General features: G+C 44.2%; 1 protein-coding gene across 1 annotated transcript; it reads left to right on the top strand.

The window, feature by feature from the left end:
* The first annotated feature begins 49,652 nt into the window (after positions 1 to 49,652).
* On the top strand, positions 49,653 to 107,652 carry UBE2G1 (ubiquitin conjugating enzyme E2 G1). The gene is made up of 6 exons (XM_063457427.1): positions 49,653 to 49,861; positions 93,297 to 93,399; positions 103,616 to 103,713; positions 104,037 to 104,215; positions 105,200 to 105,322; positions 106,193 to 107,652. The coding sequence occupies exons 1-5, from the start codon at positions 49,816 to 49,818 to the stop codon at positions 105,284 to 105,286; spliced, it is 513 nt and encodes a 170-aa protein (XP_063313497.1). The 5' UTR covers positions 49,653 to 49,815; the 3' UTR covers positions 105,287 to 105,322; positions 106,193 to 107,652.
* The last annotated feature ends 14,244 nt before the right edge of the window (positions 107,653 to 121,896 follow it).

A 121,896-nucleotide genomic window follows, 5' to 3' on the forward strand; every position in this document is an offset into this window, starting at 1 on the left:
ACTCGGCTTGTCTCCTGACTATTCTGTGTGTGCTTAGCCCGGCCACTCTAAGGTCCGGTACTGCACACTTTCTGTGTGTGTGTCTGTGTGTGTGTTAGCGGTTTGGGTTCCCCGAATCGTGACATTACAACAGGGCCATAATGGAACCTGCTGACATACCACAGCTCCTAGTTAATCAGGAGGCTAGAGTGGATGGCTTGGACCACCGTATGGATCAGTTTGCTCAAGCTTTGCAAACCATACTGGCTCGTACTGCACACTTGCAGCCTGCTGTTCAGGAGGCTGCTGCTGTTGTGCCCGAACCCATCCCTACTCCAGTACCCGTTCCTGCTCATGTAGTTCACATGACGCCGCCACAGCGCTATAGTGGTGACCCAGCATTGTGTTGTGGTTTCCTCAACCAAATCGACATCCATTTGGTGATGAATCCACGTTCCTATCCCACTGACAGATCCAAAATTGCCTTTTTGATAAACCATCTGTCCGGGAGAGCTTTAGCATGGGCAAACCCCATGTGGGAGAATATGTCTCCTATGTCCTTTGCAGATTTTTTGTCAGCATTCAAACGCACGTTTGATCAACCTGGTAGGGTTGCCTCTGCTGGCAAAGCTCTGCTTAGGGTTCGACAGGGTAATAGATCTGTAGCGGAATATACTATCGAATTCCGCACTCTAGCAGCTGAAGTGGTTTGGAATAATGACGCCCTCGTAACAGCCTTTCAGGAGGGTTTGGCCGCTTACATACTGGATGAAATAGCATCCAGGGAACTGCCTGTTCTTCTGGATGATGTTATAGACTATGTAATCCTTATTGATAACCGTATTAGAGAGAGGCGTAGTCAAAGACGGCTGGATACACGGGTGTTACCTGCTCTACCCAGTACTGCATTACTAGCATTACCCGCTCCTAGGCAACCATCCCCCGAACCCATGCAATTGGGTGCTACAGGGTTAACTGAGGCTGAAAGAACGTATCGTAGAAGGGAGGGGTTATGTCTTTATTGTGGAAAGAGGGGGCACCACTGTAATACCTGCCCTAAGTTACAGGGAAACTACAGCACCTAAGGCCCAGAGAGGGGTCGGCCTCGGGTGTTATGACCTTGTCCCCTCATGTGTCCATCTCCAGACCGTTTATTACGGTTTCTCTTTTGGTCAATAAAACCACTATAACAACCAAAGCCTTGATCGATTCAGGTGCGGCAGACAACCTTATGGATGAGAACTTTGCCAAAACCGCAGCCCTGACTTTGATCCGAAAGGCCACACCCTTGGCCGTTGAGGCCATAGATGGTAGACCACTTGAGAAACCTCTGGTGACCCATGAAACCCAAGATATAGTTATGTCTGTGGGTGCTTTACACAAGGAACGATTAACCTTCCAAATAATTGACTCCCCTACTGCTACCATCGTTCTGGGTTTTCCCTGGTTAGTTAAACACAACCCAGTACTTGATTGGGGTTGTTTAGATATACTCTCCTGGGGGGAATCTTGTCAACGAGACTGTATGGCCCATGTACGTCCCGTTTGTTTACTCAACGTGCCCACAGCTAAACCACTTTCTGTTTCTGTCCCTTCTGTGTTTGCAGACCTTGCATTGGTTTTTGAGAAAAGGGAGGCAGATAAGCTACCTCCACACCGTGAGTATGACTGTGCCATAAACCTATTACCGGGTACTATGCCTCCTAGGGGTAAGGTCTACCCTCTTTCTGAGAAAGAGAACCAGGTCATGGAGGAGTACATACGGGAAGCCTTAAGTAAAGATTTTATTAGAAGGTCATCCTCTCCGGCTGGTGCTGGTTTCTTTTTTGTTGCGAAAAAGGAGGGCGATTTGAGACCGTGTATAGACTACAGAGCTCTAAACAATATAACGATTAAAAATGCCTATCCGATCCCTCTCATTACGGAGTTGTTTGATCGTGTCAAAGGTTCTAAATATTTTACAAAACTAGATCTCAGGGGGGCTTATAACCTTGTTCGTATCAAGGAGAACGATGAATGGAAAACGGCGTTCAATACACGCAGTGGGCATTACGAGTATCTAGTCATGCCTTTTGGATTGTGTAATGCTCCTGCCGTATTTCAGGATCTCATAAACGATGTCCTTAGAGACCTACTGCATGTCTGTGCCGTAGTTTACCTTGATGACATACTTGTATATTCTCCGGATTTGGAGACACATCATACTCATGTTAGGATGGTGCTTAAGAGGTTGTTGCAGAACGGTCTTTATTGTAAATTAGAAAAATGCTTATTCGACCAAACTTCTGTACAATTCCTGGGTTATGTTATATCTGAACAAGGATTCAGCATGGATCCTTCAAAATTGGAAGCTATACTGTCCTGGCCCCTTCCCCAAGGACTTAAGGCAATACAGCGATTTATAGGGTTTGCCAATTATTATAGGAAATTTGTTAAAAACTTCTCATCCATCATTTCCCCTATCACTAAACTGACTAAAAAAGGTTTACACCCCAGGGTTTGGAATCCTAATGCTATTGTGGCCTTCGAGACTCTTAAAGAGGCATTTGCCACTGCCCCTGTGTTACACCATCCTGATCCTTCCCTTCCCTTTGTACTGGAAGTAGACGCCTCTGAATCAGGTATAGGAGCAGTGTTGTCACAAAGACAATCGTATGACGAACCCCTCCTTCCCTGTGGTTACTTTTCTAAACGCTTGTCTGAGTCTGAAAAGAATTACGATGTTGGGAACAGGGAATTATTAGCTATGGTGATGGCTTTTAAAGAATGGAGGTACTTGTTAGAAGGAGCTAGACATAAGATTCTGGTTATAACCGATCATAAAAATCTATCCTATATCGCAGACGCTAAAAGGTTATCCTCTCGACAAGCTAGATGGTCTTTATTTCTCTCACGTTTTCAGTACATAATCACATACAGGCCTGGGTATCGAAATGTCAAGGCTGATGCTATCTCCCGCCAGTACGAACCTGTAGATTCTATAACCTCCACTCCTGAGCCCATTGTACCTACAACTAATATAATAGCTACTACCCATTTGGTTATTTCGTCCCTTTTTCTTGATGGTACCAAGCACCCCCTGAGACTTCTATTGGTAAGCTATACGTAAAAGTAAAAGACAGAAAGAAGTTATTAACTTTATTTCACACAGCCAAAACTGCTGGTCATCCAGGGGTTACCAAGACTTACAAGGGTCTTCTCCAACAGTTTTGGTGGCCTTCACTCAAAAAAGACGTGGTAGATTATGTGAAGGCTTGCCGTGTCTGCACACAGTGTAAGTCCCCTAATGTTAAACCGCTGGGACTCCTTATGCCCCTATCTGTACCCAAGAAACCGTGGACACACTTATCCATGGACTTTATTGTGGATCTTCCTTCATCTGATGGACAGACAGTAATCTTGACCGTAACTGATAGGTTCTCCAAAATGGCGCACTTCATTCCGCTTAAGAAGCTACCTTCTGCGGTTCAGTTGGCTCAGGTGTTTGCCAAAGAAGTGTTCCGCTTGCATGGTATACCACAAGATATCGTATCTGACAGGGGCCCTCAGTTTGTCTCTCGGTTTTGGAGGGGCTTTTGTGCTGAGATGGGGGTCTCCTTATCGTTTACTTCCTCCTATCACCCGCAATCTAATGGAGCTGCCGAACGAGCAAATCAGTCTGTGGAGTTGTATTTACGCTGTTTCACGAATGCACACCAGGACAACTGGTCCCATCTCCTTCCCTGGGCTGAATTTGCCAGGAACACTGTGTCTCATTCTTCGACTGGCGTAAGTCCTTTTATGGTGGCTTATGGGTTCCAACCCGCTGTCCTTCCCGGTGTGTTCTCCGACAAGGGAATGCCCGCTTTGGACGAGCACCTCGCCTCCTTACGGAAGATGTGGGATCAGGTCCATGCTGCTCTTTGTCGTGCTGCTGCTACTCAAAAGAGATTTGCTGAACGTCGTAGGTGTGCGGCTCCTTCTTATGCTCCGGGTGATAGGGTTTGGTTGTCCTCTAGGAATCTCCGCCTTAGGGTTCCCTCGATGAAGTTCGCGCCCAGGTTCTTTGGTCCCTATAAGGTATTGCGTAGGGTGAACCCTGTGTCCTACTCCCTGGCCTTGCCTCCTTCCATGCGTATACCTAACACCTTTCACACCTCCCTTTTGAAGCCCTTGCTCTGTAATCGGTTCTCTGGGTCTCTCAGGCGTTCCGATGCCCTCTGCGCGGTCTCTAGTGATGTGTACGAGGTGGCTGCTCTCCTTGATTCTCGTTTCTCTCGAGGTCGGTTGCAGTATCTAGTTGATTGGAAGGGTTACGGCCCTGAGGAGCGGTCGTGGGTTTCTGTCTCTGACTTGAACGCCCCCTCCTTGATCCGCTCCTTTCATGCGCGGTTTCCTTTGAAGCCTTCGGCTTCCCGCCCTCCGGGCGGTCTTCGAGGGGGGGGTTATGTCAGGGCTCCGCGGGCGGCTGTGAGGGGAGGCGGCAATCCTCTCGCAGCACTCACCCTCGGTCCCCTTACCGGTAAGCGAGCGGCGTCCTCTCCTCTTGACACGCCGCTCGCGTCCTCCTCTCCTCCTCCCAGCGGCAGCATGTCTAACGCTGCACGCTGGGAGCCGGCACTATTATCTAAACGCCGGGGTCACTCATGTGAACCGGCGTTAAAGCTACAGCGCAACAATCACAGTGGGGGGTATAGATATCCCCCACATGTGTTTGTTAATACTGATTGGAGGTTATCCAATCAGGATTCAGGCTAGGATTTAAATACTTACCTTTCCTGTCTCTCTGTGCCCTGTTGTGGTCTTTGCTGTATAGTATTGATACTGAACGTGTGCTTTCTGGTTACGTACTCTCTGGCTTGTTATACTGACTTTGTGACTTTCTCCTACCCTTTGACCTCGGCCTGTTTCTCGTTATTCTGTTTTCTGGTTCCCCTTACTCGGCTTGTCTCCTGACTATTCTGTGTGTGCTTAGCCCGGCCACTCTAAGGTCCGGTACTGCACACTTTCTGTGTGTGTGTGTCTGTGTGTGTGTTAGCGGTTTGGGTTCCCCGAATCGTGACAGTGTGTATGTCTGTTAGTGTGTGTGTATGTCTGTTAGTGTGTGTGTGTGTATGTCTGTTATTGTGTCTGTGTATGTCTGTTATTGTGTATGTCTGTTAGTGTGTATGTCTGTTAGTGTGTGTCTGTGTGTCTGTTAGTGTGTGTCTGTTAGTGTGTGTGTGTGTGTGTGTCTGTATGTCTGTTAGTGTGTGTGTCTGTATGTCTGTTAGTGTGTGTGTCTGTATGTCTGTTAGTGTGTGTGTCTGACTGTGTGTGTGTGTGTATCTGCTAGTGACTCTGTGTGTGTGTGTGTGAGTGCTAGTATCTGCACCACCAGCTTTGTATCCAGAACAAATTCTTTCTGCAGTTACAGTACAGGAGAAAAGTTTAACATCAAGATAGATATTGGTTGCCACACGGACTTTGTCGTTTATTTACTGCAGTGTCCGTGTGGCAAGCAGTATGTGGGCTGTACTAAAAGGATCCTCAAGATAAGGTTCATGGAACATCTCAATAACATAAAAAAGAAACTTGAAACCCATTCTGTACCCACCCACTGTAATGCTTGTCCCCATTTTTCTTTTTCCAACTTTAAGTGTGTGGGAATTGAAAGAGTATTACCCTACTGGAGGGGAGGAGATAGACTTAAGAAACTATCACAACGTAAAACCTTCTGGATACATAAACTCCAGACCCTTCACCCTAAGGGACTAAATCATGATATAGATCTGATATGTTTCCTCGATTAATTTAATTTTTTTCCTTTGGTTACCCCACAGCAGTGCCTTGGTGGGAAGGATTTCCTTTTTCTTTTTTCTTTTTTCTTTTCCTCTCCCTTTTTATATAAGGGCTAGGAAATCTGTATTTCGTGAGATGAATTCACATCATCAAAATTTAAGGAACAGGTTTACTAAAGATATTCAATAGAAGGATATCACTAGACCATTAAAATACACTATTGGGAGCACTTTGTATTATGGATGATATGATTCATTTATCTTTAATATACAAAACACATGAATATATAGAATCAAAAAATAAATTCACATAATATAAATTCACACTCAAAATGAATTTAACGACATGGTTTGCATTAAGGTGTTATTATAGATAATTTTTTTAATAATTTTTTGAATGGTCAAATATTAATTATGAACAGCACCTTGTGTGATTGCTAGCCGTCCATTAATACGACACCACTAATTACTACTATTATTTTAGAATCTTACATGTAATATGACTATTTGAGTTGTAAGATGATCCACCTAAGTGGACTGATTTAGTTTAACATTAAATGCCACACTTGAGAGTTTTATAATATTGATAATATATATGGAATATGATAATTTTTTAACATATTCTATTGATAAAGGGTTAACTGAGAATTCCTTGCATCTAACTGTAATAGTAGGGTATTAGGTAAATATCAATTTGATCTATGAGTTTTGTGTTTTATAAATCTGACTATTTTGACTGTAATCACCCTCTGTTGTTAGGAGATCGCTTGTCATAAATATGCTTTACTTCGTATTAACATTAGGATTGCTGTATCCTGGGCGACCTCTAGGTGGCAATATGTCTAACCGCTTTTCATTTCTGAGTTGGAACGCACAGGGCAATGGAACGCGGAAGTGCAAACGGATTGCTACTTCCGGTTTCCGGTTTCATCGTTTTGGCCTAGGGCAGCACAAAACCAGGATACACCACTGCCGGTCCCTCTCCCCAGCGGCAGTATGCATTACAGTGAGAGGAGCATATTGCCCTCTCTCCCCAGTGACAAATAGTGTGACAGGGAGTGGAGACGGTCGGACTCCCTCCCCAGCAGCAGTCGTATATACCGGAAGAGGAGACAGCTGGTCCTTCTCCCCAACTACAGGGGGACAGCACTCCTGACGACCCCAATGGTGCAGATGGGGCCACGGTGTCTGCACCAGACCTACAGGGATGCTGGACGGCCGGTCCAGATCCCCAACCAACACCGCAGGAATGCCAGGAGGAGGAGGTAGGCGATCCCTCCTCTCCACAGCAGATGCTCAACCAGGTCCTGAGGGGTAGTATCCGCTGACCCCAGCCCAGCAGAAGAGCTGGCATCAGGGCAGAGTGCCGCAGGCCTCTTCCCTGCCAGCCCCCTTGTTACAGAGCAGGACTATGTACCAGTCCACTCAGTGTAAGAGCTGGTATCTGGGCAGAGAGCAGCTGGCCTCTTTGTCCAGGGCCTTTCCCTTTGTCCAGGGCCTGAATACCCACAGGCCACCCCAGCAGAAGTGCTGGCAACAGGGCAGAGCGCAGTTGGCCTCTGCCCTCCCCTTGTCCTCAGTCCAAGACCAGATGACCCCCTGACTTACCCAGCTGTAACGCTGGCTACAGGGCAGAATGTACCTACAAGTACATGCCTGAGAGTACGACAGAGATCTGGGAGTACTAGGTGCCCACTTGACCGCTGGGGAGATGGGACACAGCAGGTTCCCACAGGACAGAGATGGGCTACAGCAGTCACCAGGTCCAGTATTTGCTTATGGGTGGCCTAACTCAGGTACTCAGGACTAATTCAGGTACCGTCTGACAGGAGGTCAGGTACCTAGTTCATCTCCCCTTGGGAGGGAAGATATGGGGCGAAAGTAACCTCGCCACTGGTTTTTGGAGGGGTCTATTTGCCAGCCTCCTACCCTGTGACTATGGCCCCTGCAATACACCTGGATAAAATACTTTAAACAGACTCTGTTCATGCAATTGGGACTATATGGTTTGTTTACCGAACAGCCACATGAACCGGACACCACCATGAAGCTTGTTAAGCTTAATTGATACATTGTTGCAATTTCTACCACAATGGTCTAAGTCTTCGTCTGGGTGGCCGCAATTCCTATGGACGACCACGAGGTGGAAGCCATCTTGTTCACATGGACCAAAACCACGAATAGACTTCAGGGGGACTTAGCCCCGAATGCCCTGGAACTATTTTCGGCATGAAAACTTTGCGGTTCCCGGTCGGTCCTTCAGCTGCACTTAGTCGCGATTCTATGGAACTATTTTCAGCTATGGGACCATGCCTGCGGTCGGTCAAATAAATGACTTCCAGTAAATTCCTGAACCCCTGAACTGATCTGGGTGATTTTTTGGATATGTTGGTCACCCAGATCAGGGCTATCAGGGGATGTGGGGTTTTATGTATTTTTAGGGTACTTTTGGGGTGTTTTTTAAAAGTATGTTTTTTCTGTGCTTGGAGATAATTGGATTAGAATTAGTACAGTTACTGATCCAACTATCTCCCAAGCAGAGGGGAGGGATTGTGTACTGTGTGAGGGAGTGTCGTGCCTTGTGACCTTATTGTTATTGGTCTGTGAAGTTGCAAATCAGTCCCCACAAGGTCCCTGTGGGGGACCCCTTGCATGGGGATTGTCATATAGGCCAAGTGTGGCTCCCATTAAAGAGAGATTTGTTTACCCTTTCATGAAGTCTTGGCTCATGTTTGGGGGATTGGAGAACTAAATTCACTCTGGGGATTGCTATATCACAATACTCCCCTGAGTATAAGCACTAGCTCTTATAAGAGCTGTTCCTGCTACACTCTCTGGAATAGGAGAGGTCTACCCACTGGAAGCTGGATCCTGGTCTTGGGTCCAGGGTGGGTGGAGGACGTCGAGACCCCAACCAAGCTGCGGCGGTTTGTGGTGAACCTAAGCATCTGAAGTAATAAGTGACCATACATGGAAAAATGGGAGTCTGCCTCCCACTGGTAGTAGGGAAGAAAGGTGATTGCAAGAACAAAGGAGCACCTTGTGTGCCTCAAGCAACCCAGGATCAGCGCACCTTGTGTGCCTCAAGCAGCCCAGGATCCGCCACTCTGGGGGAAGAAAGTCGATGTGGGTCTTTGGCCAGAGAAACCGAATTTTCCTGTATAGGAACCACGGTTCTATCTAAGAGAGCCTCGTGTAAAATGGTCAGACAGACAGCTCCTGGCTCTTCTGGCCCTGGCAAAAAAAAAGTGTGAAACACCATTTGTATATTTGCTTGTGCCTCGTCCAAAGCCGTAAATATTACGCCACGTTTCAAATGTGACCACTCAGCATACGTAAGTCATGGGGATCAAATAGGGGTTCACCCTATGGATCCAGGATCTTAGCGTCACCTCCAGGAAAAGGATGAGTCACCTCAGGACCAGATGACTTCTCCGTGATCGTGCTGTGAGAGGGGATTGCCACCTCCCCTTCTGCACCATCATAATATGGGTTGGATTGATAATCCGAAGTGCCCTTATAAGTATCATGGGAATGCTCTTCTATATCGCTGAGCTCAGACTCAGACAAATCTAGTTGGGCTTTAGCCCTCTTCCCTAGTCTAGCTTATTTTACCTGGATAGTGTCTCTTTTGTGTGGCAGTTCAACTAACACGCCATCAGTGACGGGTGTATGAGGTATTACCATGGTCAACCAAGGCTCTGGTCATGGATGGGGACATCAAAAATAACATGCATTTCAGTCGAGGCTGAAAAATGTGCTTCATGCGCAGAGGTTTCAGGTTAAGTCCCTAAAGTGACCTTAGGGTTAGCCTGTGACCCAGTTGGGAGAGACAGATCCTTGTCAGACTGCATGATAACCCAAGCAAATCCAAGTAGAGTAGCTAAACAACCTAAAACCAAAATAACCCTAAACACCTAAAAGGCTTTGGGATAAATAACCTATAGGGATGAAAGGAGAAAAATAAAGGTAAAAAGAGTACTCACAGGGAGCAAAAAAATCGGCTGAGTTGAAACAAAAAGATGGCCACTGCAAGAAGTAAGTAACCAACAAAATTCAGATGCAAACTGAGGAAACACATAAAAATGGCACTGTTACCTACACAAAGAACTTGTAGGTAACATCAATGTTCCTCGCCTACTCCAAAGATTCTATCTCCAACACCCATCTCGTCCTGGGCCTGGTAGTCTCCGGAGACGACTCCTTAGACGGGGTGTACTATCAGGACCTTGCTCCCACATTCAGGTACCTAGCGCTCCCATACCGCGTCTCTCTCTCACTCCACAAGGACGCCATGGAGTGCGGTCCTTCAGGCAGCGTGGTCAGCTCACCCACCCATGCCAACCTCACATTCATACAAACGCCACCACTATTCGTGCGAACGCCACTTACTAACACAGGAGGCAGAACTCCATTCGTACGGACGCCGGTTAACGAAGACGGCAAGAACAGAACTCTGTTCGTGAAAATACCACTTACTGAACACAGCAATGCAGAAGACAAACCTCTGCGGATGTTGGTTAACGAACACAACAACACAGAACTCTGTTTGTGAGAACGCCGCAGCTTCCACATGCGATCACACAGGAGGTAGAGCTTCGGTAGAACCAAAGGGCTTGCGCACGCTGAAACAGAGCCTTTTAAAGGTACAGGAGGTAGAGACCAGGGAGGAACCTCAATAGACAAGACCACCCACTCTCCCTATTTAAACCTCACACACTCTTGATTCATCGCTCAGTTGTACTGTGCTCCTGATCGTGTAAAGGCCTTCAGTGACTATCATGTTGTATCCTGATTTTGACCCTTGCCTGTATCATTGCTTTTAACCCTGTGCCTTTGGCCTCCCCGACTATTCTCTTCGTCTGATCCTTTTGTACTGCGAACTTGGTCCATTGCCTTCAGCACTCCTCTGCATCTTGGGCTCCGTCCACAAAACTGTGAGCCCGACACCTCTTCTCCTGTGTTCTCGTCCTGTCATTTAGATAGGGCGCCGGTGAATTCACTGAATTTCGTCCTAACAGAATGAGTACAGTTTGTCAGTTATGCTGATGTTTAGTTCGGAATTTCATTGGAATTAATTAAATTCCGATCCGATTCATGCCACGGCTGCATCTGCTATGCTGCGAGTGGGGGCATGTCAACTAAACAGTGAACAGTAAGTGGGGGCAGTTGGGGGCCCTAAGTGTCTCCCCCAACACGCACCCTTTGTCAATGGGTGGGGGCTAATTGTAAAAATATAGTCTGTCCCAGTGTCTAGGGGTACCAAGCCCCTAGCCCCCCCCTCCTATAGTGACTAGGGGACCCCAAGCCCCCTAGTCTACCTCCCCCCAATAAAATAAAATTCTAACTACCACCCTCACCCTAATAAAAAAACATACTTACCATACTTAACATCTGCCCACACAAAGATGGCAGCGCCTAGGATCTAGGTCTGGGCAAGAAATCAACAGGTAAAAAAGGGGAAAATGGAGGAACTTGTTTTACTGCAGTGACCAATAAAAATATTGTTGACAAAAACAAAACAAAACAGATGCAGCCATGACAGTGCTGCTTTAATGTTCATTTGGAGAATCTGAAAACCTGGTCCGTGAAACTGGAGCGGGCAGGAGAGCAGTGACCAACAGAAATAGGTCAAATAGACCGTGAAAGCGCAAATAAAAGGAGGTAAATTCCAAAGATGACCCAAGTCCTGTTGGGTAAATCCAGGACCCAAGTAGTGGGTTAGGGAGGTCAAATAGGTAAAAACTATACATATAAAATAAGACAAAATGAAATAAGTAAGTAAGAACAATACACAAATATATAAACAACAATATGCTCAATAACAGAACCATAGTTGGGAACTGTGGGACTAGGATTCTATTTAGCTGAGGGAGTAGCAAAGAAATAGGAAGTAGTTATCTTGGTCCTGCCTTCAATAGGATGGAAGTGATGCTGACCTTGTTGCAATGACAATGTGGCCATTATACTATCTATGTGTTATTTTATTATTATTTTTTATTATTTAATTTTATTAGTATTATTATTTTTTTTTAAATGTTGTATCTGTTTATATATTACTGATGAGGGAAAGAAAGAATTCTATCTTTAGTGAATCATCATGCTTGCCATGCAAGTAAATTTGTTTTTTATATATATTGTTTATTAAAATGGCATGTTCTGGCATCAAATGGGTCAAAATGATAAAATGTTGCCCACCCCCCCCTTATCACACCTGACCAAAAAAAAACTCCAATCAAAACACACCCTCAGATACACACCCACACACTCTAACTGATTTTAGCTGTGCACCATGTGATAGAGGTCTCTCAAGCACCCAGAGCATTGCTGTGGTAACCCGCCTGGAGCCATGGTGCCACCGGGAGCTATGGACGGGCCAGCCCTGACAACAGTTGAGTAGAGAAAGAGAAAGGAACACTACAAACTCCTATAGCACTTCAACTTGCTGAACTAGGGGGTCACTGGCTACATCCTATCTCTTGTTTTTTTTTTTAAAGTGCCAGTTTCAAGAGAGATCTGCACTTTTATATAACCTAAGGTAACACCATCTGGGTGTCTACCCGACAGCAAAGATAGTGTCCTTCTAAAGGTAAAAATGAGTGCTCGTCCGAATCTTGGGTGACCGACAGGTCGTCTGAATTCTGTAACTTCAAATTGCCACATGACTGAATCCTTAAATAGACAATGGATGAGCCGGCTTGATTGTTCGTGATTCGTGATGATCAGCCAGGGGCACCCCAAAAAAGCATGATTGATAACCACTAAATGTAAAGATAGATAGGCAAATAAGTAAAAAAAAAAAAATTTCAAATGTAAGAAATAAACCAGGAACACCACATATTTAAAATCTGAAAAGCTCAAAAGTAGCTTAACATTTATGTATTGACCAAATGTGGACAGACTTTGAATTAGCTTAATTAAATAGTGCATGTAAATGTCTATCACCATACTGCAAAATAAACGTTTGCTGAGCTGCTACACTGATGAAATTTGGTCTAGAGAGCGGCAGTGAGAGGACCATTTTACCATTTAATTACAGTCAAGTAACTTTATTTTTAGTAGTGCTCTAAATCTAAATTAAATACAGAGCCCTCCTTGATGCAGATGTAGCTACAGAAAAAGGAAAACTTTCTGGATTCCACACCGTTCACCTAAGAACAGTTAGATAAGGCTACAATGGGTCTGAATGATCACTAACATGATCACCATGAATAGTCAAGCCTAAGAAGAAAGTATTGACATTTGAATGCAAGTGTACACGTATGTGTAATGTTGGTGCTTGCATGTAGTGATGTGTTTGCAAGTAGTGTTGGTGTTTTACTGCAGGGGTGTATTTGTGTATACTGTTAATGTTTGAATGTAGTGAATACACACACATTCTGATACAGATACACACAGGCACACACATATTCTGACACATATACACTTAGACACAGATGCACATACATATTGACACTAACAGAGGTACATACACACTGACAAAAAACACACACACACACACTTTCATTTCTTTTTTGGCTTTTCTGTGGTCCAGTCATGGGTTTTGGATACTGGGTGTCTACGGCTAATGGGAATCTGGTCCATGCTCCTTCAGTCTGCTCCTTCCTCTTTCCTTCTTCTCTCTCTGGGTCCTCCTTTGCCTTCCCGCGTGGTGCTGTGTAAGCTTAGAGAAAGTGACCTGGCCTCACTTCCTCCCAGCACTGCTGATGTCCACAGAAGAGAAGTCCACTAGGTATCTGTGTCCCTAAGTATGAAGAACCTCTGATGGGCCCCCAAAAATGTGGGCCCCAGTGCAGCTGCACTGGCTGCACTGCCGGATGTTCCACCAGCGACTGTGCTGTTCAGCTGTATCAAGACTATAGATTTTATTTTCCAGATTATACACTAAATAGGGTGACACCACAGGTGAGATGATGAGATGATAAATGTATCCTTAAAAAGAACAGAAGGGCTAAGCTTTTTTATGGTGGAACAAAAAATATAGATATCAATGGAATCAGCTAGAATATTCTGCTGTTTTCAAGGTGATTGCCTCACTATTCACACTAGCTCAGGGTGCTCAAAAGGAAAATCACCAGATGTATTAGAACTTCAGCTTCGATGATGCTCTGCCATTCTAAAGGCTGGCAAAGCATTGTATTATTCTACAACACTGGAGGGTCTCACTTTTGGGCATCTCTGTTTTAGTCATTTTGTTTTTCTTAACAACACTTTTATAAATCTCCCACATGAAATCTGCAGCCACACTAACCGCCTTCACATCTTCATTTTTTCATTAAATTGGTCATTGCACCCTACACATCAAGATGCTCAACCTCTTCCGTGAAATGAGATGCAATGCCTACACATACTCATTACACTTACCTCACTCCTTACGATATTTGAATTACTGAATCATTAAAAGTTTATATTAGCAATTTACAACATACCAATTATAAAAATAATTGAATGCTTTCCCTACAAACAGTGTGTTGTGTTAAAAGAAATGTATTTACTTTATCATACATGCATAGTCAATCTTTTGAAACAGTGGAACAACAGAACCCTCTAGTGATAGAACAAGTGAATTACATGAAGACAACAATCCATTTAGGTTCCAAATTTAATTTAATTTTTCATTGTGTAGTCCATGTGTGGCCATTTGTCTATTCATAGCACAGAAAACATAAAATTGAGGTATTTAAAAAGATAGATAGACAGATAGATAGAGATAGATAGATAGATAGATTCTGTAAGCTCGTTTGAGCTTCAACCTATCGTTTCTGAAAGTTTTGTAATTGTCCTATTTATAGGTAAATCTCCCCTCTTATAATATTGTAAAGTGCTACGGAATCTGTTGGCGTTATATAAATGGCAATAATAATAATAATAATTATAATAATAATAGATTGATTGATGGTAAATGTGTATGCTATGGAGGGAAAATGAGGGACCCTGGAGAAAAATGAAATAGGATATTGGACAATGCTCATATTTTATTTGTTTGATCTCTTAACATGCAGTCTGTTAAGCAGTATCTATGTTGCATTTAAATGTTGCTGATAATCTAATCCTGACTGTCTTGTTCCATTAATGTAAATACTGTACTGAATAACCTGTTTAATTGTATCTTTATTGTCAAACCTCTGGCTGCCGCATGGCACATGTAGATTCCAAAAGGAACTGCACGGCAACAACAATGTCTCCAGGCCTGCATCGCTCTGACCAGGGTGAACACCGCGTGCCTGGACACCTCCAAGTTTGAGGCCGCGCTGTATTCTGAAGCTCCATGTGCAGAATATAGTCTGCACTCACTCCATCATTCTTGCAAGATTGACGGATTACCATGGCAACCTCGTGCCACCTACAGGAGTCCTTACAGTTTACAGGACCCTGTAGGTTTAAGCCTTTTTATAGTAAAACCTATACTGATCGGAATTGTGGAACAAATCATCTGCCCTTCACAAGTCCCACCTATTTGTCTGAATTAGTCCAGGGGGATGATGATGTCCAATAGTATTTTGGTTGTCTCTGTATATACTCCCCTCTTTCTGAGGATCATTATTCTAGATCTATAGTGTGTACTGTTATGTTGATTTCTTGTTTTTGACCCGGCTTCTTATTGACTATGCTGATTGCTATGCTGATTGTATGCTGATTGAGTGTTTCCACTTCAAGTCAGACCTTTCAGGGCCAAGCGGGGTTTAGAAAAAATGCTCTTCCTGTCCACCAATCAATGGATCGTATAGTAGCTCCACCCTAACTGAACCGTTCCATTTCCTATGGCGCTACATCTGAAGCAGGACCCTGCATGGATCGGTACGGTTCGCTTGTATGGACTACTTTCATAATGGAAACACCCAAAATAGCGAACCGTACCGATCCGCTCAGTGGAAACGAGGCATTACTGTACTGTTAGCCAGGAAAATTGGAATATGTTTGTGGAAAAACATAACAAACAAATGTATCATTTGGCAGAAAAAAGTGATGAAACTGAATTGATGAAAATGAAGTGAAAAGTCTTGAAATAGCCATTATGCAATGATAGTGGCATTTGGAGGATGGGGGGATGCTATTTAGTCCCTGGCTAGTGATGTTGCGAACATAGACTTCAATAGGCAGGCGAATTTTAAACCCCACAGGGACTCTTTCTGGCCACAATAGTGATGGAAAAGTTGTTTCAAGGGGACTAACACCTGGACTGTGGCATGCCGGAGGGGGATCCATGGCAAAACTCCCATGGAAAATTACATAGTTGATGCAGAGTCTGGTTTTAATCCATAAAGGGCATAAATCACCTAACATTCCTAAATTGTTTGGAATAACGTGCTTTAAAACACCAGGTATGATGTTGTATCGATCAGGTGTAAGGGTTACGCCCAGGGCCGGACTGGGATAAAAATGCGGCCCGGGCATTTTTTTATCACAGCGGCCCACTAAGAAGGGGCGGGGCAGAGAGGGTGTGTTTTGTCGTCACTAACGACAAACACGCCCCCTTCTCAAAGTGCAGGCCAGGGCAGACCATGTGCAGAGCTCTGCTAAAGAGCTCTAGCATGAGAAAAAAGCCCTGTATTTGTTCTGCACAGTGCAAGCAAATTTAATAACATGCTTGCACTGTGTTTCCTTGCAACTTGTCTCTGGTGTCTCTATAAAAGGATACCAGGAGACAAAAATGCCAGGAAAGAGTATTGTGCTGTGTTTGGAGCCTGCTTGTGGGATTGTGTGTGTGTGTATAGAGTGAGCTGATTGTGGTGTGGTATTGTGTAATAAGGTCGGTTTTAGTCGTGTTGTGTTTGTGGTGTAATGTAATGCATATGTGGCTAGGGTCTGTAGAGAATGTGAGTATAGGGGATGTAGCAAGTGTGTGCATACAGGCTATAGTGTGTGTGTGTGTGTATATATGTGATGTAGGGTTTGTAGACAGTGTGTGTTTAGGGGTGTAGTATGTGTTTGCTTACAAGGAATCTAGTGTGTGTATAGGGTATCCAGAGTGTGTATGTCAGGAATGTAGTGTGTGTGTGCGTGTGTATATATATATATATATATATATATATATATATGTTTGGAAGTATTGTGTATGTGTGTGGTGCAGTGTGTTGGGGAGGTTCGGTGTGTATGTGAGGGGTGCAGTATGTGTGTATGATGGATGCTGTGTGTGATGTGTGTGAGGGTGCTGTGTATGATGTGTGTGAGTGCTGTGTATGATGTGTTTTGTGATAGTGCTGAGTGTGATGTGTGTGAGTCCTGAGTGTGATGTGTGTGAGAGTGCTGAGTGTGATAGTGCTGTGGATGATGTGTGTGAGTGCTGAGGGTGTATATGGCATCGATTTTAGGAACCGGGAGATGGAAAAAGATGCTTGGTTGGTCCTCCTACTTCAAATTTGGGGCACTGCGCATGTAATCTAATGTGCCACCAGATAGGAGTGGTGTGTTATGTAGTCCCCCTCATCAGGCCTTTTTTAGTCGAATGTATCGCCCACTGTCAGTCCCTTCGTGATCCAACCCTCATTCATCTTAATAAAGGTGAGGTAATCTAGACTTTTTTGACCTAGGCAACTTCTCTTCTCAGTGACAATACCTCCTGCTGCACTGAAAGTCCTTTCTGACAGGACACTTGAAGCGGGGCAGGCCAGAAGTTCTATCACAAATTGGGATATCTCAGGCCACAGGTCAAGCCTGCACACCCAGTAGTCAAGGGGTTCATCGCTCCTCAGAGTGTCGATATCTGCAGTTAAGGCGAGGTAGTCTGCTACCTGTCAGTCGAGTTGTTCTCTGAGGGTGGACCCCGAAGGGCTGTGGCGATGCGTAGGACTTAAAAAGCTCTGCATGTCCTCCATCAACAACATGCCTGTAAAGCGTCCTGCCCTTGCCGGCGTGGTCGTGGGAGGAGGAGGATTACTTTCACCTCTTCCCCTGTTAGATTCCCGTTGTGCTGTGACATCACCCTTATACGCTGTGTAAAGCTGAGTGTGATGTGTGTGAGAGTGCTGTGTATGATGTGTTTTGTGATAGTGCTGGGTGTGATGTGTGTGTGAGCCCTAAATGTGATGTGTGTGAGAGTGCCGAGTCTGATAGTGCTGTGGATGATGTGTGTGAGTGCTGAGTGTGATAGTTCTGTGTGTGATGGGTGTGAGAGTGATGTGTGTGAAAGTGCTGTGATGGGTGTGAGAGTGCTGTGTGTGATGGGAGTGAGAGTGCTGTGTGTGAAAGTGCTGTGATGGGTGTGAGAGTGCTGTGTGTGATGGGAGTGAGAGTGCTGTGTGTGATGGGAGTGAGAGTGATGGGTGTGATGGGAGTGAGAGTGATGGGTGTGAGAGTGCTGTGTGTGATGGGAGTGAGAGTGATGGGTGTGAGAGTGATGTGTGTGATGGGAGTGAGAGTGCTGTGTGTGATGGGAGTGAGAGTGCTGTGTGTGATGGGTGTGAGAGTGCTGTGTGTGATGGGTGTGAGAGTGCTGTGTGTGATGGGAGTGAGAGTGCTGTGTGTGATGGGAGTGAGAGTGCTGTGTGTGAATGTTTGAATGGATTGTGTGTGTGTGGGGTAAAAAAATAAAAATTAAGCAGTTATAATGTCCCCCCCTCCCTTCTTACCTTTAGCCTGGGAGGGGGGGACCGGCACGCTGGAACCTGGAAGAGTGAGGGGGGGACCGGAACTCGCACTCCGACAGCATCCCTGGTGGTCCAGTGGTGAGTGAACTCTAGCCTGCCATGGCAACGCGCCGGATCTCGCGAGAGGAACTCGGCGGAGCTGCAAGATAGAGCTCCGCCGGGTCCTCTACCTCCCTCCCCAGCCGCATGTGCCGCAGGTCTGTCCAAGTGGGCCGGTGATGGAGATCTCTGATCTCCTCACCGGCCCTTCATTGAAAACAGCGGGGCCGGCGCTCGGATAGTGCCGGCCCTGCATAGACCGGCAGGGGAGATATATATATGTTTGGAAGTATTGTGTATGTGTGTGGTGCAGTGTGTTGGGGAGGTTCGGTGTGTATGTGAGGGGTGCAGTATGTGTGTATGATGGATGCTGTGTGTGATGTGTGTGAGGGTGCTGTGTATGATGTGTGTGAGTGCTGTGTATGATGTGTTTTGTGATAGTGCTGAGTGTGATGTGTGTGAGTCCTGAGTGTGATGTGTGTGAGAGTGCTGAGTGTGATAGTGCTGTGGATGATGTGTGTGAGTGCTGAGGGTGATGTGTGTGAGGGTGCCGAGTGTGATAGTGCTGTGGATGATGTGTGAGAGTGCTGTGTGTGATGTGTGTGAGAGTGCTGTGTATGATGTGTTTTGTGATAGTGCTGAGTGTGATGTGTGTGAGTCCTGAGTGTGATGTGTGTGAGAGTGCTGAGTGTGATAGTGCTGTGGATGATGTGTGTGAGTGCTGAGGGTGATGTGTGTGAGGGTGCCGAGTGTGATAGTGCTGTGGATGATGTGCGTGAGTGCTGAGTGTGATGTGTGTGAGAGTGCTGTGTATGATGTGTTTTGTGATAGTGCTGGGTGTGATGTGTGTGTGAGCCCTAAATGTGATGTGTGTGAGAGTGCCGAGTCTGATAGTGCTGTGGATGATGTGTGTGAGTGCTGAGTGTGATAGTTCTGTGTGTGATGGGTGTGAGAGTGATGTGTGTGAAAGTGCTGTGATGGGTGTGAGAGTGCTGTGTGTGATGGGAGTGAGAGTGCTGTGTGTGAAAGTGCTGTGATGGGTGTGAGAGTGCTGTGTGTGATGGGAGTGAGAGTGCTGTGTGTGATGGGAGTGAGAGTGATGGGTGTGATGGGAGTGAGAGTGATGGGTGTGAGAGTGCTGTGTGTGATGGGAGTGAGAGTGATGGGTGTGAGAGTGATGTGTGTGATGGGAGTGAGAGTGCTGTGTGTGATGGGAGTGAGAGTGCTGTGTGTGATGGGTGTGAGAGTGCTGTGTGTGATGGGTGTGAGAGTGCTGTGTGTGATGGGAGTGAGAGTGCTGTGTGTGATGGGAGTGAGAGTGCTGTGTGTGAATGTTTGAATGGATTGTGTGTGTGTGGGGTAAAAAAATAAAAATTAAGCAGTTATAATGTCCCCCCCTCCCTTCTTACCTTTAGCCTGGGAGGGGGGGACCGGCACGCTGGAACCTGGAAGAGTGAGGGGGGGACCGGAACTCGCACTCCGACAGCATCCCTGGTGGTCCAGTGGTGAGTGAACTCTAGCCTGCCATGGCAACGCGCCGGATCTCGCGAGAGGAACTCGGCGGAGCTGCAAGATAGAGCTCCGCCGGGTCCTCTACCTCCCTCCCCAGCCGCATGTGCCGCAGGTCTGTCCAAGTGGGCCGGTGATGGAGATCTCTGATCTCCTCACCGGCCCTTCATTGAAAACAGCGGGGCCGGCGCTCGGATAGTGCCGGCCCTGCATAGACCGGCAGGGGAGATCCTGGGACTTCCCCTGCCGGCCTTGGCCCATGGCCACCGCGGCCCACCGGGCATTTGCCCGGTGTGCCGGATGGCCAGTCCGGGCCTGGTTACGCCCGCTTCACAGTGACAGACCAAACTCCCCGTTTAACGCACCGCAAACAACCGCAAACAGTCCATTTGCACAACCGCAAACTCCCCATTTGCACAAGGTTGGATACCAAGCTAGCCATGTCCCGTTCCTTGTCCTCACTGATGTCATTGAAGGTCTCTTCCTCCACCCAGCCACGTACAACACCAAGGGTGATAACAAGCCCCCTGGGACGCCTGCTGTGTTTGGTCTTCCACCTCCTCAAAGCCACCTTCCTCCTCTGACTCCTCTTCTTCAGACTCCTCTCTCTGCGTTGCCTCTCTCTGTGTTATTATAAGGTGTGTTAAGTAGTACTATTCCTATCAGTTTAATCCCTGTTACGTCCCCTATCAGGGGACGTGTATATGGCATCGATTTTAGGAACCGGGAGATGGAAAAGGATGCTTGGTCGGTCCTCCTACTTCAAATTTGGGGCACTGCGCGTGCAATCTAATGTGCCACCAGATAGGAGTGGTGTGTTAAGTAGTACTATTCTTATCAGTTTAATCCCTGTTACGTCCCCTATCAGGGGACGTGTATATGGCATCGATTTTAGGAACCGGGAGATGGAAAAAGATGCTTGGTTGGTCCTCCTACTTCAAATTTGGGGCACTGCGCATGTAATCTAATGTGCCACCAGATAGGAGTGGTGTGTTATGTAGTCCCCCTCATCAGGCCTTTTTTAGTCGAATGTATCGCCCACTGTCAGTCCCTTCGTGATCCAACCCTCATTCATCTTAATAAAGGTGAGGTAATCTAGACTTTTTTGACCTAGGCAACTTCTCTTCTCAGTGACAATACCTCCTGCTGCACTGAAAGTCCTTTCTGACAGGACACTTGAAGCGGGGCAGGCCAGAAGTTCTATCACAAATTGGGATATCTCAGGCCACAGGTCAAGCCTGCACACCCAGTAGTCAAGGGGTTCATCGCTCCTCAGAGTGTCGATATCTGCAGTTAAGGCGAGGTAGTCTGCTACCTGTCAGTCGAGTTGTTCTCTGAGGGTGGACCCCGAAGGGCTGTGGCGATGCGTAGGACTTAAAAAGCTCTGCATGTCCTCCATCAACAACATGCCTGTAAAGCGTCCTGCCCTTGCCGGCGTGGTCGTGGGAGGAGGAGGATTACTTTCACCTCTTCCCCTGTTAGATTCCCGTTGTGCTGTGACATCACCCTTATACGCTGTGTAAAGCATACTTTTTAATTTATTTTGGAACTGCTGCATCCTTTCCGACTTGCCGTAATTCGGTAACATTTCAGGCACTTTCTGCTTATACCGGGGGTCTAGTAGCGTGGACACCCAGTACAGGTCGTTCTCCTTCAGCCTTTTTATACGAGGGTCCCTCAACAGGCATGACAGCACGAAAGACCCCATTTGCACAAGGTTGGATGCTGAGCTACTCATGTCCCGTTCCTCGTCCTCAGTGATCTCACTGAAGGTATGTTCTTCCCCCCAGCCACGTACAACACCACGGGTACCAGATAGGTGACAACGAGCACCCTGGGATGCCTGTTGTGGTTGGTCTTCCTCAAAGCCACATTCCTCCTCTGACTCCTCTTCCTCACAATCCTCTTCCAACGTTGCCGCAGGTCCAGCAAGCGATGCTGAGAAGGCTGTTTCTGGTGGTGGTGGTGACCACAACTTTTCCTCTTCCTCTTCACGCTCATCTACGGCCTGATCCAGCACTCTTCGCAGGGCACGCTCCAGGAAGAAAACAAATGGTATGATGTCGCTGATGGTGCCTTCAGTGTGACTGACTAGGTTTGTCACCTCCTCAAAAGGACGCATGAGCCTACAGGCATTGCACATGATCGTCCAGTAATGTGGCAAAAAAAATCCCAGCTCCGCAGAGGCTGTCCTAGCACCCTGGTCATACAAATAGTCGTTAACGGCTTTTTCTTGTTGGAGCAGGCGGTCGCACATTAGGAGTGTTGAATTCCAACGTGTCGGGCTTTCGCAAGATCAAGCGCCTCACTGGCATGTTGTTTCGCCGCTGGATATCTGAAAAGTGCGCCATGGCCGTGTAGGAACGCCTGAAATGGCCACACACCTTCCTGGCCTGCTTCAGGACGTCCTGTAAGCCTGTGTACTTATGCACAAAGCGTTGTACGATCAGATTACACACATGTGCCATGCACGGCACATGTGTCAACTTGCCCAAATTCAATGCCGCCAACAAATTGGTGTGTCTGTGAGTGTGTGTGTCTGTGTATGTGTGTGTCTGTGTATGTGTGAGTGTGTGTATGTGTCTGTGTGTGTCTGTGAATGATTGTATGAATGTGTGTGTCTGTCAGTGTATGAGTGTGTGTTTGTGAGTGTCTGTCAAATCAGTGAGAGTATGTTTGTGATTGAGTGTGTTTCTGTCAATGAATGAGTGTGTGTCAGATCAGTGAGTCTGTGTCTGTCAGTGACGTCTGTGTGTTTGTCATTGAGTGTGTGTGGCTGTTAGTGTGTATACACCACTGAGTGTAGCGTGGCGGAGCGGAACGCAGTACAGGAGCTTCTGTTTCCTGTACCCGGCCAGACTGAGAGGAGGTGCTCACTGAGAGAGCACTTCCTGTCAGTCCAGCCAGGTACAGAAAACTGAAGCTGCTGTAGAGAGTCTGCTCCGCAACGCTACAAGACAGGTAGGAGGCCCATCAGGAATGGGAATGTGACCGCTAAGAGGGTGGGGGGTGCACCAAGGGACAGAGAGGGGAGGGGAGAGAAAAACCAAGGGACAGGGAAAAGAGGGGGGAGGGGAGAGGAACACTAAGGGACGGGGAAGAGGGAGGGGCTGGTTAGGAGGCACATAGGTGAAGATGTTAATTTTAAAGGAGGGTGGGGGGGCGGAAAAATGCATCTTCGCCTATGTACCCAAAAATCCTAGCACCGACCCTGGCGGTGTCCCAATAGCTACAAATTTTTGGAACACCTCAGAGTCCACCAGCTTGTATGGTAAAAGCTGGCAGGCTAAGAGTTCAGACAAGCCAGCTGTCAGACGCCGGGCAAGGGGGTGACTTTGTGACATTGGCTTCTTACGCTCAAACATGTCCTTGACAGACACCTGACTGTGGGCAGATGAGCAGGAACTGCTCAAGGCGAGAGATGGAGTGGCGGATGGTTGAGAGGGGGCAAGGAGGACAGCAGTGGGTAACGTGGCTGAAGATGCTGGACCAGGAGGAAGATGGCGGCTTTGAGTTTGTGTGCTGCTTGTACTCATGTGTTGATCCCATAGGCGTTTGTGATGTGCGATCATGTGCCTTCGCAAAGCAGTTGTACCTAGGTGGGTGTTGGACTTCCCACGACTCAGTTTCTTTTGGCACAGGTTGCAAATGGCATCGCTGTTGTCAGAGGCAGACACACAAAAAAAATGCCACACTGCTGAGCTCTGCAATGACGGCATTCTGGTGGTGGCAACAGCATGCGTTGATTGGCGTGCTGTCTGGCTGACCCCGGGTGCCGATGCATGCTGTCTGACTGTGCCACTAGCTCCTTGCGATGACCTCCCCCTGCTTCCAACTCGTCTCCTCCTCCTATCTGTCTCCCCATCTGAACTTTCCCCCTGTTCGTCTTCTCTTCTAGCGGGCACCCACGTGACATCCACGGACGCATCGTCATCATCAACCGCTTCACTTGTATCTGATAACTCAACAAAGGAAGCAGCAGCGGGTACAACATCATCATCATCACACCGTACGTCCATGTGTGTAATGCTGCCTGTCAGGATCGGGACAGGGATCCAACACGCAGAGTACAAACAGTAGCCAGATACGTATACCGGACCTTAGAATGGCCGGACTAACGTAAGTAGTACAGTATAGAATGGTCAAAGACAAGCCGAGGTCGAGGGTAACAGAAGACAGGTAAGCGAGAGACAAGCCGAATCAAGGGTAACAGAGATAAGCAGAGTAAGGTAAACAAGCCGGGTCAAAACCAAAAGGGATAATAGAATACACAAGCACTGAGTGACTAGAACAAGCTAGAACCACGACAGGGCAATGAGCTAATGAAAGAAGCTCTGTTAAATACCCTGTTCAGAGCAGTAACCACGCCTCCGAGGCGTCCTGATTGGTCCTGCAGCAATTGACTGACAGGTCGTTCCGGGGGAGTGTCCTGATGACTGCTTCCTGCCTAGATGCTGTAAAAGGCAGTCACTCCCTCGCGGCCGGCCTAGCATGACCGGATAGACCGCGGGGAAGGGAGCCATCAGACCGTCTGGATGGAGGAACAGCTAAGTCTCTACCTCTTTCGGAGGTAGAGACCACAGGTACCCTGACACTGCCTGACTGAGACATATCCCTGTTATCTACATCCTTTGGCAATAATGGTTGTGCATCACTCATTTCTTCCAACTGATGTGTAATGTGACAGATGAAGTGAAGCGGCTGTGGTGCTAGTGTTGGTGGTGGCGGCAGGTGGGCGAGTGGTAACTTGAGAGGTGCCCGAAGCTAAGCTGGAGGAGGATGGTGCGTCAAGGTTCCAAGCGGAAGCTGTAGAAGATTGGGTGTCCTGTGTTAGCCAGTCAACTATGTCCTCAGAACTTTTCGAGTTCAGGGTACGTGGCCTCTGAACACTGGGCATTATTCTAGGGCCAATGGGAATCACAGCACCGCGACCATGCAGGGGTGGCCTGCCCCTGCGGGGTGGCCTGCCACTGCCTGTCATTTTTTTTTCGATTAGTGGTACTATGCGTGCAAGCTACTGTGACAACAGATATGAGTGGCACTGTACAATGAGGAACAGGAGGAGCACTGCCAGAGCTCTGCAAAATGACCTCCAGCAGGCCACAAATGTGCATGTGTCTGCTCAAATGGTCAGAAACAGACTCCATGAGGGTGGTATGAGGGCCCGACGTCCACAGGTGGGGGTTGTGCTTACAGCCCAATACCATGCAGGACATTTGACATTTGCCAGAGAACACCAAGATTGGAAAATTCAACACTGGTGCCCTGTGCTCTTCACAGATGAAAGCAGGTTCACACTGAGCACATCTGACAGACGTGACAGAGTCTGGAGATGCCGTGGAGAACGTTCTGCTGCCTGCAACATCCTCCAGCATGACCGGTTTAGCAGTGGGTCAGTAATGGTGTGGGGTGGCATTTCTTTGCGGGCCGCACAGCCCTCCATGTGCTCGCCAGATGTAGCCTGACTGCCATTAGGTACTGAGATGAGATCCTCCGACCCTTTGTGAGACCATATGCTGGTGCGGTTGGCCCTGGGTTCCTCCTAATGCAAGACAATGCTAGAACTCATGTGGCTGAAGTGTGTCAGCAGTTCCTGTAAGACGGAGGCATTGATGCTATGGACTGGCCCGCCCGTTCCCCAGACCTGAATCCAATTGAGCACATCTGGGACATCATGTCTCACTCCATCCACCAACGTAGGACTTGACTTGTTTTAAGGACATTACATCAAAGTTGGATCAGCCTGTAGTGTGTTTTTCCACTTTAATTTCGAGTGTGACTCCAAATCCAGACCTCCATGGGTTGAAAAATTTGATTTCCATTTTTTAAGTGTTCTTGCATAGCAAGACCACTTAATGTTATCTCACATATATATTATTCTTATTCTTATTATAGCCAAATTTACCACCCTAACTCCTCCCACAGTTTTTACACTACATAGACAGAAATATACCGAAACGTGCGGATTGTTCCCGATTGGATTGCTATTACTTTGTGGAACGTTTCGACGAATGGTTCACGGAATATCGTCGTTCTTGTGGCGAAATTGGTCCCATAGGAATGAATGGCAAAATGTTCAAAACTAGAGTGGGAGCTGGCAAAAGCTGAAAAATCAGGACATGATTTCTAAACTGCCACCACTCCCTCATTTTCAAGCCCACCTACACAAATCTTATATCAAAACGTTCAGCTATCCCTGCTGCCAGGCAAATGTCCACGGCTAAGCCATAGTCCTGACAGTTTTTACATATTTTATATATATTTATATAACCAGCCGTTTTTGAGTTAAGTGATAAAATTGTTAGATGGTAGTTGGGGGATCTAATTTCTACAAATATATAGTTTTTTGTAGCATTTGTAGATGTTGTGAATGCTATAAAAATTAAGTTCCCAACATGTGACATTTTGCAAATATTTAGCTTAAAGGAACACTGTAAGCACCATAACTACTATAAGCCATTTTAGTACGGTTTGACAATTTATCTGGGGCCCACAGCCCATTTTAATATAATAATCCTCACATGCTATACATAGATGGGGACACAGGGAATAACAGCAATTGTTATTTGGATGTTTCCTCAGTTTTGAAATACAAATCCATTCAAGTTATTGCTATATCTCATGTGGCACAGTAATGACCTAGTAAAAAAAAATACCTGCTGATGAATACAGCAAAAGTGCCAAAACACTCTTGGACTTAATTGCACAGTATCTCAAGAAAAAACTCAGTCAATAAGAAGTTATAATAGATACGGACAAACACACTGGACATCATACAGTGGCTGCCATTATAACAATCTCTAGGGTGGTGGTATGTGTCAAGGTAGCATCCACATGAATGCCAGGACAAAGGTTTCCCAGAAAAACATTGCCCAGAGTATAATACTGTCTTTGTTGGCCTGCCTTCTTCCTATCATGCTGCTATGTCTTCCCAAGGTAAATGACGCACACGTCCCTGGCCACCTGCATGATCTAAAAGAAAACATGATTCATCAGACCAGGCAACCTTCTTCCATTGCTCCATGGTCCAGTTCTGACACTCATGCCCCCATTAAAATTGCTTTTGTTGGTGGACAGGGGTCATGGGCACTCAGACAGGTCTCCTGCTACGCAGCCCCATACGCATCAAACTGCAATGAACTGTGTGATCTGACATCTTTCTATTAGGGCCAGCATTAAGTTTTTCAGCAATTTGAGCTACAGTAGCTCTTCTGTGTGATCTGACCAGACTTGCTCCCCACGTGCATCAATGAGCCTTGGGCACCCATGACCCTAACACCGGTTCAACACTTGTCCTTCGTTGCCCCATTTTTGGTAGATACTAACCACTGCATACCCCACAAGACTTGCCGCTTTAGAGATGCTCTGACAGAATCGTCTAGCCATCACTAGTTGTCCAAAGTCACTCAGATCTTTTTGCTTGTACATTTTTCCTGCTTTGAAAACCTGAAACAGACTGTTAATTTTCTGCCTAATATATCCCATCCTTTGCAGGTGCAATTGTAACGATATAATAAATGTTATTAACGTCACCTGCCAGTGGTTTTAATGTTGTGGCTGATCAGCGTATTCTCTAACCTAAATTATAATGGGCGAATAAAATTCACTGAAAAAGGCTACCCAATTTTAAACAATGATGCTGATACTTAAAGAGACAGCCTCCAATTTAACAACATTGATACAAAAAAACCTGACATAAACACAGATGTCTATGTATCAAGCCAATTAATAACATTAAACATACAAAACTGCTCTTGGACTGGTGTTTTTTGAACCCTGAGTGTATATATAATGAGAGACAGAAAGAGAGAGAGATAGAGAGAGAGAGAGGTAAGTATATATGCTCCCGGCCCATGCCATAGAATAGGCCCACTGATTTAACTATTTTTATTTACTACTCTTCGCACACTCTTGCTTTAAATGTATATATAATAGGAAAAAAAAGATGTGTAAATGCACATATACATCTCTCTCTCTATAATTATATATACACATATATTGCGTGCATCTGCCCCTACTTAGTGCCAGATGCAACTAGCCCCACTGCAGTTTATAATGAATGCATCGGCATCTTCCTGTCCGCCTGCATCTCCCACGCCTCACCACTCTGTCAGTCAGAGTCCCATAGAATCCAGGAAGAACCACTGAAGGCAGTCTTAGTGCTGCAAAGTTATCATTGCAGTTTCCAAAAAAGCATTTTCTTTATTTCCCTCAGCAACAAATGAAATAAAATACTGATTAGAAAATATAATCTGACATGCCAACACACCAACCGATCACATCAGAACTGTGGGTATAAATGTCTTAGGCAATCCACATTCTTTGTCTTTCTTTGTTGCTCGCTCAGGTATTTGTGGCACTTGGGCTTTTCCTCAGAGTCGCACAAGCTAACTCTGAGGAAAAGCCCAACCTGATTGTGTATTTTCTCATTATGTTGAATGGAGTGAAACGTTGATTCACCTGCCTCCCTTTTGGACTCTCATCTGCCCTATGGTGCTTTACCAAGATCATGTAGTCAGTGGTCACGTTCTGAGTATAAGGAGTATAGCAATCCCGAGAGGGAATATAGCTGTCCCCTCCACACATGAGATGAGGCTCTATGTTCAGTGCCGGTGCAAGGATTTTTGCCGCCCTAGGCAAAAGAAGGATTTGCCGCACCCACCCCCCAGTGACATCGCAATGCCCCACCCATATGATCTGCCATATGAACTAATGCCAGTGCTGCACACAGTGTGTGTTTACATTTAAAAGCCTGCAGGGACAAACTATAGACACCAGAACCACTTTATTAAGCTGCAGTGGTTCTGGGGACTATAGTGTCCCTTTAATGTGAGGTAAATTAGAGATTAGTGTCACTAATAATATACTGGATAGCCTACTTACAATCAGATGAGGATGGTGATGGGCTCTGGCTGCAGTCTGGCTCCACTGGTCTGGTGTAGAACAGGATCTCTGGAGGCTGTTTGTAACTGCGGTCACAAAATTCAATGTTCTGGAACGGGAAGCAGCTCCATTTTTTGGGGCCCCTTACACAGCTCAAGGTCTGGGCCCCAGGGCCTGATGGTGAGTATGCCCATAAGGCCCACCCATAAGTCCACCTACATGTTTCACCCATGAGTTCGCTCACAGGGAGTGGAGTGTGTATGGGGTGTGTTATGTGTTACTGTAGAGGATCTAATGTGTGTGTTTATGGAATGTAGTGTATAGGGATATCAGTTTGTGTAGGTGATGCAGTGTGTTTGTGTGTAGTGGAAGCAGTGTGTTTTTGTGTAAGGGATAGAAAGCAGTGTGTGTTTGTGTATAATCGATGTATTGTGTATTTCTTGTTGTGTGTAAGAGATGCATTATGTGAACCTGTGTTTGTATGCATAAGGGATGCAAAGTGTGTTTCTGTGTATGTAAGGGATGCAGTGTGTGTGTCTGTAAGGGGTGCGTTGAGTGTGTGTAAGAGATGCATAAAGGGCCGGCAATGGGGGCGCCCCCTCCTATGGCGCCCTAGGCGGCAGCCTAGTTCGCCTTATAGGATGCGCCGGCCCTGTCTATGTTGAGGGTGAAGAGGAACTTGTTTAATGGCAGCCACAACTGGCCTTATATGCAGGGTTTACTCTAACATATTTGAGGGGAATTCCCCCCTGAGAGGGAACTATGGCAAAGTACACACTGTAATTACATTGGCTCTCAGGTCCAGGACACCCCCCACACAAAACAGGGTAATCCCTCCCCTGTGCTTGAGCGATAATTACTTGAGTGCACAAACATATAACTAAATTATCTCTCAGTACAAGAAACATGCAATACAACAACACTACAAAAGTACCCCTAAAACACATGGAAACCCCACAAACAGTCACATCCCATGACAGCCCCAATCTGGGGGACCTACATATCCAAAAATCACCCAGATCGGATCAGGATTTCCATGGAAGTCATCATTTTGACCGACCGTGCTATGGTCAGATGCCTTAAACAGTTTTTCAAAAAAAGGTGAGCATTAGATTTGAGTAAATATGGTACTCACCATAACAACTACATTAAGCTGTAGTTGTTTTGGTGACTATAGTGTCCCTTGGGGGTGGGGGCCCTAACTACCAATAAGCAGGGACCTATTGTCCTCCCCCCTGGACCCACCCCTGAGCGGTGGATGAGGGCCCTAAATTAGAACAAGGGGGCGACCTATTGTCCTCCCCCCCAGCCCCCACCCCAGAGCGGTGGGGGGCTCTAAATACCAATAAGGGGGAAGACCTATTGTCCCTGAGCGGTGGGTGGGGCCCTAAATAAAAATATAACCCAGGTGACTAGGGGTCCCCAAACCCCTAGTCACCCCCTCCCCAAAAAATTATTTAACCCCTACCTACCCCACTCACCCTAAAAATAGTGAGGGGGGACTATTAACTAGGTACCTGAAAAAAAAAAAAAAACTTACCATTTGATGTCTTCTTTTTTCTAACATCTTTTTTCAGCCCCCAAAAAATAAAAATCCATAATAACCAACGCAAAAAAACCTGAGTGCAAAAAAAAAAATTATCCATGTTCACCCATGGAGGGCTCCGCGCAGGCTGAGCTCTGCAGGGCGGGGGAAGTATTAGTAATTGGTCTTTCAGCCTTTTGGTAGATAAGTTCCTAATACCGTGGGAATTAGGGAGTTATCTACTAAGCGGCTGCAAGAGAAGTCCGAAGTGCCATAGGCCCGAAATGCCGAAGTTCCGAAATTCCAAAATGCTGAAGTGCCGAAGTTGCCGAAGTGTCGAACCGAACCGAACCGAAGTGGCGAATTCCCGAATTTCGGAATGCCGAACCGAACTGAAAATTTTCCCCATGCTCATCCCTAGCCTCAGCCCATAGTTGCATGAGCACTCTTAGCATCTTTATACTTAGTATGTGTGGTAAAGATGTTACACTGGAAAGGAACCAAGGAAAATCTGGGAGGAAAGGCTTTCATAACAAATATTATATCTGCTAATCCATGCCATTTTCTATAGGTAAACTGGTACATTATCACTGGGGAGGGAGGCTATTTGGAGAAAGGGATATAAATGTATTTAAGCTACTTGGCCTCACCGTTTATTTAACAGAAATAAGTAATTTTTTACTAATAATTTTGCATCTTGAAAGATGAATTGATTTAAAAGCTATGTGTAGAAGATAGCCAAACTTCTTTAAGATATGTTTGTTTATTACATCTTTCTTAACAGTAAAACATTAGATTTTAAAAATGACACCATCATGAGTTGGAGGACTCTTACCCCTCTCATCCCACTCTAGATTTTCTGAGAGGAATCTCCTACATACAGGCATATGCATCAAAACTTACAGGAATGTGATAACAGACCTAACACTTGTACTTGCATCTATTATGATGTTATTTCTATGACAAATAACCTTTATTGACAGAGAGCAGTAGGTGCAGATATTAAACCCAAAGTAAAACAGTTTCTTGTACAAGCATATTCACTTATAGCATCTGTGTTCCTCCTTCACCCAATCTGTCTAGGCCCAGTTAGAAACATCTAGGCCTGTCATGTTGCACTCATACTCACCACACTGACTGGAACAAGGCCTAACTCATTTTAGTATCAGGGCATATCTGCCAATTTATGCATCATGTTCTACATTTTTTATCCAAATCCTTTTTTTTCTTTTTTTATCTCAAAATGTTGATATAAATGATATAAATTTTCTAAAAGTCAGACATTATTGATATTGTGCAGCTTTCTACATCACGTGTCCCTCTTTACATACAAAATATAGATAGCAAATTCTTTATTGGATTTGGAGATTGGATACATTTTCACCTAACTTTGATAGACATTAATATATACATTTTAATTTTATTTATTTTAATGCATCGATGAGGCGGTTTTAAATCTAAAGATACACAGTTGACATTTCTCTTTTAATATGAAAATGTTAATCCTTGCATATTTGTATTTTTTTATTGTATGCCTGTAATGCTGACTTTTCTATAGATTATACAACTATAATTCAAAGATTTTTTAACCATTGACCTATATCTGACAATATAGGTATCCTGGCCTAAAGGCTAGTGACTCAAGGCATGTGACCTCAAAATGTATCACTGGTGGACCCACCTGGAAAGGCTGTGAAAAACGGGCATATCAGCCTGATGTGAGGGTATGCCAGGCTGTCTACCAATCAAGTTGGCTGGCTCCATGCACAAAGCACTGTTATTGTGCTCTCTGTATGGTCCTAGGGCCCTTAGCATAGCGCAGGACAGAACACTCTTTAGAGAAGAATGAAAATTTTAATAATTCCCCATTGACGTCATTGTAAGAAGCTTTAAAAAACACTAGACATTTAACCACTCATTTTAGAAGTAGAATGGACTTGTGTACTTTCCAGTACATTAGAGTTTTATAAATCACTGGTAAGACCACACCTTCTATATGACATGGAATTATCGGCACCAGTTTTAAAAAAGAACTAGAAAATGTTCAGAAGGATGGTATAAAATGAAAAAGGGGATGCAAGGTATTAATTATGAATAAAGGCTAGGAATACTGCATTTGTTTCTTTACAAAAAAAAGGCATCTCAGAAGGGGTCATTAACAGGAATATACAGCAGACAAGAGGCCACTTCATTGACACTGAAAGAAAGGTGGTTTCACTTACAGCAGAGAAAAAGAATTATTTATAGTTGTCATCAGATTCTATAGATTTTAAACATCCAGCGTCAGATTTTTCATTATAGGAAAGCATTGATTCAATGCTAGGGCCGCCATCAGAAATTATGGGGCCCCTAGGTGCCCGCCTCCAAGCCCCGCCTCCAAATCCCACCCACAGGAATACACACACACAGACACAAAAGGACACAGACACACACATACTGAAACAGACATACACACATACAGGCATACTGACACACACATACTGAAACAGACACACACACACATATACAGACACATACACATGCATAAACAGATACAGATACACACACACACTGACGTACATACATACTCACATACTGACACACACACATACATACAGACATGCATACATACTGACAAACAGACATACATACAAACTGACATACAGACATACATACATACATATAAATACATACTGACATACATGCATACTGACATACATACACACATACATAGTGATAGATATATACATACATACACACATACATACTGACATACACACACAAACATACATACTTACTGACATATATACATACTGACATACACACACACATACAGATAGACACATACACACATACATACTGACATACACGCACACACACACACAGACATACATACTGACATAAATACACACATACATACTAATAGATATACAGGGAGTGCAGAATTATTAGGCAAGTTGTATTTTTGAGGATTAATTTTATTATTGAACAACAACCATGTTCTCAATGAACCAAAAAAACTCATTAATATCAAAGCTGAATATTTTTGGAAGTAGTTTTTAGTTTGTTTTTAGTTTTAGCTATTTTAGGGGGATATCTGTGTGTGCAGGTGACTATTACTGTGCATAATTATTAGGCAACTTAACAAAAAACAAATATATACCCATTTCAATTATTTATTTTGACCAGTGAAACCAATATAACATCTCAACTATACAAATATACATTTCTGACATTCAAAAACAAAACAAAAACAAATCAGTGACCAATATAGCCACCTTTCTTTGCAAGGACACTCAAAAGCCTGCCATCCATGGATTCTGTCAGTGTTTTGATCTGTTCACCATCAACATTGCGTGCAGAAGCAACCACAGCCTCCCAGACACTGTTCAGAGAGGTGTACTGTTTTCCCTCCTTGTAAATCTCACATTTGATGATGGACCACAGGTTCTCAATGGGGTTCAGATCAGGTGAACAAGGAGGCCATGTCATAAGATTTTCTTCTTTTATACCCTTTCTTGCCAGCCACGCTGTGGAGTACTTGGACGCGTGTGATGGAGCATTGTCCTGCATGAAAATCATGTTTTTCTTGAAGGATGCAGACTTCTTCCTGTACCACTGCTTGAAGAAGGTGTCTTCCAGAAACTGGCAGTAGGACTGGGAGTTGAGCTTGACTCCATCCTCAACCCGAAAAGGCCCCAAAGCTCATCTTTGATGATACCAGCCCAAACCAGTACTCCACCTCCACCTTTCTGGCGTCTGAGTCAGACTGGAGCTCTCTGCCCTTTACCAATCCAGCCACGGGCCCATCCATAAAACCTTAGAAAAATCAGTCTTGAGATATTTCTTGGCCCAGTCTTGACGTTTCAGCTTGTGTGTCTTGTTCAGTGGTGGTCGTCTTTCAGCCTTTCTTACCTTGGCCATGTCTCTGAGTATTGCACACCTTGTGCTTTTGGGCACTCCAGTGATGTTGCAGCTCTGAAATATGGCCAAACTGGTGGCAAGTGGCATCTTGGCAGCTGCACGCTTGACTTTTCTCAGTTCATGGGCAGTTATTTTGCGCCTTGGTTTTTCCCACACGCTTCTTGCGACCCTGTTGACTATTTTGAATGAAACACTTGATTGTTCGATGATCACGCTTCAGAAGCTTTGCAATTTTAAGAGTGCTGCATCCCTCTGCAAGATATCTCACTATTTTTTACTTTTCTGAGCCTGTCAAGTCCTTCTTTTGACCCATTTTGCCAAAGGAAAGGAAGTTGCCTAATAATTATGCACACCTGATATAGGGTGTTGATGTCATTAGACCACACCCCTTCTCATTACAGAGATGCACATCACCTAATATGCTTAATTGGTAGTAGGCTTTCGAGCCTATACAGCTTGGAGTAAGACAACATGCATAAAGAGGATGATGTGGTCAAAATACTCATTTGCCTAATAATTCTGCACTCCCTGTATACACACAGACATACATGCACACTGACATACATACACACATCCATACTGATAAATATATACATACATACATACTGACACACACACGCACACACACACAGAGACATACATACTGAGAAACAGACATACATACATGCAGACACGTACATATACACACACACCTCATTTCTCAGCCACCCTCCTCTTCCTTACCTTTTCGTTGCAGGAGGGTGGCTGGGGATGATGGGAGCGGATGCTTCTTCTCTCCTCTCCTCGGCTGTCTCTCCCCCCACGCGGAGTAAGCTGTGAGGAAGTGACCGGCCGTCACTTCCTCCCAGCAGCACTTGCGGGCCCCTGAAGATATAGGGCTCATCGGGTGGCCCTAAATGCTTGGGCCACCTGATGGGCCCTGGTGCAGATGCACCTGCGGCAGTTTCGCCGCACCACGTGGGGCCCGGGGAGCCGGGCCCCCCACGTCCGCCGGGCCCGTGAAAACCGTCATGGTTGTCACCCCCTGATGGCGGCCCTGTTCAATGCTTTCCTATTGGGAGGTCTAAAGCGCTTGCGGCATTTGTAGCGCATACATATTAGGGCCAGCACATCGTGGAATTCTGAGGAGGCAGAGCCGCGACCCAGCACCAAGAGACATCGGTGCTTGGGTAGGGTAAGTAAATAAAGGGTTTTAAACCATTTATTCATGTGTGTAAGGAGGAGTGGTGGGGGGTGGGGGGGGAGGGGGAGGCAGAGGGAGCTATAGTGCCAGGAAAACAGTTTTGTATACCTGGCACTTATAGCATTCGTTTAAGCACTCAGCAGCCCCACGCTGGGAGTATGTGTGGACTGAGCTGTTGTTCCTAGACACTTCCACTTCATGATAATAGTATAGTTGTCCATGGTAGAAATAGGGAAACATTTCTATGAACTGACTTGTGGCAAAGGTGGTATACTATGACAGAGACAATTTTAATTAAAGTAAGAGCTCTTCAGTACAACTAATTGTACTGCCAATGTTTGTCTATGGAGATTTCATGGCTATGTGTTTGATACTATACATCTATTAATACCTGTGTTTGAAACATCTGAACTCATTGGTTAGTAGGGGTGTCCACACATTTTTGGGCATATAATGTATCCTGTGCTGATTATAACCCCTTTCTTAGAAAAAAAACAAAAAAACAAAGGGAATTGGAGGGGACACTCAGAATATGCATTTCTCAGCAGTGGTGCTGCTGCCAAGACAAATATAAATATATAAAATATGCATTGAGAAACAAAGCACACGCACAAATAAATACAACATATTTGTTTGCTAAGATAGATGATTTTCAGTAAACTAGGATTTAAGACAGCATTTTTTTATTTTTGTGTGCTGTTCCTCAATCTGTATTTTGTATATATCCCTTGTGCTGTGAAACGCACAAAGACTAACCATGCTTGGTTTCTTTGCTTTCCTGCCTTATAGGAGCTGCTAGCCTGTGTGCACTGTTTTAGCCACCCAGTGTTGAAAAACATTCAACTGGGGAGCTATATTCTGGAAAACCTGCTTTTTACTCTATGTGTGACTTTGATGAACTTTAACCTGATAATACCTTATATATGGAACCCCCTCTACATCAAGAACTTGATGTAGATAAAGCTTTATTCACAGAACCTTTACTGAGAAATCCCTTCTTTTATCTACTACTCTGGGTGTCTTTTCCTGGAAAACTGTCTCATATTAGGAATCTCTCTTTAAAGTGGCTATGTCATTATATAGATCTTTCGGCTCCCTGCCAAGGAATCTCTCACTTAAGGCCTCCCTGTACTGAAGAGCAAAGCACTGTTGATAGCAGATCCCTGGTGGCCGCTATCAGATTTCTCTAGAGCAGACCTGCATAACTGGCAATAGGTAGGGGCAAAAATTAAATATTTGAATTATTTGAATTATTCTTTAACTTCATTTGGAATTCATTGGATTTTATTGATTTTTAATCATTTATATGAAATACAGTCATCTTCATCATATTTCCACCAAATAATATATCTCCGTACTTCTAAATACACCACTTGGTATATATTCTGTCCACTTATAGATCATAAATTTAAAGACACACACACCATATATTATTGTGTCACTACGTATCAGTGTTACACTGATTTATTATATCACAGGAAACAGTTTCCTATACTGGAAGGTGATTTTAATTTCCTGTTTGTTAAAAGTATAGTATTTGGCGTGCACCTAATTTTATCTCATTTGAGACAGATTTAAAGGTATACACACCATATATACAAATTCCATGTTTTCATCCTGAATTTTAACAAAGCCTTTTTAAGTGAACCAGCTCCTGGATTCATTACACGGGACTTACAGTGTTAATTACAATACTTCGTATTTCAGACAGTTTTAGGTGAAATTTCTGTCTATATCCAGTTTTTGAGCTCTTCACTTCAAGTCAGACTCCCTCATCCCTGTGTGTTGCATTAGGCATACCAGACCCATTTGGCAAAAATTAAATAGTCTAAGCTTCTTTGGGCTGCAGATAGGTTTTTAGCACCTTTTGCACGCACACTGATACAGATACACACACACAGAGACAGACAGGCATACATACAGATAAGCACAAACACTGACAGGCATACAGATATGCACACAGACAGATACACACACACAGACAGACATACATACAGATACACACACACACAGACAGACATGAGCCCCTCTCATAAACACAGCCCAATACTGATATTTATACTGCTTTTTGTCAGTTTTTTGTTTACCTTACAGTTGATATCAATACATGATACTGATTTCTTTATTAGAGTGTGAGCCCCTTTCATAAACACTGCCTCATACCAGCTGGGAAGTTGGGGTGGGCCCCTACATTACATCTTACAGCTGATCTAATTATTTATTATAAAGGTGCTTCTGGGATGAGCCCCCTGATATATAATTGTACCCTAGCTTATGCTATCTGCTACTATTACAGGAATGTTTTCTATACTATATACTGTGGGTGAGCCCCACATCAAATTATTACATATTCTTTTACCTCTCCTTGCCTGGTATTGACTATTTGATCTGTCAGTCACTGTTACAGCTCCTATGTTTGGCCCGCTTTGTCTGTGCCACTGTACCTGCCTACTGGATATACTCATGGAGGTTTTATTATTACTGGGTGAGCCCCAGTTATTACAGATATATATATATATATATATATATATATATATATATATAAACATATATAATACCTTGCACTCAAGCTGTCCTTCAGTTCTTGCAATGAACCGGGTGCATTACCAGGGCTCCAAATATCCAAATACAAAATAGAATGGCTGCACTCACGGATTTTCTTCAGTTTAAAATATAACTTTTAATGAAATCGCATAAAAATCGACGTTTCAGTCCAGCCTGTGGACTTTCATCAGGATATGTCATCATTAAAAACATTGCTGTATATATAGGCATATAATCATAGTAATACACTAATTAAACAAACATGTGTAACTCACCCTAGGTGATGTGCCAGCGTCCTCCCCATCCAAGTGCGCATGTGCACCAGTGTACACGCCCCCTTCGTGACGTAATCGCGCTACGCTGCCGGCGTAGTCATGGGACCGCTGCTTAAACAAAACCCACCTCCATAATCATGTGAGCTATCACTTACACATGTGCATCACCCCAAGTGTCAATATTATGTTGCCGGCTCGTGATCCGGTCATGTGCGCACACACGTCATTATGCCCGCCTCCAACGTGACGTCATCACGCCGCGTTTATCAGCGTTGTTATGGCAACGCGGTGTCTCTAATTTCCATCACCATAGTGATGTAAACTACCACTGTTTACAACTACACATAGAGTGATCAATGAAAAATGGATGAAATATATAAAAACTAAACTGCATGATGTGAAAGTGCTAAGTGAGAAAATTATCTTACGTATTTACATATAAACCATCTAGTGCATAATATTAAGGGCAATTATAAATTGCTACTATAGTGCTTCCCAGCACTCCTGCATAGAAACAACGTGTCATTAAGCCTCCATTATAGAGGTCTGTGCATATGAATACTGTATGTATTTAAAGTGACTTGTCACTTTAAATACATACAGTATTCATATGCACAGACCTCTATAATGGAGGCTTAATGACACGTTGTTTCTATGCAGGAGTGCTGGGAAGCACTATAGTAGCAATTTATAATTGCCCTTAATATTATGCACTAGATGGTTTATATGTAAATAAGATAATTTTCTCACTTAGCACTTTCACATCATGCAGTTTAGTTTTTATATATTTCATCCATTTTTCATTGATCACTCTATGTGTAGTTGTAAACAGTGGTAGTTTACATCACTATGGTGATGGAAATTAGAGACACCGCGTTGCCATAACAACGCTGATAAACGCGGCGTGATGACGTCACGTTGGAGGCGGGCATAATGACGTGTGTGCGCACATGACCGGATCACGAGCCGGCAACATAATATTGACACTTGGGGTGATGCACATGTGTAAGTGATAGCTCACATGATTATGGAGGTGGGTTTTGTTTAAGCAGCGGTCCCATGACTACGCCGGCAGCGTAGCGCGATTACGTCACGAAGGGGGCGTGTACACTGGTGCACATGCGCACTTGGATGGGGAGGACGCTGGCACATCACCTAGGGTGAGTTACACATGTTTGTTTAATTAGTGTATTACTATGATTATATGCCTATATATACAGCAATGTTTTTAATGATGACATATCCTGATGAAAGTCCACAGGCTGGACTGAAACGTCGATTTTTATGCGATTTCATTAAAAGTTATATTTTAAACTGAAGAAAATCCGTGAGTGCAGCCATTCTATTTTGTATTTGGATATTTGGAGCCCTGGTAATGCACCCGGTTCATTGCAAGAACTGAAGGACAGCTTGAGTGCAAGGTATTATATATGTTTTTGTATTAGGAGTGTGGGCTTTTTCACTCCAACCTATGCACCAGCCAGCTTAAATTATATGCATCTGTGCAATAATTACAGCAATATACTTGCATTTAAAGCCATTAGAAGCAATTTGGCTAATTTTTTAGTAATATTTTTTCATTATGGATGTATTTTTGGAGCAAGGGGGAGCATATTGTACAGAAGCAGAGACTTTATATTTTTCACAAGAGGAGGCTGCTACTATTTTATGGCAACAGTCTGGCACTGACCTACCCCATATGTGTCTATCAAGGATGTCTATTTTAAACTGTTACGTCTGTATAGAAAACAAGTGGATCTGGACTTGCATGGTACTTTTTTATCTGATTATTTCAAGTCTAAAAGGATTCCAAGAGGCTTCAGAATCCACAATATACCAACGATAGGAAGAGCAAAAGCAACTGTTTGCAGAGACTGGACTCATGTCCTTAATAAGGCGTCTCTGGACCTTATGCTTATCATCATCAAAGACGTTAAAACAGATTTAATAGACACCAACTTGAAGATTACTCAACTAGAAACCGAACATGCTGTACTACTGGCATCATCGGAGGGTATCAAATCGGTGCATAAACTCAAGGAGGAAATCCTAAAATACAAGACAGATTTAATACGATTCAAGAAGCAGAAGTTTGAAAGAGTAACTCAGGACTACTTGGATCACAGAGTTTATGGGTGGCTGACCGGTAGGATGAATACTCAGAGACCCAGGAGGCAGCGTAGGAGGATACAGCGTCCTCCAATTCATACTATTGATATAACTTCGGGTGAGTCAGCCTCAGATACAGATACTCAACAACAGAGCCATACAGCACCTTTTTTAGACACCACGAGGAGTGGTGCAGTAACAAGGAGCCAGGACAGAGGAAGCGGAGATCTAGAACAAGGAGGGGGCATAAAGGGAAGAAGGGGAGCACTGGGGAAACCACCGCTCAGGAGATAATCCCCATATTTAATTTGTCCCACAGGCCTTTGGATGCAGCTGAAATAGACCTCCTAAGTAGGGGTCTATCGTTTGTGCCAACATCAAGGCCGGACCAGTTCAAGTGGAAGATTGAACTGCACAAATTTGGGAGAACAATGAGATTAAAAGATTTTTTTTCAGCCCCACGTACAATTACAGAAAACAATACAGATGGCACTGGAGGGACATTCCAGAAGAAATCCAACTTCGACCCAGTATCAAATAAAGCCTCCATTAAAACCTTCTTGTCGGTTGTGAATCAGGATGCAATTGGATATATGCAGCAGGATACTAAAAGGAAACAGAATGTAACAAAACAACAGAGAATGATCATCAAAAAATTGGCTGAAGACCCCTCAATAATAATACGTTCAGCAGATAAAGGAGGAGGTATTGTGGTGTTGGATTATACCTATTACGCCACAGAATTAAAATCCCAATTAGCTGACCGGAATACATACAAGCTATTGGAAGGGGATCCGACTAGGAGTATTCAAAATAAGATTGATGATATTCTGAATATGGGCCTAATGGCAGGCCATATTGATTTAAAGTTGCGACAGTACCTGGCTAGGCAACATCCACGCACGCCCATCATATATACGATCCCTAAAATTCACAAGAACGCAAACCAACCACCAGGCCGCCCTATAGTTTCGGCAATAGGGGGCGCTTTAGAACCTATTGCCAAGTGGCTAGACCACCTCTTTCAGGACCCAGTAAGACAACTGCATACCTGCATCAAAGATACTCCATCTCTCATCTCGAACATCAAAGAGATTCATTTTGAGGAGCACAAACCCATACTTATCACTATGGATGTACAAAGCCTATATACTATTATACCGCATGAAGAAGGCGTAGAAGCCATGCGACAAGTATTGGTACGATCTACAGTATATAGAGGCCCGCCCATAGAGTTTGTGCTGGAACTCCTTACCTTTGTACTTCAGAATAATTACTTCAGATTTGAAGACAAGTGGTACCTCCAAATAGCAGGAACTTCAATGGGGTCACCCATGGCACCCATGTACGCTAACGCGTACATGTTCATCTATGAAGAAACACATATTTTGGAACGATATGGTAGCAGTATTACATCATACCATAGATTTATAGATGACCTGCTCATTATATGGAATAAATCAAGAGAGGATGCAGAAGAGATGTTTGAGAACCTTAACCAACTACCATCACCAGTTAGGTTTACGGCAGAGATAAGCAGTGATAAAATACATTACCTGGATCTCCAGATTGAGGTGGGAGAAACAAGTTTGCAGTATTCACTTTACACGAAACCAACAGATAGAAACACTACCTTGCATTACCAGAGTGCACATCCAAAAGCCCTCAAGGACTCGCTACCAAAGGCACAGTTTTTGAGAGTGATTAGAAACAACTCGGATACTCAAATCATGGGAAATCAACTTTTAGAAATGAAGACCAGATTCTTACAAAGAGGCTACAGTAGCCGTATTCTCGACAGAGCGCTTCAAGAAGCACAGAGTGCACGCGCCGACGAGAGGAAGGAACAGGAGTCTACACAACTAGTTTTTCCCATGATGTATCAACCCGTGTCACCACAAGTAGCAGCGTCGGTCAAGAAAAACTGGAGAATCCTGACAAGTGATACAACATTGCCAAAGGAATTTAAAAAAGCACCATTAATCTGTTTTAAAAGAAATCAAAATTTAAAGGACTTGCTAGTGCGCACGGATCCCGTAGCGAGTTACCATGGTACATCTAAAGAACAGATAAGGGGATCAGTTAGATGCCTTGGATGCGTCACATGCAGTCATATGATTCCGGCCAAACAATTCAATAACCCACATAGCAACAAAATCTATACCATCAGGTTTACAATAACGTGCAAAACAACGCACGTGATATATAAGTTGAATTGCCCATGTGGCCTGTGTTATATTGGCAAAACTGAAACTGCCATTTGTGAATGCATCAGGGGGCATCGCTCCAGTATCCGACTGGCCTACAGGGATGGTCGAACAGACAAACCAGTGGCAAAACACTTCTTAGAGTTTGGACACCCCTTGACCACATTAAAATTTGTGGCAATTGACCATATCCCATTGTCGAGAAGAGGGGGTGATCGGGGAAAGATACTTCTTAATAAAGAGGCTTTCTGGATTCATGAATTAGATACTGTCTCACCTAAAGGGTTAAATGAATCATTACCATTATACTCGTTTCTGTGAATAACAATAATGATATTCTATTGCTCTAGGTTACTTGCTCCAAATATTTTTATGTTTAAACTTCATGCATTGATGTTTTTTTATTTTAAGTGCCGACATGCGAATGGTGGCAGAAGTCAGGGACTTATGGTACAGTAAGTACATGATAATGCTGTTCAATAGCAATAACCTTTTTTTGATAAAAAGATATATACATGTTAACTGAGTACTCATTTACGTATGAGTTTAGTTGAATCCATATATAATCCCCTGGTACCATGAGTGCCTAGTGCCATCCATTCGTATTGTCTAGCTATCTAATATATTTTAATATAAATTGATGTGCTGATATGTACCGTATATACTCGAGTATAAGCCGACCCGAATATAAGCCGAGGCCCCTAATTTTACCCCAAAAAACTGGGAAAACTTATTGACTCGAGTATAAGACTAGGGTGGGAAATGCAGCAGCTACTGGTAAATTTCTAAATAAAATTAGATCCTAAAAAAATTATATTAATTTAATATTTATTTACAGTGTGTGTATATAATGAATGCAGTGTGTGTGTGTATGAATGCAGTGTGTATATGAATGCTGTGTGTGTATGCAGTGTGTATATAATGAATGGAGTGCAGTGCGTGTATATGAGTGCAGTGTGTGTATATGAGTGCAATGTGTGTATATGAGTGCAGTGTGTGTATAATGAATGCAGTGCAGTGTGTGTATGAGTGCAGTGTGTATGCAGTGTGTATATAATGAGTGCAGTGTGTATATAATGAGTGCAGTGTGTATATAATGAGTGCAGTGTGTATATAATGAATGCAGTGTGTATGTATGAGTGCAGTGTGTGTATGAATGCAGTGTGTATATAATGAATGGAGTGCAGTGTGTGTATATGAGTGCAGTGTGTATGCAGTGTGTGTATATGAGTGCAGTGTGTGTATATGAGTGCAGTGTGTGTATGAGTGCAGTGTGAATGCAGTGTGTGTATGTATGAATGCAGTGTGTGTATGAATGCAGTGTGTATGCAGTGTGTATATATAATGAATGCAGTGCAGTGTGTGTATGAGTGCAGTGTGAATGCAGTGTGTGTATGTGATGCAGTGTGTATGCAGTGTGTGTATGAATGCAGTGTGTGAATATAATGAATGCAGTGCAGTGTGTGTATGAGTGTGTATGAATGCAGTGTGTGTGAGTGCAGTGTGTGTGTGTGTGAGTGCAGAGCATTGGTGGGGGTGGGCATTTTATTAATTATTATTATTTTATTATTATTGTGATATATACTTTTTTAATGTTATTATTTTTTTTTATAATTTTTTTTTTTTTATATTATTTTTTTTATTTGTTTTTTCGTCCCCCCTCCCTGCTTGTTAGCTGGCCAGGGAGGGGGGCTCTCACTCCCTGGTGGTCCAGTGGATGGGCTGTAGGAGGGGGGCTGTCAGGAAGCTGTAACTTACCTTCACCGCAGCTCCTGTCAGCTCCCTTCTCTCTCCTCCGTCCGTGCAGCTCCCAGGTCAGCTTCCTCTGCAACTCTCGCGGCCGTGCGGAGCGTTGCCACGGTAACCCGTGGCAACGCTCTGACCCCGCGGCTCTCGCGAGAGTTGCAGAGGGAGCTGACCTGGGAGCTGCACGGACGGAGGAGAGAGAAGGGAGCTGACAGGAGCTGCGGTGAAGGTAAGTTACAGCTTCCTGACAGCCCCCGGTCCTTGTCTGTATTATGGCAATGAAAATTGCCATAATACAGACAACTGACTCGAGTATAAGACGAGTAAGTGTTTTTCAGCACAAAAAATGTGCTGAAAAACTCGTCTTATACTCGAGTATATACGGTATACTAGATAGGATCATTATGTGTTTTCACGTTGACACTTTGATTTTCACTTTTGTTTGGTTGTTTTATTTTTTTTTTTGCACTTGTCACTTTAAATACATACAGTATTCATATGCACAGACCTCTATAATGGAGGCTTAATGACACGTTGTTTCTATGCAGGAGTGCTGGGAAGCACTATAGTAGCAATTTATAATTGCCCTTAATATTATGCACTAGATGGTTTATATGTAAATAAGATAATTTTCTCACTTAGCACTTTCACATCATGCAGTTTAGTTTTTATATATTTCATCCATTTTTCATTGATCACTCTATGTGTAGTTGTAAACAGTGGTAGTTTACATCACTATGGTGATGGAAATTAGAGACACCGCGTTGCCATAACAACGCTGATAAACGTGGCGTGATGACGTCACGTTGGAGGCGGGCATAATGACGTGTGTGCGCACATGACCGGATCACGAGCCGGCAACATAATATTGACACTTGGGGTGATGCACATGTGTAAGTGATAGCTCACATGATTATGGAGGTGGGTTTTGTTTAAGCAGCGGTCCCATGACTACGCCGGCAGCGTAGCGCGATTACGTCACGAAGGGGGCGTGTACACTGGTGCACATGCGCACTTGGATGGGGAGGACGCTGGCACATCACCTAGGGTGAGTTACACATGTTTGTTTAATTAGTGTATTACTATGATTATATGCCTATATATACAGCAATGTTTTTAATGATGACATATCCTGATGAAAGTCCACAGGCTGGACTGAAACGTCGATTTTTATGCGATTTCATTAAAAGTTATATTTTAAACTGAAGAAAATCCGTGAGTGCAGCCATTCTATTTTGTATTTATATATATATATATATATATATATTATTTTATAATCTGCATTGTATTGAGCAGATAATCTCATAATGTGGGTCTCCCAACGCTCCTCCTGCTTCAATCATGTATGGTACCACAATACTATTATTTACACCATTATGGAAAAACCCCTCAGGCAGTTCCCCTGTCGGAGGAATCAGAAGATTCCGATGCTTCCAAAAAGTAGACATGCACAATCTCGCAAGCCACTGCAAAGGGGAAGACCCACAAAACCATGTCCAAAAGTGTATGGCACCCGCTAAGAGCGAGAAAAGACCGGAATATCTCCTCAATCCTACGATTCCTAACCATTATCAATTTTGGATGAATGGCAGTGTCAGGAGGGGCGGTCTGGTGACAGGGACCCAGTATGCCTGATCTTGATAGTGGGAGTCACTGTGTGGAAATAGACTATCAGGGCCTGGTGCAGGGTAACCACACGCTCCCTGGTGTTGAGCACCAGCGTTTGTGCGGCCACATACTAGGGCCGTGATGCAGCTTCTGTGGATCCCAGGTGCCAGATGACAATATGCAGACCTACCAGGATCTGAATAGGGAGGCTCTGCAGCAGATATGTATCCAGTACTAGAAAAAAGGCAAGACTATACTAGAAGAACCCAGAACCAGAGAAGGACAGAAAGCAGAACCTAGAACATGTACACAATACATAATAAAACATGAACAGGACATGGACAGGGCAGGACTGTACATGAACTGGGATACAAGACAAATAAAACAAGACAAGAGATACAAGGCAAAACAAGAGGAGACAAAACTAAGTACTAATATGTGCAATAAACATTGGAGATTTAGACATACACAAAGGGCCAAGATGTATGCAGCCCACCACTGTGTCAAAGTACTCCAATTACGGTGGGTCCTAACTGCCTAAATATGCATGACTAAAAAAACAATAATAAAACACACACAGCACTTACCTGCAAAGAAAGGAGCAGAGGTAATGAAACCACTGCCTGTGAAAATACCGGCGAGATGGCACCGTGTAGAAAGGTCCAAACGGTGTCTGTGAGTTAAAATGGCCACCATCCATTGTTCTCACCATGTGCTTCATCCATTGTTCTCACCATGTGCCTCTGATTCATGAAATGGTGGCCACCCAGTAACTCCACAGTATGTCCCCAGATGGTTCTTAAAGGGCCAGCAGCAGCATAATAAAATACAATATGCCCAAATCAGTTCCTAAAAGGGCAATACATCCCAGGGCCATAGTCGCAGGGCAAGAGGCTGGCAAGCAGTCCTCTCCAGGCACAAGTGGCGGGGTTGGTTCCGCCACAACCAGTATCCTTTATTTCATTCACTCTCTGTCAATCTGATACATAGATTGCAGGCATTTGGAATTTGTGTCACCTGATCCCCAGGCAATCAACCCAAATGGACCACCAAAGATTTTCAACCCCTTGTTGGACCACCAGGCATCATAGATACCCTCCATGCAGCCCTGCAGATAGGTATGCAAGAAGAGGGACAATAAACATAAATCAACATAGACCATTTTACATAAACACACACTACACAAAGCCAACACACATCACACACCTCTACTACACACAGCCAGCATACAACATACACAGATATTACACACAGCCAACATACAACACATCCCGTTGTACAGCATTATGAAATTTGCTGGCCCTATATAAATGATAAAATAATAATAATAATACTACACACAGCCAGCACACAACACAACACACACAGTACATACAGCCAGCACACAACACATATCTTAGATTTAAGCTCCCAACCACATGCAATAGTAGAGGGATCATTGGCATGTCCATTGCCTTTTTATTGGCTAATATCATACACGCTAATGGGATGGAGAAGGGCAGATGCCCTCATATTTAATTTATTTATTTAACACCACAGCCGCATGCAAGGATGGTAGTATAGGGGAGGGCTCGGCAAGAAACCCATTATTATAATATGATAAAACTCCATCCAAATGCTAATGTGATGCATACTGTTAGTGTCCAGCAAGTTTTTTATTTAAGCTCTACACAGACTGACTAGATAAAGACTCTTGAATATGGAGAGGACAAGGTCTTCCCTATTACTGATGATACAGCATTCCATCAGTGACGGGATGAAGCTCGTTTTCAACTGGGCAGCAATAGCTGCCCAGTCACTATTTCACTTTACCATCAATAGCTAGACATAATTTAAGCATTAATGGAACCAGGGACAAGCATGACGGAGCCGCATTCTGTGCTCCTTCTGCAGAGACAGCTCGCAGAGTGAGCGAGAGACTAAATCAAGATGAGCCGGGGAGGGAGAGAGGTGACGGGCCGGACCAGCTGCATTGCTTTCTCCTCTCACAGAGCCCAGCACCGGCATGACGGAGCCGCAGTCTGCGCTCTGGCTGCGGAGACAACTCGCAGGTAATGTCCACTTATTTGATTTAGTAATACTTCATCCCACTACTCAGAAAGCTAAGTATTAACATTTGAACAACTCCACTTGAACTATGCTTCCAGTTTGAATATACTGGCTATATTTGATCTTAAATGTGAAATTCTAATCACATATACTTTGACTTACCTACCAACAACTGAGTAAATAAATAAGCTTGTAACAGTAATGTGCTGAATGGATGACTCTATCACATAGATTTACAGCAATTTAACTTAAAGGAACACTATAGTCTCTAGAACAACTACACCTTATTGTATTTGTTCTATTGAGTAGAATCATTCCCTTTAGGCTTTTTGCAGTAAACACTGTCTTTTCTGATAGCGTTGTTTGACTTGTGCTGTCTCTACCCCTGATCTGTCTCCTTGACAGTCTCAACCAATCCTAATTGAAACCATTGGTATTGGCTCACAGAATCTCTTCTGATGTCAGCTGTAAGCAGACAGATCAGGGGCAGTGGCAGCAGCTGCAGACTTAAATACAGGTAAGATTTTACTATATTTATGGAGGGGGGAGCTAGATGATGGTTTTAACACTGTAAGGTCAGGAATACCTGCTGTGAGGTAAGGATGTTGGAGGGTACAATTTACTACCAATCTCCTGAGTGGAGCGCTAAATAAAATACACTTACATGTTTATGTTCCTGACCCTATAGTATTCCTTTAAAGTAAGCTGAGGTCTGGTTTTTAGTCCACCATAACTCCACTTAAAGTGGTTTTCTCATGGCCTGACCACTATTTTATTATCCCTGCCAACTCCGCTGGGCCCTAGATAGTGTATTGCCAATGTGTATATTTTTAACATTGGCCCATTCACCTTTATTTTATTGATATTTTGTAGGGCCTAATCCTTTTTCAAGGCTCTGCCATCTTCAATTTACTAGCAGTGACATACGACAAATGCGAAAAATCTAGATCCTGCAAATGCGCAGTATGCACTTCACTCGTAATTTAAGACAGGAGAGTCTGTGATTCTGAAGAGGAGAGACTTGATGGAAAGGTGATTATTATAGGAAAATTATACTTGTCAAAGGAATTGGAGTTTGTAAAGATTTGCCAAGCATAGGCAATATACATAAGCCAAAATATTCTCTATGCTATCTTGAGTTTTTAAAGAGAAATAGATCAGAAAACAAAAACAAGACGGAAGATAAGAGGAAACCTAGACAGGTAAGTTTGAGGTGACAGAATCACTTTAATGATACATCCACACGTTAGCTGGTCATTACACATGTTGCAGATGAATGTGGGACATTTAAAAAGGGATCCTTGCATATCACCCAAAACACCCCTTGAAAGCTAAGTTATCAATATCTTGCCACTTTCTCATATCTGCAAAGTCTCATAGTTATCAATTTCACTTTACTGTAATAATTTTTTGGAGAACTGTCTTGAGTTAGTTCTCCAGGTTTTATCAGTACTAAACCCAATTATAAAAGAAATGGTTAATCCCTAAATTCTGGACCCCTAGAAAAGCATTGGATGGAGATGGATTGAGCTATAAAGCACCATGATATCCCACAGCTAAGAAACCTGACCCAGTACTGTTATCCTATGCTGCAGCACGTGTTTTATCTAGGTCTCAGAACACCGATCAGAGTGACCTTCTATAGATGTTAACCCAAAGCTGCCCCTCTCAAGATGGCCGTCTCAGCTCCCCTCTCCCATCACACACTGCGATGCGCTCTTCCAGTGAGGAGGGGGCGAGTTGTTTTGCGCGTGCGCGTTACTGTCAGAGCACAGAGTGAGCGAGAGACTAAATCGAGAGGAGCCGGGGAGGGAGAGAGGTGACGGGCCGGACCAGCTGCACTGCTTTCTCCTCTCACAGAGCCCAGCACCGTGACCCCCGCAGCCGGCCTTTCCTCACAGCAGCCAAGCATGACGGAGCCGCAGTCTGCGCTCCTGCTGCGGAGACAGCTCGCAGGTAATGTCCAGCCCTCACCCCGGGGGTAACAGGGGGAGCGGGGAAGGACGGACAGGGACGGGGAGCACAGGAAGGAGACTGCGGGAGCAGGTTGCGCAAGGATGGCGGAGTGTGTCTGCTTCCTGCCCCGGTTACAGTGTGACTGCTCTCACAGCAGTGAGCCAACCCGGGCTGTGTGCTGCCTGCGGCATGGGGGATCTGCTGCTCTAATACCCCCAGCTCAGGGCTTTAAATCCAGGGCATGGAGAGCAGCAGATGGCTGTGATCTATTAAAGGGGCAGAGCAGGGGGCAGAGTTAGGCACTGGGGGAGGGGCAGCTTGGTGAGGCAATACTATATTAACCCGGGGGGCACTACAAGACAGTGTGATGGGATATATTAGGGGGCACTACAAGGCAGTGTGACAGGACAGCAGGGGGCACTACAAGGCAGTGTGACGGGACAGCAGGGGGGCACTACAAGGCAGTGTGACAGGACAGCAGGGGGGCACTACAAGGCAGTGTGACAGGATAGCAGGGGGGCACTACAAGGCAGTGTGACGGGATAGCAGGGGGCACTACAAGGCAGTGTGACAGGATAGCAGGGGGGCACTACAAGGCAGTGTGACAGGATAGCAGGGGGGCACTACAAGGCAGTGTGACAGGATAGCAGGGGGGCACTACAAGGCAGTGTGACAGGATAGCAGGGGGGCACTACAAGGCAGCGTGATGGGACAGCTGGGGGCCACTACAATGCAGTGTGGCGGGACAGCTGGGGGCCACTACAATGCAGTGTGATGGGATATAACAGGGGGGCACTACAATGCAGTGTGATGGGATATAGCAGGGGGGCACTACAAGGCAGTGTGACGGGACAGCAGGGGGCACTACAAGGCAGTGTGACGGGACAACTGGGGGTACTACACGGCAGTGTGACGGGACAGCTGGGGGCCACTACACGGCAGTGTGACGGGACAGCTGGGGGCCACTACACGGCAGTGTGACGGGACAGCTGGGGGCCACTACACGGCAGTGTGACGGGACAGCTGGGGGCCACTACACGGCAGTGTGACGGGACAGCTGGGGGCCACTACACGGCAGTGTGACGGGACAGCTGGGGGCCACTACACGGCAGTGTGACGGGACAGTTGGGGGCCGCTACAAGGCAGTGTGACGGGACAGCTGGGGGCCGCTACAAGGCAGTGTGACGGGACAGCTGGGGGCCGCTACAAGGCAGTGTGACGGGACAGCTGGGGGCCGCTACAATGCAGTGTGACGGGACAGCAGGGAGGCACTACAATGCAGTGTGACGGGACAGCAGGGGGGCACTACAAGGCAGTGTGACGGGACAGCAGGGGGGCACTACAAGGCAGTGTGATGGGACAGCAGGGGGGCACTACAAGGCAGTGTGATGGGACAGCTGGGGGGCACTACAAGGCAGTGTGATGGGATATAGCAGGGGGGCACTACAAGGCAGTGTGATGGGATATAGCAGGGGGGCACTACAAGGCAGTGTGATGGGACAGCAGGGGGCACTACAAGGCAGGGTGACTGGACAGCTGGGGGGCACTACAAGGCAGTGTGACTGGACAGCTGGGGGGCACTACAAGGCATTGTGATGGGACAGCTGGGGGGCACTACAAGGCAGTGTGACGGAACAGTGGGCGGCACTACAAGGCAGTGTAGCGGAGTAGCAGGAGGGCACTACAAGGCAGTGTGACGGGGTAGCAAGGGGGCACTACAAGGCAGTGTGACGGGATAGCAGGTGGGCAATACAAGGCAGTGTGACGGGACAACTGGGGGTACTACAAGGCAGTGTGACGGGACAACTGGGGGTACTACAAGGCAGTGTGACGGGACAGCTGGGGGCCACTACAAGGCAGTGTGACGGGACAGCTGGGGGCCACTACAAGGCAGTGTGACGGGACAGCTGGGGGCCACTACAAGGCAGTGTGACGGGACAGCTGGGGGCCACTACAAGGCAGTGTGACGGGACAGCTGGGGGCCACTACACAGCAGTGTGACGGGACAGCTGGGGGCCACTACACGGCAGTGTGACGGGACAGCTGGGGGCCACTACACGGCAGTGTGACGGGACAGCTGGGGGCCACTACACGACAGTGTGACGGGACAGCTGGGGGCCACTACACGGCAGTGTGACGGGACAGCTGGGGGCCGCTACACGGCAGTGTGACGGGACAGCTGGGGGCCGCTACAAGGCAGTGTGACGGGACAGCTGGGGGCCGCTACAAGGCAGTGTGACGGGACAGCTGGGAGGCACTACAATGCAGTGTGACGGGATATAGCAGGGGGGCACTACAATGCAGTGTGACGGGATATAGCAGGGGGGCACTACAAGGCAGTGTGACGGGACAGCTGGGGGGCACTACAAGGCAGTGTGACGGGACAACTGGGGGTACTACAAGGCAGTGTGACGGGACAGCTGGGGGCCACTACACGGCAGTGTGACGGGACAGCTGGGGGCCACTACACGGCAGTGTGACGGGACAGCTGGGGGCCACTACACGGCAGTGTGACGGGACAGCTGGGGGCCACTACACGGCAGTGTGACGGGACAGCTGGGGGCCACTACACGGCAGTGTGACGGGACAGCTGGGGGCCACTACACGGCAGTGTGACGGGACAGCTGGGGGCCACTACACGGCAGTGTGACGGGACAGTTGGGGGCCGCTACACGGCAGTGTGACGGGACAGCTGGGGGCCGCTACAAGGCAGTGTGACGGGACAGCTGGGGGCCGCTACAAGGCAGTGTGACGGGACAGCAGGGAGGCACTACAATGCAGTGTGACGGGACAGCAGGGGGGCACTACAAGGCAGTGTGATGGGACAGCAGGGGGGCAATACAAGGCAGTGTGACGGGACAACTGGGGGTACTACAAGGCAATGTGACGGGACAGCTGGGGGCCACTACAAGGCAGTGTGACGGGACAGCTGGGGGCCACTACAAGGCAGTGTGACGGGACAGCTGGGGGCCACTACAAGGCAGTGTGATGGGACAGCTGGGGGCCACTACAAGGCAGTGTGACGGGACAGCTGGGGGCCACTACACGGCAGTGTGACGGGACAGCTGGGGGCCACTACACGGCAGTGTGACGGGACAGCTGGGGGCCACTACACGGCAGTGTGACGGGACAGCTGGGGGCCACTACACGGCAGTGTGACGGGACAGCTGGGGGCCACTACACGGCAGTGTGACGGGACAGCTGGGGGCCACTACACGGCAGTGTGACGGGACAGCTGGGGGCCGCTACAAGGCAGTGTGACGGGACAGCTGGGGGCCGCTACAAGGCAGTGTGACGGGACAGCTGGGGGCCGCTACAAGGCAGTGTGACGGGACAGCTGGGAGGCACTACAATGCAGTGTGACGGGATATAGCAGGGGGGCACTACAATGCAGTGTGACGGGATATAGCAGGGGGGCACTACAAGGCAGTGTGACGGGACAGCTGGGGGGCACTACAAGGCAGTGTGACGGGACAGCTGGGGGGCACTACAAGGCAGTGTGACGGGACAGCTGGGGGGCACTACAAGGCAGTGTGACGGGACAGCTGGGGGGGGCACTACAAGGCAGTGTGACGGGACAGCCTGGGGGGGCACTACAAGGCAGTGTGACGGGACAGCCTGGGGGGGCACTACAAGGCAGTGTGACGGGACAGCCTGGGGGGGCACTACAAGGCAGTGTGACGGGACAGCCTGGGGGGGCACTACAAGGCAGTGTGACGGGACAGCCTGGGGGGGCACTACAAGGCAGTGTGACGGGACAGCCTGGGGGGGCACTACAAGGCAGTGTGACGGGACAGCCTGGGGGGGCACTACAAGGCAGTGTGACGGGACAGCAGGGGGGGCACTACAAGGCAGTGTGACGGGATAGCAGGGGGGCACTAATAAGGCAGTGTGACTGGATAGCAGGGGGGCACTACAAGGTAGTGTGACAAGACAGCTGGGGGCCACTACAAGGCAGTGTGACGGGACAGCAGTGGGGGGCACTACAAGGCAGTGTGACGGGACAGCGGGGGGGGGCACTACAAGGCAGTGTGACGGGACAGCGGGGGGGGCACTACAAGGCAGTGTGACGGGACAGCGGGGGGGGGCACTACAAGGCAGTGTGACGGGACAGCCTGGGGGGGGGCACTACAAGGCAGTGTGACGGGACAGCCTGGGGGGGGCACTACAAGGCAGTGTGACGGGACAGCCTGGGGGGGGGGGCACTACAAGGCAGTGTGACGGGACAGCAGGGGGGGCACTACAAGGCAGTGTGATGGGATAGCAGGGAGCACAGTTTTGTTTGTTTGTTTGTTTTATTATAAAGGGAGATAAGTTAGGCATTGAGAATTTTTTCTAAAGTGCCTGGCTGTCACAGGAAGTGTAGTTATGTCTAGTGCGATATGGTGAATTTAGCTGATTGCACTCTGTAGTGAAATAACTCCTATCTGTGGCAGCTGGAGTCATTGGATAATAAGTGTATTTCTGGAGTGTTTAACCTTTCACTGTCAAGTTTCACAGGAGAGAGAATTCCCTTTCCACCAAAGCTCCCCATCCCCCTAGGGGGCGGCGGGGGCAGGGGGCAATCATTCTGTTTGTTTCTCTTTGTGTTGTGTTTTACTGAGCGTTGTCCCTGGCTGGAGGGGGGATGGACTTAAACTCCTAGCATGCCTGACCAGAGAGGGGTGTGGGGACCCACTGTTTGTCTTCAACCCATTATTTTTCATGACAGATACATTGGTGCTAGAATAAGCTGGAGGGCTAGTTAGCAGTCTGTTTTCCTGGTGTCCTTAGTAAAGCTTTTGTCACTCTTTTATTCAGTCTCCTTGTTAATAGCAGCCCTCCTCCCCTTTGTGTGTCAGTCCTTGGCTGGTGTTGCCCAGGGCTCTGGCTGACAGTGACACACAGCCCCGGCCAGTGTATTGCGCATGCGCAGTGACCCCTCACACAGGGGCCTCACAATGCAGCTCCATGTGCTGCTCTTCTTTAAAGAGACAGGAACCAGCAGCTTGTCAGCAGTGAACTGCTACAGGGAAATCTCTGGGGGAAGGAGAGAGAGGGGGAGACAGGTAGCAGTGGCATACAAATCAGCTTTCACAAGATAATTTGCAAGCACACAAACCAGCAAGTGTTAGTGGTGTTTTTGCTTTCATATGCAAGTCCTAATGTGTATACACTGTTTACAAGCATACTGCTACCTCTGGTAAATGGTACAGATAGTGTCTTCTGGTTTGTGGCTAAAATGGTTGCCATGCTGTTCAGCAAAATATTTCAATAAACAAAACAAACAAACAAATATATATATATATATATATAAATATAAATATATGTGTGTGTATGTATGTATATGTGTTTACACTGTTTTACAATTTGGTGCTAAACTGTAAATGTATAATTTATTATAGGCCAAGACAAATTCAACAATGTATTTATTTATTTTTACATTTCTTAAATGTAAACAGTTTAGAATTATTGCAAATTATTACTATATACTGCAATGATCTGTTAGGTTAAGAAAAAATAAATACGAGAATACCCAAACAGAATAACTGTTTGTTTTTTGTTTGGTTTTTCTGCAAATGTAAATCTTAGAGCAATCTTTATTGCAGTAATAATTAAAACCTTGTCTGTAGCTTAGAAAAATATCTATGTTGTCTTTCTGTCATTCATTTGTATCTAAAAAAAAAAACAACAACCTAAAACTATCTGACTGCATGACATTGTGGGTTAGGTGTATGTATCAGCTTCTTGTATGACTGCTACTCACCTATAGTTGTGTACTGGTAAATGCACATATTTAAGGTGTAAGGGTCTCGTGAGTAGTTTCTGGGTTTCATAACTTGTTGCTTGCTGGATAGAACAGTCACGCTGTACTTTGTGTTTTCAGTCGCGAGGCGTGTGTCTGATTTTGTTCCTTAGAAGGAAGTTTTAGACTGGGCTTTCTTGTGTATGGAAACGGATTGTAATACATTTAACCAGTTTTCCTAACCTATATGTTTAAAAAAAAAAAATAAACTGCTGGACTTACCAGTTTAACAATCTATTTAAATAATAACTTTGTACTTTATTATTTTTCTTTTTTTTATATACCATCCTTTGCTGTGTGTGTGTGTGTGTATATATAATATTTCTCCCCCCGTTTGGTAAGTTTTCATTCTTGGTTTCATTTTAATCAATTAAAGCGAGTCATCAATCCCCTCAGTGTTAACCGGTTTCTTGAAAATGCGATTACAAATATTTAAGGTAAATTTACACTGTCTGTTCTGACCTGCTAATTTTTTTTTTTTTGTATATAACGGTTTATTGGATATCAATAAAAGGGGTACAGAAGAAAAGAAGGAGGGGGGGGGAGAGACATCTTTATACATTGTGATACGAGGTACCTGCGTGTGTGCACCTCGGCCTGTGCCGAGGTTGCATGGCATCATACATAGCAGTGTGCATAGCATTATACCTCTATCGACTGATAACCTCCTCAAAGTAGTTATTCAATAATTGTCCTATGGACTAAGTTCAAAGTATCATGTGGTGAATTGGGCAATTTGGGCTTCCGGCTGAAGACCCACTGGATTTGTGCCCTTTAGTCCCTGTTTAGGGCCCCAGGGAGGTAAGGTGGGTCGTGTGTGTTGTGCGTCAGGTCTGGGCTAACCAGTATGGCCTTGAGTTACATGAGGTTATCGTGCGCTTGGACATGAGTCTAGGCTATTCAGTTAAAGGTATTTTGCCTATGTCGAGTCATAGTATGTGCTGCCAATCAATCGGTGGGCGCCGGTGATCTATGTCTGGTGCATGCTATCTGTACAGGTCGTAGATTTATCGTCCCGTACCCCTCACGGTATATTCTTAAGTGGGCTGGGCACAGCTGTTTGATTCGGCCCCCCGAGGGCCTGCCCCAGCTTAGGTGAGGCTGGTTCTGGAGGTGGGTCGTTAGACATTGCTCCGTTTCGAGCGCTGATCCCATCTCTCCCATGCTTCCACCCAGAACTTTGAGGGTGGTAGTGCCCTACGTGCCATTATTTCATAGCGTTTTGTTGTGTCAGTTCTGACCTTATTTTTTTTTTTTTAAAAAGCACAAACTTAAATTTGAAGTAATTTTTGTGTGTTTGTGTTGGAGGAGGGGGTCTCACTATTGTACAGTGCTCTGTAATTCGTTGGCAGTAATTGTAAAAATAATTGTTGTGGGAAGAAACGTTATGGTAAGAATGCATCTGTACTTATTTTTTTTTCTTTTGAAGTTTTTATTAAAGGATCACTATAGTGCCAGGAAAACATACTTGTTTTCCTGGCACTATAGTTCCCTGAGGGTGCCCCCATCCTCAGGGTCCCCCTCCCGCCGGGCTGGATGGAGAGGAAGGGGTTAAACTTACCTCTTTCTCCAGCACCTGGCGGGGAGCATCCTCTACTCCTCTTCGGTTGAATGTGCATGCGCGGCAAGAGCTGCGCGTGCATTCAGCCAGTCTCATAGGAAAGCATTTATAATGCTTTCCTATGGACGCTGGCGTCTTCTCACTGTGATTTTCACAGTGAGAAGCGCGGAAGCCCTCTAGCGGCTCTCAATGAGACAGCCACTAGAGGCTGGATTAACCCAAATATAAACATAGCAGTTTCTCTGAAACTATGTTTATAGAAAAAAGGGTTAACCCTAGATGGACCAGGCACCCAGACCACTTCATTAAGCTGAAGTGGTCTGGGTGCCTATAGTAGTCCTTTAATTTTGTTCAATGCGAAAAAGAAATTAGGGGTACAGAAGGAAAAAAGGAGGGGGTTAAGGGTTACAACCGTTCAATCAGTATATTCTTGACACTACATAAGTAAGGTGTGATCATCATACAGTAACAACTGTAACAACAGCTTCACTCATCTGTGTACATATGCACATCATCATCTACCTGAATCCTTTATGGAGACAGACCCCAAACTGTATGCTTAGGCAAACATAGTAATATATGTGATAACACTCATAGGGTAGGACAAGAGCCCAAAAGGAAGCGTAGTACCATGGATCGTCAGTGTAAACAGGGAGTATAAGAAACAATTAATGTATGATCACTGTCATAATGCCACCAGCATAATGCTGGGTATGTCTAGGTTGTCCAGGACAGAGCGGACTGCCTCGGGGTAGCCTGTAATAGAGAAATGGACACCCGGGGTCTTTTACCCTCCCATATAAAGACATTACACAGCTTTTGTAAGGATTTGCGATGTGAGTCTGATGGGTAACATCCGAAAGATATATAGAATGCGGGGGATTTTAGAAAGGGTTATAGGCGCTAATCCTTCCAAGCCAGGAGAGTAATACATGTCTCAATTTATTAGCTTTATTTTTGCATAAAGTTAATAAAGGGTTATAGTTTAGTTTTAATATGTTTGGTATAGTGGGTGCAATTTTTTTTTTCCCTAAGTACGTAAGGAAGTTCGATCTCCAGTCGAAGGAATAGTGAGAGCTTAGGGAGTTAGTCAGGTCCATAGGAAGGTTAATTGGGAGAGGCTGGGTTTTGTGGTAGTGGGAGATATTTCCAAACTGTGTTAGAAGACCTAGTAGAGGTGGAAGTGAATCTTGAGGGTCAGAGAGGGCTATGGATGAGAGTGAATATGTCGTCCACAAATAGTGCGAAGCTATATTCTCTACCATGAATAGAGATACCTCCAATGAGAGTATGATTGTGGTTTTTACACGCTAGAGGCTCAAGGGAAAGTATGTACAAGAGGGGTGACAGTGGGCAAGCTTGGCAAGTGCCATTCGTGATGGAGAAGGGTGTAGATAGGAAACCTCCGTGGGAGACTTTAGCCACCAGGGCGTTCTATAAGGCCATGATGCCTCCGATCATGTCTTGTGGAAAATTGAATTTAGCCAGTACTCTGTTCATGAAAGACCAGTTAAGCCGGTCGAAGGCTTCCAGTGCGAGGAGAAGGCCTCCTTTGCCCCGGGTCTCCAAGTTCGTCAGGATATTAAGTATCTGCCTTGTATTGTCAGACCCTTGACTGCCTCGTATGAACACCGACTAGTCATTATGTATAAGTTTATGGAGTAGCGGGGCAAGTCTGTTATTAAAGAGTTTGGCGTAAATCTTTGCATCTCCATTAAGCAAGGATATTGGCCTAAAGTTTTTACACTGTGTCTGGTGTTTACCTGGCTTGGGAAGGTTGGATATATGCACCATGAGCATTTCTTCTGGAAGGGCACCTACAGTGGCGCAGTGATTATGGAGGGCTAATAGATGTGGAGATAAGATGTAGGAAAATGTTTGGTAATATTTGTTGGAGAAGCCATCTGGGCCAGGAGATTTGCGTGCAGGGAGGTGGGAAATTACCTCTGTGAGTTCGTATAAGGAGAAAGGTCTCTGCAAAAGGTCAACATTCTCCTCGGACATCCAGGGAAGGTCAAGATCTGTCAGAAATTTGTCAATTTCAGGATGTGTAGGTAGGATCGTCCATGGGTCATTTTTTAAGTTATACTAACCACTATAATAGCTCGAAAACTGATTAACAATATCTTAGGTATCTAGCTTTTTTTTTTTTTTTGTACCTTTTCCATTTTCTAGGAATGCAATCCTGGAGGCGACAGACCATTGTTTTAATTGTGGAGCTAATTTGGCCCCCGCCTTGTTCCCGTTGACAAAAAAAATTATGTTTAGATTTTTGAAGCAAAAATTATGTTTTGGCGAGCTCAATATCTCTAAGTTGAGACTGGAGATCGAGTAATTTGGTGTATGTGGTGGAATTAGAGTCATGTTTGTTTGAGTATGTTAGAGTTGTAATTTCCGCAATAAGCGAGGTATATTTTGCTTGTTCTAGTTTCTTAACGTAGCTGGCATGTTTTATGAAGCTGTCTCTAATATGTGCTAGCCAGATTTGGTCAATAGAGGAGTCGGGGACCTTATTTTCTATGAAATAGTGTTGCAGGTCTGCGTAGATTTGAAAGACTATGGAGGGGTCAGTGAGAAGAAATTCATTGAGCTTCCATGAACTTTGCCCCCTGTTCGGAAAATTTTCTTTGATACTTAAGGTGATCGGAGCATGGTCCGACCACGAGATAAGGCCAATGTGTGATTCTTCAATTTTGGGCAACATAGTGGCTGGGATAAGGAAGCGGCCTATTTGGGAATAACTATTGTGAACTGCCGTGTGGCACATATAGTCAATTCATGTCAGGTGCCGTATGCGCCATGGGTCCACCAGGTGGTGAGATGAGTGTGGCACAGACCTGTGCTGATAGGGTTGACCTCTGCCGTAGGGTACAGTAGGGCTCGACAAATTCCAGGTCGCCATGGCGACTAGGATTTTAGTCCTGGGATTTGTTGGCCCATTCAGCCCCTATGGCTGTCAGCTGGCCAGCCAGCTGATGGAGAGCATAGGCGTGCGGTCAATCATCCTGCTTGGGGAGAGCGTGCAGTGTGCGGAAGGCTCCTAGATGATTAAGGCAGGTGGGTGAGGGAGCTGTAACCTCCCTTCCTGCTCTGCATCCTCCAGTGATGCCAGGAGCCGGAATATGATGTCATTCCGGCCCCGGCATCACTAAACAGTGCTCTATGGAGCAGAGCAGGGAGATGACTGAAGCCCCACTGGACCCCAGGGAAAGCCGAACTACTCCAGCTCCAGGTAGGGAGGCTGGGTGGTCACTTTAATATGTGTGTCTGTGTGTGTGTTTAGGTGACCGGTCCCCCGCCAATCACACGGGTAAGGGGTTTTTACTCACCTTTTCTCACTCTCTCCGCAGCTGGCCCGGTCTCCATGACTGCGATCATCAGTCTAGATGATTTCTTGGCCGATCCAATGCTTTCCCGTAGGAAAGCATTGGAAGGCTATTGCACATATGTGGCAAAATGCCATGCTGCGCCAATCATCATTTCCTCATAGAGATGAATTGAATGCATATCTATGGGAAACATTCAGCACCTCCATGCAGAGCGTGGAGATGATAAACGTAGGTGCTGCGTACTGTGCAGCACTGACCCAGGATGCACTCTAGAGGCCGTCTGAGTGACTTTCACTAGAAGTGTTACTAGGCAACAATGTAAATACTGCCTTTTGTGTGGAGGGACAGGTTATAGGCACACAAACAACTGCATTAAGCTGTAGTGGTACTGGTGACTATAGTGTCACTTTGAGAATTGGTATTTTTGATTGATATTGGTCAAAGCCAGTACATTAGGTAGAAACACATGCTGATTATCGTTGGGACTATAAATGTTAACCAGGGAATATGGGTTGTTATTAAGGAGGCATTGTAGCATAGCCGATACTGGGTGGGTGCACAAAGCCCAGGTGCACTGTGAACAGAGGCACATTGTGGTGCTGGGCCACACCCCTCTCACGAAGCCACACCCTTTGTTTTAAGCTCTGCCTCCTACCTGAAGGCCCACAGAACTCCTGGAAGGCTGGCTAAGGAAGGGGGGCTAAAGAGGGCACAGGAGGGGAGGAGGGCTAAGAGAGCACAGGAGGGGAGGAGGGCTAAGAGGGCACAGGAGGGGAGAGGGGCCAAAAGAAGAGCACGGAGGGGGCTAAAGAGGGCACAGGAGGAGAGGGGGGAGGGCACGGGAGGGGGAGGGGGCTACATAAGTGGACAGGAGGGGAGGGGGCTAAAGAGACTCACAGAGATGCCGGGGGGAAAAAGGCGCTGAGATGGGACAAAGACACACATAGAGGGGCTGGGGGGCACATAAACACAGAGGGGCTGGGGGGCACATAAACGCTGGGGGGCACATAAACACAGAGGGGCTGGGGGGCACATAAACACAGAGGGGCTGGGGGGCACATAAACACAGAGGGGCTGGGGGGCACATAAACACAGAGGGGCTGGGGGGCACATAAACACAGAGGGGCTGGGGGGCACATAAACACAGAGGGGCTGGGGGGCACACAAACACAGAGGAGGTGGGTGGGCACACAAACACAGAGGAGGTGGGTGGGCACACAAACACAGAGGAGGTGGGTGGGCACACAAACACAGAGGAGGTGGGGGGTAGGGATCGACCGATTATCGGTTTTACCGATATAATCGGCCGATATTCGGTATTTTCGGCAATATCGGTATCGGCCAATAGGGATACCGATATTGCCGATAATACCTCCCAGGACCGCCAGGCTCATTACAAGCCCAGCGGTCCTGGGGGGCGGGCAGCAAGCGTTTACTCACCTCCCAGCAGCTCCTCCAGCTCCCCAGTGTAAATCTCGCGAGACCCGCGGCCAGCTCTGACGGCCGCGGGTCTCGCGAGATTTACACTGGGGAGCTGGAGGAGCTGCTGGGAGGTGAGTAAACGCTTGCTGCCCACCCCAACCCCCTCCCCTCCCCAGCTAAGCCAATGCCACTGGACCACCAGCGATTAACATATCCCCCCTCCCTGGCAAGGCAACAAGCAGCGAGGGGGGACAACAAAAAATAAAGAATAATAATTAAATATAAAAAAAAAAATAATAATATAAAAATAAAAGAAATTTAATAAAAAATTCCCCCTCACACATACACTATTATTATACACATACACTACTCAAACACACTGTGTATATAATTCAGTGTGTTTGTATAGTGTGTGTGTATATATAATGCAGTGTGTTTGTATAGTGTGTGTATATAATGCACACTACACAAACACTGTATTATATACACATACACACACTATACAAACACACACTGCATTATATACACATACACACACTATACAAACACACACTGCATTATATACACACACACTATACAAACACACACACTATACAAACACACACACTATACAAACACACTGCATTATATACACACACTATACAAACACACTGCATTATATACACACACTATACAAACACACTGCATTATATACACACACACACTATACAAACACACTGCATTATATACACACTACACAAATACACTGCATTATATAAACACTACACAAACACACTGCATTATATAAACACTGCATTATATACACAGTGTGTTTGTGTAGTGTGTTTATATAATTCAGTGTGTGTTTGTGCAGTGTTTGTGTAGTGTTTATATAATGCACACTACACACACACTCTGCATTATATACACACACTATACAAACATAAACACACTACATTCACTATACACACACACTCTGCATTCCTTATATGCACACAAACACACACACTTTGCATTTAGTATATACAGCATTCACTTTACACACACTGCATTCACTTTACGCACACTACCCACACACTACACAAACACGCTGCTTTCATTATATACACACTAGACCAATACACACTGCATCCACTACACAAACACACACTGCATCCACACCACTCACACTACACAAACACACACTGCATCCACTACACACACACTGCATCCACTACACACACACTGCATCCACTACACACACACTGCATCCACTACACACACACACACTGCACAAACACTGCATCCACTACACACACACATACACAGCTCTCCTGTCTAAACACACTGCATCCACTACACGTGGCATGTATATTTTGTGCATTTACCTCTAGAAATAGTTTTTTATTTTCCAAAATGGTAAATGTACAGAATATCGGCTATCGGCCTGAAAGTTCACAGAATATCGGTATCGGCTCTAAAAAATCAATATCTGTCGATCCCTAGTGGGGGGGCACACAAAAACAGAGGAGTTGGGGGGGGGGGGGCACACAAACACAGAGGAGTTGGGGGGGGGCACACAAACACAGAGGAGTTGGGGGGGCACACAAACACAGAGGAGTTGGGGGGGCACACAAACACAGAGGAGTTGGGGGGGCACACAAACACAGAGGAGTTGGGGGGGCACACAAACACAGAGGAGTTGGGGGGGCACACAAACACAGAGGAGTTGGGGGGGCACACAAACACAGAGGAGTTGGGGGGGCACACAAACACAGAGGAGTTGGGGGGGGCACACACAGAGGAGGTGGGGGGCACACACAGGAGGTGGGGGGGCACACACAGAGGAGGTGGGGGGGCACACAAACACAGAAGAGGTGGGGGGGCACACAAACACAGAGGAGGTGGGGGGGCACACAAACACAGAGGAGGTGGGGGGCACACAAACACAGAGGAGGTGGGGGGGCACACAAACACAGAGGAGGTGGGGGGGGCACACAAACACAGAGGAGGTGGGGGGGCACACAAACACAGAGGAGGTGGGGGGGCACACAAACACAGAGGAGGTGGGGGGGCACACAAACACAGAGGAGGTGGGGGGGCACACAAACACAGAGGAGGTGGGGGGGCACACAAACACAGAGGAGGTGGGGGGGCACACAAACACAGAGGAGGTGGGGGGGCACACAAACACAGAGGAGGTGGGGGGGCACACACACAGAGGGGCAGGTAGAACAAAGAGGTACATAGAAGAGCTGGTAGAACAAAGAGGAACAGAAGGGCTGGTGGGACAAAGAGGAACATAGAAGGGCTGGTGGGACAAAGAGGAACATAGAAGGGCTGGTGGGACAAAGAGGAACATAGAAGGGCTGGTGGGACAAAGAGGAACATAGAAGGGCTGGTGGGACAAAGAGGAACATAGAAGGGCTGGTGGGACAAAGAGGAACATAGAAGGGCTGGTGGCACAAAGAGGAACATAGAAGGGCTGGTGGGACAAAGAGGAACATAGAAGGGCTGGTGGGACAAAGAGGAACATAGAAGGGCTGGTGGGACAAAGAGGAACATAGAAGGGCTGGTGGGACAAAGAGGAACATAGAAGGGCTGGTGGGACAAAGAGGAACATAGAAGGGCTGGGGAAGGGGAAAAGGACACAAAGGGGCTAGGGAGACAAAGGCACACAGAAGGGCTGTGCGGATGAACAGACCCACAGAAGGGCTGGGGGAGAGACACACAAAGGGGTTAGAAATAGATGCCTGCTGGTGGAAGACAGAAGCTAGCCGCAGCCAGCCTGCCTGGCAGCTGGCCATAGCAGCCAGCCAGTCACATCAGCTAGCCAGCAACAGTAATTAAGGTGAGAAGAGACAGCTTGAGTTTGGTATCACAGAGCTTTGTTATATCACTATATTGTGAATGGGGGCCAGCATGCTAGAGAACACAATCTCCAGGGCCTTTAGACTCCGCTGTAGTCTCTAATCGGGGCTTGAGGGGACTCTTATTAACATACAGTTTACATATTGGTGAAATACATTTTTTTTTGAAAATATTTTTTTCTAAATTGTACATGTTTTTTACATGCACTACATCCCCTCCACACAGAGACACACTGCATCCCCTGCACAGATGCAGACACACACTGCATCCCCAGCACACACTCTGCATAGCAAAATGAATATGGTCGTGTTTTGGTGTGCATTTCATCAATTTTTATTGGAGTATTGGGCAAGCTTAATGTAAACTACAGGAGGGTTTTTTTAATTTATTTTTTGGGTTAAAGTCCATAGTCCACATAGCAACGCCCCTGGGGATGGGATAGAGCCAAAAGTGGAAGAGAATGGTTAGATAAGTCACACAGGGACATTTAGAAAAATAAACAACAATGCATGCACACACAGTATCGTCCAGTGAAGGACACTCATGCATACAGATATATATATACACACACGTCTTACAAATACATTCTTGCACTTCCTAACACATTTCATACAAATATTCAAAAACTGCGTCTGTACACATTAATATTATACACAAATATTCATTTGAATTCACACACATCTGTAAATACATTTCTGCATTACAAATATGTTGACTCTCTGTGAAATACATCCAGCTTACACACAGTTCATACAAAAACACTACCAGCTGACAAGCTCTCTGAGGACAAGATGGCACTGGTAAGCTGTTTGGAAAGATAAATGTCACCGATTAGCAATTTTTGGACAACAATAACACTGGTCTTCAATTTGGGCACAGAAATTGCACTATTAAGCTATTGGGACAAAGATATTTTGAGACCGAGGTGGCACTAATTAGCTATATTGGGACAGAGAGATGGTACTGATTAGCTATTTTGGGACATAGATGGCACTGGTAAGCTGTGTAGGGACAGAGGCAACACTGGAAAGCAGGGCACAAATATGGCACTAATAAGCTTTGGGGGTAAAGCTGGCACTGTAGGAAGTGGGTTACATGTGACCTGGGTTGGAGGTGGAGTGATTTCCATAGAAAATGGGTGTGATTAGAAGTGTTATGTTTGTAAAGGGGAGGAGTTAGCAATATAGCCACACCCACGGGGAGGTGAGGGCACCAAATATATTCTTGTACCCAGGCGTCAATGACCCCAGGATCGGCCCTGCATTGTAGTATTAGGTAGCGCCCCTTTTTTGTCGCTAATTTTTCGTACTAAGGAAAAAGCTGTGTCTCTGCCAATCAAAATAGAAACGCCACGTTTTTTGGCTGAGTAGCAGGCATGATAATCATGTGGAAACCAAGGGGAGGACTGCAACCGTCTCTTGGAAGAACGCTGTAACGGAGCTCCAGTACTCCAACCGAGTACCTCCGCCAAGTCTGCTTCCTTGTAGCTATCAGGGACCCTGAAACACTTCAGACCCAGACGCCGAGGCTTGACTGGGATCACTTAGGGCCTTTTCCACCCTGGACCAAACACCAGACGACACATGGTGAAGGTTAAACAGCAACTCTTTAATGAATACAGCACACATAGCCTAAGCCCCCCAACCGCCTCATTTACATACAATAGGTTACATAGATTACTATAGTACAAGGCAGGGTGGGGTCAGACAATAGAAAGGGCTGATGGGAGATTGAGGAGGGACAGAACAGCTAGATTAAACTGGTCTGGCAGTGTCCCTGGGACAACGCCCTGCTGGGGAACAATAGGACAGGAAAAAGGGGGGAGGGGGAGATGCACAGACCAGCAATACATTCAACATACCCTGCACAAATAATAGGCACAATGTGACAAAACACAAAAGGAATTTGGAAGCCCACCCATAGTGTCTGTCTTCCAACCCCAGTGATGGTGACTACCGTCACAAACGCTACATGGGCTCCGCTGCGTTTAGCCAATCTGCGCTTATTAGGAGAGCCCTTTAGTATTTAAAGGACCACTATAGGCACCCAGACAACTTCAGCTCAATTAAGTGGTCTGGGTGCCAGGTCCCGCTAGTGTTAACCCTGCAGCTGTAAACATAGTTTCAAAGAAACTGCTATGTTTACACTAGGGTAAATCCAGCCTCTCACAGTTAATACCGCGCTTCTCACTGTGAAAATCATAGCGAGAAGACGCTGACGTCCATAGGTAATGCTTTCCTATGGGTGGTTTGAATGCACGCGCGGTTCTTGCGTCAACAGGAGGAGGAGAGTTCCTCAGCGCCGAGGGAGTGAGACCCTGAGGGTTGGGGGGACCTAAAGACCCTATAGTGCCAGGAAAACGAGTTTGTTTTCCTGGCACTATAGTGGTCCTTTAAGCTGAAATTTGTCAACGCCATGTTACAATATTATGTAGTTTAGCCTGGTAAGCACCCCGGTAGTAGGACACTATGTAGCATTCGTGGCCCTTTACAATATAGATATGGCATAGATTAGTTGAGGAACAAACGGACAAAGGAGGCTACAAGGAGAGCCTTTGAGGGGTAGCCCAAGTGAGGTAGAACGCAGAGATCAGCAATATCTTTAAGGCATCTACAGCTTGGTTCAACATTTTAAATCAGAAGTCTAACGTGCGGGCACTGAAGCGGTTTAAGGCTGTGTATGACTGAATAAAGTAGAAACAGCCTGAAATAACTGTAATGTAAGTGGGTAACTAAACTAGAATCATGAACCATCCCGAAGAGGACTGGAACTGCAATGCGCTCAGATGATAGGTGTGAGGAGCGAGGCATCTGGAGCCAGTCTTTAGGCAACGCTTTGGGCACATGTGTTGTAGAAGGATTTCAGGTTTCTTCAGAATGCACCAGAATATTCCAATCTTGAAGCAACTTTTTCCCGTCTTCAGGTGTAAATATGGGCTTGTCTACTCCTTTTCGTTTCACCAGTAATTTAGCTGGAAAGCCTCATTTGTACTGGATGTTTGCGGCACACAGGGCTGTGGTGATGGGCGCAGACGTGCGTTGTTTGAACATTGTGGTGGAAGAAAGATCCGTAAATAGTTTAATGTTGACCACAAGGTGGTCAGTCTGGAGGCTTGCATTAAGCGGTCATTGACCCTGGTAATGACATCTCTTGTATGTGGAGGGAGATGTTTAGGATTAGGTCACTCAAAGTCGGAATGAGGGTCTTAAACCGATCTTGAACATACCGGCATTGATGGCTATCACCTGCGTCGGAGCTGTATGCTGGGGAGACGTAAGATGAGAATGCAGTGTTTTCTGCTTCAATTTTTTTTTTAAAGTGATTTAGTCGCCATTGGGGCCAGCAACGCTTCACCCAAGTAGGTATGCTGTTTGGCCATAGTGTCGGCTGTGTATTACGCTGTAAATACCGCCAATCGGGAGAGCTACCCGCTCACGCGTCCCCCTCTATGCGCTGCTAGGACACACCTCTCACCTGTGCTTATTTTATAGGCGAGTTAGTTTATTAGATCCCTGTAACTTATTAATAACTTTTTTTTTCTCATTCTTTATCCGGCAATCTAGGGCAGTGGTTCCTAAACCAGTCCTCAGGACCCAGTTACCATCCAGGATTTCTATTGCAATGGCACTGACACAACCTGCCTGTTGCTGGGCCATGTGGCCTGGTTTGGGAACCACTGGACTTGGGGATTGGGGTCACAGATATACCACATATATGATTTATTTTTGGTTTTCCTTTCCTTATGCTCCCTGTATATTAACAATGCTACTTGCCTTTACATGTATTATCCTTTTGTCCTTGTACTGTATTTCAATATCTGGGAGCAGCCATTGGTTCACTATTTCTGCAGTTTCCCTTCTCTGGTATTTCTTTTACTGATAGATTGTGGGTAAATTTAATTGGAAACATAAACTTGCTTTAAGCTCTGCCCAGTGTAATTTTTATACATGAGGAAAAGTAATCCCTACTTTCGTGTATTTAAAGGGACACTATAGTCAGCAAAACAACTTTAGCTTAAAGAGTTACTCCAACCACTATGACCACTTCCCTATTATTATTTTATTTGTATATTTATTGTAGGTATGTTGGGGTGTTGGCCTTCTTTGTAGTGCCCCTCCTCTAAAGAGTTGGACTAGCCCTTTAATGAAGCAGCTTTGGTGCATAGGTTATGTCCCTGCAGGCTCATTGCTCAATGCTCTTCTATTTGGGAGTTAATTTGTGTTTCTGTTTATGCAGCCCTAGCCACACCTTCCCTGGTTGTGATGTAGACAGCGTGCACGGGAAATAACAAATTTAACTTGCTTTAGAAGTTTTTATCTCCTGCTCTGTAAATTTAACTATAATCCCATGCCAGAGGCTCCTGCAGGGTTTGAAGGATATTTTTTAACCCCTTAAGGACACATGACATGTGTGACATGTCATGATTCCCTTTTATTCCAGATGTTTGGTCCTTAAGGGGTAGCAGGAGATAAGAAATTCTAGATAAAATACACTGCTCAAAAACATAAGGAAACACACAACACAATGTAACTCCGAGTCAATCACACTTCTGTGAAATCAAACTGTCCACTTAGGAAGCAACACTGAGTGACAATCAATTTCACATGCTGTTGTGCAAATGGAATAGACAACAGGTGGATATTATAGGCAATTAGCAAGACACCCCCAATAAAGGAGTGGTTCTGCAGATGGTGACCACAGACCACTTCTCAGTTCCTATACTTCCTGGCTGATGTTTTGGTCACTTTTGAATGCTGTCGACGCTTTCACTCTAGTGGTAGCATGAGACGGAGTCTCACAAGTGGCTCAGGTAGTGCAGCTCTTCCAGGATGGCACATCAATGCGAGCTGTGGCAAGAAGGTTTGCTGTGTCTGTCAGCGTAGTGTCCAGAGCATGGAGGCGCTACCAGTAGACAGGCCAGTACATCAGGAGACATGGAGGAGGCCGTAGGAGGGCAACAACCCAGCAGCAGGACCGCTACCTCCGCCTTTGTGCAAGGAGGAACAGGAGGAGCACTGCCAGAGCCCTGCAAAATGACCTCCAGCAGGCCACAAATGTGCATGTGTCTGCTCAAACGGTCAGAAACAGACTCCATAAGGGTGGTATGAGGGCCAGACGTCTACAGGTGGGGGTTGTGCTTACAGCCCAACACCGTGCAGGACGTTTGGCATTTGCCAGAGAACACCAAGATTGGAAAATTGGCCACTGGCGCCCTGTGCTCTTTACAGATGAAAGCAGGTTCACACTGAGCACATGTGACAGACGTGACAGAGTCTGGAGATGCCGTGGAGAACGTTCTGCTGCCTTCAACATCCTCCAGCATGACAGGTTTGGCAGTGGGTGAGTAACGGTGTGGGGTGGCATTTCTTTGGGGGGGTCGCACAGCCCTCCATGTGCTCGCCAGAGGTAGCCTGACTGCCATTGGGTACCGAGATGAGATCCTCAGACACCATATGCTGGTGTGGTTGGCCCTGGGTTCCTCCTAATGCAAGACAATGCTAGACCTCATGTGGCTTGAGTGTGTCAGCAGTTCCTGCAAGACGAAGGCATTGATGCTATGGACTGGCCCGCCCGTTCCACAGACCTGAATCCAATTGAGCACATCTGGGACATCATGTCTCGCTCCATCCACCGTCACGTTGCACCACAGACTGTCCAGGAGTTGGCAGATGCTTTAGTCCAGGTCTGGGACTAGACTCAGTGCCACCTCATCAGGAGCATGCACAGGCGTTGTAGGGAGGTCATACAGGCACGTGGAGGCCACACACACTACTGAGCCTCATTTTGACTTGTTTTAAGGACATTACATCAAAGTTGGATCAGCCTGTAGTGTGTTTTTCCACTTTAATTTTGAGTCCAAATCCAGACCATGGGTTGAAAATTTTGATTTCTATTTTTTATTTTTTGTGATTTTGTTGTCAGCACATTAAACTATGTAAAGAACAAAGTATTTCACAAGAATATTTAATTCATTGAGATCTAGGATGTGTTATTTTTGTGTTCCCTTTATTTTTTCGAGTAGTGTATAATTTGCCATAAAGGAAGTTTAAACATTAGATTTTTGTGTTTAGGAAGGTATTGTTGCTTGTTTACTGGGGTAAATGCCCCAGAATCAGCCCAAGATACGGGAGTCCCTGCACCACACGTCTGCTCTGCTACTAGGCTCCGCCCTGTCCACTTTTTTATTTTATTTTTTAAATCATTGTACTTTAACCCTTACAAGCTTAGACTAAAGTTTCCAATGCTGGTATTCTCTAATAATTTATGAATATTCGTTGTTAGAACAACTGGGTATTTACTTGACCCATTCTCTGCTTATCATATTGTAACTTAACCTCTTAAATACGGTGGGCCTTAACACCATAGGTCTACACCCTAATTATCGTCACCATGTCCCAATACTCGGTGATCACAATCAGGGGGGGGGGGGGGGGGAGAGACGACTGTTTGACAACCGAGGCAATCCCCCTCGCCACTGCTGAGATTGTCACTCCTGGAGAGCTCTCTGCAGAGTGTGAGTGTATGTCTTGAGTCAGAGAATTAGCTTTTTCAAGATTTGATCCCAGTTCCCTTGCACCCAATCTTCCACACGATAGGTTGACAATTGCCAACATTATATTACCGACCTTATTTTATATGCCATATAAATATATTTTATCCTGTGTATGTTGTGGGCCGCCTTTTGTTTTGTAGTCATATTACTGGCAATAGGTTTTTCATAACATGGTCTCTGATGACATGTTCCTATACTTTTTAGAGCAATTGTATGAAAGGTCTCATTTTATTTTCATGGCAGTACTTATATTTATGGCTGGTTTTATTAAACTTTGTCTAGCACTGATAAGCCTCAAGGGAAGAAAATTACACTGATAAACTTGTCTACAACCCCTTTGTATGAACCCTCAACTAACCGCTTTGTCGGTAGCTTCAAGTTGATATAAAACCATTCTCTTTCACAGCGGCAGATTATAAAATTCTAGTGGTAATGTATTTGTGGATTTCTTGGTTAGGAAGCTTCCCTTCCTATAGGAAATGTCCTTTAAGGAGGTGTGGGGGTGGGAAGCAATGAATATGCTTAAAGGACCACTATAGGCACCCAGACCACTTCAGCTTAATGAAGTGGTCTGGGTGCCAGGTCCATCTAGGGTTAACCCTGCCTGCTGTAAACATAGCAGTTTTAGAGAAACTGCTATGTTTTCATTAGGGTTAATCCAGCCTCTAGTGGCTGTATCATTGACAGTCGCTATAGGCGCTTCCGCACTTCTCCCTGTGATTTTTCACAGTGAGAAGACGCCAGCGTCCATTGGAAAGCATTCCTATGGACTGACTGAATACGTGTGCGGCTCTTGCCGCGCATGCACATTCAGTCGATGACGACGGAAGTAGAGTCCCCAGCGCCGAGGGAGCCCGGCGCTGGAGAAAGCTAAGCGTTTAACCCCTTCCTCCCCCTAGAGCCTGGCGGGAGTGGGACCCTGAGGGTGGGGGGGACCTATTAATACCATAGTGCCAGGAAAACGAGTTTGTTTTCCTGGCACTATAGTGGTCCTTTAAATAGTATCCTTTTAAGAAACACCAATGTGGCGAAAGTGACCTCGTCACTGGATTTTGGAGGGGCCTTTTTGCCAGCCTTCTGCCCTGCGACTATGGCCTGGGGGTGTGTGACCCTTTAAGAACATTTTTGGGGCTTATGGACTTTCATTGGCCTGGTGCTGGCCCTTTAAACACATTTTTGGGACATGGGGAAAATTGGGACAATGCCCCTTTAAGACTGTGTCCCCAGACTTGCTTAACCCCTTAAGGACACACGACGTGTGTGACACGTCATGATTCCCTTTTATTCCAGAAGTTTGGTCCTTAAGGGGTTAAAGTACTTTATTCATGGCTTCTTTACACTTGGTTCAGTAAATGGGGCTTACTGAACCAAGTACCACCCAGAAGTGGAAGTGTGAAGGCAATTTACCTCCCAGGCTGGGAGACTGCTGTAGGTAAATTGCCGACCACTGGGTGGCCGCAGTTCGTGCAAACTAACACGTGACGTCGGTCATCTTTGTTCGAATTCGAATGTGGTTAGCGATATGTGTAGCCAAATCCATGGAACTAAAATTGGCTACACATTTCCACGAACACCACTGACCCTTACCTTCTCCATTCAGTTTTCAGCTACAGAGACTAAGTCCCGTTCGGCTGTTTGAACTCACTGTTATACTGAGCCAAATGCACGAACGGCCCCGTTCGTGCATTCGAATGGGACTTAGTCATTTTTCTGTGCAAAATAGACCGACCGCACAGCCCAAATCTATGGAACTGTTTTGGGCAGGAAAATGTGGTTGCGGTCGGTGATAAAGGACTTCCAGCTAACTTTTTATCTACTGGAAGGAATTGGCTGAATTTTGGATATATTTGTAATTAAAGTGTGCTGAAGATTGAATGTATATTTTTAAAGTTACAGTGTATGTGTAAAAAGTAAATTGTTCCTGCCTGTAATAATTACTTTAACCCATTGTGTTCAGTAATTATATCACAGGCAGAGGGTAGGATTTGTGTGGAATTGCTGGGAGTGTTTTATTGTAATGTACGTATGTTATTGGTGGTTTTACAAAACCCTGTGGGTGGTCCTATGTAGGGAAAATCTGCATAAAAGAAAAAGCCCTTTGGTGCTAAGTTAAACAGTTCCTCTTCACCCTCAATCTAGAGTCCTGTCTCTTATTGGGAGAATTGCTATATCACTTCAAGGGATTGCTATGCTCTGCCTGCTACCTTGGATAATCACTTCTAAGCTCTTTTAAGAGCTTGTTCCTGTCTTGCTCTCAGAACTTATATATAGTTTCAGTATGAACTTCTGCACATACTTTGTATTGCAATAACTGGTAATATGTGAAGGGGTTGAGAAGGTGATAGCTATGAACTACAGTGAGTGAGAGAGGAAACCTCTCGGCTATCTGCTTGTCAACTGGGAGCTGTTACTACTAAGGGCATGTGTAACACTGCTGATTACTTCTGAAATCTAATTTTAAAAAAAAATGTAAATAAGCTTGCAAGGGCATGAGGAGAAATTTCCTTTTAACTAAACAGAAAATGGTGGTGAATCTAAAACCAAATTGCAAAATTCTGGCTAGAATGGCTGACGGTGAGAAATGATCTGCTGTAGTCATAGTTTGGCTAGAGGGGAACAAGTGAGATATGGTGGAAAGAAGAGGGGAACAAGTGAGATATGGTGGAAAGAAGAGGGGAACAATTGAGATATGGTGGAAAGAAGAGGGGAACAAGTGAGATATGGTGGAAAGAAGAGGGGAACAAGTGAGATATGGTGGAAAGAAGAGGGGAACAAGTGAGATATGGTGGAAAGAAGAGGGGAACAAGTGAGAGCGAGAGATATTTGCAACAATAGGAGTTGGACGCACATGAACAGAGGGTGTTGATGGCCCTTCTCAAACGATCTTGCATTGTAGAGTGATTGTTACCTGCTGTTAATGTTGAAAATGTATATCCTGCTTTATGACATCTGCAATAAACCGCTTTTATTTATTACTTCATGTGTATTTCTTAACTTCCAAAGCATGTTTTGTAGTAAAAGTCTTGAAAGGCTGATGTTTGTGCAGCTCCAGATAGTATTTAGTGCAAATATAATCTTTGCTTGCAATGCAGACATTGGCTGATATATTTTAGCAATCCTGTGTTACTCCTGATCAATCACATGGCTGGCATTTCTCCCCTGCATCCAGGGTTCCTCTCCATGACCTCTGGTCTGTGCTATGCTGCTGATTATGCTTGGTGAAGAGAAACTGAATTGCTCTCTGCTAGTTGAGGGTGTACGGTTACAGGAGTGTGCAGATAGGGTATTTTTAAAAACACTGTTTGCTACATCTGAGTAACCCCTTAATTTTGCAGCTTTGTGAAAAAGGTTACTTGTACCAAGTTTAAAAGTAGTTTAACGGGAAAGATCCCAAGATTGGTTTGCATGCTAATACATATGGAGAGGTAGGAGGAACATAAATAAGAACCTTTGAAATGTAGTTTGTGTGTATTTTGTTTCTTGTTGTTCTTGTTTTTTGACAGTCAAATTGTTAATATTGTTAACTTATCACACATGGCAATGTTGGGAATTCATCAGAGAATGTTTATGCCAAATAAGAACATTTTTATAACTCATTTGACATAATTCTTGCAATTCCCTGGTGCTGTAACACCTTCTACTTTGGTTGCAAATAAACTACACCATTTTGTGAAAGTATTGTTATTCATTTAAGGGACACTTTACTGTCTAGTAGGGATCGACCGATATTGCTTTTTTTTTTTTTTTTTTTTTTTTTTTTAGAGCAGATACCGATAATCTGTGAACTTTCAGGCCAATAGCCGATAACTTACTGATATTCTTGTACATTTACCATTTTGAAAAAATAAACTATTTCTACACAAATGTACTGTTAACTGAACATGTTTATTATTTATTTAAATTTTTTTGCAAATCTTTTTTTAAAATTATTATTATTAAGGTAAATGCACAAAATATACATGCCAGTCAGAATTTCAAGAATATATATGTGTGTGTGTGTAGTGGATGCAGTGAGAGTATTTGATTAGTGTAAGCACTGTGTGTTTGTGTAGTGTGTGTGTATAGTGAATGCAGTGTGTTAAATTGTGTTTTAGTCCCCCCTCCCTGCTTCTTACCTGGCCAGGGAGGGGGATATGGCATTCATTGGGGGGGGCCAGCACATTCTTACTTCCCTTCCCTTCAGCTCCCCTGTGTAACGGCCTGCGTGCCATGCAAAGCATTGCCATGGTAACGCTCTGACGGCTACGGGGCTTACGAGATTTAGACAGGGGAGCTGAAGGGAGCTGCTGGGAAGTAAGTAAGAGTGTGCTGGGCACCCCTGGACCGCCGCGGGGCCCCCAGGTCCCTGATGGCGGTCGTGGTCTGCATTATCGGCAATATTGCCGATACCAATTATTGGGAAAATACAGAATATCGGCCAGACCGATAATCGGTCGATCCCTACTATCTAGTAAATATACAACATGTATTTATTTATTTTTAGTTTGGGGGTATATTTCAAAAGCATTTAATGCTTTCCTATGGGGATTCCAGCGACACTGGAGGTCCTAAAGCATAGCGTGAGGACGTCCAACGTTGTTTAGGCGAGGTAGACAGGAGGCACTAGAGGAGGACTTAACCCATCAAGATAATTATTGCAGTTTATAAAAACTTCAATAATTACACTTGCAGGATTAAGGGTGATGGGAGTTGACACTCATACCACTTAAATGAGCTGAAGTGGTCTTGGTGGCTTCAGTGTCCCTTTAATGTTAGTTTTCCTGTACCATGTATAGCTGCATGGTACAGAAAGTGCTATTTAAAAAATAGCATCAGTGTAAAAAAAAAAACGACTCCGTGACATACTTGTGTTTGTAAGTGTTAATACTCCTTGCCTTGTGACTTTAACTAGAGACGAGTGCAGTATTATAGTTCTGGGTGTGTAGATACTTCTCAACATACACATGTAAATTACTTTGTATATATTCCATAGACTATCTAGACTAATGATTGGTGTCTGGTTTATGGTACATCAGCTGTTGTAGGTGTTGTCAAACTGCATTCCAAATCTCTGAGACAACAACACTTCTAAAGCCATCTGATTTTTTTTTTTTTTTTTTTCTTGTAGAAAGTTTTTAAAGGTAACATAGCTAAAATTGAACTTGTATTTCCCTGCACTAGCCGTTTACTGCCAGGTGTTAAGACTAAGATGTACTTGAAATGAGACTTTGACTTTCCATGCATAAGATGTTTTGTTATTATAGAATGTCTTTTTATATTAAGAATTTATTGAGAATGGTGGTGAATAAAAAATATCTGATCTTTAGAACTTCAAGTAAATATAAGCCATATTTAATGGTTGCAAATTCCCTAATCTTTAAAATGTGTGGAAAAACTTGTTTCTGCCAGATTGACACAACATTGCCAGGAAAGAGTAAGGTAGCGCACAAGTGCCATCCATATTTTTGTGTATAAAAACAATACCACCATTCATGCATTTTTCACCTTTTGTACAATGTTTGTGCACAGTGGAGAAAATTTAACACTAGCAATTTTACAATTTTTTTTTTTTTTTAAAGTATTTCAAAAATAAAATAAAAAATAAAGCTGCTTATCTAAATGAAGTATAATAAAATACGGAAATTAAGTTAGAAGAGGGGAAAAAAAGCCGCTTTTTACACACATACAGGTATCCTTTTTTTTTTTTTTTTTTTAGACATGTTTTATATATGTACTTCATTTTAAAAAAATGCAAATAATTATGATTACATTTAAATATATGTACATAAAATGACAGTGCTGGTTAAAAAAAAATAATCCAACTCAATTATTATAAAATGCGAGTGACTACTGTTTCACAATGGGTACAACCAGTGCTGGTGACATTAAAGTGAACGTGCAATAATACTCCAGCATTCTTTAAAATAATCAAATCTTTTTTTCCTTATTGTTGAGGGACAGCACAGACAGGTTGATTACTGGTATTTTTCTCTTTGGTCTTTAATAATTAATTGTTCTTGTGTGAATAGAGTTGGATCTGTCTGAACTTGCGCTTTCCCACCTTGTCTTCTTACGTTTCCTTCCCCCTGTATAGGGGGGGTTCCCTTAAATAGAATGTGTACTGCTTTGTGATCCCTCAATTTCTGATTCGGAGGTCTGTCCACGGAGGTGTCTCCTATTGATTCTTTCCCTTTGAGGACGATTCTTTTGTTGTTCTCTCTGAGGCCACCTGGTGTTGGTATCCTTTTTGATTCCCTTCAACCGATATACATAGTCCTTTTTATAATCCTGTAAATCCCTGTAAGATTTTTTTCTGCTCTTCTTTTTGATTTTTATTTGTATCAATATTTTAATCTATTGTAGACCTGATCAAGGAATACTCTTCCTCTGGCATTGATTTCTGTCGTTCTAGTTCTACTTTTCTACACTCCTTTGTTTTTTGACAGTTTGTTTGTAGAACATCAAAGGTTAAGAGAATCCAACCTAGTGAATATTTGTTATAAATAAACGCTAGTTTGGACAGTAGTCAACATTGTCACCGAGTATGGTTGGGTGAGAACTCATTTGCATCCTTCTTGGTATACGTTCTGTTTTATAATATTCCAGTAAGGTAGCACTCTGTAATTGGTAACTTAGTTTTCTTTCCTTTGTGCACTCTTCTTGAATAAAGTCTGCCCCTTTTGAGGAAACCATTAGGTATGCACAGGCCTCCATAAAACAAATTATTCCCTACTTTGTTTTATATTCTCTTTGGATTGCCTTGGAATTTCTGTGACATTCCAACACCTTCGGCATCAGAATTTTAAAAAAATATATATATTTATGAAATACTGAGATGCGATTGTCACTCTAAAGCACTTTCATGTGCCAACAAATACTGTTCTTGTATGGTGTTTCATGAGACTCTTTCTTTCTCCCATTGTTCGAAGACTAGAATTTTTCCTCGCTTAGTTAAATATATGAAAGCAGTGCATTAATGGAGCAATGCTCTCAAATGTAACAGCTGGCAGGATATGTCATTGCTGCATGTGAGGCTGACTGCTACAATCTTGGAACTTTGGCTCACAATCGCGTTTTCTACAAAACTATTTTGATTCTATGGGGTGCACTGCTATAAGCATTTTTCAAACAGTAAAATGGTATGTGTGTGTGTGTGTTTGTGTTGTCCAGGCACCATTGCTTTTCATGTTTTCCCTGGCAACTCAGTTTTCCCTAAAACATAAGACAAAGTAGGGACTACTTTGTTTTATAGAGGTTTCCTACGCTTGACCAGCGTTGGAGCAAAGTGTGCCCAGTTTCCGGTGGTCAAAGCAATTTTCCCACAATGCTTATCTTTCCTTCATGATCACACGGTGCTTCCTGTCAATATTCCCGAACATCCTGTCATTGAGACAGAACGCTGACAAAACCACAGAATTTCGTCCTAACAGAATTAGAACAGTTTCTCCATTCGTGTTAGGACGCAATTCGGGACTTTGTTCGGATCAAAATTTTATTTGAATTAATGAAATTCCGATCCGATGGCTGCATCTTGCTGCTGCTTAGTAGATAGCTCCATAATTCCCACGGCAAATTTACTAAAACTAAGTAAAGATTACTTAGTTGCGATCGACCGACTATCGGTCTGGCCGATATCCCGTATTTTCGGCAATATCGATATCGGCCTATAGAGATGTCAATATGGTTGATAATACATACCAGGACCGCCGGGCCCATTACAAGCCCGGGGGGCCTGCAGCAAGCTCTTAGCTTCTCAGCAGCTCCCTTCAGCTCCCCTGTGTAAATCTTGCGAGTCCCGCAGCCCGCTGGGAACGTAAGTAAGAGCTTGTTGTGGGTCCCCACTGCACAGTCCATGCCACCGGACCACCAGGGAATGCTATATCCCCCCTCCCTGATCAAGTAAGAAGCAGGGAGGGGGGACTAAAAACAGCCCCCCCCCCCATTTTACACAAATTACATACCTACAAAAAAACAGACACACACTGCATTCATTATATACACACATACTACACAAACTCACTGCATTCACTATACACACTACACAAACTCACTGCATTCACTATACACACTACACAAACTCACTGCATTCACTATACACACTACACAAACTCACTGCATTCACTATACACACTACACAAACTCACTGCATTCACTATACACACTACACAAACACACACTGCATTCATTATATACACACTACACAAACACACTGTAGTGTGTGTATAGTGAATGCAGTGTTTGTGTAGTGTGTGTATAGTGAATGCAGTGTTTGTGTAGTGTGTATATAATGAATGCAGCGTGTTTGTGTAGTATGTGTGTATATAATAAATGCAGAGTGTTTGTGTAGTGTCTGTATAGTGAATGCAAACACACACTCTGCATTCATTATATACAAACACACTGCATTCACTATACACACACTACACAAACACACACACACTCTGCATTCATTATATATATATTACTACACAAACACACTCTGCATTCATTTTATACACACTGCATCCATTACACACACGCTACACAAACACACACAGATCCCCTTTCTAAACACACTGCATCCACTACATGTGGCATGTATATTTTGTGCATTTACCTTTAGAGAGAGTTTAATTTTTCAAAATGGGAAATGTACAGAATATCGGTAAGTTATCAGCTATCGACCTGAAAGTTCACAGATTATCGGTATCGGCTCTAAAAAAAAAATCATTATTGGTCAATCCCTATTACTTAGTATTAGTAAATTCTGCCCCTACTCACTATATCACGAGTAGGGGCATGTTTACTTTACTAAAACCAAAAACCCTATTGTCCCCCCTCCTGAGCGGCGGGTGGGGGCCATAAATGACAATGGGGGTGACCTATCGTCCACCCGGCCCCTACCCATGAGCGGCGGGTGGGGGCCCCAAATGAAAATAGGGGGAGGACCTATTGCCCACCATGCATGAGCGGCGGGTGGGGGTCCTAAATGAAAATGGGGGGACCTATTGTCTCCCCCCCGGCCCCCACCCATGAGCAGCGGGTGGGGGCTCTAAATTATATTATTGGGGGGGGGGGGGGACCTATTTAACCCTGCTCACAGCAAATATGCCTACAGGCTTTAAAGCCCACTTTATGTAGGTCCACATAGAACTCCCAAACGACATGGTGGTTAATGACCAAAAGAAAAGAACACTTTGTTAAATCTCGCTCTACAGTTTGATTTGAACACATAAATGAATGTCCTCTGATTATGTGAATTCGAACAGTAAAAGTACAATGTTTAATATAGGCATATCTTCTACATATTATCTGTTAGGATTAGTATTTATTTTTCCCAGATGTGTTCAGAATTGACTGAAAATGGTGTTTTGCCAAGGGAGTGAAACTATGGGTATTGACTGCTTTAATGCTTGCATGAGATCCAAGGTTGTTTTTCCATGAGGTCAGATGGTTGGCTGGTGACAGAAAAAAAATTGGAATGTTTGGATACCTCTCATAGCTTCTGAATTTAGCCAGAGGGTTTTTTCTGCTTAGTCATGTTTAGTAGTTTAGAGCTGTTGTATCCAACAAAAAGATTCATGTGCAGACAGGCATGGGGTCTTTCTTGAAGTACAAATTCAGGAACTCATGTTGCTTATTGCAGTTTGGTTTATAGAGGTGAAATAGTGTCTTGTAACACCCAGTATATTGCAAACTACTCATCTGCTCTAATCTATGGGGTTTGGCATTATCAGGAAGTGGTTGAGTTCTCTCTAAAACATTTCCATAGCCCCCTCTGAAAGACGTTTTGGGGATGCTTTGCGTATTTACGTCTCTATCAGATAGCTTATATGAGTGGTTCACATTGACTTCAATAGGGAAACACTGCACATGCAGGTTTAGGCTAGAGTGTGCGTTTTTATATTTTTGTTTTTTGTTTTGTCGGGGGAGGGAGTGGAGAAGAATTGGTGCCATAGCTGTAAAACTACAAATAACATACTTTCAAAACTCGGAGGTATGAATTTGGCATGCATAGTGGGTATGTCAGTGACAATCCAAGGTGTGTATGCATGCTAGACTGACATACAACTGCACTGGTTAGTCCTAATCTGTAGTTTGTGCAAAGTGCTGTTAAAGATATCTTGTTTGGGCTAAATGTGTGTCTAATAATGTACTTGCGTTGTGCTTATTGGCAACATCAAAAGTCAGCTGAAGCCAGAGGCCTCAAGAATTTAAAATGTCGTCAAATTTTTACTTAAAAAAAAAAAAACACATGTTGTCTTAGAAAAAAAAAGGTTTTATAACATTTTGAAATGTTAATATTTTTAATGATGCATGTAGATTTTTTTTCAGAAAAGTCAGTTTATCTACCTGAGCTCTCATGTTTGGTCAGCCTCTACTGTTATCTGGCCAACTGTTGCTCAACCTAAACTTGCCTGCTGCTGTGATTGATCTTTGTGAAATGTCAGCAAAAGGAAAGTTAAGTTGGTCAGATAACAGTAGAGTCTGACCCAACATGTCTGCTCAACCAGATAAAAAGTGAAATTTTCAACAACAAAAATATCAATGTCAATGATCAATATCATTAAGTTTCATGAAATAAATGAAGAAAGAAATTATGTAATCGGTAAAAATAGCAAACTCATTTTTTCTAAATCGGCTATGGTTTTAGTTCGGCTATAACTTTAGAAATACAAACCTGTTTCCCTGACACTATAGTGACACTATCCTTCGTTTTAGAGGAGTCCCCCATTAGCTAATTTTAAAGGGTTAAAACCCTTTAACTTGCCTCTTTCCAGCACAGGGGCTCCATTGGCGCTGGATAGGTCTCTCCTACCTGCATTGGTGGGATCTAATGCTCATGCGCGGTGCTCACACAACATGTTTGATAAACTTGTTCCATAAAGCAACTGTTTTACAGTGCAAGGTTAAGGGGACAGGAGCACTGCACAAAGGCAACTTAAATGAGAGGAAGTGTTCTGGGTGCCTATAGTGTCCCTTTAAATTTGAAATTAATTAAAATTTGCACTATAAATAATCATGTTTATAGTTTTACCTCCTTTTCTCATGTGTGCTTCTTTGACAGAATATTCTGTTCTTAAGGCCCTGAATCCTGTGGTAACTACTGCCCAATTTCGCTTCTAAACGTTGCCATCAAATTGCTTCCAAAACTCCTGGCGACCAGGCTGACCTGATACACCCAGATCAAACAGGCTTCATCCCTGGTAGAGAAGCCAGAGACCGCACCCTTCACCTTCACACTTTCCAACATCTTGTACGTCACACCAACAAACACTTGCTACTATTGTCCACCGACACAGAGAAAGCATTTGACCGGGTTAATTGGGTCTTCATGTTTGCTACTTTATCAGCGTTGGGCTTCGGAATGAAGCTAAGGAACTGGATTACAGCGTTGTATAGTCGGCGCCACGCTAGAGTACGGGTACTAGATTTCCAATCCTTAACGGCACAAGACAGGGATGTCCGCTATCGCCCTTGTTATTCGCTATATCCCATAAGCCATTACTTATTGCAATCTGACAAAACCGCAACATTTCAGGCCTCCACTGGAAGGTAGCAGCTTCTGCAGACGACCTCCTCTTTTTTGTTACCAATCCAAGGATCACCTTGCCATGCCTAATGAGGGAATTCAATGAATATGGCAGCATATCAGGCCTCAAACTCAATCTCACGAAATGTGAGGTGTTGAATATATCCAACCCAGAATCTTACTTTGCGAACCTACAAACACATTTACGTTCCGCTGGTGCACGCAGAAAATGAGATACCTAGGCACATGGGTGAGGAAAAAATAGACAGATCTGTATCAATCTAATTATGAGCCCCTTCTACGTCCGGTATCAGACAATCTGAAGCGCTGGACATTGCCGCAGCTATAATGGCTAGGTTGCGTCTCAGTCCTCAAAATGAACATCTTTCCCCGACTTCTTTACCTCTTTAAGACCGTGCCCATCTCTCCACCTGAACTATTCTTCTCTTCATTAAAAACATCAGTTATTTGGGCGGAACCAAGCCATAGCTCTGATCGGTCGCAAGCCCGCTGAGCTCCGTGAACAAAGGCCTAATAGACACGTTTTCAGCGACACCAGCCCCAAACAATCGACCTCACCTGGACCCCCAAACTACCAACATCGATATGGGCAGAAAAATAAAAAAACAATACTGACCCCCAAACAGGCAAAAACGGTGGTAATCGAGCGCGTGTTTAGGATCCCGAGACCAACAAAGGCCCCTGCCACGGCCCCACAGGATCTGATAGCGCGCTTCCAAACGGAGCATGACAAGGCTACTGTAATGGGAGCGCTCAGGGGGAAAACTCCATATAACTTCGAAAACTCATCTCTCACCTTCTATGCGGACTTATCAGGGAGCACTCTGGCGTGGCGCAAAACCCTGCAGCCCTTCACATCGCTCCTTCGTGAACGAGACATCCACTACAGGTGGAAGGGATCCCACGTCCTGGCAGTCCTACAAGGCAGCAGCGCGCACCCGATCCAAGATCTCGAAGGGGCTGAGGCCATACTAGAGATTCTGGGTCTCCCACGGGACGCTCTCACCAACAAGGGGTCGGGGACAACAGCCACGACACACATCTGGGATCCGGCTGGCACAGCCCCATTTGTGCCGCGAAGACCCCACATGGATGCATACCAGGCAGTCGCTACTTGAAATCGGGACACTGATCTTCATAGAGAGCCCTCTGCCAATTAGCACCCTGACCGCAAGAGTTTACACCGGAATATGTTTTACTTATGTTATAATTTATGCTATACCTTTCTGCCCCCATCTCTAATCTAACACATACCAGGACACACTTTAAACAAATATCAACCCTACACCCGCTGACACACCTAGAATGCAGACCAGCATTCCCTACTTACACTGTCCCCATACAACCAGCACCCTGCGCTCACTTGACTAGCCGACTACCTACCACAGCACACGACTAGGGGCACCTCACTAGAGCTGACCTACACAGCAAGGAATCTGCAAAACACCAAACACTGGCTTACCCATACACAGGGTACATGACACTGCAGCAAAGCTCCCCTGGATAGCACTAAGAGCACCCGGCAGCCTGCTAAATGGAGGTGGCCGCCACCACGCTTCCCCTTATGGACATTTATCCCTCTGTACATAGTTATAGATTGCGGTACCACCAGATGTCCCTTTATTTACAACCCACATACGGCTAATGGGAACAGGACAGGGTAGAAAGGGTTTACCTTAAACTGGGCATCACGGTCCTGAGGTGGAGAGACACAGCGACAAATGCACCTTGTTCGCCCTACCTAAAATGAGACCCCTAACGGTTTCCTTACATTAGTATCCGGCACGATGTAGGGGGAGTCTGTCCTGGCACAGGCGCCTGCACACGCAGCGTAAGCCCGCCGGATAACAGGCCCCCGCTACACGGAGTCCCATTCAGGAGAACGAGGCACCTACCTACCTACACTCCAACTGCCACATAGACAGGTATGTCTCGCTCAAACTACAGGTCCCACGACTGGTCCCCACCACAAATTGCACTGTGGCTGGGATACTACATATAGGCGAAGCAAGTAAGAGGCAGTGCTCCCGTAACTAGCCCTACAAAGACAGGTTCGCACTTACACCATACACACCTTATCACACCCTTACCTCATGGAGGAAAGATCTGCCCAGACACCCTTAACTAACCGGACATCCAAGACCTATTTAGCTACACGTTTGTTGGTTACTCGAACGTTACTCATTTTATCTATTTTTTTTTTTAATTTATATTTTATTGCGAATTTTGCATCAAAGAATACAACTAATACAGAGTATGTCATGGAGGCAAGCATTATTCTTTGCCTCTTCTATAGGTCTTAAATGTTAGAGTTCTGCTGTTCTTTCATACATGATACATAGGTTGCCTTCAATTGGGTCTTGTTGTAGTCTGGTGTGTGTGCTCGTCTCTTGTGAGTGATTTTGTGTTGTCTATGTTGTGCAGTCTCGTGTGGCTATGATGCTGGGTGTCAGGGCTATGTGGTGCTGCGTCTCATAGTGTGTCTTATATTGTGTCTGAGGGCTAAGTGTCATGGGTTGCCTTCCAGTTCGTCCTAGTGTGAGGCTGTCTCCCTCCCTGGCTATGTGAATCTTGTGTGGTCTATAAGGCGTGTTGCCTGGCATGGGGTTAGTCAATTGGTGGGTCAGTCCTTGTTATAGGGCTGCTCTGCTCGCAGGCTCTCAGTCGACCCTTATTTGCACACTCAGGATCAGGCCCCAGTATTTTGTAGTTCTTTGCCCGGCAAGTTTACGTTCTTCCAGAACGCCGTGGGGTCTTCCCCGGCCGATAGGGTAAGTGTCTCAATGCCCCTTTGGATGTTCAGCGTTCCATCTTCTCCCCAGCGGTACCGGACCTCTGCTTCTCTGCTTCTCTGTTTCTTGGCTACTGGCGCCAGTTGTCTCCTTGCCATTAGTGCCTCGAAGGGAAGGTCCCCATAGATCGTCACGCAACAGCCCTCGAGCCGGAACGTCTTGATCTCTCTGGATCTGTTGAGGATAGCGGTTCTCACCACAATGTCTCTGGTGATGACTATTGTGTCTCTCGGAGCCCCTTGAGGTGCCACTGCCGCTTTTCGTACTCTGAACGCCGAGACTACCATCCCCTTGGTGTCTTTGCTCTTTAGTCACAATGAGGCCACCAGTCTCTGGGTGAAGGGTAGCAGGGCTTCGTCGTTCACTGTTTCCGGTATTCCCCGCATGCGGACATTCTTGCGTCTGTGGCGGGATTCCAGTGCGGTCACCGACCAGGTAAGTTTCTGCACCTTTGTGGCCAGGTCCTCTATTTGGTTGTGGGTGTCCTGCATCTGGTGTTCCCGTGACTGCTCTTTATTTTCTATTTCGGAGATCCTCTTGCGGAGGTCTCTTATGTCTGCTTGAGCCTCTTTCAAGTCCGATTTCCAGACTTGCCTTATGTCTTGCAGGGGTTTTTTTTATGTCTCCTTTAGTCACTGGGGAGGAGTCCTCCTCGGAGTCCGTTTCTGGGTAGTCTTCTCCCGGTTCAGGTGAGGTGGGTATGTCCCCCTCATCTTGGGATGTGTCTGAGGCCTCCTCTGCAGCCCGGGCCGCGGGCGCTATTTTGGCGGGAGCCGTCGCGGCTGCAGGTCTCTCAAAGGAGAGCCTTATGTCCGGCAATCTCGGTGTCGCTGGCGGCTGGTTTCTCCTATTTTTGCGCCCCTTGGCAGTCTCTGTTGGAGGGTGAGTAGGGATGTCGCCTGTGGGGCTCCTGTATGCCTGGAATATCGCTGTATTTAGCTTTCTGTCTCGGAGCTCCAGAGGGTTGCGTCCGCTCTGTTGCTCGGCTAGCCACGCCCCCAATCTTTTTATCTATTTTAAAAATGTGCAGCCTACTCAAATTGGTGACCAACTGTTATGTTATCCATATTTTGATTATTCTGTCGCATGCACATGCTGTTGGGGCATTGCAGGCACAGCTATGTTATCTCCATGCACAACAAAAATAAAGAAAAACTGCAGTTATTCCGATATATTTGGCGGGGCGAGTCTCGCCTCTGTTACGAAATCATATGCCTACCAAGGTAATGTGGAGGCCAGGCTCTCCCAGACTTTAAAAAAATAAAATAAATAATACCACCAGGCACTAAAGTTACGGAGGATACTGGACTGGCATGCAGCTCGCTCTCACCAGCAGTGGCCCACCCTGGATTGGGGAGGGGTTAACGAATCGTTAAAATCCGCAGTCTAGTCGGGGAAATCTGAGGATTTGATAAGGTCAGTAGCTGAATCCTCGGTCACCCTCAGGACATGGAGAGCACTACGCGTGTCGGAAAATATTTCCCCCTCACCAAGTCTGCTGATACCTTTACAACACAAATATTTGGGAGGAGGTTTACCAGCTAGCGCCTGGGCATACCTCGGAAAGGGCCCATACACCCCAATGCGAAAAGCTTTAGGAACAGAAGATGTGAAAAAACTGGGAGAAATGATGGGAGCTGAGAACCAGACCCCCCCCTAATACAACATTATTAAAAAAAAATTCCCAACAGGCTTGCACTCCACCGAGCTCTGACATGGTTTGAAAGCTCCTGTGAAACAGGGGCCACTTTGGAAAAAGCCATCTCCATACTATACCAAATTCTGACGGAAAACAAGCCTACAACGACATTTATGAGCCAGTGGGAAGGCTTCTTGGGCACACCGTTTACAGACACACAGTGGAAAAAAGTTCTCATCCTGCATCACAAGAGCTTGATCAGTTCCAGATATCAAGAGACAAACTACAAGCTACTGTCCAGCTGGTACTGGACGCCAAGTCTTTTGCACATGATTTTCCCTGCAACCTCACTCCTTTGCTGGAGGTGTGGACAGAGTGAGAGGACGATGGCACTATCTGATGGAGGTGCCCCCAAATCGTTCCTTTCTGGAACATGGTGCGAGATACCATGTTCAACCTCTACGGTGAACCACAACAGCCAACAGCGGAACTGGCACTGCTACATCTCACCCATGCACCAATCTCAACCTATAAAAAATCCCTAATGAGACATCTCATCAACGCGGCTAAAGCCCTGATTCCAGCCATTTAGAAATAAACGATTGCTCCCACCAGGAAACAGTGGCTGGGCCAAGTAGAAGAGATGCAAGTTGCGGAAGCAACTCAGGCAGTGCTGCGGGGTTCAGGAGACAAACACGCAGATTGTTGTAAACCATGGTTCACATATATAGCAGGTAGCATACGAGGGGGCGTATATATGGGAGCGAGTTATATGGGAGCAGAGCGGGGAAGGTGGGCGGGAGGCAGAGCCTGCAGACAGATGAACGATGACATGCCAACGCACCTTCAACCATCAGGTCTACCATTACATACGATGTTCTTCTCACTTCTCAACGTTCTTCACGTGTAACTACTTTCTCACGCTATCTTTATCTCTCTTTCTCTCTCTCTCTCTCTCTCTCTCTCTCTCTCTCTCTCTCTTCTTCCCCTCCCTACCTTATATCACGAGTTATCTCATCTAAACCTCAATCACCCCTGCAGCACCATAATTAAGCTAGCTACCCCTGAGATAATATACACCGTTCATCCTTGGTAAAAAATATTTTTTTTAAAAAATAGGGAGGCTTAGAACTGCGATATAGGCAGTTATAAAATGCATTTCCTTTTCTTTCTTTCCTTCTTTCTTTCTTTTTTATTTTTTTTTATTGATTTATGTCATTATATTGATGTATATGCATATCTTTCGTGACTTGTACCTCCCTGTAAATTTCTCAGTATAATCTGATTTACAAAAAAAATATTCTGTTCTTGAGGCAATGTTGAAATCAGAAACTACATGCTAAATGGTATTTACATTTTTTTCTTAACCCCTTAACGCCGTTCTATGCCGTCACGCTTTAAGTGGGCTTTAAAGCCGTTGCGACGGCATAGAACGCCGTAACGGCTTTGAGCCCTGGAGCGCCTGGTATACTTACCTTACCGGCGCTCCGCTTCGAGAGGACTGCCTCACAGCCCAGGCAGCACCCCCACGGCAAATCAGGCCCCCGGGGGCCATGTAATCGCTCTCAAAGAGCGATCACATGGCCCCCTATAGCTGGCTGTGGATCTGCCAGCAGGGGGACTGTCTAAAATATCAGACAGTCCCCCTGCTGGTGGGATGTGTAAAAAAAAAAAATATTAAACATTTTCAAAATAAAATAAATAAATGTTAATAAAATAAATGTATATATATATGTATGTTATATATATTTAACGTCATACATAGTGTATTTTAATACTAATATAAGTACATATATTAGTATTAAAATACACTTAGAATGACGTTACATGTATATAATATACATATATATTTTATATATATATATATATATAAATATAATAGATATATACACATATATATATATATACGTATAATTAATTAATAAAATTAATAAATAAAATATTGAAACAAAATTTAATATAAATTATATATGCATATGTAATTTCATTCTAACTGTATTTTGTTATTAATATATATATATATTGGTAACAAAATACACTTAGAATTACATTCTATATATATATATATATAAAATGCAAATAACCGCAAATATATATATTTTAATTCCCTTCTCCGCCCTGCTGTGGCCACCCCCCAAACTAACCTTACAGCTGATAGCTTTGCATATTGCTTTACTGACAAGATTGAACAGCTAAGGAAAGAATTCTCTACCCTTCAGACTTTCTCCCCAGCTACTGAACAAGAGGTGGCTGCACTTCTCCATTCCTCTCGCCCCACCACTTGCCCACTTGATCCTGTCCCATCTCACCTCATCAGATCTCTCTCCCCTTGTCTTGTGCCTATCCTAACACACATCTTTAACTGCTCTCTCTCTTCTGGCACTGTTCCTGCTGACCTTAAACATGCCACTGTAATACCTATCCTGAAAAAAACATCTCTTGACCCGTCCTCCCCCTCTAACTATCGTCCCATATCCCTGCTCCCTTACTCATCAAAGCTTTTGGAAAGACTTGTCTTTACCCGTGTGTCTCACTTCCTTAATTCCAACTCTCTCCTTGACCCTCTTCAGTCTGGCTTCCGCCCTCTCCACTCTACTGAGACCGCTCTTATCAAAGTGACTAATGACCTAATCTCCGCTAAATCCAATGGTCACTACTCCATATTAATTCTCCTTGACCTCTCTGCTGCCTTTGACACAGTTGATCATGCTCTCCTCCTTCAAACTCTTCAATCGCTCGGTCTCTGTGACTCTGTCCTCTCTTGGTTTTCCTCCTATCTCTCCCAACGCTCATTTAGTGTCTCCTTTTCCAAGGATACCTCCTCCCCTCGCCCTGTCTTGGTTGGAGTTCCCCAAGGCTCTGTCCTTGGTCCCCTTCTATTTTCTCTTTATACTGCCTCTCTTGGAAAACTTATTGCCTCTTTTGGATTCAACTACCACCTGTACGCTGATGACACTCAGATATACCTCTCCTCACCGGACCTCTCCCCGGCCGTCCTGCAACGTGTCACTGCTTGCCTCTCTTCCATCTCTGACTGGATGTCATCACGCTTTCTCAAACTTAACCTCTCTAAAACTGAACTCCTTGTCTTTCCTCCTCCTAATACTGATCCTCCTCTCTCACTCTCCCTTCAAGTCAGTGATATCCACATAAGTCCATCCCTACAAGCGCGCTGTCTTGGCGTCATACTTGACTCTGGTCTCACCTTTGAGTCTCACATCCAGTTTGTTGCCAAGTCCTGTAGGTTCCAACTCAAAAACATAGCCCGCATCCGCCCCTTTCTTACGCAAGATGCTACCAAGGAGCTTGTCCATGCTCTAGTAATTTCCCGCATGGATTACTGTAACCCTCTCCTGATTGGTCTCCCCAAAAGCCGTACTGCCCCGCTACAGTCTGTAATGAATGCTGCAGCTAGACTGATTTTCCTATCCAGTCGGTCCTCTCACACCTCGCCCCTCTGCCAGTCCTTACATTGGCTCCCTGTATCCTATAGGAGTCAATTCAAAGTGCTAACCCATACATTTAAAGCACTGAACAATTCCAGCCCCTCTTATATCTCTTCACTGATCCAGAGGTATGCCCCTCCTCGTACCCTCCGCTCTGCCCGCGACCACCTCCTGACCGCTGCTCGCACCCGTACGGCCAACTCGCGCTTGCAGGACCTCTCACGGGCGGCTCCTCTCCTTTGGAATAACTTGCCTACTGCCATCAGACTCTCCCCTAGTCTTCAATCATTTAAGAAGGGCCTTAAAACCCATCTCTTCAGGAAAGCGTATGGCCTCCCAGAGTAATCTCTCCCTTACATACCTGTCTCTTGCTCTCTCCTATGGGATAGTGCTTTGCTCTCTTCTCCAGCTCTGCTTCACTCCTACCTGATATTTCCTATCCTAATGTTTCTAATACCCCACCTCCTATAGACTGTAAGCTCATTTTGAGCAGGGTCCTCTTCAACCTATTGTTCCTGTAAGTTTTCTTGTAATTGTCTTATTTATTGTTACATCCTCCCTCTCAAAATATTGTAAAGCGCTACGGAATCTGTTGGCACTATATAAATGTCAGACGGAAATACAAATTTTAAAAAAAATCTTATTTTCTCACATTTTTTTTGAAAATTTTATTCATAATGAATTATGTTCCATATATGAATAGTTAATGATAAATTAAAGCCCTGTTTCTCCTGAACAAAATGATATATAATAAGTGTGGGTGCATATAATATGAAAGAGGGGAACTACGGTTGAACAGACATATAGCGCAAATTCCAGTTTTTGTTTACGTTTTGTTTTGATCAGAACGTGTCCTATTGACTCTGTCCTGAAGGGGTTAATATAAATAGAAAACTATGTCTTGGCAATTGGTGTATTTTTTTTTTTTATTTTTTTTAAACTAGCAGGAATTTGACATACTGCAGTATTTAATGCACCTGTCACTCCTTCTGTGATGAATGTATATAATTGAATTTGCAGATCCTGTTACCAGTAAATCTGATGCACCCAAGAGCAGTGATAAGGCATTGCAGCCTTGTAATGGAAACATACAGCGAGTTTGAAATACAGATTCTTGACAGCTCTGTTCTTATTAAAAACGAAAAGGATTATGCTACATAAGGTTTAGTCAATTCACCCTTGATGTAATGAATTCTAGGATACTTGTTTGTAATTGGTAGATGAGGTGACAGATTTTTATTTTTTTCCCTTATTAAATTACGGTTGGGTCCGAAAATATTTGTTATTATGGCTGTTTACCAAAATAAATTCAAGTTACAGTTAAACAATGAATAACATCCAGCCAGAAGTATGGAGAAAACTTGCAACAGCTCATGAAGTATACCACTTCATCTCTAAAACGTGGTGGAGGGAGTGTAATGTCATGGGCATACATGGGTTTCAATGGCACTGGGTCACTAGTGTTTATGATTAATTCTGAAGTGTATAGGGATATATTTTCTGCTCAAATTTAGTTAAATTCAGCAAAGTTGATTGGACGGAGCTTCACTTTACAGATTTATTAAAGAGACACTCCAGGCACCCAGACCACTTCTGCCAATTGGGTGCCAACTCCCATCACCCTTAACCCTGCAAGTGTAATTATTTCAGTTTATATAAACTGCAATTATTACCTTGCAGGATTAAGTACTCCCCTAGTGGCTGTATGTCAGACAGCCACTAGAGGGACTTCTGGCTTCTTAAAACACAAAAAGTGTTTTAAACTACGCTGGACGTCCTCACGCTATTCATGAGGACCTCCAGCATCGATGAATCCCCATAGGAAAGCATTGAATAATGCTTTCCTATGGAGAGCTAATGCGTGGGCAGAGCCTGACACAGCACCGAGGGACATTGGCGCTGGATTCAGGTAAGTCACTGAAGGGATTTTAACCCCTTCAGCAACATGGGATGGGGGGTCGGAGGGAGGGGGGAACTGCAGGTTCCTGCAGTGCCAGGAAAACGGATTTGTTTTCCTGGCACCGGAGAGTCCCTTTAAGGCAAAAAAACATAATATTCTGCAATGGCCGAGTCAATCACCTGATCTCAACCCCCATCAAACATGCATTTCACTTTCTGAAGAGAAAACTTAAGGTAGAAAGAACCACAAACAGTTGAAGACAGCTGCAGTAAAGGTCTGGTAAAGCATCATAAAGGAGGAAACCCAGCACTTTACCATTTACTTAATCTATAGTATATGTTTTAAAATAAACGGTGTCTCATGTTGTAAAAAAAAAAAGTTAAAGGCTTATTCTAACCAGCCAACTGTAGTGGTTATGATAGTAGGAGTACCTTGGCGCCACTCCCCGGTAATGGGGCAAACTGTTTTTTACAACGGTTTTCTATGTTACATGGATCACCGCCAGGTCTCCTGTGAAGGCATATAAAATCTGGCTTCTGCGTACATGGACATAATAAGTTCCACTATTAAAATATTTGACACACTCCACTTAAACTTTGAATTTAGCTTGCTAATTTACGAACTATTCTAATTTACCCAACCTCACTTTCATCTTTTTTCCTTACAGAGCTTAATAAGAATCCGGTGGAAGGGTTTTCAGCTGGACTTATAGATGATAATGATCTGTACCGATGGGAAGTTCTTATAATTGGGCCACCTGACACTTTATAGTAAGTACAATACAGAAAAGGATATTTAAAACTGTATGGAGGCACTTACCACTGTAGTATTTTAGATATCTGCAAGTATGTTACTACTTGTGGTTGGTGTTGTGGTAGTGAGCTTTCAAATTCACTTTGGGTTTGTTCTGTGATCCTGTCTATTTTTTACTCTTGCATTTTTAGTTATGAAGGAGGCAAAAGCAATGAAGTAGAATGGCAAACTTGTATTTTGATGTTTAAACTACTCCTCTTTTTAAAAGGACACTATAGACACGTAGACCGCTTCAGCTGATTAAAGTGGTCTGGGTGCAGAGTCCCTTTTGCACTTAGTTTCAGAGAAATTGCAATGTTTATATTGTAACACTAAGACAGCTACTGGAGGTGCTTCCTGGATCGAAATGGACCTCTGGTCCGGTATCTGATGCTGGACGTCCTCACACTCTGCATGAGGACATCCAGCGAAAGATTTTTCCTCATAGGAAAGCATTGATTCAGTGCTTTTCTATGGGGAGGTCTAATGCGCGTGCGGCATTGGCCATGCATTATTGCCCGCTCTTTGCAAACGGGGGAGGGGGTAAGTAAAGGGTTTTTAATTCTTTATTTAGGGATGGGGGAAGGCAAAGGGAGCCATAGTGCCAGTAATACAGCTTTGTAAGCTATGCATTTTAGTAGGTAATTGAAACATACTCTAAAAATACATTAAGTAGGGAGGGGGGAATCCAATTGCAGACAGGCAGGAAGGGAGCGCATAGTGAGAGGAAAGATCAGGCATGGCTGCAAGGTAGAAGCCCTTTATGTCTGACCGCTTGCTGTGTGCGTTGACGACAGACCTAATTTTTGCACAGAATTGACATTAGGCAGCTCGGACTGGGTGTGGGTCAAGCCCCAGATTACTGTGTTTATACAGTGTTTCAAGCATAAACACTGCACATACAGCCGTCTTCTACCATGACCACTTCTAAAAGCAGACGTGAGATTGGCGTAACCCTTTAATTTCTAAACGTTCCATTCAAATGAGCCAAAAATAGCTGATATGAAAAAAATACTCAAACTCGTCATTCTGATTTGCAGAAATGTAGTGTTTAGTGAATAACCGTGCAATTGGTTCCTAGACAATTTTTCACACTTGTCCCTGTAAACTCTGGGCAACGGGGGTAGGATCAAGTCAATCGAATACTTTCTCCTAGGAGAGCATTGGGAAGCTATGGCACATGCACAGTATCTCCTCATAGAGATGCATTCAATCAATAGGACATCAAAAATTTAAAAACAGGCCAACATATCACCCCATTCCCCGACCTGCAGCAAACGACACCGTTCCGGACATTTGACCTGTTTAGATATATACAGATCAAAAGCTTCCTCGCACAACCAGAATACACAAAGGCGGGCACAACGGCACTAACTCCCTTTGAGAAACAATGCATGCAAGCCCCAACTCAGAAGGGGCAAATCTCAGCACTTTACACCCGTATTATTCAAAATGTCCGGGGCGGAGCTCTCACATACGTGTCGGCTTGGGAGAGGGACTTAGGCCCAGCAGAAGACCCCACCGACTGGGTGGAAATTTGGGAGGCCATAGCAACGGTCTCCATCTGCGTAAATCACAAAGAACAGGCCTATAAAACCCTCATGAGATGGTACACCACCCCCCTTAAGCTAAAACAGATGGGCAGGTCAGACACCGACTTGTGCTGGAAGGGATGCGGCCACAAGGGAACCTACCTCCACCAGTGGTGGGAATGCCCCCCGATCAAACAAGTCTGGCAACAGGTTGCAACCATGGTCTCTAGAATCCTGCACATAGACATCCCACTAAACCCGTGGATCTGGCTGCTATCAAAACCACACACTGATATGCCTAGAGCCCAAAACAAAATGATAGCAAAGATCGCATTAGCAGCCAGACGGGCGATAGCCGAAAAATGGGGCAGCAACGAAATACCGACCATGGAAGCAATTAAACGAAAGATTACAGACACAGTTAAAATGGATGAATTATCCGCATTACTTCACGATAATACCAAACACTACCACAAAATCTGGGACCCATGGTTATACGAATACCCGAACATCACCGGCATACACTGAATAAAAACCATACACCCGACACACCCCGAACCAAGACACACTAAATCGCCCAACTGGACACCCCACCACCCCAACAATTCCCCCCCTCCTCCGTCTACACGCTCCCTATTCTCCCCCTCTTATCCCAATCATCCCCTCCTAAACTTACAAGGCCATCCGACGCCAAAACCACGCAAAACCTACCAAACCCCACACACCCAAGACCAACGACAACAAGAAAACCTGATACCACAAACAACTCACCTACGCCAACGACAAAAGGGAAAATCCCAATAACAAACCAAAGAAACCACATGTAGACCCCTACGCCCCACCAAAACCCCCCACACTAAACCCCCAAAGCCAAGACCTGACAAACTCGACCCAAACCTCAACAACCGACACCCGCAACACAGAGGTACCGAACAAACGGAATACATGACGAGTTCAATGTACAGACATACCTCTAGACACAAGCGATACACCGTCAAGACAGGGCATCCTTCCCCCAACCCCTTTTTACTTCTGTACCCCATACCAACCCTTAGCAGAAACAGGATTGCAAGCTAATAGGAAAACGACAGACTAAAACAGTCACGCACAATCAATAAATGTTTTGGCAGAATCCCCACTTGCATGTGGACAGCCAACGCACAGCTTATGTAACTTGATGATGCCGCAACTCTGTACTGTTAACTAATCCCCTCTACTTCCTTTCTGTACCCCTACCCTGAAAAAATATATATCAAAAACTCAAAAATAAAGAATTTAAAAAAAAAAAAAAAAAAAATTTAAAAACAAAAAAAGGTTGAATTCTATCAAGCATATCTCTCTGCATATGTTTATACTAAACCTGAATCTTCCAGGGTGCACTAATATTTATAAGAAACGTGTCACCCACATCCTATTTGCTACTAACATTTGGATAGCTAGGAACAGGAAAATCCTCTCTGAATAAAACTAGTTTGAAATAGTTAATCAAATTGAATATCAATGCAGGATGGAGTGTGGGTTTTATCTTTCCATTGGTCAGCCATATCTGTCTCCTGGAGATGAACATCAGCCAAGGTGTCCAAGTTTGCATGTATCGTTCCGTGGTTCCACGTAGGAAGGCCGTCAGTGGATGGATTTCATGCCATGGATTTCTTCAACCTGTTCAATCCATTCCTGGAGGCTAGGTACTTGCGTGGTTCACCACTTCCTCGGGATTAGCAGTTTGGCTGCATTCAGCAAATGCTTGATTAGCGACTTTTTGTATTTCGAGAGGGGTAGGGAGGTGTGATGGAGAAGCATCTGGAGTGGCTGGAGCGGGATGTCCGTGATGTTTTTGATCTGCGAGTGTATTTGTTGCCAGTATGGGGCTAAGTTTCTGCAGGACCACCAAATATGTAAGTCCGTGCCTACCTCATCGTTACAGCGCCAGCACGTCGCCGAGGCGTCCGGTATCATGTTGTGTATTCTCTCAGGTGTCCTGTACCAATTGGTCAGCAGTTTAAAGTTGAGTTCCTGTTGTTTGGTACACATTGAACTTTGGTGTGTCAAGATATGGATTTTCATCCACTGGGGGTCTGTCAGTGCGACTCCCGTGGCTTCTTCCCAGCACATAGTGTGTCTAAGGGGTGCGGGCTGCAACGAGAACAGAAGCATTGTATAGAGGTAAGAGATTCCCTTACACAGGTGTTCGCGTTTCGTGCAGTGTCGTTCGAATCCCGTCAGGGGCCTATGGAAGAGATGTCTCCCGCAATGGGACTGATAGTAGGTTTTAGTTTGGAAGTATCGAAATCTATCTAGACCTGATGGCGTCCGTTCTGGCATCAGGTCTTGTAGTTGTTTCAGCGAGTCACCTGTGCACCACTGGTGTATGTACGTCCAGTCCGATTCCCCGAAGGCCTTGATATCTTGTGGTGTAAGGCCCCCCGCCAAGTCCGGATTATGTGTGATCGGCGTCAGTGGACCCGGGGTGGTGGTCAGCGTTAGGGTGGGCCTTATTGAATACCAGGTTCGTAGCGTCGCTCCAATAGGCGGGTGGTTGCGGGAGCGCGCGCCCGTCAAGGGTCCCCCGAGCAACACCACGGCCGGGAGCGACCCATCCATTTGGCTCCGTTCCACGTGAATCCATTGTTTGCTAGTTTTGGATACTTGCCAGTCCACTACTCTATGGAGATGTGTCGCTCTATAGTAATCCAGAATTGATGGGAGACCCACACCGCCCTGTGACTTGGGTAGGCAGAGTGTAGTTTTTTCAGTCTGGGTGCCTTAGATTGCCATATGAACTTTGTGATGGCTGTGTCCATCGTCTGGAAGAATGCCTTTGGGATATTGATTGGTATAGTCTTGAACAGGTACAGGAGTCGGGGTAGAAGGTTCATCTTAATAGCATTCATTCTCCCGAACCACGAGATGCATAATCCTGCCCACTGTGTCAGATCCGACCCTAGCTTGTGTATCATCGGTGCGAAGTTGTGTGTGTGTGTATAGCCGGGCGAGGTCTGCCATCAACCAGATTCCCAGGTATTTGAGCCTGACGTGGCACCACCTAAAGGTGAATTGGGTCTTACGGTGGGTTGTCATCTGCTCTCCTGTCGGGGTGGGGAGCGCCTCCGATTTATCCGTGTTCAATTTCAGGTTGGATACCTGCCCGTATTCAGTGAAGGCCTTCAGGAGGTTCGGTAGAGAGACTATCGGTTCGCTAACAAAAAACAGCCTGTCGTCCGCATACGCTGCCACCTTATGTTCCTGTCCTTGTAGGGTAAATCCCCTTATGCCCCCGTCCCGCCTGACCGCCCCAAGGAAAGGTTCCAGGGAGAGGGCAGACAGAAGGGGGGACAGCGGGCACCCCTTTCTCGTCCCGTTGCGTATATGCACCGGTTTAGAGAGAGCTCCATTAATCCGTATCCTAGCCGACGGGATCGAGTGTTGCCAGCATGAATCGCCAATCCACCCGATCGAAAGCCTTTTCCGCGTCGGTGGAAAGGAGAAGGACCTTCTGCGCGGAGCGCCTGGCTGCATGGATGACGTTTAGGGCTCGTATGGTGTTGTCTCTAGCCTCTCGACCAGGGATGGGCCAGGTCCGGAAGTACTCCTCCTATATGTGTCGCTAGGACTTTCGGGAAAAGTTTCAGGTCCGCGTTCCGGAGTGAAATTGGCTGGTAGCTTGCGCACTTGGTTGTGTCTTTGCCTTCTTTAGGGATGACTGCTATCGTTGCCGATAGAGCATCTCTTGGGAGTACCCCCCCATCCAGTAGGGAGTTGATTCCTGTGAGTAGTTTAGGCAGAAGCACGTCTCCGAACTTTGATGTATCGAACCGGTAGCCCATCCGGGCCCGGTGCTTTATTGAGCTTGGAGTCTTTCAACGCAGCCTGAAGTTCTCCTAGCGTAATCGGAGCTTCCAGTTCTTCTGCCACTTCTTGGCTGAGGGTGTTCGTGACATGTTGTTGCAGGTAGTTTCCAATTCGCACGTCTCTGTGGGAACAGTCGTCTTCGTTGCCGTCTGAGGGTAGGTTATATAAGTCGGTATAGAAACCGTGGAATGCGTCGGCTATCTTGTCGGGGAGCTGCGTGGCTACCTGTGCTCTGTCTTTAATTTTTGTGATTTGGCACAGTCGGCGTTGCTTTTGGAGTGTTCGAGCCAGAAGGCGGCCACATTTGCTCGAGTATTCGTAGAAAAAACGATGTGATTTACGTATAGTGTATTGTAGCTTGCGGTGCAGGATGTCTCCCAGTGCTTGTCTGGCTTCCAGTAGCGCTTTGTAATCGTCGTCTGACTGGGTGGACTTGTGTGTGATTTCCAGCGCCGAGATCTGCGCAGTCAGTTCAGTCACTCGTTGTCGCTGTATTTTCTGTCGATGGGTACATATCTTAATCAGTTGTCCTCGGATAACGCATTTATGCGTTTCCCATATAGTCAGGGCTGGTGTCTCTGGGGTTTCGTTCTCCTCAAAGAATGTGGTTGGCATTGATCGGAGTTCCACCGTCACCGGTGCATCATTAAGTATTGACTCGTTCATCCGCCATTGGCGGTCCCTTGGTCGATAAAGGGGGGATCTAAGTGTGACTGTCGCTGTGAGTAGCATAGGTAGAAATTCTTGGGCCACAAATATATAGTCCAGCCTGCTATAAGATTTGTGTAATGTGGAATAGTAGGTGAAGTCCTTATCACCTGGGTGAAGCACCCTCCAGCTATCCATGAGACCGGAGCTTCGTAGCGCCACTCGTATGGTTTGTAGGCCCCGAGACGGGAAGGACCTAGTCCCCCTAGAGGTGTCAGTTCTCGGTTCTAGGGCAACATTCAGGTCGCCTGCCACTAAGAGGAAGCCTTCCCGGAATGCCTCAAGCTTATTTAGTGTCTTTCTGATGAATCTAGATTGCCGGGTGTTGGGCGCATATATGCTAGCGAAGGTGTATGAGCAGCCAGCTATAGTGCCTTTTACAAACAGATAACGTCCCATGGTGTCCGCCATAGTAGCTGCGCATTCAAACGGTATCGTGATCTCGAACAGAATCGCCACTCCAGCCTTCTTGGCCGTCTGGTGATTTGCAAAGAACCCCGTCGGGTATCGTTTGTCTTTCAGTTGTGGGCTGACGTCGCCTCGGAAGTGGGTCTCCTGTAGGAATGCCACTGACACCCGTTCGGCCCATAGGGAGCGCAACAGATGGGATCTTCGCTCGGGCACATTCAGTCCCCGGACGTTATTCGACCAGACATGGAGGGGAGCGGGCGCGAACCCCGTCCCCATGGTTTCGTGTGACTAGAGGTGGGAAAGGGAGGGGAATGGGGAGAAAGGGCAAAGGGCAGGAAGGAAAGAATGTGTCAAGCCCGGTGCGGGCTCGCAGTGACTCGGCACCTGTGGTGGCGGTGTCGTTTGAGCCCACAGAGAGTGGGTGTCCCACACTTCTTCACCAGTTTTGCAGGGGTGCCCGTCTATGGGAAACCGGTCCCTTGGAGCACTAGCGCAGGACTCAGACTTGTGTTGGGGTGTATTCCCCAAGTGTAATTACAGTGATTTAGTAGAGATAAGGTAACTACAGCCGAAAATATGTGTCCCTGTCTACAGGTATGGGATAATTAACAAACTTGTAGTGTATACAATCCGTGTCCCTCCCCCCTGGCCGAGAGTGCGCAGATGTTACGGGAGGCATAAGGTTACCGGTGGATCCTATTTGGTCAGTTCAGCTAGCTTTAGCTGTATATCTGTCAGTGCGTGGGGGCTCCGGTTCAGCTCCAAAGCCTTGGGGGAGCAGCATAGTGTCAGGGCATATTTGGGGGGGACTCGTCGTGACCCCTGTCATGTCCCAGGTGGGCCTAATCGGCTTTATCAACTACTTTCCCTATTATACGGTCCATCAAGTTCAGTTTAGGGGGTTTGGCTGGTCTGCTGTATTGTCTGTGGGGAAGAGGTCTCGGGATACCGCTGCCGGTCACCCGCATGGGGCGGTGGTGTAGGGCCCCCCCTCGGTCTCCTTCCTCAGTCCCATCTGGGAGTCAGCTTAATAGTCCGTGCCCAGGGTTCGCTCCGATTCCTGTCCCTCTCGTCAGAATAAGGCAGGGCCTCCGTGTGTGTGGGTGCGGGCCCTGTGAGGGGGTTATAGGCCTGACCTCAACACTCTCTCAGAGATCATCAGACATCGTTCCCAACCCAAGTTCACTCCCTCCCCTAACCTCTTATTTCTACCGTTCGCCTCTAGTTGTGAGAGTGCAATATTCGCAGTCCCGTGTGGGCGGTGATGTTAGCATCGGCGTGGTGTGGAGCGGTTCTGTACCTGTCTCTGGTAGGCCGCGGACCCTTATGTTATTGCGCCTGCTCCTGTTTTCCAGGTCTTCCACTTGTCTGCGCAATGTGAAGAGCATGTTACCCTGTCTGGTAACAGCCACCTCCGTCGCCCTGTGTTGCTCTTCACAGCCGCGAGCCGTCGTCTCTACTTCATCCACACACTGCTCTAGCGCTGTCAGGTCAGAGCGGAGGCCAGCATGTTCCTCACGCAGCGCCGCTCAGAGTTCCCGCACCAGGGAGCCCATGTCCGCCTTGGACAGCATGTTGGCAGAGATTTGGGTAAGTTGTACTCGAATTCGGGCTAAGTCACTTGCCTGGGAATCTTCTGCCAGGGATTCCCCTGCGCTCTCTGAGCTCGGAGATGCGGGCGCCATATTGGACGCATGCTGCGGTCCTCTGAGATCCGACGGTGTGGCTATGAAATCGTCCATCGGACCCGTGCACCGGCGAGGGGAGCTGACTCCTGCTGATTCTGGGGCTAAGTGCCTCTTAGTCCGGACCATTATCGCCCGGTTCGTAGCTATTTTCTTGCTATTTTTCGGCCAGGGGTGCGGAGCTCGTTCACTGTGCGTCCTTCACCATGCTCGTCCAGGCCACTCCCCGTTTTTGTCTTGTTTATTGATGACAAATTAGTCATTTTATTTTCTTGATATGGTGAATACAATTAAATTTAAAAAAAATCTGTAATGATGAAGAGTTGGTGTAACACTTTTTAATAAAACTGTGTTTAAGGGGTAAAGTAAATACTGCCACTTTTTAGGTAGTAACATTAGGAGGGATATATATAAAATAGATTATTGCAAAAACTAATACAATCTGTGAGCTTTGAAGTTGCTGTGTAGTGGATGAGTGAGTGTGCTGGATCTTGTGTATTTTTTTTTTATGAAATGGCAAAACCCCATTTGTTCAGGTTAGTGCACCCCCCCTGGTTTTATATTTTAGCCTTGTACTGCAGAGAGCCCCAGATAGAATTTTTTCCCCCAAGTAAGTGGGTTAATCCCATAAGAGCAGACATTAGGCTGTTAGAGTAGGACCTGCCAAAGATGGGGTACATTGACGTTGTACCTTGCAACCTTGCAACTTGCAATCTGTGGGCTTTAAAGTTGCTATTTAGTAAATGAGTAAATGCGCTTGATCTTGTGTAAAATATAATAAATATATATCTTTATTTATTAAAGTATTCATGGTCCTGCACTCGCATTCGTATTTTCAGTGACACGCTGCTTCTTTAGCCTAACATGAATATCCATGAGGATAAAAAGGGATTCATTGGTCTTATTAATCAAGTGTCTTTAGATAATATGATTAGGTTAAATCACATGAATGTTTCAGTCCATACCTTGACTTTCATCAGGATAACCTTAACAAACAATATTCAAACCATAAATAGAAAAATAGTGCGCAAAATCATCATGAGTGAAACTCTGATCCCACCAGACAAAGGTAATCTAAGAGTGATATTGGTGTATATATATTATACTATTGGTATGTAATATATATACATACCAATAGTATATATATATATATATATATATATATATATATCACTCTTCGATTACTTTTTTTATATTGCCCCTCCTTTATGTTGTTTTGGTGGACATAAGTGCATGTATAAACTTATTTTGGCAGCCAAGTGTGCACCTAGAAAAGCACTTGGTTTTGTCTTTTTAAATCTCCATCATTGGAGCATATTCTTCAGACTTGCCATATGTGTCTTTTTCAGGTGTCTTATGTCATAAACACTTCCTAAAAAGAACGATTGAGTGTTTAAACTTCCTTTTATTGCAAAGTCTGTTTAATGTAGAATTTCTCATCTCCTGCTCTGTTAATAGCTTTGCAAATTTTCAGAGCAGGAGATAAACATTTCTAAAGTAAGTTAACATCTGATTGAAAATTAAACTTTTTTTTTTTTCTTCATGTAGGCTATGTCAGTTACATCCAGGGGATGTGTTGCTAGGGCTGTATAAACAGAAAAAGTGGTTTAACTCCTAAATGACCGAGAATTTAGCAGTGAGAATGAAGGCATGATCTATACCCCAAAACTGCTTCATTAAGCTAAAGTTGTTTTGATGTATATAGTGTCCCTTTAAATGGACAAATTGGGTAAGTATCATGAAGGGTCAGCCATGCCTCCTGCTTACTTTCTCCCATAAGGGAAAATCAAATTACTTGTATTACACTTTCCCAAAAAATGTTCAGTATGATATGAATCTAACCTAATCCAAGGAACCCACATGTTAGGAAACGTAATTTACAAATGATTAATCTTGAATATAATTTTATAATTAGGACTGCAAATCATGAGTGGTGTCAACTGTTGTTCAGCATTGAAGCAAGTGATGAAAGATTATATTATTTTTAAATCTTTTTTTTTTTTTTTTAGTGAGGGTGGTGTATTCAAGGCACATTTAACGTTTCCAAGGGACTATCCCCTCAGGCCGCCTAAGATGAAATTTATCACAGAAATATGGCATCCAAATGGTGAGACTTGATTTTTATTCACTTATAATTATGATTTTATGAGACAATTGTGTGCAAAGTTGGCCTCAAAAAATTTGGAAAAAAATAAGTGTTTTGTGTGTGTGTGTGTGTGTGTGTATATATATATGTATTTAAATTTGTTTTTCTAAAATTTGACTTGCAGAAAAGGTTGTGAATATGGTTTTGCAATGGATATGTTTTGGAGGCAGCCATCGCAACATTCATATTCACAGATTTTTTCAAAAGGGCATACCATAATCTGTTTCTGTAATGAGTTTCTGTAACTTATTTATTTATATATATTTTTTTCTGTCTCTTTTAAGTTGATAAGAATGGTGATGTATGTATATCTATTCTTCATGAGCCTGGGGAGGACAAATATGGCTACGAGAAACCAGAGGAGCGTTGGCTTCCGATTCATACGGTGGAAACCATAATGATCAGTGTCATATCTATGCTAGCAGATCCCAATGGAGATTCTCCAGCCAATGTCGATGCAGCAGTATGTACCCTGTTAACTGAGGATGCTTAAAGTGTTGTACAACTTTGTTTGCTGTGCGTACTAGGCAGCCACCATTTATTTTTGGATTGGATAGTTATTGATTGTATACATGCTTAGCATTGTTATTGGTAACTTTTAAGTCGCCTCTACCTTGTTTTGGACCTTTTTCCTCTCTTACAAAACTATGACCCCAAAGTTTTCTTCCTGATCTGTTCCCTTAGGATGTGCACACATACACACCTACTGCAGGTTCTTTAATGTCTTACGTGTCTTCTAATTTGAATAATTTTGCCACATAGCAGTAAACAAACTATTTTCATATATATTTCTATTTTTTGTAATCTAAGTGGAGTAAACTTTATTTGACCTGTGTTAAAGGGACTCTCCAGGCAGCAGAATTTACTCACCTGGTTCCATCGCTGGGAGCCTCGTGAAGCCGCGCCCCCTATTTCGTCAAAATGACGAAATAGGCGGGCGCGAGCAGGGAGCATTGCTCCCTTGTGCGCATGCGCACATACTTCAGAGGGCGGCATTCATGCTACCCTCTGAAGTCCTGAGCGAACTATCGCGCATGCGCGCGGTGTGCACGGCCGCGAGCTGAGCTGACTGACAGCTCAGCTTGCGGTCTTTGCCCGCCCCCCTCCTCTGCTGACAGGCTGGAGAGAGAAGGTGCGCACACAGTGCCTTCTCTCTCCTGCACACGTCAGACGTATTTTAATACGTCTGACGTATACAGGGCCTTTTTAGGGCCCTGCATGATAGGAAGTCCCTCTGAGTGACGGCCACTGGAGGTATTCCTATCAATCAATGTAAACACTGTATTTTCTCTGAAAACACAGTGTTTACATTAGATTTCCTGCAGGGAGCTATAGATCATACCTGAACAACTACATTAAGCTGTAGCTGTTCAGGTGACTATAGTGTCCCTTTAATGTTTCTGCAGTTCAAGACTTATTTTTCCTTTTTTTTTTTTCCCTGTTACAGAAAGAGTGGAGAGAAGACCGTAATGGAGAATTTAAAAGAAAAGTTGCCCGTTGTGTAAGAAAAAGCCAAGAGACCGCTTTTGAGTGACAATTATTCAGCAGATAGTAGCTTCACGATTTCAGGGTAACTTTTATTTTGTGTTTGGCAAAATGGGTGGTGTGTGATTGCTTTAAAAGCACACCATTGACTTAATACCCACTTACACATTCTGTAGATGTTATGGTGCCAGGATTGCCCAAGGTGCTTCCCACTGGTAATCTGTCAAACTGCTTGCGAATACTCACCTTGGTGTTGTGGACTCCTGCAGTCTTTTCAGTCGTTCTGTGATAAAGCTGTTCATACTTCTTTATTATCACACGTACTATTATAAGGTATGTTCTGTAGTCATTGGCTAAGAGAGTCAGAAGACTGCCAATGAATCCTTCCAGATCTTGTGTTATAAGTATGACTTCTGCTTTTATCATGCCGGAAGCGCCCCAAGCTGCCTGCCACAGAAAGGTCAGTGTCAAACCAATCATAAACAGTTCGACAGATTTCCAGTAAGACTTCTGGCACCATAACAATTACAGCACAGTGTAGTGATTATGGTAATTAGTGTCTTAACACTTTTATTGAGGCATACAACTTGGTCCAACATAATCTAATGGGTCACTCCAAGCCCCATAACTACTTCAGTCTAATTTATTGCTTATGATGCTTAGGTGCTGCACCTGGTGTTGTGTGTTGTTTTTTTTTTTTTTCTTTTCTTAAATTGGGGGTATTTTTACATTGAATAAGTGTTCGTTATTTCCATGTCACATTTGCCGTCAGACGAAATTAGTGATGGGCAGAAAGATTTGGATCATTGGCGCAAAAGCCAACTTATGATAGTAACATTTTATTTCCAACCTCCTAGTAACTTTTAAGGGAAAAAAGTGTCATATGTCCCTATTTGATATACCAAATGCCTTATGTGTTTACTTTTTTTTTTTTTTTTTTTATTCTCTTCCTCAGGTCTCCATTTGAGAAACAAGGCACTGTTTTTTCCTGCACTCTACCCACCTTTTGCTGGACTTTTTGTTGTAATAAGTTGGCAAACACTGGCTGGCACCGGGGTTGCAATAAAACACGCCAGTTATCAATGCTGACAAGAGCCTAACAAGTGCCAACTTAAAGGTGATTTTTCGCATTTCAAAAAAAAATAAAAAATCTAATGAACTGCTTTAAACTTCAGGAAGAATTGTACAGACCTGTACATAGCACAACATGATCCGGATAATATATATACTGTTCATGTACATCCATAAACACACATTGTACCAAATAATGCTATTGTTGTTTAGGGTAAGAATTGTGTAAAGTCTGGTAAAGATGCTAATAAGGAAGAAGTAAATGCGAAGAAAAGGAAGAAAAAAATACATGTTGTGGGATTTCTCAAGTCTTCTGTCCAGTCTGATCTCTCCAGCTGTGAATCGATTAGTTTGTATTAACAAAAAAAAGCATGTGAAGTTGGAATCTATAAGATTTACAGAATTCTAGGTTCCCTCTCTCTTTACAGGGCAGGAGCTCATCAAAGCCTTTCATACTTGTATCTTCCTTTTGGCCTTACTGGGGCCGCTGTCCCTTTCTATGCAGAAAAAGGCCACTTTGTGATGCTGATGGACAATTCTTTAACAATTTGATTTTAAACTGATCGAGCGCAGCAGATCTTTAGACAATCTCCCATTTAAGGAGTTGATCCGCTTTTTAGGTATTACGCTTGTCTTGTTGCTCATTCTCTGTAATATAAGAGATCCAGTGACTTCAACAAGGACATTATAATGTCTGTCAATGTTGTTGACCTTGATAGATCTTCCCTGTCCTTCAAATCATTGGTCACTGCAGGATTTTGATTACCTCTTTAAAGTGATCTAGAAACCTATAACCCCTAAGGGGACACAACTCTGGTAATTAAACTCCTGAAGTGCCTTATTTCTTTCCAAAAAGTACTAATATGTGTAATGTATTTAAAAAAAGAAAGTCACTCCTAAAGGCTGATGTGTCTAAACATGTGCTGCTAGAACCTATTTGCTACCAGGAGCACCCAAACCCCTGCTGCTTTTAACAAACTGACCTGTGAGCATTGGCGAATGCGTTTCCTGTCTGATTACTTTCTGTTGATGCCTGGTAATAAAAAATGAACAAAAGGAAAGCATGCATAGGTATTGGTTTATCAGAGTTTCTTCAGGGTTTGACATAGTCTGCATTTCCCTTTTGTCTCCCCGTTTTATTCTTTGACTTCCATCTTTTTTATTTTATTTTGCTCATCCCTCTTTTCCTATTTCATCCTTTTACAGTTTTAGCCTACAGCTGCATTTTTTCCCCCAACTAATGTACAAAGAGAAAATTGCGATGTATATTTTCATGTTATTTGATTTTGGAATTCTGTCACCTTCTTTAGTGCGTTCTTCCAAAATATAATTTTTTTTCCAATACCTCCGTCTGGTTTATTAAAAGCATACAATGTTTGGAAATCTGAATGGAACACCTCTATATACACACAAACCTCTAATGGGGGGGGGGGGGGGGTGTAATCAAATAGCCAAGGTGGAAAAAAATAGGTGAAATAAATATTTCATTGCAGCTCTTAGTAGATAAACCACAATAAAACAGATTTTCTTAACCCTCTGGATGGTATTTTGTGTATCCCTAATTCTTAGCTTCTCTATCCAGAGTTCTGGAAGTGTGAGAGATATGTGCAGTATCATAGCTGTTACTAGAACTGCACTCTTCTGGACAGAGATTTCGATTTCTCAAATGGCCACTCTCACAATTTGAGGGTTACAGTCCTGAGTGCTCATATCATAAATGGGGGTACTACTGTCTTAACTATCCACATCCTTTCTAGCTCCTCTTGCAGTCCTTGGTATTTTGTATATCTTCTCGTGTTTCTCCTTCTTGATGTTATGGTGACTGGGTATAGAGACATGAAAACCATTGCAGTCTTGCATTACTGGTCTTCCACCACGATGTCAGGTTGGTTTGCTAGTACTTGTCTTGATCTGGATCCCACAGAAAAAAAAATATATATATTTATTTTTAGGTGGTATTTCTTCAATCTAAGCATAAAAAAATCTCATTGTGTAGGTTATAGCAGGGTTTGGACCACTTCTCTAGAAAATAGTGGCCAATATACCATTTTCTTAAATTAGACTTTTGAAACTACTAACCATAGTTACATAGTTACATAGCTGAAAAGAGACTTGCGTCCATCAAGTTCAGCCTTCCTCACATATGTTTTTGCTGTTGATCCAGGTATGCTTTATTTCAAAAGTATCTTAAAGATATAACAAATGACATACAAATTCAGTTCAGACAAGGCAAAGCTATGGTAAAATAAAGACAAGAAATAGAAACATTGTTTTACTGACATTTACTGACAATTTTCATTAAATGTTTAGAGAGTTTACGGTGGAATTTATTAAATTTGTCTTTATTTTTATTTAATTTTTTTCAGCCTTTTGTTGATTTGTATTTTTGTTTGCTTTTTTTTTGCACCTTTCATTCTTGAATATGCGCCATTTTCGCCAGTGTAAAAGATTTATGAACATTTCCATTTTCTGACAGAAAAGTGGCTGAATATGTCCGCTGCTTTAAATCTTGCGGTCTTCTGAAATAGTAATTTCTGTGAAAACTGGCAGTTAACTCTGAAGAAAACAGTAGATTTGTGTAAGGGTCTTACCTGGAGGTGGGAGTCCAAAGTGATTAGTTAAGGCACACCCTTGCAGTTTAACACGAACCGGAGACTCTAGGAAGAAATCTCCAGGGTTATGAAACAATGCACTGGGGCTTCTCAGGTAAGGTACTCCTGGATACGCAGAACAGACAAGGAAATTCCAATAGAGTAGTCAGGTACGGTTCTAATGGTCGGGGCAGGTGGAAATTGGGCAAATACAGTAAACCGTTCTGAAGGTCAAAGCAGGAGTCAGATGAAGTAAACCGTTTCCAAGACAGGCTACAAAACAATCTGACTGGAAGGAAGTGGCAAGGCAGAGCTTATAAAGGTAGCTAATAAGCTACTAAATCAGGAACCACATGCAGGTGTGATAGTAGTCCAGGCTTAGTGATGCAGATACCATAGCATGAGAAGTGGCAATTGGGTAAGATCACAGACTGGGATGAAGAAGAGCCAGGTTGAATCCCAGCCAGGCCCTGAGAAGTGATGTCCACACCTGGCAGTCTGCTGGGCACGGTGCGAACCGTGACAATTTGTGTACAAATTACTTTTTAGCTGGGCTAAACAAATCCAATGCCTGGCAAACTATGAACAAACTGATTCGTTCACATCTGCGTAACGAATGGATTCGTTCATCCATAGAAAACAATCACATTTTAGATCACTATAATAAATATCAAACCAACGATTGAAGTTTTAACGGCACCCTTGAGAACTGATTATCATCTTTTTTTATTTCTCCTCAGTCTGCTTTCTCTAAGCAAACTGCAAGGTTCAAAGGACAACAATGATTGTCAGGAATAGGATTGTAGGATAAAGAAGTGTTTATATCTACATTTAATATAATTTTTTACACCAATACAGAAGTAAATATAATCATAAGTAATCATGACATTAAAAATCAAGTAATGAAAATTAAACAAGGTAGGCACACTCTAAATGTTAATATAAACAATCTTTTAAGAGATTTAGAAACATGATAGTGGGTGCTCACTCATAAAAGGCTCTATTCCCAAAATGGCCAAAAATAAGTTACTAATATAAATCAAGTAAGGAGCACAACCATAAGTATATACATACAAAATATATCTTTATTAAATAAGTCCACAATAATTGGATATCTCTTTAACCCCATTAAGGACACATGACATGTGTGACATGTCAGGATTCCCTTTTATTCCAGAAGTTTGGTCCTTAATGGGTTAAATATGTTCAACAAAGCAAGAAAGTCACAATATCAATGATATAAAGCAACAACCAAAAACAATACTGGACTAGCATATACATCAAGTATGCAGTGCATCTGTAACTAGATGTCACAATATGTATTCATAACATGAGATTTCATAACAACACATAGGACCAATACATATACAAATACCAGACCTAGCGAGAAGACGGGAGAGAGTAATAAAGATATATTTTTTTATGTATATACTTATGGTTGTGCTCCTTACTTGATATATATTAAAAATCAAGTAGTCTTTTAAACTACCACATCTAAAGAACAATATACAAGTATTTGTGAGACAAGCCTCCGACAAAATGTTATGATCATCTATAGTGATCACAAATTACTCCCAGTTATCACTTAAAAAAAATGTTAAGCGTAAAATATTGCCTATATGCTCACCGGCCAGACTGGTTTGAACCAATTCCCCCAATATTGGAATTTGTAACTTTGCCATGCATAATCTGAGGTTAAATTGAAATTATTTCACAATTCTGAAAAATAATAAAACCCTTCAATTTGAGTTCTAATGTAAACAATTTAATATGATTTTTTTTTTTTTTTTAAATCTTTATGTTTTGAGATAAAAGGGGGTCTGTCTTCACACTTACACGTTATACATAACAAATGTATGTAAAGGAACATGCTCATATATGACTTGAATATATGTAGTGAGTTGGTCATATTTCAGATGAGGGCCTATAGTATTGAAATCCAGGCATTGATTAATTTTAGAGTTTTTATGGAAATCTTATCAAGTATCTCTAGGATATGTATATTGGTGAAATTAAATGTTGGCAATATTTCTGTTTTAATGCAATAATTTTCAAGCCCTAGGAAAGGACTAATACACCATATTTTGCAGCAGATTCCCAGGTATCAAGCCATATCATCTGGCTTTTATAGTAACAGCATATAAAAAAAAATTTTTTAGTTTAGCAGATACCCTTTGCTAAAAATAACAAATGTTTGTTAGGGCATAGTGTGTGTTGCATATTTTTCTCTTCCATTTTATTATATGCACACAGGACTGGTGTTAAGAGTGTCTGACAGAGGGTGGTGCTGCGGTAGTGCCCACAATTTGGCGGGCTTTGGAATTCTCTGAAACGTAATCTGGAATCTGGATGTGTCCTGCCACCCATCCACAGATTACATTGTTTTATGGCAAAATGAGTGAGTAGTTAGTCCACAGGGCAGCATTGTGTCTATATCCACAGCCTTAGAACTCTAAGTAACTGCTGGCAGTACAGTGAAACTGGAGGGTATTTGATGGCCATGCATTCTCTCCCACTCCACTGGAAGGCACCTGCTGTGTGGGGTTCAAAGACTGAGAAGATAGGCAAAGCTCTGTTCTGGGCACTCACCACTTGGCCATGACACAAGGTTGTATGGAAGGACACATAACTGTTGGGGGGGGGGGGGGGGCAGAGAGATGAAGGGACACAGTAGGCACTATGCCACCTTCATCGCATTGAATTGCTTTAGTGTCTGGATATCTCTATCACCTTCCTTCCATTCAAGGTTAAACTGATGTTTGATAGGTTTAATGGTAGATAAGAGTACGTGCCAGCATGTTTTCTCTCAGTTCCACTCGGGCTAATGAGGAATCATTGGCCTGAGCAACTTGTCACCTCTACCATTTGTTGAAAGTTGTGAGTTGACATTCTCAGCCATTCAGTCCTCATTGCTGATATGAATTGTCCTGGTAAAGGAAGAGTGTAAAGACTATCTTAGCCATACTTCCAGCAGGGTCTAAGCTGTAGGCCGCCAGGGAACCTCATTCAGTGTTAAACCAATTGAAAATGGTGTGTGTGGAGTATCTCTTATAATTGGGGGAGGGGTAGACAAAGATATGTAGTGGCCCCCCCCCCCCCCCCCCTATTACTAATTATTTGTTTGTGATGTACAATTCCTTTATTTCTCAGTTAGATCTTATAGAGGAAGAGCAATTCACCTCTGCACTTTGCATTAGCCATGGAGGCTCATGACCTACTTTGCCTTTACATTGTGCACACACTCTCACTATCCATAATGTATGCTATAACAGTGAACACACAGAAATGTGGATATGATTGCACATTGGTATTACTCGGGGAGCCATGCATGGGCTTTCACAATGATGAAAACCTCACATAATCTAGTACTATATATTATTGTTTTAAAAGCCACATATAACATTAAAAACAACTTTAAATATGTGTATCAGTGAGAGATGGTTTTCCATCAAAATCGGCTTTTTCATCTATCAACATGAAATCATGACAATTTAATAATAGGTAGGTGGACACTAGGGGCTCGTCACTCCTATGTGTCACACAGAATACCTCAAGGCCTAAGGGCTGGCCCTGTATGCAGAACCGCTCATATGAGAAGGCTTCTGATTTTTTTTTTTTTTTTTTATAATCAGACAAAGTGTGGTGCCTGGCAGTTGATTAGTAACCAAACACAATAGAATTCAAAACAAGTAGCCTACAGTGAGAAAATGTGCTTGGTCTCCAGCTGGGCAGGAGTCTTCACGCCAGCCAGCTGCCTACCAATTACCCCACAAAATATGTTAATTGTCTTGCTTGTGCTCCAGGAGTACACTGCAATATAGGTCTGTACTAGAAACTATACAAATTAAAATTATATATACAAATCATAATCTACAAATTAAAATCCCAATTGGTAGTTTGTATTAGGTTGAACATTTTGTACTCCAGTAACACTAATCATTTGTTGAAAGGCTGTGTTTAGAATTCACAAAACAGCTTTAGCATAATTTAAGTTAGTCGCCTATAGCCTCCCTCCCCCTCCTCACTCCTCAAAGCTATACTGACATTTAGCAGAGAAAGTGTGGTGCACATGATTGTGGTTGGTAATTGGCAAACCTTTCATTTTAGAGGTAATGGCACATTCTAAAATATATATACCGTATATATTTTAGATAGATGGTGGAAAGAGAGAGAGATAATTACATACATACAGGCATGGGAAAAAGAAAGTACCTTATCTTTGAATTCTATGGTTTTACATATGAGGACATAATAACAATCATTTGTTCCTTTGTAAATCTTAAAATTAGGTAAATACAACCTCACACAAACAGCAACACATGCCATTTAGAAGTTTGTGGGTCAGGAGCACAATCCCAAGGAGGAGATATATATCAGTAATGATCTTAAAGAAGCGATTGTTTCTTTAACCCCATAAGGACACATGACGTGTGACATGTCATGATTCCCTTTTATTCCAGAAGTTTGGTCCTTAAGGGGTTAAACTTGGAACTTTGAAGGGTTATAAGGCCATTTCAAAACAAATTAAAGTTCATAATTCTAAAGTGAAAAAAAATATTCTAAATTGGAAGGATTCAAGTCTGTTGCTAATCTTCCCAGGGGTGGACATCCCAGCAAATTCATCTCCAGGTTAGACCAGGCAATGCTGAGAGTAATTGCAAAAAACCTTAGAGTTACATCTCAGACCCTCAGTGGTAAATGCTAACGTCCATGACAATACAATTAGAAAAAGACTGAACAAGTATGGTTTGTTTGGAAGGATTGCCAGAAGAAAGCCACTTCTCTCTAAAAAGAACATGGCAGCATGACTTAAGTTTGTAAAGTTGCATCTCAACAAACCCCAAAACTTCTGGAAAATGTAATTAGGACAGACCAAAGTGTTGCTGTTTGGTCATAATGCACAGGCCATGTTTGTCGAAAACCAAACAGCATAGCGCTCATACCAACTCAAGCACGGTGGTGAAGGGGTGATGATTTGGGTTTGTTTTGCAGCCACAGAGCCTGGGAATCACTGAGTCGACCATAAACTCCTCTGTTAATCAAAGTATTCTAGAGTCAAATGTGAGGCCTTCTATCTGACAGCTGCAGATTGACCGAAATTGGGTCATGTAACAGGACAATGATCCCAAGCACACCAGCAAATCTACAACAGAACAGCTGATAAAGAAAAACAAGATGTTGCAATGGACCAGTCAAAATTCAGACCTTCACCTGATTGAAATACTCTTAAGAGAGCTATGCATAAACAAATGCCAGCAAACCTCAATAAACAGCACTACGGAATTTGCTGGCGCTATATAAATAATAAAATAATAATAATAACTGAAGCAACATTGTAAAGAATACTAATTGTAATACTAAGACCTGTTAAGGAACACATGTTTATTATGTCCTGGTATTTTACCGAGGACTTGATATAACACTAATACTTAAGTTTAATTTGCTTATCTTAACCCGCAGGGCGTTCTATGCCATCCCTTTTTTGGTGGCTCTAAACACCGCAGGGCGGCATAGAACGCCCTGCGATCTTTTGTATTTACCCGGTCGCCGGCGATCCCAATGATGACAGTTACTCCACCTGCTGTCTGAAAATTAAATAAAACATGTTAAATCAGTGTAAAAATAAATAATATATACTTAGATCATATATATATATACTTATTATATATATGATCTAAGTACAGGGAGTGCAGAATTATTAGGCAAGTTGTATTTTTGAGGATTAATTTTATTATTGAACAACAACCATGTTCTCAATGAACCCAAAAAACTCATTAATATCAAAGCTGAATATTTTTGGAAGTAGTTTTTAGTTTGTTTTTAGTTTTAGCTATTTTAGGGGGATATCTGTGTGTGCAGGTGACTATTACTGTGCATAATTATTAGGCAACTTAACAAAAAACAAATATATACCCATTTCAATTATTTATTTTGACCAGTGAAACCAATATAACATCTCAACTATACAAATATACATTTCTGACATTCAAAAACAAAACAAAAACAAATCAGTGACCAATATAGCCACCTTTCTTTGCAAGGACACTCAAAAGCCTGCCATCCATGGATTCTGTCAGTGTTTTGATCTGTTCACCATCAACATTGCGTGCAGAAGCAACCACAGCCTCCCAGACACTGTTCAGAGAGGTGTACTGTTTTCCCTCCTTGTAAATCTCACATTTGATGATGGACCACAGGTTCTCAATGGGGTTCAGATCAGGTGAACAAGGAGGCCATGTCATTAGATTTTCTTCTTTTATACCCTTTCTTGCCAGCCACGCTGTGGAGTACTTGGACGCGTGTGATGGAGCATTGTCCTGCATGAAAATCATGTTTTTCTTGAAGGATGCAGACTTCTTCCTGTACCACTGCTTGAAGAAGGTGTCTTCCAGAAACTGGCAGTAGGACTGGGAGTTGAGCTTGACTCCATCCTCAACCCGAAAAGGCCCCACAAGCTCATCTTTGATGATACCAGCCCAAACCAGTACTCCACCTCCACCTTGCTGGCGTCTGAGTCGGACTGGAGCTCTCTGCCCTTTACCAATCCAGCCACGGGCCCATCCATCTGGCCCATCAAGACTCACTCTCATTTCATCAGTCCATAAAACCTTAGAAAAATCAGTCTTGAGATATTTCTTGGCCCAGTCTTGACGTTTCAGCTTGTGTGTCTTGTTCAGTGGAGGTCGTCTTTCAGCCTTTCTTACCTTGGCCATGTCTCTGAGTATTGCACACCTTGTGCTTTTGGGCACTCCAGTGATGTTGCAGCTCTGAAATATGGCCAAACTGGTGGCAAGTGGCATCTTGGCAGCTGCACGCTTGACTTTTCTCAGTTCATGGGCAGTTATTTTGCGCCTTGGTTTTTCCACACGCTTCTTGCGACCCTGTTGACTATTTTGAATGAAACGCTTGATTGTTCGATGATCACGCTTCAGAAGCTTTGCAATTTTAAGAGTGCTGCATCCCTCTGCAAGATATCTCACTATTTTTGACTTTTCTGAGCCTGTCAAGTCCTTCTTTTGACCCATTTTGCCAAAGGAAAGGAAGTTGCCTAATAATTATGCACACCTGATATAGGGTGTTGATGTCATTAGACCACACCCCTTCTCATTACAGAGATGCACATCACCTAATATGCTTAATTGGTAGTAGGCTTTCGAGCCTATACAGCTTGGAGTAAGACAACATGCATAAAGAGGATGATGTGGTCAAAATACTCATTTGCCTAATAATTCTGCACTCCCTGTATATCTATACACATATACACACATACACATAAATATACATACACTGTCTAAGTGTATTTTAATATTAATATATACATAATTATATATATATTAATATCAAAATACACGTACAATGATATTGATTAAATATATATATATATAATTTTCATTATATATATATTTATATATAATAAAAAATAAATATATAAATCCGTTAAAAAATAAAATTAAAAAAATAATAAAAAATAAATAGATAAAAAATATATATACATGCGTAATTTCGTTCTATTTTAAAATTAATATATATATTGATATCAAAATACATGTAGAACGAAATAATATATATCTATATACATAAGTGTATACGTATATATCACTATATATACGTACCTGCCAGACAACCCAGGCCGAAAGTTCAGGGAATTTAATTTTCTAGCACTATATTTAACCCTGTAACTTTCCAAGACACCATAAAACCTGTACATGGGGGGTACTGTTTTACTCGGAAGACTTCGCTGAACACAAATATTAGTCTTTCAAAACAGTAAAATGTATTACAACGACGATATATTTCACACACAAATGGCACTTACACTGACGATATAATTGTTGTGATACGTTTTACTGTTTTGAAACACTAATATTTGTGTTCAGCGAAGTCTCCCGAGTATAACAGTACCCCTCATGTACAGGTTTTATGGTGTTTTCAAAAGTTACAGAGTCAAATATAAGGCTTGCATTTCAGTTTTTTCACATTTAAATTCGCCAGGTTGCCTTTGAGACCGTACGGTAGCCCAGGAATGAAAATTACCCCCATGATGGCATACCATTTGCAATAGTAGACAACCCAGGGTTTTGCAAATAGGGTATGTTCAGTTTTTTTTAGTAGCCACTTAGTCACAAACACTGTCCAAAATTTGCGTTCAAATGAGTTTTTTGCATTTTCAAATATTAACACTAACTTTGGCCAGTGTTTGTGAACAAGTGGCTACTAAAAAAGACTGGACATACTCCATTTGCAATACCTTGGGTATTTTGCAAATGGTATGCCATCATGGGGGTAATTCTTATTCTTGGGCTACCGTACGGTCTCAAAGGCAACGTAACCAATCTGGCGAATTTCAATGTGAAAAAACTGAAATATGTAACACGCTATATTTGACCCTGTAACTTCCCAAAACACCATAAAACCTGTACATAGGGGGTACTGTTTTACACGTGAGACATCGCTGAATACAAATATGTGTATGTTACTGCAGTAAAAGCAAACAGTATTTTGACATTCACAGTTAAAATGTCACATAGAACTAAAAAAAGTAAAAAAAAGTCTTATTTTCTCCCATTTTTTAAATATTTTTTTCATTTTAAATTATGTTCCATACCTAAATATTTGATGTTAAACAAAAGCCCTGTTTCCCCTGAATAAAATGACATATAATAAGTGTGGGTGCATTTAATATGAAAGAGGAGAATTACGGTTAGACAGACATATAGCGCAAATGCCAGGTTTTGTTTATGTTTTGTTTTGATCACAACTTGTACATTTGGCTGCGGTCTTAAGGGGTTAAACAGTCAGTGTTTCCATTTTATAAGCAATACTTTCATCAGGACATGTTTAATTGTCTTTTTTTTTCTGATGAAAATTTTGCTTATAAAACCTTTTAAGATGAGCTAATAAAAGTTAAGGTTATCAAGTCTTTGGAGTGCTATCCTTATGCTATTTTTTTACATAACTGCCGGTAAGCACCGGGCAAAGTTAAGGTTATCAAGTCTTTGGAGTGCTATCCTTATGCTATTTTTTACGTAACTGCCGGCAACCACCAGACAACATACATTGGGGGATATTTTCCATATATATTTAATATATGTTATAACCCTCTCCCTATAAAACACTTCTTTAACAGCGTTTCCATTAACCATTCAAGCAAGGCTCAGCTTGGTATTCAATGTTAGTGAATGTTCTCCACATATTGTATGAGTGAAGCATAAGAGCCCACAGCGTAACTGGAAGAAAATGGACATCCCATTAATTCAGCTGCGTTGAAGGAAAAATAGACCTGTTACTTGCCATAAGAACTAATTGATTCGTTTGGATAACACAAACTAATCAATTAATTTGTCAAGTGAATAACAGGCTTGATGGAGGTATAGGTCATGCAGAAGTGTTGCAGTGCTACATGTCTCTTAAATTTAAACAAACCATTGAGTGCTAGGGATGCACAACTGTGGTACTCGGAGTAATGCATATTTACTTCAAACTGAAGTGCATGTAAAGTATTAAAAATAAGCTTTGCATTTAAAAAGGGTCGGCTAAGCACCATAACCAGTGCAGTTTGAAGGACCACTATAGGCACCCAGACCACTTCAGCTCAATGAAATGGTCTGGGTGCCAGGTCCCTCTCGTTTAACCCTGCAGCTGAAAAAAGCAGTTTCAGAGAAACTGCTATGTTTCACTGAGGGTTAAACCAGCCTCTAGTGGCTGTCTCACTGACAGCCGCAAGAGGCACTTCCGCGATTCTCACTGTAAAAATCACAGTGAGAAGACGCTGGACGTCCATAGGAAAGCATTGAGTAATGCTTTCCTATGGGCTGTTTGAATGCGCGTGCATGCGCATTCTGATCTGACGTCGGCAAGGGGTGGAGAGTTCCCCAGCACAAAGGGAGCCCGGCGCTGGAGAAAGGTAAGTGGCTGAAGGGGTTTTAACCCCTTCAGCCCAGCGGGAGGGGGGCCTTAATGACCCCATAGTGCCAGGAAAATGAGTTTCTTTTCCTGGCACTACAGTGGTCCTTTAACCCCTTAAGGACACATGACATGTGTGACATGTCATGATTCCCTTTTATTCCAGAAGTTTGGTCCTTAAGGGGTTAATGTGTCATGCACACCAAACATACTGATAGGTGCTTTACCCAGCCCCACTCAGGGCCGAACATGTGCAGACGCTTCTCAAACAGCTGCTTTGCTCAGTTCCAGCATGTCTGTTGATTTGGCCATAGAGCACTTTCTGAGAAAAATATTTTGGAGTCACAAGATATGGCATATCTTGGTGTCCCTAGACTACTTTCTAATCACATTTCTTGTAGTTTAAAAGGACAATATAGTCAACAAAACAACATACGTAATCACTTTGATAGTCACAACCTGCACGTGACTTACACAGCCTGCATGAAAAAAGATGGTTTGATTTTCGAATAGATGTTAACTTACTTTAACAAATGTATCTCTTGTAATTTGAACTTTAATTTAATACAGAAGGCTCTGCAAGGTCTAGCAAGCTAGTAACAGACCAGGAGATAAAAAAAAAAAAATCTAAAACATAGTTAGCAATAAAGTAATTGTAAACATTAGATCTCTTTTTTTTTTTTTTAATTCTTTATTTTCATTGTGCAATAATCATCAACGTTGCCTCTTTAGGGGACAGCTTATGCAGGCATAATTATAACATTTTGTACAATTTCGTAACGTGGGCGGTGTTAGCATTAGTTTCACAAGTATTGGTAATCACATCATATAACATGCAAATTAATAATAATACGATCTTGACTCATGGATAAGTCTGCTACTGTAGCATATGCCTAAGCTACCTCTATTTAGCAGGCAGCCTGTGCGTCGGGCTGAAGTGTAGTCTGCACTTTTTTTGGGGGGAAATACTGGGCTGGTCGGTCGTAGCGCATGTATTGTCTGTGCCACTAGTGACAGTGTTGGGTAGTTGTGTGGCCCTGGCATAGAGGATTGGCTTATGGGCTCCCAGCCTGTATCAGAGTAATCGGTTTGTTAGGTTTGGCGTCTATGTATGGGCTGGGGGTCCTTGGTTTGTCGCTGTGTAGTCGAGTCATATAACGGAGCTCGGTCGACTGTAGGTCCCTTGGTCTAAGCTGACAGTGTCTGCTGATCAGGGTATTGGCTTTGGTTTGTAAATAAGGTAGGAGCTCCAGTAATTACTGTGCCCTTTAACCCCAGGGCATTGGGGGGGGAGAGGTCTATTCTGTGTATTGGGCATTCGCCTCGTCTTTTCGGGGCGTGTTGGCCTAGGCCGTCTGGTGAGTTGGGATCTAGGCTATAAACATTATAATATAACATCAAACAATAATTTCAAATAAGGTAACTGGTATAACAGTTTGCGAGCATTCTGAAGCTAAGCTCTCATTAAGTTAAATCTAGGTATGTAGTCTCCATCAGTTTCATGGCACAGTCCCATGGTGTTCAGCAGGAGTGTCCACGGCGACGTTAGGTAGCCCCAGTGTGGCCAGTAGAGCTGGAGCGTCCCCCAGTGAAGAAATCTTGTAGTGGTTGTTGCCTTTGGTCACCCATAGTGTTCTTGGGGTCGCCCATCGGTATGCTATGCCTGCTGTCTGGAGGGTGGACGTGACAGGTTGTAGGCTCTTCCGCCAGAGCAAGGTATCCCTGCTTAAGTCCTGGAAAAAAGTAAGCCAGTGAGCCTCGAAGTCATACGGTGTTTTCCCTCTGACTGCTGTCATTAGAGCTATTTTGTCCGTGAGGGACTGACATCTCAGGATGACATCTCGTGGGGCTGCTTGTGGTGCTAGTCTCGCTTTAGCGATGCGATACGCGCCATCGAATGTAAAGTGTTTGGTTTGCTTATTTGGTAGGAGGGAGGCCACCAAGCACCTTATGTAGTGGGGCAATTCGTCCAGCGGAACCTCTTCAGGTATACCTCTTATTTTTATGTTTTTTCTTTTACCTCTGTCCTCCAGTACGTTCAGTTGTCTATTGACATTGGCTTGTGCATTTTGCAGCTGAGTGACTGTGTCTTTTAAGGATGTGAGGTCTTGGCGCAGCACTCGCACCTCTTGCTCTGCAGCGTGGTTACGGGCTGATACTGCTTGTACTTCAGTTGCTAGGCCTTTTAAATCCGCCTGCCACATGAGCTGGAGATTTCGCTGGAGGCCGGTCAGCATAATCTGAATGTCCTGTTTTGTGGCCAGGGTCGCCTCTTCGGCGGGTGGCATGGTCGTTCTGTCAGTGGCCGCCTGGGCTGTGCTTTGTGTAGAGACTCCGTCCTCCGGTTGCTCGGGTGAGACTGCCGTGGCGGTTCGATTCCGCTGTTGTGTGGGAGTCTGCAGCATGCTGCTTATGTCCCTGTGCGGTAAGGGGTTGTTCAGGGCTGGTTTTTGGGACCTCCGTCCCATTTCTTCATGGGAGTAGAAGTCAGCGTCGGCTGAGTAAAAGCTCGCCCCAAGCCACGATGTTAATTCCCTGTTAAGCGTCTGATCGCGTGTGTGGTAGGCCCCAGTACCTTTGGCGCGGCGTTTCGTGCCCGATTTTTGAATAAACGGCATCGGTGGGATCAGCTGGATATCGGGATTATGTGCCCGCCACTCGTTCTCCCCGGTGAAGAGTATTTTCGTGCCTTTTAGCCGTTTTTCCGCACCCGATGATCAGAGCTGCTGGAAATGGCGTCTTTCCTGCTTCGCCGCTAGCCCCAACATTAGATCTCTCTTAACCAGAAGTGTTAAGAGAGGCTTTGTAAGTCACATGCAGGGCGGTGTGACTGTGAACTTATAAACAAAGTGAATTAACTCCTAAATGGCAGGTAATTGAGCTTTAAGACTGCAGGGGCATAATCTATACATAAAAACTGCTTCATTAAGCAAAGTTGTTTAGGTGACTATAGTGACACATTACTGGGGGGGTTGTATTGCTGTGGAGCTCTGTTATACACATGCAAAAATTGGAATCTCAATTCCTACTAGCTGTGTTCCTTTATGAAGCACAGCTGTGTAAATGTGTACTGTAGTATGCCCTTTGGATATGA

This window comes from Pelobates fuscus, chromosome 1, assembly GCF_036172605.1.
Source record: "Pelobates fuscus isolate aPelFus1 chromosome 1, aPelFus1.pri, whole genome shotgun sequence".
Classification (NCBI taxonomy): domain Eukaryota; kingdom Metazoa; phylum Chordata; class Amphibia; order Anura; family Pelobatidae; genus Pelobates; species Pelobates fuscus.

Excerpts from the sequence above, each read along its gene's own strand:
- UBE2G1 (XM_063457427.1), top strand. The coding sequence starts at position 49,816 with ATGACGGAGCCGCAGTCTGCGCTCCTGCTGCGGAGACAGCTCGCAG. Across the intron at positions 103,714-104,036 it reads AGAAATATGGCATCCAAATG|TTGATAAGAATGGTGATGTA; the intron begins GTGAGACTTGAT and ends GTCTCTTTTAAG. Across the intron at positions 104,216-105,199 it reads CAGCCAATGTCGATGCAGCA|AAAGAGTGGAGAGAAGACCG; the intron begins GTATGTACCCTG and ends TCCCTGTTACAG.